General features: G+C 41.3%; 5 protein-coding genes across 8 annotated transcripts; 2 read left to right on the forward strand and 3 right to left on the reverse strand.

Moving 5' to 3' along the window:
• Positions 1 to 23,270: 23,270 nt before the first annotated feature.
• On the forward strand, positions 23,271 to 28,832 carry LOC308624683 (C-type lectin domain family 4 member E-like). Its single transcript, XM_081248175.1, is given in 7 exon segments — positions 23,271 to 23,390; positions 24,196 to 24,288; positions 24,888 to 24,977; positions 26,832 to 26,883; positions 26,885 to 26,981; positions 27,598 to 27,713; positions 28,516 to 28,832. Coding segments are annotated over 7 exon segments (636 nt in total). The 5' UTR covers positions 23,271 to 23,353; the 3' UTR covers positions 28,667 to 28,832.
• A 3,882-nt stretch (positions 28,833 to 32,714) lies between these two features.
• On the reverse strand, positions 32,715 to 38,392 carry LOC308624685 (C-type lectin domain family 4 member D-like). Its single transcript, XM_081248190.1, is given in 6 exon segments — positions 32,715 to 33,320; positions 33,608 to 33,723; positions 34,780 to 34,931; positions 36,199 to 36,246; positions 36,249 to 36,290; positions 38,260 to 38,392. Coding segments are annotated over 6 exon segments (561 nt in total). The 5' UTR covers positions 38,288 to 38,392; the 3' UTR covers positions 32,715 to 33,145.
• A 9,425-nt stretch (positions 38,393 to 47,817) lies between these two features.
• On the reverse strand, positions 47,818 to 60,313 carry NECAP1 (NECAP endocytosis associated 1). The gene is made up of 8 exons (XM_081248174.1): positions 60,167 to 60,313; positions 54,996 to 55,096; positions 54,737 to 54,841; positions 53,967 to 54,048; positions 53,032 to 53,140; positions 52,751 to 52,934; positions 50,576 to 50,678; positions 47,818 to 50,249 (listed from the first exon to the last, which is right to left on the reverse strand). Exons 1-8 carry the CDS (start codon positions 60,259 to 60,261, stop codon positions 50,201 to 50,203), a joined length of 828 nt encoding a protein of 275 aa, XP_081104300.1. The 5' UTR covers positions 60,262 to 60,313; the 3' UTR covers positions 47,818 to 50,200.
• A 76-nt stretch (positions 60,314 to 60,389) lies between these two features.
• On the forward strand, positions 60,390 to 76,743 carry C3AR1 (complement C3a receptor 1). Of its 3 annotated transcripts, XM_081248170.1 has the most exons (4): positions 60,390 to 60,441; positions 66,006 to 66,110; positions 69,259 to 69,387; positions 73,104 to 76,743. In XM_081248170.1, the coding sequence occupies exons 3-4, from the start codon at positions 69,353 to 69,355 to the stop codon at positions 74,563 to 74,565; spliced, it is 1,497 nt and encodes a 498-aa protein (XP_081104296.1). In that variant the 5' UTR covers positions 60,390 to 60,441; positions 66,006 to 66,110; positions 69,259 to 69,352; the 3' UTR covers positions 74,566 to 76,743. The 3 variants fall into 3 exon arrangements, with proteins under 3 accessions (XP_081104296.1, XP_081104295.1, XP_081104297.1); XM_081248169.1 differs by lacking the exon at positions 60,390 to 60,441 and having other exon boundaries at positions 65,427 to 66,110; XM_081248171.1 differs by lacking the exons at positions 60,390 to 60,441; positions 69,259 to 69,387 and having other exon boundaries at positions 65,427 to 66,110.
• A 399-nt stretch (positions 76,744 to 77,142) lies between these two features.
• On the reverse strand, positions 77,143 to 97,274 carry FOXJ2 (forkhead box J2). 2 transcript variants are annotated; one of them, XM_081248168.1, is made up of 12 exons: positions 96,992 to 97,274; positions 96,164 to 96,646; positions 90,030 to 90,376; positions 88,031 to 88,105; positions 87,152 to 87,220; positions 86,829 to 86,969; positions 86,151 to 86,349; positions 83,583 to 83,954; positions 83,063 to 83,164; positions 81,820 to 82,029; positions 81,165 to 81,263; positions 77,143 to 79,891 (listed from the first exon to the last, which is right to left on the reverse strand). In XM_081248168.1, the coding sequence occupies exons 3-12, from the start codon at positions 90,360 to 90,362 to the stop codon at positions 79,803 to 79,805; spliced, it is 1,689 nt and encodes a 562-aa protein (XP_081104294.1). In that variant the 5' UTR covers positions 90,363 to 90,376; positions 96,164 to 96,646; positions 96,992 to 97,274; the 3' UTR covers positions 77,143 to 79,802. The 2 variants fall into 2 exon arrangements, with proteins under 2 accessions (XP_081104294.1, XP_081104293.1); XM_081248167.1 differs by having other exon boundaries at positions 96,164 to 97,274.
• Between the last annotated feature and the right edge of the window lie 46,905 nt (positions 97,275 to 144,179).

Below are 144,179 nucleotides of genomic sequence, written 5' to 3' on the forward strand. Positions count from 1 at the left end.
TCTGTCCAATTTTCTCCATCATCACTCTCACTCCTATTACATAATCATATCTCACTCAGGTGTTGCCTAATATTATATTATATTATTATATCTCACAATATTAGTTGCCTAATATCAACTCCCTCCCATTCTCCACACTGTGGCCACAGGCTTTCTGTGGCAAACTTTGTTTTTCCACTTCCATACTTTGATTCCTCATTTTTCTAAGAAAAATCTTAAACTCTTTTAACACTATTTACAAAATCCTACTTTCCAAAAAAAAAAAATCCTACTTTCTTAAGTCCCTGTTTAGCAATCTAATCTCATTTTTGACCATGACCTCTCAACACAGCCACACTTCATACTCCACCCAGATTAGATTGTTTTGAAACAAAATGAAGTAAAGTTAATTTACAATACAATATATTTCAGGTATACAACATAGTAATTCAATATTTTTATAGATTATGCTCCATTTAAATTATTATAAAATATTTGTTATACCCCTATGCTGTACATTACATCCTTGTATCTTATTTATTTTATACATAGTAGTTTGTACCTCTTAATCCCCTACTCCTACCTTGCCCTTCCACCTATCCTTTTCCACTTTTCCACTCATAATCTCTACTTTCTCTCTGTATCTGTGTATCTGTTTCTGTTCTGTTATATATATTCATTTGTTTTATTTTTCAGATTCCACATATATGTGAAAATGTACAGTATTTTTTCTTTCTCTGTCTGACTTATTTCACTAGGCATAATACCATCCAGGTCCATCCATGTTGCAAATGGCAAAATTTCATTCTTTCTTTATGGCTGAGTAGTACTCCATTGTATATATATACATCTTTATCCATTCTTCAGTTGATGGACACTTAGATTGCTTCCATATCTTGGCTATTGCAAATAATGCTGTTAAGAACATTTGGGTACATACATCTTTTTGTTAGTGTTTTTATTTTCTTCAGATATATATCCAGGAGTGGGATAGCTGGACCGTATAGTAGTTCTATTTTTAGTTTTTTGAGAAACCTTCACACTGTTTTCTATAGTGGCTGCACCAATTTATATTCCCACCAATGGTTCCCTTTTACATTCTTGCCAACATTTTTTATTCGTGGTCTTTTTGATGGTAGCCGTTCTGGTAGGTATGAAGTGATAACTCACTGTGATTTTGATTTGCATTTCCCTGATGATTAGTGATGTTGAGCATCTTTTCATGTGCCCCTTTTCTCTGAGTCCACTCGCAGGAGCACCAGTCCTGACCCGATTGTTCTTCTACCGTTCTTACCTGATTACGTGTATATCTTTCTTACAGCCTTGGTTTTTAGGAGTCCTCCTACTCCACCACCTAGATACCCACCTTCTGTTGGATTGCCTTTTACATATAATGTTCTCTTTGACCTCTCAGTCTTCACACATGCTCTACTTTCCAACTGTGATAATTTTCAGAACAAGTGCCTCTCCAAATCTCTTCATCTACCTTATTTCTACTATTGACCTGTTCTCAGTTTAGATGTCACTCCCTGCAGGAGGACTTCCTTGATCTTCCAAGTCTGAATGCAGGGTCTTATTCTGTGTTCTTACCTAATCAGAGCACTTACAACAATGCCTGTTTATTTGCCTTTATCGTCCACTAAGGTACAACCTCTTCACAACAGGTTATATGTCTCATTTGCTTCCTAACTTATACCCAAGGATAAAGCACATCATATATGTTGAATAACTACTTGCTGAAAAAATTCTTAAATGAAACATAACTGTTGCCTATGTGATAAAAATGAATTTAGAAAAACCAGTGTATGATCTAGAGAAGTATTAGAAGGTGAAATAATTTCTTTTTAAGTCTCAGATACCCATTTAGAAATTCAGTTGAGATCTTAGAAGCCAAGTTACACTTATATGGCATGGGAAGAGACATATATAGGATCTAATGGCTTTTTTATGTTATTTGTCTTAATATACATACAGTAAAACTCACTCTTTCTGATGTACAGTTCTGGGTTTTGACAAATGTGTAAAACAGAGTAACTACCACCACAATCAAGATACAGAACAGTTTCATTAGCTCAAATTTTCCTCTCATGCTGTTCCTTTGTAGTTAACCTCTCCCCTCCACCCAAAGCACCTGCCAATTACTTTTCCATTCTCCACACCTATAGTTTTGTTTTTTCCAAGATGTCATATAAATAAAACATACAAAATATACATGATTGAGTTGACTTTTCACTTGGCAAAGAGCATTTAGGATTTATCTACAACATTGTATGTCTCAAGCTTGCTCTTTTTTAGGGCTAAGTGATATTCCATTGTATGGATATACCACATTTTCTTTATTCACTCACCAACTGAAGGGCATTCGTAGTTATATAGAAATTAGGCCATTATGAATAAAGCCACTATAATTACTATAAACACTCACATACAGGTTTTTGTGTGGACATAAATTTTCATTTTTCTTGGGCAAATACTTTAGAATGGGATTGTAGAGTAGTATTATAAATGCATGTTTAACTTTATAAAAAATTGCCAAACTTTTTTCCTAAGTGGCTATGCCATTATGATTCTCACTAGAAATACATGAAAATTCCAGTTACTTTACATCCTTGCCAAAATCTGAAACTATTAGCTTAATTTTTATTTTTAAATAAACTCATTTTTAAGTAACTATGTCTTACTTAGGTCCTCTTCCAGGTTTTATAAGCATTCCTGTTTCTCATGACCCACAAGATTTATTTAAGCTTTTACACTTGACCCAAAGTGTGTTCCAAATCCCTTGTGAAAGTGTAGATCAGGCATGACTGGTCACTCACAGCTGTAGTTATAAACCGGTTTCCTATACCTGATCCTTACATTTGATCCTGTCCGGTTTCTAACTCTCCCCAGTTGTCCACTCATCATCTCATTTCCACCATTGCTTCATTCCTTTCACTTCAGGTACAGCTCCATTATCTCAGCAATAGTCTGATTTCTTTGGATCTTGGTTTCTCTTCCTCTGGTTGTCTGTCTCACTTACACTGTCTCGAGCTTCCTTGAGTAAACCCCCCTTTTGATTTCGTTTGACGCTTGGACTCACTACTACAAACAATATTTTCATTAGAATCTTACCTCAAAAAGGTGTTGTCCAATGTGGCTCCAGTATCTAGACTGCCATATTCCAGCCACATAACTATCTTCAGTCTTGCAAACTTCATGAACATTGTTTGCCTATGGTCTCTAATCAAGTAAGATGTTAACTTTTGATGTAATTGGTCATATAGTTTTCAAGTCCACAGTGGATTAGATATAGCAAGTCTGAAGATGTTAAGGGAGAAAAATCTCTAAGAAGTGATAGCAATAAAAAGAAAACCAGGGCTTCCCTGGTGGCGCAGTGGTTGAGAGTCCGCCTGCCGATGCAGAGGACGCGGGTTCGTGCCCCGGTCCGGGAAGATCCCACATGCCGCGGAGCGGCTGGGCCTGTGAGCCATGGCCGCTGAGCCTGCGCGTCCGGAGCCTGTGCTCTGCAACGGGAGAGGCCACAACAGTGAGAGGCCCGCATACCGCAAAAAAAAAAAAAGAAAAAAAAAAAAACCAAAAAGCCAACGTAGTAATAAATCAAAAGATACAACTGTTTCAGTCTGGAATTAAATAGTTCAGGAGCAAACAATCATTTACTACATGTCAATACCCCATTTCACTATTTTCATCTGTGTACAGAAAAGGTCATTTATAATGATGATTCTGAGTGGTTAAAAATTGTCAAATTGGGCTTCCCTGGTGGTGCAGTGGTTAAGAATCCGCCTGCCAGTTCAGAGGACATGGGTTCGAGCCCTGGTCTGGGAACATCCCACATGCTGTGGAGCAACTAAGCCCAGGCTCCACAACTACTGAATCCCTCATGCCTAGAGCCCGTGCTCCACAACAAGAGAAGCCACTGCAATGAGAAGTCAGTGCACCACAACGAAGAGTAGCCCCCGCTCGCTGCAGCTAGAGAAAGCCCGCACACAGCAATGAAGACCCAATGCAGTAAAAAATGAATAAATAAAATAAATAAATTTATTTTAGAAATTGTTAAATTATCTTCAGTATATTCTGATTAAGAAAGAATGAAAATAAGTATCATTTTTAGAATGATGTTCACCAAATGTATGAAAAACAAAACAAATTTTTTTAAAACACCTTATAACAGTAATTAAATTACTTGAAATTAAAAAAACCTTTTTCTCACCTTGAGAAAAAAACTATAGTCCATGAAAATAAATAAAGAAATGAGAAAGAAGAAAGCAGTCCCTGACATTTGGGAGCTGGCCTGATACTCACAGCTAGGCCTTAGTTTTCTCCTGCTGAGCATAAAAAATTTCACAGAACATCAACATTAGACAAGGTCACTTCATGACCATGATGGATCAAGATAAAAATAAGACCACTCCACAATCATGAACACACAACAAAAGCATGAAAGCACGAACATTGTTCAAACCACAAAAATGACCACACATCCCCATACACTGGCTAACACGAGTAACTGCTGCTTCTTTACCAAATAAAGCTTTCGTCTTTCTAGTTCTCCTTCCTTCTAGAAAAGATTTATTAAGATAATCATAGAATTATCCCCACTTTCTGACAACATTTAATCCAGAGAGAAGCGGTGCCTCCTTAAACTCTCCCCAAAATCATCAACACAAGCTCAAATGCTACAGTAAATAACTTCTAACATCCTCATATGGAGCCCTGCAGTGTTCCCCAAGGTGTGCATTTTCCCTCACTGCAAAGAGAAATAAACACAAATTCCTTAGCTGCAGCTATGTTTCTGGTGGTCTTTGGATGGAGGACATTGACAGAGGGCTGAATGTATGCTGGTTAAGAGACTGCTGTCAGAAATAGGGTCACAAACTTATGGTTACCAAGGGGGCAAGGGGAGAGGGATAAATTGGGAGACTGGGATTGACATATACACATTCCTATATATAAAATAAATAACTAATAAGGACCTACTGTATAGCACAGGGGACTCTACTCAATACTCTGTAATGACCTATATGGGAAAAGAATCTAAAAAAGAGCGGGTATATGTATATGTATATGAATAAGTGACTCACTTTGCTATACAGCAGAAACTAACACAACATTTTAAATCAACTATATTCCAATAAAAATTAACTTAAAAAAAAAAGGGGCAGGCTTCCCTGGTGGCGCAGTGGTTGAGCGTCCGTCTGCCGATACAGGGGACACGGGTTTGTGCCCCGGTCCAGGAGGATCCCACATGCCACGGAGCGGCTGGGCCCGTGAGCCATGGCCGCTGAGCCTGCGCGTCCGGAGCCTGTGCTGCAGGAGAGGCCGCAGCGGTGAGAGTAAGACGCGGAGATCACCTTCCTCCCCACAGATACACCAGAAATACATCTACATGTGGAATAACTTCTACAGAACACCTACTGAACGCTGCCAGAAGACCTCAGACCTCCCAAAGGCAAGAAACTTCCCGCGTACCTAGGTAGGGCAAAAGTAAAAAGAATAAACAGAGACAAAAGAATAGGGACGGGACCTGCACCAGTGGGAGGGAGCCGTGAAGGAGGAAAGGTTTCCACACACTAGATGCCCCTTCGCCCGCGGAGACTGCGGGTGGTGGAGGGGGGAGCTTCGGAGCCGTGGAGGAGAGCGCAGCAACAGGGGTGCGGCGGGCAAAGCGGAGAGATTCCCGCACAGAGGATCGGTGCTGACCGGCACTCACCAGCCCGAGAGGCTTGTCTGCTCACCCGCCGGGGCGGGCGGGGCTGGGAGCTGAGGCTCGGGCTTCGGTCGGAGCGCAGGGAGAGGACTGGGGTTGGAGGCGTGAACACAGCCTGAAGGGGTTAGTGCGCCACAGCTGGCCGGGAGGTCCGGGAAAAGTCTGGACCTGCCGAAGAAGCAAGAGACTTTTTCTTCCCTCTTTGTTTCCTGGTGCGCGAGGAGAGGGGATTAAGAGCACTGCTTAAAGGAGCTCCAGAGACGGGTGCGAGCCGCGGCTAAAAGCGCGGACCCCAGAGACGGGCATGAGACGCTAAAGCTGCTGCTGCCACCACCAAGAAGCCTGTGTGCGAGCACAGGTCACTATCCACACCCCCCTTCCGGGGAGCCTGTACAGCCCAGCACTGCCAGGGTCCCGGGATCCAGGGACAACTTCCCCGGGAGAACGCACGGCGTGCCTCAGGCTGGTGCAATGTCATGCCAGCCTCTGACGCTGCAGGCCCGTCCCACATCCGCACCCCTCCCTCCCCCCGGCCTGAGTGAGCCAGAGCCCCCGAATCAGCGGCTCCTTTAACCCCGTCCTGTCTGAGCGAAGAACAGACGCCCTCCTGCGACCTACATGCAGAGGCGGGGCCAAATCCAAAGCTGAACCCCGGGAGCTGTGCGAACAAAGAAGAGAAAGGGAAATCTCCCCCAGCAGCTTCAGGAGCAGCGGATTAAATCTCCACAATCAACTTGATGTACCCTGTATCTGCGGAATACATGAATAGACAACGAATCATCCCAAATTGAGGAGGTGGACTTTGAGAGCAAGATTTATTATTTTTTCCCCTTTTCCTCTTTTTGTGAGTGTGTATGCGTATTCTTCTGGGTGAGATTTTGTCTGTATAGCTTTGCTTTCACCATTTGTCCTAGGGTTCTATCTGTCCGTTTTTGGTGGTTTTTTTTTTTTTTTTACTTTTCAAAAAAATGTTTTACTTAATATTTTTTATTTTAATAACTTTATTTTATTTTATCTTACTTTATTTTATTTTATCCTTTCTTTCTTTCTATCTTTCTACTTTTTCTCCCTTTTATTCTGAGCCGTGTGGATGAAAGGCTCTTGGTGCTCCAGCCAGGAGTCAGGGCTGTGCCACTGAGGTGGGAGAGCCAAGTTCAGGACACTGGTCTACAAGAGACCTCCCAGCTCCACATAATATCAAACGGCAAAAATCTCCCAGAGATCTCCATCTCAACACCAGCACCCAGCTTCACTCAACGACCAGCAAGCTACAGTGCTGGACACCCTATGCCAAACAACTAGCAAGACAGGAACACACCCCGTCCATTAGCAGAGAGGCCGCTTAAAACCATAAGTCCACAGACACCCCAAAACACACCACCAGACATCGACCTGCCCACCAGAAAGACAAGATCCAGCCTCATCCACTAGAACACAGGCACTAGTCCCTTCCCACCAGGAAGCTTACACAACCCACTGAACCAACTTTAGCCACTGGGGACAGACACCAAAAATAATGGGAACTACGAACCTGCAGCCTGCAAAAAGGAGACCCCAAACACAGTAAGATAAGCAAAATGAAAAGACAGAAAAACACACAGCAGATGAAGGAGCAAGGTAAAAACCCACCAGACCTAACAAATGAAGAGGAAATAGGCAGTGTACCTGAAAAAGAATTCAGAATAATGACAGTAAAGATGAGCCAAAATCTTGGAAATAGAATAGACAAAATGCAAGAAACATTTAACAAGGACCTAGAAGAACTAAAGAGGAAACAAGCAACAATGAACAACACAATAAATGAAATTAAAAATACTCTAGAAGGGATCAATAGCAGAATAACTGAGGCAGAAGAACGGATAAGTGACCTGGAAGATAAAATAGTGGAAATAACTACTGCAGAGCAGAAGAAAGAAAAAAGAATGAAAAGAACTGAGGACAGTCTCAGAGACCTCTGGGACAACATTAAACGCACCAACATTCAAATCATAGGGGTTCCAGAAGAACAAGAGAAAAAGAAAGGGACTGAGAAAATATTTGAAGAGATTATAGTTGAAAACTTCCCTAATATGGGAAAGGAAATAGTTAATCAAGTCCAGGAATCACAGAGAGTCCCATACAGGGTAAATCCAAGGAGAAACACGCCAAGACACATATTAATCAAACTGTCGAAAATTAAATACAAAGAAAACATATTAAAAGCAGCAAGGGAAAAACAACAAATAACACACAAGGGAATCCCCATAAGGTTAACAGCTGATCTTTCACCAGAAACTCTGCAAGCCAGAAGGGACTGGCAGGAGATACTTAGGGTGATAAAGGAGAAGAACCTACAACCAAGATTACTCTACCAAGCAAGGATCTCATTCAGATTTGATGAAGAAATTAAAACCTTTACAGACAAGCAAAAGCTGAGAGAGTTCAGCACCACCAAACCAGCTTTACAACAAATGCTAAAGGACCTTCTCTAGGCAAGAAACACAAGAGAAGGAAAAGACCTGTAATAACAAACCCAAAACAATTAAGAAAATGGAAATAGGAACATACATATCGATAATTACCTTAAATTTAAATGGATTAAATGCTCCCACCAAAAGACACAGACTGGCTGAATGGATACAAAAACAAGACCCATATATATGCTGTCTACAAGAGACCCACTTCAGACCTAGAGACACATACAGACTGAAAGTGAGGGGATGGCAAAATATATTCCATGCAAATGGGAACCAAAAGAAAGCTGGAGTAGCAATTCTCAGACAAACTAGACTTTAAAATAAAGACTATTAGAAGACACAAAGGAGGACACTACGTAATGATCAAGGGATCAATCCAAGAAGAAGATATAACAATTGTAAATATTTATGCACACAACATAGGAGCACCTCAATACATAAGGCAAATACTTACAGTCATAAAAGGGGAAATCGACAGTAACACATTCATAGTAGGAGACTTTAACACCCCACTTTCACCATTGGACAGGTCATCCAAAATGAAAATAAATAAGGAAACACAAGCTTTAAATGATACATTAAACAAGATGGACTTAATTGCTATTGATAGGACATTCCATCCAAAAACAACAGAATACAGATTTTTCTCAAGTGCTCATGGAACATTCTCCAAGATAGATCATATCTTGGGTCACGAATCAAGCCTTGGTAAATTTAAGAAAATTGAAATTGTATTAAGTATCTTTTCTGACCACAATGCTATGAGACTAGATATCAATTACAAGAAAAGATCTGTAAAAAATACAAACACTTGGAGGCTAAACAATACACTATTTAATAACGAAGTGATCACTGAAGAAATCAAACAGGAAATCAAAAAATACCTAGAAACAAATAACAATGAAAACACGATGACCCAAAACCTATGAGATGCAGAAAAAGTAGTTCTAAGAGGAAAGTTTATAGCAATACAATCCTACCTTAAGAAACAAGAAACATCTCAAATAAACAACCTAACCTTACACCTAAAGCAATTAGAGAAAGAAGAACAAAAAAACCCCAAAGTTAGCAGAGGGAAAGAAATCATAAAGATCAGATCAGAAATAAATGAAAAAGGAATGAAGGAAACGATAGCAAAGATCAATAAAACTAAAAGCTGGTTCTTTGAGAAGATAAACAAATTGATGAACCATTAGCCAGACTATCAAGAAAAAAAGGGAAAAGACTCAAATCAATAGAATTAGAAATGAAAACGAGTAACAACTGGCACTGCAGAAATACAAAGGATCATGAGAGATTAATACAAGCAACTACATGCCAATAAAGTGGACAAACTGGAAGAAATGGACAAATTCTTAGAAATGCACAACCTTCCAAGACTGAACAAGGAAGAAATAGAAAATATGAACAGACCAATCACAAGCACTGAAATTGAAACTGTGATTAAAAATCTTCCAACAAACAAAAGCCCAGGACCAGATGGCTTCACAGATGAATTCTATCAAACATTTAGAGAAGAGCTAACACCTATCCTTCTCAAACTCTCCCAAAATATAGCAGAGGGAGGAACACTCCCAAACTCATTCTACGAGGCCACCATCACCCTGATACCAAAACCAGACAAAGATGTCACAAAGAAAGAAAACTACAGGCCAATATCACTGATGAACATAGATGCAAAAATCCTCAACAAAATACTAGCAAACAGAACCCAACAGCACATTAAAAGGATCATACACCATGATCAAGTGGAGTTTATTCCAGGAATGCAAGGATTCTTCAATATACGCAAATCAATCAACGTGATACACCATATTAACAAATTGAAGGAGAAAAACCACATGATCATCTCAATAGATGCAGAGAAAGCTTTTGACAAAATTCAACACCCATTTATGATAAAAACCCTCCAGAAAGTAAGTAAAGAGGGAACTTACCTCAACATAATAAAGGCCATATATGACAAACCCACAGCCAACATCCTCCTCAATGGTGAAAAACTGAAAGCATTTCCACTATGATCAGGAACAAGACAAAGTGGCCCACTCTCCCCACTCTTATTCAACATAGTTTTGGAAGTTTTAGCCACAGCAATCAGAGAAGAAAAGGAAATAAAAGAATTCCAAATCAGAAAAGAAGAAGTAAAGCTGTCACTGTTTGCAGATGACCTGATACTATACATAGAGAATCCTAAGGAAGCTACCAGAAAACTACTAGAGCTAATCAATGAATTTGGTAAAGTAGCAGGATACAAAATTAAAGAACAGAAATCTCTGACATTCCTATAAACTAATGATGAAAAATCTGAAAGTGAAATCAAGAGAACACTCCCATTTACCATTGCAACAAAAAGAATAAAATATCTAGGAATAAACCTACCTAAGGAGACAAAAGACCTGTATGCAGAAAATTATAAGACACTGATGAAAGAAATTAAAGATGATACAAATAGATGGAGAGATATACCATGTTCTTGGATTGAAAGAATCAACATTGTGAAAATGACTCTACTACCCAAAGCAATCTACAGATTCAGTGCAATCCCTATCAAACTACCACTGGCATTTTTCACAGAACTAGAACAAAAAATTTCACAATTTGTATGGAAACACAAAAGACCCCAAATAGCCAAAGCAATCTTGAGAACAAAAAATGGAGCTGGAGGAATCAGGGTCCCGACTTCAGACTGTACTACAAAGCTACAGTAATCAAGACAGTATGGTACTGGCACAAAAACAGAAAGATAGATCAATGGAACAGGATAGAAAGCCCAGAGATAAACCCACTCACATATGGTCACCTTATCTTTGATAAAGGAGGCAGGAATGTACAGTGGAGAAAGAACAGCCTCTTCAATAAGTGGTGCTGGGAAAACTGGACAGGTACATGTAAAAGTATGAGATTAGAACACTCCCTAACACCATACACAAAAATAAGCTCAAAGTGGATTAAAGACCTAAATGTAAGGCCAGAAACTATCAAACTCTTAGAGGAAAATATAGGCAGAACACTCTATGACATAAATCACAGCAAGATCCTTTTTGACCCACCTCCTAGAGAAATGGAAATAAAAACAAAAATATACAAATGGGACCTAATGAAACTTCAAAGCTTTTGCACAGCAAAGGAAACCATAAACAAGACCAAAAGACAACCCTCAGAATGGGAGAAAATATTTGCAAATGAAGCAACTGACAAAGGATTAATCTCCAAAATTTACAAGCAGCTCATGCAGCTCAATAACAAAAAAAACAAACAGCCCAATCCAAAAATGGGCAGAAGACCCAAATAGACATTTCTCCAAAGAAGATATACAGACTGCCAACAAACACATGAAAGAATGCTCAACATCATTAATCATTAGAGAAATGCAAATCAAAACTATAATGAGATATCATCTCACACTGGTCAGAATGGCCATCATGAAAAAATCTAGAAACAATAAATGCTGGAGAAGGTGTGGAGAAAAGGGAACACTCTTGCACTGTTGGTGGGAATGTAAATTGATGCAGCCACTATGGAGAACAGTATGGAGGTTCCTTAAAAAACTACAAATAGAACTACCATATGACCCAGCAATCGCACTACTGGGCATATACCCTGAGAAAAGCATAATTCAAAAAGAGTCATGTACCAAAATGTTCATTGCAGCTCTATTTACAATAGCCCGGAGCTGGAAACAACCTAAGTGTCCATCATCGGATGAATGGATAAAGAAGATGTGGCACATATATACAATGGAATATTACTCAACCATAAAAAGAAATGAAATTGAGTTATTTGTAGTGAGGTGGATGGACCTAGAGTCTGTCCTACAGAGTGAAGTAAGTCAGAAAGAGAAAGACAAATACCGTATGCTAACACATATATGGAATCTAAGAAAAAAAAGAAGTCATGGGCCTCCCTGGTGGCGCAGTGGTTGAGAGTCCGCCTGCCGATGCAGGGGATACGGGTTCGTGCCCCGGTCCGGGAGGATCCCATATGCCGCGGAGCGGCTGGGCCCGTGAGCCATGGCCGCTGAGCCTGCGCATCCGGAGCCTGTGCTCCGCAAGGGGAGAGGCCACAACAGTGAGAGGCCCGCGTACCGCAAAAAAAAAAAAAAAGAAGTCATGAAGAACCTAGGGGTAAGACAGGAATAAAGACACAGACATACTAGAAAATGGACTTGAGGATATGGGGAGGGTGAAGGGTAAGCTGTGACAAAGCGAAAGAGTGGCATGGACATATATACACTACCAAACGTAAAATAGATAGCTAGTGGGAAGTAGCCACATAGCACAGGGAGATCAGCTCAGTGCTTTGTGACCACCTAGAGGGGTGGGATAGGGAGGGTGGGAGGGAGGGAGACGCAAGAGGGAAGAGATATGGGAACATATGTATATGTATAACTGATTCACTTTGTTATAAAGTAGAAACTAACACACCATTGTAAAGCAATTATACTCCAATAAAAAAAAAAGAAAAAATGCGAAAGAACCAGTTAAAAAAAAATGTTTTGGCCCATATTTCCAATACAGTGTTAAGTAGTAATGGAAATAGTGAGCATTCTTGACTTGTTCTTGACTTCAGTGGGAATTTCACAGCATTTCCCCTTTATATTAGACTCTGGTTTCAGGAATTACCAATTCCTATTTACTAAGGTTTTTATTAGGAATGAATATTGAATTTTGTCAAGAACTTTGAAGGCTGAAGGCATTTATTGAGATAAATATAATTTTTCCTTTTGATTAAAAACAGAAAATAGGGTTTGAGACATCAGATATATATAAAATAGAGTTTAACAGGCATGGAATAACACTATCTGTTTTACAACCCCAAAATGGGGAGACAGAGACTAGGGGGCAAAATATTTGAAACAATAATGTTTGAGAATTTTCCTGAAATAATAAAACTTAATTCACATATTTAGAAAGGCCAGAATATCCTAGGCAGGATAAAAAAAAAAGAGTAAAGAAAAGGAGATCCACATTTAGTCATATTGTTGTGAAATCACTGAACCAGAGAAAAAGAGAAGTAAAAATAGCATTTCATTACAAATCAGGTAGTTGCAAGTTAAAAAAAAATACCATTTCATAATCTCAAAGTGATGAAATTAAGAGCCTGACAATGACCAACTTTTGATAAAGATGTGGTGCAATGCAAAATTTTATAAATAACTATTGATATTAAAAACAAATAAAATCTTGATACAATTGTATTTATTTATTCTTTCAATAAAAAAATATTGAACACTTATGATGTCTGAACTGTTCTATGCTCTAGAAATACAGTGATGAACAACCAACTAATTCTATGTCATGTGGAGCTTATATTCTAATGGAGGGTGGTGAAGTTGTTCTTGGGAAAGCTTGACACATTCTATACAATTTGGTGATAACTTATAAAGAGAGCTTGTACCTTTTGAAGGCAGGAAGCTGCTGGAGCTGTCTATACCAGCAAGGGAAAGTGTTTCATGATGTAGCGTGCCTGGAAAGAAGAGGAAGAAGAAGACCCCTGGTTTCCTTGACTCCATATGAAGGCCCTCAAGAGTGTAAACAAGAAGAAAGGAGCCACATGGCTGCTCAGACAGCTTTCAAGTGAGGAAATTTCTCACCTTGAACTATGGGTGTAAAATTCATTTCTTTGAGGCAGTATTAGGTGACAGAGACAAAAACTGAAACATGCCTCCAAGAAAATTAGGTGCCAAAACTACACGTTATACCACTAGGGTGCAGTGGAACCAAAATAAGCCTAAGCAAATGCTTCCTCACCAGGAATCATTGGCCAAAACCATAAAATGACCACTCTCCTCTCTGTTTCTCCTCCGTGTGCCCTAAAACAGAGATGCCAAATGCAGAAGCTGGAAGGAGGAGGCTATTTCAAAGAGGAAATGTATTCAAAGAGCAGAACACATCCTCCTTCCTTTGCTGCAGATCCCTCAGGCCATGGTCTATGCCTGTGGTGCAGTGGGTTAGAAGATCCATTGGAGAAGGGGAAAATAAATATAAATAAGATATGTAAAATCGGCTTTAAGGTAGATAAGACTAGAGTGGAAAATTTTTTGTTGGTGGTCATACTACACAAACTTCCCCAACCAGGGATTGAACCCATGCTCCTGCAGTGGAAGCATGGAGTCTTAACCACTGGACTGCCAGGGAAGTCCTAGAGTGGAAATTTAACAAGTGAAAGTGACCTGAAAACCAAGGGACCTGCCAAAGTATTATTAAAATATATGGTACTCAGCAGGGAAGAGAAGTTTGACACAGCACAATAGAGGACATTGTTTGGAAATAATAACGTCGTATCATGTACACACCCCCTCTGAGTTGTGACTGCTCAGTCACCTGATTGACCAGCTGACGATTACCCAAGTCTCTCTATGTAAATACACAATATCTCTCTCCACTTACAAAAAGCTGGCCTGAATAAGCTAATAGCAAACACATAACAGTTCTGATGGGTTAAACAAGTTTTTGTGTTAATTTGAGGGCCTATTTATTTCTATGGGGAGATATTTTACATATTCTAAATAATTTAAAGATTATTTAGTACTTATTAAAACTAATACTTTGGAAGCACACACAGTTGTAAATTAACAATTCCATATATCTATCCTAACTTAACTAAAGATGACCATTTCCACATGGAAGCAACCTAAATGTCCATCAAAGAGGAATGGATAAAGAAGATGTGGTAAATATATACAATGGAATATTACTTGACCATAAAAAGGAACGAAATTGGGTCATTTGTAGAGACATGGATGGACCTAGAGAGTGTCATACAGAGTGAAGTCAGGATTAATATTTTCCTATCTTGATTTATTTTGGTTTTATAATTACATAAACCAGTTACATGGTTTCTAAGTTAAAAGCTATAAAACAAAGTATATTCAGAGAAGTTTATCTTCTAACCCTGTTTCCTCAAACCTGCTTCTTCCTTCCTCTTAAAAGTAGTCATTTCCCATTACATTTTAATTTGTTCTTCCAGAGTGAAGTCAGAAAGAGAAAAACAAATGTCGTATATTAACATATACATATGGATTCTAGAAAAATGGTATAGATGATCTTATTGGCAAAGCAGAAATAAAGACACAGACATAGAGAACAAATATATGGACACCAAGGGGGAGGGGTGGGAGGAATTGGTAGACTGGGATTGACATATATACACTATTGATACTGTGTATAAAATAGACAACTAATGAGAACCTACTGTATAGCACAGGGAACTCTAGTCAATGCTCTGTGGTGACCTAAATAGGAAGGAAATCCAAAAAAGAGGGGATATATGTATATGTATAGCTGATTCATCTTGCTGTACAGTAGAAACTAACACAAAATTGTAAAGATACTATACTCCAATAAAAATTAATTTTAGAAAATGATGGCCATTACCACTCTCCTTAAAAATTCTGAACTCTTCTGTTCTCTTTGAGACCTTCTAAATCTTCACAGTTAGCCTTAGAAATTTCCAAATATTTCATCTGTTTATTGACAGTTGAACAGACCTGGAGAAACAAAAATTTCTCAGAATTTCTATGAAACACTCTCCTTTAACTTACACATCAACAGTCCCTCTACAACATGAAATTCCCAACAAATTTTATTGTCTTGGGATAATATAACTAAAGTGAAAGCAAAGGATTTCAGAAGCCTCTTAAAATTATATTTTGCCTTGAGAAAGAACTGAATCAGATTATTCACAGGCATTGCATAAATATTATTACAACAGCCTGTTTCACTCCTTAGAAACATGTTCCCGAGTTTTAAAACAGTTACACATAAAGATGTAAATTATTAAATCTGTTTGTAAAGTATCTTTCATTGCAGCTCTCTGTTAATGTTGACCAGAATGCTCTATTGGAAAAAATCCCATGCCTCAAAATTAACCTAAGAAGGGACAGCTATTTAAGAAATGTATATGATTAAATGATAGAATAAGGAAAATTTTCAAAACTTTCTTCTCCCAAAATTCTAACACTGAGCAATTTGGTAATTTAAAACAAAGAAAAACAAACAATCCAAGATGCAAAAATCAAACAATCAAAACAATATTAAAAGTCAACCAGGACCCCTGCAACTGCTTGTAAGCCCAGATCTCACCCTCTCTCCTTTCACTGGCCTATACCACTGGGCTGACTTACAGTTGGCCCCTACATCTACATACCTACTTGCCCCTGGGCTTACTCTCATCACTGACCTCCACTGCCAAACACATACCCATGGGGAGACTGTACAGCCACAGGAGGGCACATTGACAGCCACGGCCTCTACAGTTGCTTGTGGGCCCAAATCCGACGCTGCCTCTTGTCACGGGGTGTAGCACTGGGCTCACCTGCAGGTAGGCCCTCTAGCTGTATATCTGCATTCCCCCAGCCCAATCCCCATCACCAGAAACTACTGCCATGAGCCCATGGTGGGAATCTGCAGCCACAGGAATGCACACCCACAGCCAGGGCTCCTGCAGCTGTGCCCCTGCAGTCGCCAGTGCAGTGGCCCCAGCACTACATATGTGTTTAAAACTGGCCCCTGCCACTATACAGGCACCTACAGGTGGCCCCTTCAGCTGAGTGTATGCACATCATCAGCTCCAGCCACTACAGCTGCCAGTCCTGGTCCATACTGTTGGACCTGGAGGTGCTACTGAGGATCCCAATAGCCTATATAGTCTCTGCAGGACCCCACTCCCTCAGTGTTCACCAAGGACCACACACTTGTTGATGATGTAGACCTCAGTGATCTGAGCTGGTGAGTCACCATGACCCCTTCCCCAAAATAAAACCAACACAAGCCCCCACATTTGATGATCTGCACCTCTAGACCCAGGGTCAGAGCACACTCCAGCATGCCGCCACCTACAGGTGAAGGTCTTTCCTTACCAATCATACCATAAAATCTGGAAGAGGTGACTACTTCTTGAAATGTGCAGATACATATGCAAAGCTACAAGGATCACAAAGAATCAGAGAAACATGACACTACTAAAGAAACACAATAGAAAAGAAACACTGACAGATGTTTTTCAAGCTGAAATGAGAGTATGAAAATATACAAACACACCAATAAAGGTAAGTTTAGAGTTTCATTCAGAATGCTCTAATTGTAATATGGTAGTGTGTTAGCTACTTAACTCTACTATAAAGGTTAAGGGACAAGTGTATTGAAAATAGTTATAGCTACAATAGCTTTTTAATGGATAGAAATATGTAAATTGTGACATCAAAAAAATAAAATGTAGGTGAGAGAGTAAAAGGGTAGTTTTTGTATGCAATAAAAATTAAGTTGTTATCAATGTAAAATACTGTTATATCTATAAGATATTTCAAATAAATCTCAGGTAACACACAACAAAAACCTATAATAGTACACACAAAATAAAGAGAAGGTGATTGACAAGAGTTTAATGAGAGGACTGTTTACAAGGTGTGGGCAGGGTTAAGGAAGCCAACAATGATGATGAAGCATCTGGGAGCTAGCAACAGCTAGAGAGGGATTATCCACGCACCCTATGACCTGAAGAGCAAGGGCTGCCATCACTACTAAATCTAGAGAGAGGATTCAGAACTGTAGGCAAGAGACTTGGATAGGCTCTGTACCCTTCAGCAGAAGAATACAGCCCCCCTCCCATGCCCTGAAGGTGCTTCCCATGGTCAATCCTAACCAGGAAGCCAGAGAACAGGGGAACCCACTGATGTCCTCCATAACGGTCAGCCTCTCAGGGCTCAGAACAAGGTGCAGGGGGTAGAGATTGGATTTGGAAGCAAATGGGAAATATTCACCACAATTAAATTGTATACTGTGAAAGTGTCACTTACTCCTAAATTAGTTTACAAATTCAATGTATTTCTATGTTAAAATATTATTTTTTGAAACAGGACTTTAAATTTTTCTCATAAACCTGTGATGCAGAACAAAAGTGTGGAAATTAAAAGCAATGAAGGTGTATATGTCTTACCAAATAGTTAAACACATTAACACACTACAATAATAACATAATTTTGAATCTAGTGAAGGAATAGTCCAGTAGTAATGTAAATATGTAAAAAGGGAGTTTGATATACAAAACATGTGTATTTCAGTTATATGTGTAAAAATAAATAACCACTTATAAAATATTAAAGATGGATTCCTATGTCAATTCTTACATAAAATAAATTTCAATATTATTTTATAATACTGGTGAATAATTTATCATCTTGAAGTGCAGAAATCTTTTCTAAGCATAGCACAACATAAAGGAGTCATAAAAGAGATCTTAATAAATTTTACTACCTGAAAGTGTAAAAGCTTCTATACCACCATTAAATAAATAAATAGATAGATAAATAAATAAATAAAGTCAAAGGCAATAAACTGGGGAAATATTTGCCCCACATGTGAATAATATATGGATAATTCCTAAATATGTAAAGTACTTTTACAAATCAATAAGAAACAGATGAAATATACCCTCCCCAAAATTATCTATAGTTATGAAGAGTTTCTAAGAAAATAAAGACAAACAAGTTGAACTAAAAGATTATTAACTTCATTTATAATTAATGAAATGCAAAAAAAGATTGAGATAACATTTTCTGTCTCTCAGATGGGATATTTTAAAGTTTGATAGTGTCCAATGTTGGTAAGGGTTTAGAGAAACTTGTAAGTTATATACTATTAGGTAAGCGTGTAATTTGGTACAGAATTCTTAGATGGCAATGTATGGTTGTCTATTATAAATTTTAAACACGTGTACTTTTTAATAAGACAATTCTACCATTAGCAATTTATCCTGTGACTATAATCAAACAAGTATACAAAGGTAGGAGATGTGCTGTTGCCTCTAGGCTACCTTATCATCCAGAATCTGCATTTTCACGGAGGCCTTACCCTCTATCTTTGGAAGGCCAAACAGCTGAATGTCTACCTGTAGGTCATTTCTGGAGCCCCATGATTTGTGTGTCATCATTGTTCACGTAATCACATAGGTAATCATCTTATTTAACCAATGTCAATAATATAAACTTAGCATTTGTTTGGATTTATTAATATTTGTACATTTGTTTAAATATAATCAAGCCTTTGACCTGTAAGTTGAATCAAAAACTCTTTACATGATTTATATGTTGAAACTCTTTTCAGTGTGATGAAATATAAATCTATATGTATTATCAATAATAAAATGCTACAGTAATGGTTTTGAAAAACCTGCTAAATTTATATACAAAGTTAAATATCAAGAACTTCATTTAATAATTAACTAATATTAAATAGAAACTTTTATTATAAAAGTTCTTTATTTTAAAATTATAAAGTTAATAAGGACATTGATAGTAGATACACTATTTAAAAAGTGAATTATCTTTGATAAAATCATTCATAAAAATTTAAATAATATACTTAACACACATTTATAAAATTTGAGAAAGTAATACAAATGTAATAGAAATTAATTGTACCATAATTCTAATCTTTGCAGAATACCTCTGTTAGACATAATAATCTTTAAAAATGAAATAAATGATTTTTGACACTTAATTTCCATTTAAGTCTTTTAAGATGAATTCTATTGGGGAATCTTTCACATTTTACAAGGATAAATTAGCAGCAGAATATCAATTTTGCCACCTCAAAATATCATAAGGGAGAAAAATTCATGAAAAATCATATGTAATAAGGAAGAATGTTTCACTGTTGTTAAAGAATACGAATAAGAAGGGATTAAAGAAAAGTGAAGTATCCAAAAATATCTTGTTCTCTAGTCTCCCACAAGGAAGGGGAAGTGTCTGTCTCATATGGAAAATTTGTGGCATTGTGGTCACAAGAGTAGTATACCACCTGCCCTGTTGAGTAATTAATGTTCCTACACTATAATGTCCTCGTGTTATATTTACATAATAAGGTTTCAATATTAAATTATAATGAAAAGAATTGCCTTCAGACAAAATATAAGATTTATTTTTATATCCCAGAAAGTTATTCTGTGAAAGCTCAAGCCAAGTATTGATTTTAACACTTGGCCATGAATCACTGAGCAGAAAATCGTGCACCTGCAAATATGTGTAAAGTTGTTGTCGCCTCATTTGTTAGAGTGACAAAAAACTGGACATGGTTTAAATGTCCTTCAAAAGTTCCTGGTCTATAAATTATGGAAAATTTTAAACATTAGAAATAAGAAGATAAACTCGAGATACATTGATGAATATAAAAGTAATTTTCAAAGCATAAAAGCATGCATGGTATGATCTTATCTGCATAAAAATGGATAAATGAATAAATGAATACTGCATAAAAATGAATATACAATATATAGAAACTGCACTTATATATAAACTTTAAAAAATCTCTCAAAGTAGATACAAGAAATTGTTGACTGTGATTGACTTTACAAGCATGTACTAAGGATAGATGGGAGGTCTTTTACCTGTCATATTTTTCTCATATTATTAACTATAAAAATATTATTTTTATTTTTATTTTATTTATTTATTTATTTTTATTTTTATTTATTTATTTATTTATTTTTATTTTATTTTTTTTTATTTTTTTTGCGGTACACGGGCCTCTCACTGTTGTGGCCTCTCCCATTGCGGAGCACAGGCTCCGGACGCGCAGGCTCAGCGGCCATGGCTCACGGGCCCAGCCGCTCCGCGGCATGTGGGATCTTCCCAGACCGGGGCACGAACCCATGTCCCCTGCATCGGTAGGTGGACTCTCAACCACTGCGCCACCAGGGAAGCCCTAAAAATATTATTTTTATAATTTGGGAGAAAGTGATAAAACAAAGGATAAAATCATATACATATTTTGGCTGGTTAAAATGTGATTATTAATTATTAATATTGTTAATTATATATTCATTAAATTATTAATGCATAATTATTTATTAATATTGATTCCTGCTGATTGATAATAATAAATAATGGACTGTGGTCAGTGTGATTTATCATTTAATAATTCATATAACTCACCGACTAGATAATTTCTCTCTTTTTACCAGTCAAAAGCCATTTGCTGATAATTCACATTAAATTGCATATGTTTACAATATAAACGTGTATAATTTTTAAACATTCTCTAATTAATCTATGTAACTGTTAAATGAAGAATGCAGAGGGAATTGACCAATACACTGAAACAATAAAAAGTCCTTTTGCAAACAGGGATATTTTCAAACACATAGGAAGTCTGTGAGTCATCGGGTGTGGGGATTACCAGGTTTTATATATATATATATATATATATATATATATATATATATATATATATATATATATATATATATATATATACACATATATATATATATAACTAATGTGAATTTAAATATTATATAAATATATATATAGGAAACTAACATGAATTTAAATCAACTGAGACCAGTTGATCTTATTCTTAAGTATTTTATAGTAATGGGACATTACTATATCCAGCTAATCTTCCAGAAAGACACTATATTCTAATGTCTAATTGAAATTGCTTCTTCTGACATTCAAATTCATTTTTTCCATTAGGAGAAATAGGCTACAATATAAAACAAAAACCCCCAAATAATCCAGAACAATAGAATTAAACTTCTTACTGAGCCTCCAAAGTCTCAGAAGCTGTGTTATGATGTAAGAAATTGAGCTGAGTTTCAAAGTACGTAGTCATGCTACATGAGGCTTTCAACTGAGTTGGACCTGTAAAATAGCCTATTGGTCATCACTCGATAAAAGACATATAAATCCACAATAATAGACTGTTTAAGACCTGCAAATGAAAGAGGAAGGAAAAACATGACAGATGAAAAGAAATTCACATCACTAAGGTATAAATACATATACTATGTGCCCAGCTCTGTGCCAAATGGTGTGTCTCCTTTTCAGTTAACGAATGTGTAAAAGTAAAGATCAAAGTGAATAGAAAACTAGAACTACCATATGACCCAGCAATCCCACTCCTGGGCATATACCCTGAGAAAACCATAATTCAAAAAGATACATGCACCCCAATGTTCATTGCAGCACTAATTACAATAGTCAGGACATGAAAGCAACCTAAATGTCCATCAACAGAGGAATAGGTAAAGAAGATGTGGTACATATATACAATGGAGTATTACTCCGCCATAAAAAAGAACAAAATGATACCATTTGCAGCAACCTGGATAGATGTAGAGATTGTTATACCGAGTGAAGTAAGTCAGACACAGAAAGATAAATATCATATGATATCACTTATATGTGGAATCTAAAAAAAAGGGTACAAGTGAACTTATTTACGAAGCAGAAGTAGAGTCACAAATGTAGAAAACCAAGTTATGGTTATCAGGGGATAAGTGAGAAGGGAGATAAATTGGGAGATTGGGATTGACATATACAGCTATATATAAAATAGATAACTAATAAGAACCTGCTGTATAGCACAGGGAAATCTACTCAATACTCCGTAATGGTCTATATGGGAAAAGAATCTTTAAAAAAAAAAGTGGATATATGTATATGTATAACTGATTCACTTTGCTGTACGCCTGAAATTAACACAACATTGTAAATCAACTAGACTCCAATAAAAATTTTTTAAAAAAGAGATCAAAGATCAAAGTGAAATTGGGAGTGCAGAGGTAAGCTCCACAGGTGTCAAGGAAAAATTTAGGGATGAGTTAAGTCTGGAAGAAAGCAGAAAAATTTTATCGACCAAAATAAAACAATATATATATATTTTGTGTGTGTGGTGCGCGGGCCTCTCACTGTTGTGGCCTCTCCAGTTGCGAAGCACAGGCTCCGGACGCGCAGGCTCAGCGGCCATGGCTCACGGGCCCAGCCACTCCGCGGCATGTGGGATCTTCCCGGACCGGGGCACGAACCCGTGTCCCCCGCATCAGCAGGGGGACTCTCAACCACTGCGCCACCAGGGAAGCCCTAAAACAATATTTTTTAAGCCCCTCATATCTCCCCAAGGTCAGTCTGTTTTGTTGGTACTTAAAATGTTATCATTTCCCCATTCTGTTGTTTCCTGGAGTGAGGAGACTGATTTGCTGCCCAATAAACTCCCTGTCCTCCTTATGCAATAAAGGAAATCCTGACTTAAACACACAGCCACAGAGCAAGTTAATTTTCTTAAGTCTTAGGGTTGAGCTTCCTAAAATACAGTTAAAGTATTCATCCTTAAAGATTCTTTTTCTTTGAATCTTATCAACAAAACACTCTTATACTTAGAAACTGAGGAGAGAGACGGAGAGGAGGAGGGAGAGAACAGAAAGAGAAAGAATGGATTCATCCAAATCATCTGCATCACAAAGCACAGGTAAAATTTGCAACTAGCCCATTTCTTTCATAGATCTTTTTGTGGAAGACATGTTAAATATGTTGGGGATAGGACAATAGAAAATATCCAGTAGAGTAAAAGAGGAGAGACAGAGAATGAAAGAGAGGAAAATAAAAGAGGAGGGTTAGAAGACTAGATGTTACACTGGATTGCTGGAGATTGGGTTTAGGGAGAGCTACGCTTTCCATAGTTCATTGTGTCCCATTGGGCAAGTCACTTCACATCTCTGCAACTCACTCTCCTTGTAGGTAAAATGTGTGATGGGAGGGAGGAGGAGAGGAACTGCTAGATCATCAATGTTTTATCTGACTCACTTACAAAGGACTTGGTCAAGGAGACACTGAAAAGAGGAGTGCAGGAGAGAGACAGGAAAATCAGGGAAGAGGGAGAAAGAGAGAGAGAAAGACAGGGAAAGAAAGGGAGAAATCTGGGAGAGTTTGAAAGGAAAAATTGCACATCTATCCAAGTCTATGAGTCAGAGTCTTAAAGTTCGTAATGAATTACTCCAGTGGTTGTATAAGTGTGGTCCCCAGGCCAGCAGCGTCCTCAGCTCCTGGGAACTTGCTGGTTCCATACCAGCTCTACTGAATTTTTAACTCTGGAGGTGAGGTCCCACAATCTGTGTTTTAACAAGCCCTCTAAATGATTCTGATGCATGCTGAAGTTTGAGAATTACTCAATATAGACAATGCAAGTAGAAGGAGAGAAGCAGGGTAATAGGAATTTCTTGTATCTCTTTTGTAGATTTTAAGGGAAGATTGACCCTGTCTATGTCTTTCTCCAGAAAGAGGATGCTTCTCTTCCCAAGTGTTCTTATGGACCGTTGCTGGGCTCTGCATCCTGCTACTGAGTGCCTGTTTTATCACCAGATGTGTTGGTGAGTTCTGAAGGTCAAATTCAAGCTCCGTGGTGAATATTAGGAGTGAATTCTTCCTTGTTGCCTGTGAGTTCTCTTCTCCCACAAAGGGTATTTCTATTCCAATTTCCCCCCTATTTATCTCAAGCCAGAAACCCCAACCAGTATAAAACTGTTACCCAATTTCAGTGACCTGTGACACATTTTTCACGGTACGCATCTTTTATCTCCTTAGTGGCCCTGAGTCCCCCACCCACACCCCCGTACCCTTGTCATTAGTGTAACCCTGCTCTGAGATCCTAGCCAGAGGCGCAACAAATCACTTCTTGGAAGGAAGGTTTGAGAGGTTAGACTTGGCGTAAGAGAGAGCGCAAACACATTTGTTTTCTTTGGGTCTTTGGGCCTGAAAAAAGTATGTTTACTTTCATAAATCAGGAAAACCATGAAATGTGAAATCTCTCTTCTTTCTTTGAGTAAGTAAAGCTCGGTTCCTCTCCATGCTGAAGGAAAAGTAGATAGTAAGGAAATATCATAATTATTGGTACTTTTATAACTACAGAGATGATATAATGTATTTTCATCAAGAGTAATGAACATTAACTGTGCCCCTTTCCTTACAGTGACATATCACACATTTCAGCTCTGTGATGAGAAAAAGTTCCAGCCACCTGAGGATTCCACGGAGTTCTCCTGCTATAATGATGGATTAGGTATAATAGTCCTCAAATTTGAACAGCTAAATTTACACATCAACATTCTCTGGCTTCTAGATTGATTTGGGGATAAACAAAGTAGTCCTGTTAGGTCCTGTTTTTTAAAAGCAAAATGCAAAATCTTGCCTGTACTGTCAGAGAATAATGAGGAGTTGGGTAAGGGGACAGGAATAGGGCTTCCCTGGTGGCGCAGTGGTTGAGAGTCTGCCTGCCGATGCAGGGGACGCGGGTTCGTGCCCCGGTCCGGGAAGATCCCACATGCCACGGAGCAGCTGGGCCCGTGAACCATGGCTGCTGAGCCTGCGCGCCCGGAGTCCATGCTCCGCAACGGGAGAGGCCACAACAATGAGAGGCCCGCGTACCGCAAAAAAAAAAAAAAAAAAGAGGACAGGAATAAAACTCTGGAAGTGCAATTAGCATTGGGGCAGGACACTTTGCAGACATTATAGCAAACTTTTAGAATAAATTTGAGGTATATGTCTGAAGAGTCAATCTAGAAGTGGCAGGTGTTATTCCCAGAAGTGCACTTTTTGTTTTCATTCATCACCTGCTTCCACAATGAGGTGGAGAAAAAAATGCATGGAGTAGGAAATTTGGAAAAATACCTTAGAAGTATGCTCCCTATACTCTTCCATATATTCCTCATCCAAGTCTTAGCAAAATGTTACATGACAGTAGAAAATGACTTCCTTCTCTGGGTTATAATTTCCTCACCATTAAATTGAGACAGACTATACTATTTATTTATTTTTAATTTTTTAAATAGATCTTTATTGGAGTATAATTACTTCACAATACTGTGTTAGTTTCTGTTGTACACCAAAGTGAATCAGTCAATGCATACATGTCTCCATATCCCCTCCCTCTTGAGAATCCCTCACACCCTCCATATCCCACCCCTATAGGTCATCGCAAAGCACCGAGCTGATCTCCCCGTGCTATGATGTTGCTTCCCCCTAGCTGACTAGTTTACATTCCGTCGTGTGTATATGTCGATGGTACTCTCACTTCGCCCAGCTTCCCCCTCCCACCCCATGTCCTCAAGGCCATTCTCTGTGTCTACCTCTTTATTCCTGCCCTGCAACTAGGTTCATCAGTACCTTTTTTTCTTTTTTTTTAGATTCCATATGTATGCGTTAGAATACAGTATTTGTTTTTCTCTTTCTGACTTACTTCACTCTGTATGACAGACTCTAGGTCCATCCACCTCACTACAAATAACTCAATTTCGTTCCTTTTTATGGCTGCATAATATTCCATTGTCTATATGTGCCACATCTTCTTTATCCATTCATCTGTCAATGGACATTTAGGTTGCTTCCATGTCCTGGCTATTGTAAATAGAGCTTCAATGAACATTGTGGTACGTCTGTTTTTGATTTATGGCTTTCTCAGGGTATCTGCCCAGTAGTGGGGTTGCTGGGGTATATGGTAGTTCTATTTTTAGTTTTTTAAGGAAACTCCATACTGTTTTCCATAGTGATTGTATCAATTTACATTCTCACCAACAGTGCAGGAGGGTTCCCATAAACTTCAAAGACATAAATTCTATAAGTCTAAGAACTGTAGCCCATCTGGACAACCAGTGTGGAGATTCTGTGGAGGGTAAATTGTTTGGGCAACATGAGAGGTGGTTGCTTAGAGGTCACTCAGATAAAATGCATAATTTTTCTCTGAACTTGGAAGTCTATGAACAGATAATAGGGTTCCATGTCAGTAGCATAACAGGGGTTCCAAGGCTTCGGACGATGAGGAACTTTATGGGCCCAGAGGAAGGTTTCTGTTATCTTACCCAGTTCTGTAACTTACCCAGTTCTGTGAGGACCCTCACAGAAACTTCTCTCCTTCTAGGTTCAGTCAAGAATTGCTGTCCATTGAACTGGGTACATTTTCAATCCAGCTGCTTTCTTTTCTACTAACACCATGACCTGGACAGCAAGCTTAAAAAACTGCTCGAGCATGGGAGCTCATCTGGTGGTTATCAACTCACAAGAGGAGCAGGTAGCTGGGGTACAGCTTCCTCCAGTGCCAATGAAACACTCTTCACAGGACACATCCCTGTTTCCATACATGTGGACTGTATTTGGCCCACAGTTACTATTTGTTAAGTGAATTTACTGAAATACATGCTGTTCTTCCCATTTCTGTAAGTCAATACGAACTTTATTTTCATTACTAGAAGAAACTAGAGAAAAAGGAACTTCCACGTTCAGTTCCTTAATTAGTAAGGCAGGAAAAAAGAGGGTTGGGACTTCATTTTAGAATGACCAGTATGTTTATAAACATGTGAAAGAGGACAAGCAAAATGTCCATGATCTTTAAGCTATGATTTGTAATGTTTTGGGCTACCAATAACAGTAGATAGACTTTGACTGTGTTATTGAGAACCTCCTTCTCTGTTGAAGGTTCTTTTTCATTGGTTTAATTTTATGTTATGTATGTTTTACCACAATAAACAAATCAGGAGGTAATCCTCTATGATCTTACCATTTCAGGCCCATTTTTCTGTCATCTCTAGTCTAGATCCGACTTTATTTCTTTTAATAACAATTATGTTCAACATTTGTTCAGAATTGGAATAATTGATCTCCTCATATTTTGTGTGTATCTTCCATAGGAATTCCTTCACAGTATGAAACCTAAAAAGAAAGAGTTTTATATTGGACTGACGGACCAGGTGACTGAGGGCCAGTGGCAATGGGTAGATGGTACACCTTTCACAAAGTCTCTGAGGTAGTTTCCTTCTTGTAGTAGAATTATAACACTAGCCCAAAGTGTAAAGTTAGACCACCATTGAGGAGAGTCTTCAGAACTTCCTTCTGGTCCAGGAGGTATATTCAAGTCCATTCTTGGTGATATTAGATGCAAGAAGGGAAAGAGCTGATGTGGAAGACAGAAAAGAGAAGCACAAGGATCTACTGCTCCCATCTCCTAGAACTAGCTCAAGAATAAAGGGGAAATAACAGATGAAATGAGAAGAGGCTTAGAATTGTGCACTAATTCATTGGAAATGCATGCAAGACAAAGAGTGGAATTCGTAGTCTTATGCCCACAAACTGCAGTCAATGAGACAAAAACAGTGATTTGAGTAAGACAGATTCTTATGGAGTAAAAGTAGGATGCTCTGATCCTTTAAAACATTGTTTCACTATAGCACTGTAACATGACTGAAGTATGTGCCTCAGTTAATACAAACTCTGTAGAATAAAGGGAACAAACAAGATATGAGATATGAGTATGAAGGAAACAAATCCATCAGGATATCAAACCTTCCCATAACATCTCATTCTGGATCTAAAGCCATGAGACATCATAGCAGAACAGAAAGTCAGAAAGATCCAGTTTAACTTCACTGTTCACAAACTCTGTGACTTAGAGAAATGGTTTAGCTTTTCTGAGATTCCTTTTCTTTATCAATAAGAGATTATAATCCCTGCCTCACAAAATTGTTGTGAAGTTAAATAACACAAATGTAATTTGCCTAGTTTACAGGTTACTTTACCTCTTGTAAATCTCCCATGTCTCTCTCTTTCAGCTTCTGGGATATAGGAGAATCCAACGACATAGTTACAGTGGAGGACTGCGCCACCATAAGAGACTCTTCAAATCCAAGGCAAAACTGGAATGATATGCCCTGTTTCTTCAATATGTTTCGGATTTGTGAAATGCCAGAAAGAAATACTTGAACAGAGAAAAATCTCCAAGACAGAAGGTACAACTTAAACATATAAATGAGAAGGAAAAAGTGATAATCACAGCCGCACAACTCCAACATAAGAAAAGTATGCATTGCACTTTATAAGGACTTCATAAGTGTTTGTTGCTTTGATGTAAATAAAAATACATAGTTTTGAATGTTGTAATTCATGATATTGACAGAAGTGCATTTTTCTCTACATCAGTCTTGGGATTTCTCAGAATTTACCAAGCTTCTCTAGCAATGTTGGCGGGGGGGGGAAGGAGTATTCCTTTCTCCTTTTGGTACATTTGCTTCAGTTATGAGTATTTGTAAGAAAATACAGGGACACAGAACAAGCTCCAAATCCAGCAAAGAAGAGGATTTTGGAAAGTGCCTTGAACAATTCGAAATCAGGCTCTATGTCATGTCTACTTTTTAGTTCCTGAAAAGTCTGTCTTCTCTTCTCAATTTCATCCTGTTTTTCACTCCCTACCTAAGCATATCTCCTCCCTATGTTCTCCTATATAATAAGTAGGAAACTTCTTCAAGTCATGAAACGTATTCCTGCAAAAAAGACTGGTGTGGACTTTCCGGCCAAAGGCATTTACTGCACCTTCTTAGAAAGATCATGCTAACCTTCAGCTCCAAAGAGACTGTCATCCAGTCTACTCATCCCAGGAACTCCATTTCCTCTCTATTCTCTTCCATTGACTAACTGGATCGCACCCAAATTTGTATCTATTGCTTAGCCAGAACCAGAGTCCAATAGTCAAATTATTCTAAAAGAACAGTCACCTTGACACTTTCCTGTCTCAAGCCTATCCACTTATTCCATAATATTCTATCAATACTGACAAGATTATTCAAGAATATATAAATAACATGGCAGCTTTTGTAACTATGTTTCTTGCACGCAGCACCATAAAGAGATCCTTGAAATCACTGGAATGTGTAATCATTGAATGGGAAAATTCAACTGAACAAGTGAATATATTAGCTTTCTTTACAAACATTTATTTCTCTTAGGCATACATAACAATCTGTAGTTTTGAAATCAATATGCCTTTAAAACAAAAGTCATTCAACCTGAAAGTAATCCAATAAAAATATCTTCAACTTTCTAATTTCTTTTTTTCATCTCATAAGTATCAATGAGGAAACATTGAAAAACGTGTGGAAATTTTTTGTTCATTGTTGTTGTACTTCAGGTGGCTATAATTATCTTACATTTTATATCGATATTGAAAGACATATAAAAATATTAATGTATATTATTTCACCATTTATAATTTAAGTTATACAACTAACTCTGTCTTCAAAGCTTGGCAAGAAAAGAAACAATTGTTAAGGGTTTATTTGCTAAAGTAAAGATCATTAGAACCTAAATTATTTATCAGGAAAATTCTTCTTTGAGAAGGAAATCATCCAATTGAAACTGTTTTTAAATATCATATTTTATAGGACTACATAAATACTTAGGCACCAGAAAAGCCAAAAAGTTGCAAAAAGTAAAGAGTATTTAATCATTCATATTCCCAAGACCATATTCCCCAAATAAACCACTGTTACAACTTAAATACTATTACCATTGGGGTCCCCAATTTTTTAAAAAATAAAAATCACTGTACTACATCTTATAAAAATGATACATATTTATTATTAGAAATTCCTACAGAGCACAACTGTATAAAGATGAAAGTGAAAAAAATTCAAATCCCAAGTTGATATAGTTAGAAATCATACAACAGATGAATCTTTTAAAACATTAAGTTTAATTTTACTTGAATTTAACAAATAAAAAAATTGAGGTGAAATTTAAGAATTCTTGAACTTCAAGAATTTTATAGGTCTTATAGATTACCACAAAAAAAATTTTCCTGAAGGGTCCCTAAAAGAAAAGTGATAAGGAATCAAGTAAAATGTTCTTCTTGCTCTCCTATTTCTTCCTCTTCCCACTCCCCTTTTCCTTTCTCAACAGTATAGCCCTAAAATCATTCATTGGATGGCGCATAGCTAGGTAGCTTTTGCATGTGCATGTGTGAATGCATGGGGGGAAATAGAAACATATATAGATATACATATAAGAAACCAATAATCATAGTTACTTTGAAGAGGCATTTAGGGGTTCAGGGTGGATGAGAGATTCACCTTATACTTTTATTAATGTTTTTTACTGTTTGCCTTTTTAATGCACACATACATTACATTTTCAAAGATAAAAAGTGTTTAGATTTTTTAAGTGTTTCAAAGTTCTAAGACTCTTGCAATGTCCTAAAGAAATAGGCAATTATTTTTATAAAATTACTATCAGCTGTCTTAAAGAAATTGTGAAGACTAGGAGAGGTGCCATGAGACCTGAGAATAGACTGAAAGGGACCAAGTGTGGAAACAGGGAGAACAATCAGAAGGCCATTGCAATAATCCAGGTAAGAGAGATGGTAACTTGGTCTGTGAGGGTAGCCATGGAGGGAATGAAAAATGAACAGCAGTGGGAGAGATAGATTAGAGGTATAGATGTAGACACAGATGTATAAAATCACAAACAGGTCATATTTTATCGACAACTGAATCTTTAAATACAGTTTTATACAAATGAAAAATGGATAATATTAACTATACAAGCCTATTATCATTTACATAAATTTATTTCAACAAGTTTTGTAGATTTGTGCTATGTAATTTATGGCTAACACAGTTAAAGTCACTTGTTGCTATTTCAGTTAAAAGTATCAGCTTTAAACACAGACACACACAAACATGCACACAATCAATCAATCAATCAAACGCTAATATTCCAAACTTACAAGATCACTAATTTACAGAATAAATACTATTTTTAAAAATAGTGGTAAGGGGCTTCCCTGGTGGCACAGGGGTTGAGAGTCTGCCTGCCGATGCAGGGGACACGGGTTCGTGCCCTGGTCCGGGAAGATCCCACATGCCGCGGAGCGGCTGGGCCCGTGAGCCATGGCCGCTGAGCCTGCGCGTCCGCAGCCTGTGCCCCGCAACGGGAGAGCCCACAGCGGTGAGAGGCCCGCGTACAGCAAAAAAAAAAAAAAAAATAGTGGTAAGGAAGTTAGGTTAAAAAGCTGTCGCTTGAAATTTTTTAGCTTGGATGCAGGAAACATCAGCAAAATGAATATATGTACGAAGACAGCCTTATTTCGTTGATGTTGGATATGACTGCTTCACAATTAAAACTACACACATCACAAACGCATAACTTTAGGTTGTTAAAGCCATGATTTCCTTGCTAGTTTGAACTGCAGCTTTATAGCTCTAAAGAAGCATGCTAACAATTTACATAAATGGATTGAAAATATAATTTTTTTCTGATTCAAATTAAAAATACAGAAACACTAATACAATGTTGCAAGAATAATTAAAAACTATTACCTTTTAGCCAAGAGGCCACAGCACCTCCAGTAACTCTCCCATAATACCAAAGGGAACACATTTCACTTGCTATGAAAGGTAGATCTGGGCCATAGTCCTGTTTCTGTCATACACTAGACATGTGAAGGTGAGCTCTTTGGCTTCCCAAGGGTTTTGTGTCCACAGCTATAGAATTAAAGGAGTTTGGTAAAAGTGGCCTGTAAGAGACTTTTCCACTCAAAAAGAAATTAAGTCAGCTTGAGACTCCCCACTATGGGAAGACTTTTAAAGTGGAGTAAGAAGTAAATTTTTGAAAAGGTAAATAGACTTTTTTTTCTACCTGGGCAATACCATAATTCTAACTATTCTATTCTGTTATTCAGAAAATATTTGCTCGTGGAATTTCAATCTAATGGCATACTATTAAGAAATCTGAAAATGAAGCATCAGACAATAAAAATGTTGCTTAAAAACTTTAAAGAGTTTGTGATATTTGGGTTAAAAACAATGATACACCACTACCAGTAGGAATATTCCACCTTTGAACTTTAAGAGCTAAGAATTGGAGCAGAGGAAACAATGACTTATAGATTTCACCATTCAAGCTACTCTTAGATATGTTAATCAATACACACTAACTGAAAAGTAAATACCTTGAAATACTATCAAGAAAGCAAAGTTGGGCTTCCCTGGTGGCGCAGTGGTTGAGAGTCCGCCTGCCGATGCAGGGGACACGGGTTCGTGCCCCGGTCCGGGAGGATCCCACATGCCGCGGAGCGGCTGGGCCCGTGAGCCATGGCGGCTGAGCCTGCGCGTCCGGAGCCTGTGCTCCGCAACGGGAGAGGCCACAACAGTGAGAGGCCCGTGTACCGAAAAAAAAAAAAAAAAAAAAAAAAAAAAAAGAAAGCAAAGTTAATGAAAATTGATTCTCACAGAAAAATACGATTTTTTTCCACCAAAACACTACACAAAAGCACATTATCTTGAATGAATTAAACAAGAATAACTAAGGCCATAATGACTGAAAATGTGCTATGACTGAGAATGTTTTCTCTGTTCCCACGATGCATGTACATTCTTCCCTAGTCTAATTGGTTCTTCTTTTCTGTCCTCATAACAGGGACCCCTTCCTAGGCTTCTTGTTGAATGCTGCTCCAGGTATCTTACAAATGCTACTTGTCTTAAAGTCACAAGGAAAATCATTCCAGGCCCAGTTGTCTTTGTCATTAACAAAGACAACACATTTTTCTTTCTGGTAGTTGTTGGGTTCACCCTCGTGCCAGAATCTGAAATGTGTGTGTGTGTGTGTGTGTGTGTGTGTGTGTGTCTATACATGTTGGGTATGGTAGAGGCCAGAGGACAAGGCAGAGAAAATGCTCCTAGTGAAACATTTAGAGCTGCACTGTCCAACACAAGCATAGTAGTCTCCTAGTATAGAGGTTACTCAACACACAATGCTCTATTCTGAGTAAGCTTTCTTACATTGGTATACTCCACCCCAAAATGAATTCTGCTTGCTGTCTTCTTCTCACCTTTGCCTATAAAGCTCTTTTGCCCCAGTCAGTATACTCACACCATCTGTGGGTTAAATGGTGTCTTGTCCACCCAATGCCACTGGCCTTCAAGGTTCTCATCTGTAAGTCCCAGGAAATATGAAAATCGTCTATCCAAAAATTGAGTGATAACATTCTGCATAAAAATGTGAATTTTTATAAGTATATTTGCCTTTATCAGGTGATAGCTGTTATGTTAGGAACAGAGGAAAGAAGTCAAATAAATTACTAGTTAAGCACAAAAGCATTGGCATCAGATCTGTTTTCACATCCCGCCTCTGGCGTTTATTCCATAATGTTAACAAGTGCTTTAATTTCACCAAATCCCAGTTTTCTCAACTCCAAAAGGGATGACTCCACTATTTCATAGAGTCACTGTGAAGATTAAGTGAGATCAACTTGCAAATCACTTAGCACAGTGCTTAATAGGATTGGATTTCTAGGAACTTTTATTTTTAAAATTGCCTTTATCAATTGTTTGTGTATTTCATTAAACTCCATTTTATTCAGGAGCTGGTGAACCTACAGTTGCAAAGCCATGGAAACAGAATCCTCCAGGAAACCCTGCTAACCAAGAATAGAATCTGAGTCATGGTATCGTACATATATGGAAATATATTACTTGAGGAAATAAATTTCAGTTCAAATTGAATTTACCTTGAGATTTTTTTTTTATTTAGAATGACAACCATACTTCTTAATTATTTTTCCTGTGCTCTATTCTGAGAAGCTATATCAATCCTGATTAACCATTCATTTACTTACTTACTCATGAAATATTTATCAGGGCCTATCTAAGTGTGCCTAGCACTGCACAGGCCATTGGAGATGCAAAGATGCTTAAGGCATGGCTCCAGCTCTCTACAAAGTAGGACTCATTGGAACACTGAAGTAAGTGCCATGGTCACACGATGCACAAAGTACCACGGAAGTATCTCCAAACGAGAATAGGAAAGATGGAGCAGAGAAGGTGGCCAGGGTAGTTTTCTGTAGAAAATAACACACGAATCAAATCTGGGAAGACCAGAAGAAGTTGGCCACGTAAAGAAAAATGAGAGAGGAAGAAAAGTCTTTCCAGGCAGTTGGAAGAGATGAAGCAAAGGCACAGAGGTATAGCAGATCATAGAAATTCCTCTTTCTCTGCAAAGAGATTCAAACCAGCAGAGAAACTGATGTAAGCCTCTCAACATACCTGCTCAGCTTCTGTGCTGATGGTGGCCAGATGAGCCCCCATCCCCATACAGTGGCTTTCACTCTGAGCCCACGTCTTGTTGTCATTAAAAGGAAAATAGCAGTTGGACTGGAAGGCTCTCGAGCCCACAAGACAGCAATTCCAGGTGACCCCTCATGTGAAAATTGAAAGGAAAATTAGTTACACCATGTATGTCATCTGTAACAGATTGCATAACTATTTCACCACCTAATATCCAACTAACATTTATGAGAATAATACCAGGATTACCAAAGTCATTCTGTCCCTCCCTTTTTAAAAATCCTGAAAATTATTTATTGCCATACTCGAATGTTGGCAGTGGTATCTCATTGTGAGTTGAATTTGCATTTCCCTGAAAACTAATGAAGTTAAACATATTTTTATATGTTTATTAGACATTTCATTTTTTCTTTTTTATAATGCCTCTTTAAGACTTTGCGCATTTTTTCTGTTGTATTGTCAGTATTTTCCTATTGATTGGAAAGAATTGTTTTTATATTCTGTACACTAATCCTTTATTAATTATATGCATTACAAATATCATCCTGTGGCTTTGTTTTCACTCTTAGTGGTATTTTTGTTGTACAGTAATTCTTACTTTAATGTAGTATACTTTGTTGATACTCTTTAATGGCTAGCACATTTGGTGACTTGTTTAAGAAATCATTCCCTGTCTCAGGGTCATGAATATGTAGTCTCCATGTATTTTCTAAAAAGTGTTTTTAATTTGTTTTTTACATTTTGGCCGATAATCCAACTTACATTGGTTTTGTACGATATAAGGCAGGAGAACAATTTCGTTCTTAAAATATGGATAATCAATGGTCTCTACCACATTAATTGAACAAAACTGTCCTTTCCCTACAACTCTGCACTATCCCCTTCTGTTTTATATAAAAAGTTCATGGAAGATCTGTAACATAGCTCTCTATTCTTTTCCTCTGGTCTATTTGTTTACACTTGTATCTATACTATATTACTTTAACTATAATAACTTTATACGATGTCTTGATATCAGAAAGAACAAGTCTTCCAGCTGTTCTTCTTTTCAAAGTCAGACTACAGTCCATCTGAAAGTTGTTTTTTGTTGGTTACTCTTTACTAGTAAGATGCAGTCCTTTGAAATCCTGGTCCAAAATGGGGAATGATTTACTACAGTCACCAAACTTCACACGTATAGATATGGTCTAAATTCCATCTTTCATTCCCTGACACAAGGCAGCATCATCAAAGAATATAAGGTCAAGTATGTAGCTCTGAAGATTAAATCCAAGCCCCTGAAGGCATTCTGGATTGGTATGTTGGGGAAAATCATGATAACAAAAAGTTTAGAGTAACTTTATAAATGGTGTTTGGGTAAATAATTCAAGGAGAGTTCCACTTTTGCTAATAACTTACCCACACAGCTTTCAATACAACAGGCACTTAGAAGTGACATGAAAAAATAGCAGTAGCCCAAGGTATCAGCTGGGAATGCTGGCCTCCTTCTACTAAAATAAAAAGAAAGATAAATAGGTTATCTTCTTCTCAGCCACAAGAACTAGGGAAGCTAATTCCACCCAGGAGAAAACTAAGGATGAGATTATCCAAAATATTTTAGATCTGGAAGAGAGCTTAAAGATTTCCCCTGAATAAATCAATTTTAGAGCTCATTGATAAATAAATAAATAAATAAATAAAATGTAAACAATTTTTTTTTGTTTTTTTGGATTAGGAAAAGGCTTTTTATAAGCAAGACTCAAAACCCAAAAATCATTACAAATGGATAACATGAGTACATAAAAATCAAAGCTTCTATACAACAAAAGTAATGTTAAAACACAAGGAACGCATGGAAGAAAAATCTTGTTACAATGTTAATATCCAGACTATAGGAAGAATTTCAAAAATCAATTTGAAAACTGAGCAAAAATTTGAGCAGGAAATTTGCTGAAATTATCAAAAATCCATTAAACAAACTAACAAAAAGCATGCTCGGAGAAATGTAGACCAAAATATTATGGCATTGGGCTTCCCTGGTGGCACAGTGGTTGAGAGTCCACCTGCTGATGCAGGGGACATGGGTTCGTGCCCCGGTCCGGGAGGATCCCACGTCGCGGAGCGGCTAGGCCCGTGAGCCATGGCCGCTGAGCCTGCGCGTCCAGAGCCTGTGCTCCGCAACGGGAGAGGCCGCAACAGTGAGAGGCCCACATACCGCAAAAAAAAAAAAAAAAAAAAAAAGTAAATTGAAAATATGTAGTGTAGCAAGGCTTAGGGGAAATAAATATTCAGTGAGGAAATAAATGCTACTGCCAAACTGTAAAGTGGAAAGCCTTTTAGACAGATCAACTTAGGAACATTTATAAAATTTTAAATGCATTACATTTGCCACAATTTCAATTCTAGAGATCGAGCCTGTAGAAATAACAGGATATTCTTGCAGCAATTATGGAAATAGAAAAAAAAAAACACCTAGAACCTAATACTTGCATGTGTATCATCAGTAGCAGAGACTCTAAATCATGATGAATTCATATGATGAAATTCTACATATCAATTAAAATAATCATGTATACATGTATGTATTGACAGAAAAAATCTCCAAAACATATTGTTACATAATTTTCAGACTTCCCTGGTGGCACAGTGGTTAAGAATCCACCTGCCAATGCAGGAGACACGGGTTCGAGCCCTGGTCCAGGAAGATCCCATATGCCACGGAACAACTAAGCCCGTGCGCTACAACTACTGACCCCACATGCCACAACTACTGAAGCCTGAGTGCCTAGAGCCCGTGCTCTGCAACAGAAGCCACTGCAATGAGAAGCCGGTGGACCACAACGAAGAGTAGCCGGCGCTCGCCACAACTAGAGAAAGCCCACACGCAGCAACGAAGACTCAACACAGCCATAAATAAATAAATAAATAATTTTTTTTTTTAAGTTAAAAAAAATGTGATTTTCAGGACCATTGTACGTCGTGATCCCATTGAAGTTTGGGTGGGGTGATAAACATTAATTTTAAAATTATATATTTCTGCATTCATTCTGTATATTTCTCAAAAGCATTTTTTTAATATTCTTGTAATACAAGTCCATTTGTGTCACTTGAGTAGAACATAAAACGAGATAAAGTCAGAGCCTCAGGTACACTGTTTCCCCAGTGTTTTTTCTGTATCTTTCTTCTCTCTCCTCCCTTAAAAGAATCTTCCCAAATTACTCTCTTCATTTTCATCTTACTTTTTATATACTTGGTGTCCTCTCTTGCCCCAGTTTACATTTAGTAAAGAAGTTTCTACTACCCGAAATCTTTGAACTGATGTCCTTCCTCTTCACCAAAATCATGTTCACTTTCTTCATCCTCCTCCTCCCCATCACCATCTTCAATCTGCACAACTACAACTATCATCAATTCATATTTTAAAATCTTAGTCATAATTAAATATGCTTCTTCAAAACTAAAAGGAGAAAAAATACTCACATTTATTTTGTGGTTCTTCTTGCCCCATTGTGTGTTAGATCTCTTATGCTTCAGAGGTTGGGAGAAGCAACAGCCTCAGCAGCCTCTTATATTTTTTCTCCAGGGTATATTTCTGCAGATAAAGAAATATATTCAGGGCCGGAGGGGAAGATGGCGGAAGAGTAAGATGCGGAGATCACCTTCCTCCCCACAAATACATCAGAAATACATCTACACGTGGAATAACTCCTACAGATCACTTCTGAATGCTGGCAGAAGACCTCAGACCTCCCAAAAGGCAAGAAACTCCCCACGTACCTGGGTAGGGCAAAAGAAAAAAGAATAAACAGAGACAAAAGAATAGGGACGGGACCTGCACCAGTGGGAGGGAGCCGTGAAGGAGGAAAGGTTTCCACACACTAGAAGCCCCTTCGCGGGCAGAGACTGCGGGTGGCGGAGGGGGGAAGCTTCGGAGCCGCGGAGGAGAGCACAGCAACAGGGGTGCGGAGGGCAAAGCGGAGAGATTCCAGCACAGAGGATCGGTGCCGACCGGCACTCACCAGCCCGAGAGCGCGGACCCCAGAGAGGGGCATGAGATGCTAAGGCTGCCGCTGCCGCCACCAAGAAGCCTGTGTGCGAGCACAGGTCACTCTCCACACCTCCCTTCCGGGGAGCCTGTGCAGCCCGCCACTGCCAGGGTCCCGTGATCCAGGGACACCTTCCCCGGGAGAACGCACGGCGCGCCTCAAGCTGGTGCAACGTCACGCTGGCCTCTGCCACCGCAGGCTCGCCCCGCACTCCATACCCCTCCCTACCCCCCGGCCTGAGTGAGCCAGAGCTAAGGACCACACAGTTGTTGATGCTGTGGACCCCAACAGCCTGAACAGAAAACACATCATGCTCTCACCCAGACCCTGACCCAGTGCAACTACACACCCCAGCACTTGGCACCTTGCATCACTAGACCTGGGGTTACAGCATGCTTCAGCATGCCCCCACCCACAGGTGAAAGTCTTCCCTTACCAAAATTGGTCCATAAATCTGGAAGAAGTGACTGCTTCCTCAGATACTCAGACAACTATGCTAGGCTACAAGGATAACAAGAACCAGGGAAACATGTAAAGGAACACAGTAAGCCTCCAGTAACTTGCCCCAGAGAAATGGAGTTCCAGGAATCACCTGACAGAGAATTCAAAATAATTGTTTTAAAGAGGCTCAGGGACTTCCCTGGTGGTCCAGTGGTTAAAACTCCATGCTTAGACTGCAGGGGGCATGGGTTCGATCCCTGGTCAGGGAACTAAGATTCCACATGCCATATGGTGCAAGCAATAAAAGAAAAGAAAAGAAAATGGCTCAGAGAGCTATAAGAGAACACAGATAAACAGTTTGATGATATCAGAAAAACAACAAGAAAAACATCAGAAGTTCAACAAAGAGCTAGAACATAAAAAAGAACCAAACAGAAATTTTGGAGGTGAAGAATACAATGACTGAACTGAAGAATTCAATGGAGAGCTTCAACTTCAGACTTAACCAAGCAGAATAAAGAATAGTGATGTAGACAACAGATCAATTGAAAGTATCCAATCAGAGGAGCAAGAAGAAAAAAAAAGCATGAAAAGGAAGAAAAGAAGCCTGCAGTACTTATGGGAAACCATTAAGACAAACATTCTACCTATTATTAGAGTTCCAGAAGGAGAAGAAAGAGAGAAAGGGACAGGAAGCTGTTTAAAGAAATAATGGCTAAAGATATCCCAAACCTGGGAAGAGATTAGACATCCAAATTCATGAGGCAAAAGGTCACCCCAAAATCTCAATCTAAAACAATCTTCTCCAAGTCACATTATAGTAAAACTGTCGAAAATCAAAGACAAAGAGAGAATTTCAAAAGCAACAAGAGAAAAAATATTTCTCTCATACAAACAAACTCCCATAAGGCTATAAGTAAGTTTGTCAGCAGAGACCTTGCAGACCAGGAGATAATAGAATGATATATTCAAAGTGCTGAAAGAAAGAAACAGCCAATCAAGAACTCTTTACCTAACAAAGTTGTCATTCAGAAATGAGACAAAGCCTTTCCCTAACAAACAAAAGTTGAGGGAGTTCATCGCCACTAGAACTCCCTTGTAATTAATGCTGAAAGGAGTTCTTCAAGCACCAACGAAGGGATGCTAATTAGTAACACAAAAACATTCAACACACTGATACAAGTAAGTATATAGTTAGATTCAGATATTCTAATACTGTGATATGGTGGTATGCTAACCACTTAACTCTAGTATAAAAGTTAAACACAGAAGTGTTAAAAATAGTTATAGCTACAATAATTTGCTAATGGACACGATATAACAAGAGGTAAATAGTGACATGAAAAACATAAAAAGGGGGAATAAAAGGGTGAAATTTTTGTATGCAATCAAAGTTAAATTGTTATCAGCACACAACACTGTGACAGATAGATAGATGATTGATAGATAGATAGATAGATAGATAGAAGGAAGGAGGGAAAGAAGGAAATGATGTTTTATGTAAGCCTCAGGGTAACCTGAAGCAAAAACCTACAGTAGTCACAAAAAATTAAGAGAAGAGGATCAAAGAATACCACTAAAGAAAATCATCAATTCACAAAGGAAGGCAGCAAGAGAGGAAGAAAGGAACAAGGGAACTACAAAACAGACAAAAACCAGATGATGGCTAGAAAGATGGCATTAATAAGTCCTTATCTATCAATAATTACTCTAAATGGATTGAATTCTCCAATGAAAAGACACAGAGTGGCTGAGAAAAAAAGACTCAGCTATATGTAGCCTATAAGAAACTCACTTCAGCTTTAAGAACACACATAGGCTAAATGAAGGGATGGAAAAGATATTCCATACAAGTGGAAACCAAAAGAAAGTAGGGGTGGCTATACATATATCAGACAAAATAAGACGTTAAGCCAAATATGGTAACAAGAAACAAAGAAGGTCATTATATAATGATGAAAAAGATATAACAATCATAAACATATATGCATTCAACATCAGAGCACCTAAATATATTAAGCAAATACTAACAGATCTGAAGAGAGAAACAGACAATTCAATAATAGTAGGAGACTTCAATACCCCAATTTCAACAATGGATAGGTTATCCAGATGGAAAATCAAAAGGATACATTGGATTTCAACCCTACTTTAGACCAAATGGACCTATAATAGACATATACAGAACATTCCTTCCAACAAAAGCAGACTACACATTCTTCTCAAGTGCAGAACATTCTCCAGAATAGATCATTTGTTAGACCAAAAAACAAGTCTTAGCAAATTTAAGAATGCTGAAATAATACCAAGTACCTTCTCCAAACACAATAGTATGAAACTAGAAATCAATAACAGAAGGAAAGCTGGAAAATGCACAAATGTATGGAACTTAACACACTCCTGAACAATCAATAGGTCACAGAAATAGAGAAGAAAATCAAAAAATATCTTGAAACAAACAAAAATGGAAACACAACATACCAAAACCTATGCAAGGCTACCAAAACAGCTCTAAAAGGGAAGTTTTTAGCAATAAATGCCTACATTAAGAAAAAAGAAAGATCTCAAATAAACAACCTCACTTTACACCTCAAGAAACTGGAAAAAGAAAAACAAACTAAGCCCAAAGTTAGTAGAAGGAATGAAATAACTAAAGTCAGAGTGAAAATAAATGAAACAGAGACCAGAAAAACAATAGAAAAGATCAACAAAACTAAGAGCTGGTGTTTTGAAAAGATAAACAAAATTGACAAACCTTTAGCGAGACTAAGAAAAAAAGAGAAAAGACTCAAATAAATAAAATCAGAAATGAAATGAGGGACATTACAACTGATACTACAGAAATACAAAGGATCATGAGAGACTACTATGAAAAATTACATAGCAACAAACTGGATAACCTAGAAAAATAGAAAAATTCCTAGAAACATATAGCCTACCAAGACTGAAGCAGGAAGTAATAGAAAATCTGAACAGACCAGTAACAAGTGAGTATACTGAATCAGTAATCACAAACTTCCCAACAAAGAAGAAGCCAGGACAAGATGGTTTCACTAAATAATTCTACCTAACGTTTTTAAAAATTAACAGCAATCCTTCCCAAACTCTTCCCAAAAATTCAAGAGGAGGGAACACTACCAAACCCATTTTAAAGGCCAGCATTACCTTGATACCAACGCCAGGTAAGGATACAAGAAAAGGCCAATGTTCCTGATATATGGATACAAAAATTCTCAACAAAATTAACAAGCCAAATTCAACAGCACATTTAAGGATCATACACCACGATCAAGTGGCATTCATCCCTGGATTACAAGGATGGTTCAACATACAAAAATTAACAACTGTGACACACCACATTAATAAAATGAAAGGCAAAAATCACAGGATCATCTCAATAGATACAGAAAAAGCATTCGACTAATTACAACATTCTTTCACGATAAAAACTCTCAACAAATTGGGTAGAGAAGGAACATACCTGAACACAATAAAGGTCATATATGACAGGACCACAACTAACATCATACTCAGTGATAAAAGGTTGAAAGCTTTTCCTCTAAGTTCAGAACAAGGCAAGGGGGGCCACTCTCACCATTCCTACTCAACATAGTACTGCAAGTCCTAGTTAGACGAATCAAGTAAGAAAAAGAAATAAAAGTCATCCAAATCAGAAAGAAGTAAAATTGTCTCTGCAGATGATATGATCTTATATATAGAAAATCCTAAGAACTCCACCAAAAAACTGGTAGAACTAATAAATCAATTTAGTGAAGTTGCAGGTTACAAACTAAACACATAAAAATCGGTCTCCTTTCTATATAATAACAGTGAAACAACCAAAAAAGAAATAAAGAAAATGATCCCATTCACAATAACATCAAAAACAATAAAATACTTAGGAATAAATTCAACTAAGGAAGTGAAATTTCTATATATCAAAAACTACAACTTAGATTAAAGAAACTGAAGGCACAAAAAAATGGAAATATATCCTGTGTTCTTGGATTGGAAGAATTAATATTACTAGAATGTCCATACTACTCAAGCCAGCTATAGATTCAACACAACCTCTATCAAAATTCCAATGGCATTTTTCACAGACATAGAAAAAATAATCCTAAGATTTGTGTGGAACTACAAAAGACCACAAAAAAGTAATAACCAAAGCAATCATGAGAAAAAAGAACAAAGCCAGAGGCATCACACTTCCTAATTTCAAATTATACTATAAAGCTATCATAATTAAAACATTAAAAAACTAGCATAAAAAGAGACACATAGACCAATGCAACTAAATAGAGGTGCAGAAATAAACTCCTGCATTTACAGTCAACTAATATTTGACAAGGGAGCTGAGAACACTCAATGAGAAAGGACAGTCTTTTCAACAAAACTATGTGTTGCAAGAACTGGATAACCACATGCAGAAAAATGAAATTGGACCACTATCTTAGACCACTCCCCAAAATTAACTCAAAATAGATTAAAGACTTAAACTAACACGTGATACCATAAAATTCCTAGAAGAAAACATATGGAGGAAGCTCCTTGACATCGGTCTTAGCCACAATTTTTTAGATATCACACCAAAAGCACAAGCAACAAAAGCAAAAATCAGGAATTGGGACTACATCAAACTAAAAAGCTTCTGCACAGCAAAAGACACAATCAAAAAAAAAAGAAAGAAAGAAAAGACAACCTACGGAATAAGAGAAAATATTTGCAAACCATATATCTGATAAGAAGATAAGAAGTTAATATCTAAAATATACAAAGAACTCATACAACTCAATAACAAAACAAACAAAAACAATCCAATTTTTAAAATGTGCAGAGGAACTAAACAGACATTTTTCTTAAGAAGACATACAAATAGCCAAAAGATCATTTTTCTAGAGTCGCAAGCAGTTGACTGACTCAGTGTGACTCAAGACCACAAAGAAACCATTTCTAATTCACACTGTTCTGAGTCCTGGGGTTGGGGCCCAGGCTGTCAAGAATGATGCTTGGAACCCATTCCCATGAAAACGTACTCAACATCACTAATCATCAGGGAAATGCAAATCAAAACCACAGTGAGATATCTTCTCACATCTATTAGAACGGTTATCATCAAGAAGACAAGAAGAGAAAACAAGTGTTGGTGAGGATGTGGATCAAGGGGAACCCTAGCACCCTCTTGGAGGGGATGAAAACTAGTACAGCCACTCTGGAAAACAGTATGGAGTTTCCTCAAAAGATTAAAAATAGAACTACTATATGATCCAGCAAGTCCACTTCTGGGTATATATCCAAAGGAAATGAAAACACGATATTGAAGAGATATATGCACTCCCATGTTTATTGCAGCATTATTCACAATAGCAAGGTATGGAAACCACCATAGGGTCCACTTGCAATGAATGGATAAAGAAGATGTGGTATACATATGCAAGAAAATATTATTTGGCCATAAGAAAGAAGGAAATCTTGCCATTTGCAATAACGTGGAGAGACCTTGAGGTTATTATGCTAGGTGAGAAAAGTCAGAGAAAGACAAATACTATATTTTATGATACCACTTATATGTGGAATCTAAAAAAGCCAAACTCATAGAAACAGAGAATAGACTGGTGGTTACCAGAGGCTAGGAGGTGGAGGAAATGGGGCGATGCAGTTTAAAGATGCAAACTTTCAACCAGTAGGTAAGTTCTGGAGATCTAATGCATAGTACAGTCATTATAGGCATACCTTGGAGAAATCACAGGTCCAGTTCTAGACTATCAGAATAAAGCGAATATTGCAATAAAGCAAGTCACACAAATTTTTGGTTTCCCAAGGCATACAGAAGTTATGTCTATACTACACTGTAGTCTATTAAGTGTGCAGTAGTATTATGCCTTGAAAAACAATATACATACCTTAATTTTAAAATACTTTATTGCTAAAAAATGTTTTCCATCATCTGAGCCTGCAGCAAGTCATAGTAGTAACATCAAAGATCACAGATCACCATAACAAATACAATAATGATGAAAAAGTTTGAAATATTGTGAGAATTACCAGAACATGACACAGAGACACAAAGTGAGCAAATGCTATTGAAAAATGGCACTGATAGATTTCCTCGATGAGGTGTTGCTACAAACCTTCAATTTGTAAGAAAAACATAGTATCTGCAAAGTGCAATAAAGCAAAGTTCAATAAAATGAGGTATGCCTGTATAGACAATATTATATTACAAACTTCCAAGTTGCTAAGAGATTAGATCTTAGTTGCTCTCACCACAAAAAAGAAATGACAATTACATAAGTGTTAGCTAACACTACGATTATTGCAATAAATGTATCACATTTTGTACACCTAAACATTTACAATGTTATATGTCAATTATAACCCCATAAAAATTAATTTTTTAAAAAAGGAAAGGATCTCATCATTTTGCCCTTATACTTACCATGTTATTGCAATCCTAATAGCCAGAATTAGGATAGCCAGCCAAGCAGCAGTAGTGGAAGCAGTACTAACAGAGAATTTACCATATGCCAGCCTTTGTTCTAAGCACCTTAAATTTTTAACGTATTTTATTCTGACAATAACTCTATAAATTAGGAACTATTATCTTCATTTTGCATATGAGGAAACCAAGGCAAACAAGGGTTAATTTGTCCAAGTCAAGAAGCCAGTAAGTGGCAGAGTAAAATTTTGTGCCAAGGCAGTCTGTCTCTTTCCAAATTCATGCTCATAACCACTCCTCTTTACCGCCCATTAATCACCTATTTTGGTGGGACTGGGGCGGGGGGGGGGGGTTCATTCAAATCAATAAGTATATTCCCCATTCAAAGATTTATTTAAGTATTAAAGTCTGAAGAAAGTATTATTCTGTTCTTCATTTTCCACCTACCCAAACAGCTGTTTTTCTACATTCCCAACAAACTTTGGATCAGGTACATGTTTATAGACTCCATAGATGAAATGTCCCTTGACAGTCTTCATTTATGTCTTTAGGTGTCTCCCCTGCCACCAGGAAATCTGAGCAGTATTTCCTACCACTGTGCTAGAGTTGCTAGGGGGAGCCCGTCCTCTAGTGGTCCCATGCTGATATGCAGGCCAGTTAAAGCATCCACAGAAATTGCCTCAAAGACATTTTTTTACTACTATTAGGTGCAGTGGCAGAACACACATAAGACAAAAGAAAATATTAAAAAGCAAACAGAAACATTCATGGTTGGTCTTAATGCATTGTTGTGTTTAATTGAGGGGATGAGACTAGTCTTAGATTGATAGGGCAGAACATGAGGTCTCAAAGGACAATTATTTCACTCCTGAGATGTAGACTTCAGTATACTAGAGCTTTTTCAAAAACATACCACCCCCATATCTTAGTAACTTTCAAAAAGGGACTGAAAATGACAACTCTTATTCTGAAATAAATGCCATACGACATGGTTTCAACCATGGTTGCTGTGAAAACCATACCAAGCCTATACATTCCCCAGGCTTAAGGGACTTGCAAGTAAATGTAATCCTCTTCCTTTTCCCTTTCTTTCTCAAGAGAATATGGGATTGATGGGGAGCCCCTGAGTATGAGTTCTAGTCACAAACCATATGTATTTTCCTCATGTACAGTCAAGAGGCAATAACAGAAATGATTTTTTAAAAAAGCTTAAAAAAAGCTAAATATAACCAAGTGCAATCTTAGCCAGTTGTGATAACTGAGATCAGACAGTAAGCTGCCAGATTTATCAGCAGCTGTGCCACATGATATCCAGTTTTCCTTTTCCCAGGCCATAGCGTCTATGCACCAAAGTAAAATTTGTCTTCAATGCTACTTTCTTGGGCCCTAATATTAACTGACTCTGGAGCATATAAATGAGACCTTCTTCAACTATAACAAAGCATATAAGGAATACTTATGTCCTGTAGCTAGGAACAACCAAAATGAGAATGAGTGAAAAAAGGAAAAACCCAACTTTCTGATTTCTAGTCCCTCTTCACTGAAATCACTGTTAATTCAACAAGTGTATATTTATGGCATAAGGAAAGTATTGAGTAGATAAAAATGAAGACATGGTCCTTATATCAAAGAGCTCACAAACTAGTAAGAAGAGAATTTCAACAGCAACCCCACAAAACAAGGGAGATCACCTTTCAGACTGAGGGGATAAGTAACGTTTCACAAAGCAGCACTTGAGCTTTCCCGGATGGGAAGGAGTTCACCAGGCAGGTAGAGAAGGGAAGGAATTCTAGGCAGAGGGAATTGCAAGCCCTCAGTGCCCAGGGTGCTGACGGCATCTGCAGAATGACTAGTGTGCGGGAGCAGACTGAGAGAAGGGAAAACTGAGGGCTGAGGATGAAACCGTACTTTGGACATTAATCTGTAAGCAAAGGAGAATTATTAAAGGTAATCAATGAGTAGGGGAGGAAAGGGCCTGAGCAGGGTTTGGTTTCGGGAAGGTTATTCTGGTGTCGACATGTAAGCTGAACTAGGGCTGAGAAAGCTAGAGGCAAGCCAACTACCTAGAAGGTTAGCGGAATGGAGGAAGTAAGGAGTCATAAAAGCTCACATGACAACCGTGAAGGCACATGTCAATGTCTCACCAAGGGGGTTGAGCTGGAAAAATTATTATCTGCATCTTCTGCCCAAAAAACCCCCTGCAGTTTAGGATATATGCTTATCCATGATAGTGCCTCACAACCTCAGTAATGATAAGAAAGGCCATGGTTGGGGAAGCCATCCAAGCCCTTCCCTGGGAGGGCGAATGGGGCCGGTGTATCAGAATCTCTGGAGAGAGCAGTATGTTATTTTAAATTGAAAAAAAAAAAACAAAAAAAGAAGTACCCATATCATTCTGATTCATCTCCCGTGACAATCACTGAATGAGAACTCCAAGATCCTTCTGGCTTCCAAAGTCTATGACTCTCACTTTAGTTCTATCTCATGCGTTGATTCCCTTCATTTATGCTGACCATACTTCTGGGATCTGAAAGGTGGCCTAGATCACAAAGATAATTTGAAGCAAATGAAATTAACTGTACCAGCAAATAAATAATAAATACAAATGATCTCGACAAGGAGCCTCTGTGGGTTTAGAAACATGAGGACAGACAGAGATCTAGCCTTAACTTCTTAAAACCTCCATTTCTTGAAAATGAGTAATAGATATAAAACGTCCTTTTATTACCTACTGGCCACCTATATTGGGTCAATTAAATAAAAAAGATAATGAAACAGGCAAATAGAAAGATAAAAGAGACACTACCTCTTTCCATATTTTTAATTACCATTATTGCACCAATACAGCATACATATGCTCTATATACATATATCTGAAACTGCATTTTCAATTCTTCAGCAATTCAAATACATAATATATTATCATCTTGAGAATACAAAGAACACAACATAGAGGAAGATTGAGAAAATAGGCTCCCAGCAGTTAGTCACTAGTGATTCTATAGGCTTTCCTTTTAGTGTTTTCTATTGGAATTCTTAAATGTCCTGTCATGGCTCTGCAAGAAAAGAGCTGCCTGGAACGGGAAGCAATGAAAAAAAAAAAAAAAAAAAGGACCCAAAGTTAAAAAGAGTCAAGAAGGAAATCCAAGAGAGAGAATCTATTTTGAAACTAAATATAAGGACTCCCTTCAGCCAGAGGGTACACATCCAAATAGGTGCTAAGGGAAGAAGTGAGATCCTCCCATTTCACTCTCAAAATTGCCCCTTAGCAGACAAAATACCTGGTGCCAGTTCACCTAAGAGCGGGACCCCTTCACAGCATTGTAAAAGGAATGGTGGGCAGAGAGAGGGAAAGTGGTGGGGGGCAACTTGCTTCTGAGATACTCCTGGTGACGGGTATTGCAGCCGTTGTTTGGGCAAAATCTACCACAGCTAAAGCCATGGCTCTCCAGCTTGCTTCATAAATGATGGTACATGTAATAGCAGCTTTCTGTTGAAGAGCTGGTGGACTGAAAAAATAAATGTGTATGAAAAGGAGCCAGATACCCAGGCAGCAAGGCAATGTGGGTACTGTACAAGAGTTAAGTGCTTTCAACCTCTCTGCTCTACAAATTAGGTTAAAAACTCTAAACCCTTTAACTTTAGGACAAATAATGGGGCCATTACAAAGTAACGCTGTGCTTCAAATGCAGCAACTAGATGGAGCTGCAAGAAAAGTAACTGCTTCTCTAGAAAAGAAGTAGGAAAACATAGTCCCTTGAACCTCCTTCATCCGAGAGACACCCACTGATCAGAGATGCTGCACTATTCAACAAAAGGAGAGTGGGGTGCCACCAACACAACCCTCTTGTCACAGGAAGAGACATGTAAACGCACTAGAGGGTCAGGGGGCTGCACCCAGCACTGGATGTTCACTGAATAAGACAAGCCTGAGGGAGGATATATAGCAGAGACCCAGGAAACAGGTCTTTCTTCACACCTACCCCTATCAAAATTCTGAATCTGTAAACACTGTGATCAGTCTGTCCATTGTTAGAGTCTTCAGTTAATGGAAAAGGAAGTTCTGAGGTTTTTGTCTCCCCTGAAATTGCTAAACAGAGCTTCACAAAGAGGCACACAAGGGTCATGAGATGATTCTGAAAGAAGTTAAAGAATTTAAAGATGGGGAAAATTTTACAGATGTTGGAGGTTATTTCCCCACCAAAGAGACCCTGGCCTTTAGAGCCCTGCAATAGTCAGCCACACGTATCATAAGACTCACTATTCCCCTGCCCTGATAGTGAACAGGAGATAAGAAATACTTTCTTGGCTGTACAGCAAGAAACACCACCGGGGAGTGACACACCAGCCTGAACGCAATGGAGAAGCTATGAAAACAACTGTTCAATAATTTTGGTTCTGGGGAGGGAAGGGGTTCCGAGCTCCCCTCACAGATGGGTGCCCTCAAGGTCATTTTGATTCTTCAAGTCTGTCCTTAACATCCTGCCAGTGCTCCTCAGAACTGGACCCAGTTCGATGGCTGTGGTGCCTGGTTTGCAACAGAGCTGCAAGACAGAACAGAGAGAGAGCCAAAGGCATATTAGGATAGGGACTCCATCCTTAACAGTAAGAAATTTCTGCCCAGAATTCCTGACACTATACTTCACGGCAATTCTACTTATTAAGGCCTGAGATATTCCACTCAGGCCTCGTGCTGCAGCTTCCTTATCCCACCATCCCCAGCACTCCTCTACTTTCTTACCTAGAATTCCTGCTGAAGACTCTATACGACCTACAAATGCCCTGCTTTCCCAGATCAGAGACTTCATTTGCCTGTACATATATCATCGATACCCTGGTTGAGAGGATGCTGGTTTCCCTATGCTAATACCTGGATGCAGTGCTAAAGTCACCCCACAAGTCATTGCTTGCAGAAACTGGAGCCGGTGCTGGTGTCGTTACAGGAGCAGGAGAATCCAAATCTAAAAGGATATCTGAATACAAGGTAAGAGAAGAAGTAAGAAAAGGGGAAACATAATAAAACTTTTAGAAACAAAAACATGTTCACACAAAAACCTATACGTAAATGTTCACAGTGACTTTGTTTGTAACAGCCAAAAACTGGAAACAACCCAGATGCTTTTCCATGGGTGATGATTAAACATACTGTGGTACAACCATACCATGGAATACTACTCAGCAATAAATAGGAACAAACTGTTGATATATACAACTTGATGACTCTCAAGGGAATCATCCTGAGTGGGAAAAGTCAATCCCAAAGGTTATATACTATATGGTTCCATTTATGTAACATTCCTGAAGTGACAAAATTAGAGATGGAGAACAGATTAGTGACTGATTGCTGAGGGTTAGGGATTGTGGGGAGAGGCAAAGAGGTGTGGCTATAAAAGGGCGACACAAGGGATCCTTGTCGTGGTAGAACTGTTCAGTATCCTGACCACGGTGGTGGATCCAGGAATCTACACATGATAAAACTGCACAGAACAACAGCCGACGCTTGAACGACATGGGTCTGAACTGCGTGGGTCCACTTACACAGGGATTTTTTTTCAATAAACACTACAGTACTACATGATCTGTGGTTGGCTGAATCTGCAGATTTGGAACTGCAGATACGGAGGGACAACTATGAAGTTATACACAGATTTTTGACTGCATGGGGGGGCGGGGGGGGGGGCAGGGAGGAAGTGGTCAGTGCACCTGAGCCCTGCACTGTTCAAGGGTCAACTGCACACACAAATGAGAATATGTAAAAATGACGAAATCTAGACTTCCCTGGTGGCGCAGTGGTTGAGAATCCGCCTGCCAATGCAGGAGACATGGGTTCGAGCCCTGGTCCGGGAAGATCCCACGTGCCGCGCGGAGCAACTAGGCCCATGCGCCACAACTGCTGAGCCTGCACTCTAGAGCTTGCGAGCCACAGCTACTGAAACCTGCATGCCTAGAGCCCACGCTCTGCAACAAGAGAGGGCACCGCAACGAGAAGCTCAATGCAGCCAAAAAAAAAAAAAAAAACCACAGACGAAATCTAAGTAAGATGAGGAGATGGTCTCAATGGCAATTTTGCAAAATGTTGAGGGTAACTGGGTAAAGGGTATGTGGGATTTCTTTGTATTATTTTTTACAACTGCATGTGAATCTACAATCAGCAAGTTTAATTTTAAAAAATAAAAATAAATAAACCTTAGATACTATTGTCAGTGCCTTCTGGCAACACTTAGCAAAAGAAGTGGCCTATAACCACTTTTACCTCAAAAATTCCAGAAGGAGAAAGTTTGCTCTTAGCAATCAATTACAAATGATTAATGATATAATTTAAAACTTAAATTATATTAAATTATAATTAACTAATTAATGACATAACTTAAAACTCCCAGATTCTAATACTAGGTTCTCTCATCTTAGGAAAATTCCTTCCCAAGTTCTAATTTCTCATCCTTTAAATGGAAATAACTATTTCTGTTCTTTTTTCCCACCAGGCAGTAAAGAAAAACGAAAATGTACTCATAAACTCAGATGGCGTCTCATTTCCTCCCATGGCCCTTGTGAAGAAATGGAACGGATTAAGAAGTGGCATTCACTGAATGGCTACTATATTCCAAGAACTGGGCTAGGTGCCACCACATCATTTCACCCTCAGAGTCTTGGGGTAGTTTTACATCTCCATTTTACAGGTAAGGATACTGAGACTCAAAGAAATTAAATAATGTTACCCAACACATTCAGATAAAAAGTAGCAGAGCCATGACCAAAATCTTGGCCCATCTGACTCTCAGGCCCACTAGCATCTCTCTCACCAAGGTACAATGAAGGAAACAGTCTTCTCAATATCTACTCATTTTCGGCCAAAGAACCACCCAGAACCATGACTCTCAGCTCACTAGAAAAGCTTCAATGCCTTGCTAGGGGTTTCCAGGATCACCTTGTCAGTGTCAAGTGCCATTTAACGGCAAAACCATCGACACTCTCCTTGGCAATTAGGTGTTACCCAGTTAAACCCTAAGATATGATTTCTCAAGGTTAAAGAGCTAGAGACAGTTACCTGCATCAGTACCTCCATGACTGGATTTTGGTACAGGCGGTGGAGTGACATGATTGCTGATGGCAACTGAGGAGGACGGTGGGGGAATTGTGACTCTGCCTCCAGGCGGGGGTGGGAGTAAGCTTAGGCCCCCAGCCGCTGTAGTCTTGGGCCTAGAAGCACCTCCTTTCTTGGTTGTGATGTTCTACAGAAGAAAAACAAAGGAGCAGAGTGAGAGAAAGAAAAAGAGTAAGTCACAGGCTTATGGAAATACAAGGAGGGGTGGGGGGAACCAGACTCACCCCAATACTCAACTTGATGGTCTGCCCCTCCTTGAAGCCCAGATCCAACTTAGGACGATTATCCATTTCCTGAGATTCTTTGGAAATCTCAGATTCCTGCTTTACCCACCTTCAGTAAAAGAGTAAGTTATTTTAATTGGGATTCCCTGAAAGTGGAGTCTGACACACAAATTTGAGTGTAGCTAATTTATGTGAAACATGATTCCAGAAAGTAGAATAAGGGAACATGAGATGTGAGAAAGGAAAGGAAGAAAAGCTAAGAGAGGGCAACTGGGGTTCAATACCGCTGAGGAACCATTCAAAATGCCTATTAAACTTGTCCCTCCAAAAGAGGGCACTTAGCCACCAATTCCCATCCCCCATGGTTGAGGGCAGCGCCTGAGGGGGTGTTAATTCCTCAGTCCTTCCAGGTTGCCCCCCCTTGCTACCTGGGTGGCCTTCCACAATTTCAGGAAGTCCTAAGGCAGAAAAGCCTGCCCTTGAGGTAGGAAGCTGACAGTGTGCACGGTGCTGTCTACCACAGCTGAGCCAAAATCGAATGGGCTGAAGAAATACTGCAATAGGCACAAAACATGTCAGCTACGTGGAGTAACAAAACTGGCACATAACTCCCCACATATCTCACAGACAGCCCTGCTGTTACTGTTAGGCCTCCTTCAGCCACCTAAAAGCAAGGGCAAATTCCCCAGAGGCATAAACAAAAGCCCCATCTCAAACCACTGTACAAGGGATTAAAAACATATTCTAGCTATAAGGAAAGGATAGAATAGATACAAATATAATGTAAGAAAACAGAGTGAATGGGAAGATTTATATTCACGTGAACTAGTTTACCAAGTAAAGAAACCAGGAGGTAAAAGAGATAGTGCCCCCTCAACTGAGGAGCAGTATTCCCCAAATATTTAACCTGGTAAATAAAAACAAGCTTCACTCACTTGAAGTGATCTTGCAAAGAGACATTAAAGTCAAAGGCATCACCCCGATCTGAGAAGCCAATGCCAATGAAAGCACTACGCCCTGTGAAAAAGACAGGAATCTTCAGAACAGGAAGTATCCCTTAGGGCAAACTCTATCCAATGAAAATATCAATGTAATATTTACCCTAACTAGATAACATCTGTGAATGTAATATTTTCTCATGGACCAGGGATCGGCAAACCGCATGCAGCCCATGGGGCAAATGCTGCCAGAGCTTGTTCCTGTAAATAAAGTTTCACTGGAACAAAGGCACACCAGTTTGTTTACATACCATCCATGGCAGCGTTCACATTACATCAACAGAACTGAGTCGTTGCAAGAGATCATTTGGCCCACAAAACCTAAAATATTTATTATCTGTGTATTTCCAGAAAAAATTTGCCAACCTCTGATTGGAGAAAAGATGATTGCCATAAACACAAATGATGTAAGATAGTCCCACAAAAAAACCACCACAACAATGAACAGGCAATATGTGTCAATTCTTTGGTTAGATAAACATTTTGATTTATTTATGTCTACTTTTAATAACCACATCTTGGAACTTGTGTTCATATCAATTACAAACATGTTAATCCTTCTCCTTTAGCAACTAGAGTTAACTTTGGACAAAGGGGAGGAAAAACTTAGTAAACTGAAGTAAGATAAATGCACTGGGGCACACTTCTGTTGAAGTGCATTAACTATTTTCCTAATCTCAACCCATTCAAAATCCCTGATCCCTTACCAGTACCATCCTGGATCCGGATTACAAAGTAGCGGCTGGAATCTGTCACTGTCTCCACAGCAATACCAGGATATTGTTCTACTGGTGCTTGAGCAAAGAGCTCCCCTGACAGGTAAGGAAAAGACTTCTTTGAGCATAGGAAGCAAAAACTTAAAACTCAATGAACAAGTATTTGAACTCCAGTCCCCATTTTGAAGGTATTTATAAAAGAATACCAAACCAATATCCTTAATATGTTAGAGTCACCAGCACAGATTACCTGAAACTTTATCCTCAAGTTTGATATAAGCAATCTTCCCTTTTGAAGTGATTCGGAGGCGACCAGTCCAATCAGGTTGATCTAATTTCCAGTCAGATGCCCTAGGATAGGAAAATGGAGAAGCCTCAGGCCTCGGGTCCATGTCTTTAATACACTAAAAACCCACGCAGAATCATTTGCTATATTTCTGTTTCCCTCTTCTGAATTGCTTACTCTTTCTACGTATTAAATAATCAAAAGACTAACTCATGATTATCTCTATTCAGATGCCTCATGTTACACACAGTCCAAAGCAAATAGAAGAAATGTTACTAATGAAGTCCCAAAAGCATCAATAAAAGTATAAAGTACAAAAAAAAGCAATTTAAAAATGTATCACAATGACACTATTTTATATAATACTGTAGATGGTATTTTATATAATAGTGTTTTGCTGATCAGGGAACAACAAGGTCTACTAAATGAAATATATTAGGTACAGAAGCCTCCCAAATCCCTAAACATATTATCTTTCACTGAATTCAATCAATATTTACAGAGTGTGGATTAAGTTGCAGGTACTGTTCTAGGTACTTGGGATACAAGAGGGAACCAAATTTAAAGCCCTCATGAAGCTTTCATTCTAATAGAAGATAGATAATAAAAAAGAAGCAATAAATAAGTAAAATAACATCTCAGAGGTGATAACTGCTATGGTAAAAAGAAAATGCAGAGGCAGAAAAGGGAGATCGGGAGGGTCGTGGGAGCATGAACAGGTTGCAGCATTCAAAAGGGTGGTCAAGGTTAATAAGGCAGGCCTTACTAACAAGGGGAAATGTGAGCAAAAATGTGAAGGAAGGGGCTTCCCTGGTGGCGCAGTGGTTGAGAGTCCGCCTGCCGATGCAGGGGACACGGGTTCGTGCCCCGGTCCGGGAAGATCCCACATGCCACGGAGCGGCTGGGCCTGTGAGCCATGGCCGCTGAGCCTGCGCGTCCGGAGCCTGTGCTCCGCAACGGAAGAGGCCACAGCAGTGAGAGGCCCGCGTACCGCAAGAAAAAACAAAAAAAAATATGTGAAGGAAGTGAGAGTTACCCATGCAGACATCTGGAGGAAAAGCATTCCGGGTGTAGGAAACAGCTAGTGCAAAGATGCTAAGATAGGAGCATGCCTGCCATTATCTGCCCTCAAGCAAGGAGGCCACTGTGGTTAGAATAAAGAGATGAGGTGGGAGAGCTAACTGAGGGACAGATCAGGTACAGGTAGGGTTTTGTAAGCCATTGTAAGAACTCTGGCTTTTACTGTGAGTGAAAAAGGAGCCATTTAAGAAGAGGTGTGACATGATCTCCCTTCTAATTTAAAAGGACTACTTTGCCATCACAGCAGAGATGCAGCCATATGAACACCGAAGCAGGCGGATTAGTTAAGAGACTGCTGTGCTAATCTAGGAGAGTCACAATGGTGACTAGGAAGAGAAAGGAGCAGAAGTGGCTAGACTGTGGATACATTTAAAGTAAGGCCGCGGGATTTTCTAATGGAATGGATTTGAGGTAGAAGAGAGAGAGAGACATCAAAGATAAAAATCAAGGATGACTCCAGGGTTTTTAGCCTGAACAGAGGAATTGCCAATAATTGAGATGAGGAAGGCTACAAGTAGAGCAAGTCTGGGAAGAAAGATCAGGAGTTCAGTTTTGGCTATGCTGAGTCTGAGATGTCTTACAGATTTTCAAGAGGAGATACAGAGTATGCGTTTGGATATATGAATCTGGACTTCAGGAAGGACATGTGGATTAGAGATACAAATGTCCACGGAAACAGTACAAACACTGAATCCTTATGATCTGTGTTATAAATGAATCTGAATGAAATCTAAGCATTATTTAAACATGAAACAATTTTACAAAACATTGTATTTGTGATTTTGTTTTGCCAGCAGTGTGGAAAAGGGAGGGCAAATAAAAGTTATTAATAACTCATCCCTAAAAAAAAATAAAATAAAATAACTCATCCCTTGGGAACCTAAAGACTAATACTTGCAGGTTAGGAAGGTAACAATAAAGTATATCTGAATAAAAATAATTTTCACAAGGTGGTAAGCAAATGGTGGAAAGGAAGAAATGAAAATTTACATTAGGACAAGTTCTGAATAGGATTTGAAAGATAAAATCTTTGTCACGCCCTTCTCTCTTGATGTCCCGCCTCAAAGACCCTCAAGTACCTGAATCTGATCCAGATTAGAGCAAGCTCTAGAGGTCCCTGTCTATGAAATTTTTTTAATGAGTCATTACTTATTCCACTATACCGCCATGAGCTAGACATAGTGTAAATGGGCTACTGAAAATATTAGGAACAAGCCTACTAGACACGCTTCTTTGGACAGGTTCCTAGGCTTATTTGTGTGTCTGGTGGCCAATATTTAACAAATCCTCGGTAAATGAATGGATACTCATGGCAGCAGCTTCCCTCAGCCCTGAGCCTTACCTCCTCTCCCACTCCCCTGACCTAGCCTGAGGAACTCTTGGTTTTACTGATCTTCTAAACCAACCTCACAAATTTTCATCTACCTTGGTAATAAATCTTATAGCAGCCATATGGAATAGGCATGAAAAGTCTACCACCTCTCTCTAAATGAAGAAATAGACAATAACACACTAAGTAACAATCCCTAACTTCAAAGTCCAGCATTCTTTTAATTACATTAAACCACACTATAGGGTTTAATACTGATTTAGCTGAGGAGGAGGGTAATGATGAATAAAAAAAAAGTTTTATAGGTTGGGAAACCATTTTCTAATCATTTATAAGTTTTGCATCAACCTAAATTCCATAAGTCTGGTCAGTGAAAGTCTGGGGAGCAATAGCTTACGCTAGGTGAATCAAAGTCAATTATTCCCTCTCATCTTACTAGTCACTCAAAGAAAGCATTTCTCCTGCTTCGTACAAAGTCCAGTTTTTCCTTTAATGGCAGCCTGGAGAACAAATCATGCTCATAATGTAAAATGGACACAGACAAAAAGGGAGAAAAGTAATATTTATCAAGCACCTGTTCCAGGCATTATGCCCATTCTTGTGAAAATTGAGAGGATCTCACAAAGTAAGTAATTTTATATCCATTTCTATAGATGAGGAAACTAAAGTTCGAAAGAGTTAAGTGACTTGCCAAAGGTAACCCAGCAAATAAATGAGAATCACAATTCAAATTCAGTTCTGCTCTCTTCACTGACTAAGAGAGTTTGATGTAAAAAGCCTCTTGTAGGATAAGATGTCAATAATAAGCATGGAAAACACAGAATGACAACAAGAAAAAGGGTAAAAGAGGAAAATTAAGAAATTGCTTTGATGGCTCAATGCAGTTAATTGACATAAGGATAAAGGATAAACCAGAAGTGAAGATAGAGAAAGCAGACGGGTGAGAGAAGCTTCAAGCTTTTAAAAAGCTTGAAATAGAAGAAAAAGAACAGAACCTCACTTCAACGTGTATCATATCGTTTAGGAAGTCTCATCGCGTAAACTTGGAGGTCATGAGCTCCAACTTATTTCACAGTTCAATCAATGCTAATTTAAATGTAATCTACTAATTTCTTTCAGTCAACATTTACAGAGTCTCCACTATGTGCCAGAAACTGTGCTAGACCCTAGGAATATAAAGTTTAAAAAGACCTCAAGTTGTTCACAGTCTAGTCTGGAGAACTGGGAGACCAAACAATCAATGAGAATGCAGAAGGAAGAGCTCTGTGATAGAGACAAGCCCAGGTGCTATGGAAGCACCAAGAGCACACCTAAGCCAGAATGGAGGGTCAAGGAGGGCTCACCAAAGAAGGAGAGTTCTCAGCTGACGCACACATATTAGTACCTGTGACTACCATCAAAAAAGCATGTAGAGTCTTATTCATGGTCAATTTGGGGTCTGACTGAAAGTTTGAAATGAGGACTACCTCTTTGCCAAAAGGTACAACCCACAGGGTCTAGTGCACAGGTCAGCAAGCAGAAAGATACTGATTCATGATGAATGAACCTCTGATAAGGAGGCAAAACACTGGACACAGGGAGAGGATAACTTTTCGGCCAAGGTAATAATAAATGCCACGAGGAAAATCATCATGGTGATGTGAGTCAGAGAGAGAAATCAAAACAGTATCTCATGTTTATATGCTGCTTTACTGTTTTCCTAAATTCTTTTAAGGAAATTTATCTTAAATTCTTTTTCACATTTATTATATGATTTCATTTAACCCTCTAAAAACTTCTACAAGGTACGTAACTATTACAGGTTTTATTACCACCTTTTTTTTTTCTATTTTACAGATGAGAAAACTGAGGCTTGGAGAGGCTAAGAGATTTGTCTCAAATCATACAGCTGTAAAGTTGCGAGGGCTCACACTCATATTTTTTAACATGCAACCCAGTGAGTTACATGTGAACTCTCTGGACTACATGACTTGGTGACTACCTACAGCATAAGCAGACCCTCCCAGTCATTGGATTACAAGGTGGTTAGTCAGCCCTCCAGTGAAAATGCTGCGTTAACTGTGGAAGTAAAAGCTATAGGCGAAGTGGAGAGAAGGGGGTAGGAAAGAAAGATTGAAAATACTATAGTATCACCAAGAAAACATATGGAAAAGAGACAGAGTGGACAACCATTGGAAAACTTACGATCATAACCTTTGCCCACTGGCAAAAGAGCTGAAAGGAAAAACCATATGGTGGATGATGAGATTTGGTGACAAGACGGAACAGCACAAAAGACAAATTAGCTCATCCAGAGAGGGGCCAACGACACAATGATTACCCACAAATACGCACGAGGTACTGGAAATGGGGGGCGGGGACAGACAGCGGGGGGAAGATGAGGGTGACAAGCTAAAGGACGCAGGGAAGAGCGAAGGAAAGGTGACTGGCGATGAAGCAGACACGACTGGAAACGGATGGAGAGCAGAGGGGCAACCCAGAGGGATCCGGGGGAGGAGGGGTGGGAGGATGCAGGATGGTCATTTTTTTAAGCGGCGGAAACAAGGATGACAGCAGTCCAGAGTGGGGGAAGAGCAGGAGGACAGGGCGACAACAACCCAGGTGGGGAGCCCAGCAAGGTGACAACCCAGAGGTGGCAGTGGCAGGGACGGGCAGCGTGCTACTGAGGAGCAAAGTGTCAGCCCCGACCGGGTACGCGCGTGCCGCAGTACCTCGGGGTTAGTACCTGTAACCGCGGTTGGAGGCCCGGGGCGGAATCCGGTAGACGCTGACGTCGGGCTTCACACACAGAACAGACTCATACTCCAACTCCGCCGCCATCTTGGCTCTGCTCACCGCCCCGCTGGGGGCGCGGCGTCAGCACGGGGGCGGGACGTGGAGGCGGGGCATCGCGTTACGCAACAACTTCCGTTTACGCTGCTTCCGCGAGAGTTCCGCTGGGTTCCTGAGATTAACCTCCGGTGCCGCGGGTCCGGGAAGCCATGTTGAAACCTGGAAACGGTGAGTTTGCGCGACTCACCATCTTGGGTAAGGGCAACGGTGGCCTCCAAGTGAGTGATTCTCGTTAAGGAGCTCTCCATCCCCGAGAAGCGAGGAGGGAAAGCGCCATCTTGCTCCGGGCAAGGGTCCGCAGTGCTCTGGGAGGGTGCCGACCTTCGTGAATTCGGACGAGTTTCTTTCTTCCAAGAGTCACTTTAAGACGTGTCTTAGAAACCGTAGTTTCCAAGCAGAAAAGGGGAATCCGCCCGTCGGTATTCCCAAATTGGGTACCTCCAAAAACCGTATGACCCAGGCGTAGACAGACGTGGTGGATTTTAACCTTCCAGAGTCCAAACTTCAAAAATGGCCGCCCAGCCTGATCCATTGCCTTATACCACCTTTTTATCTCAGAGTTTCGAGAACGGCACCTGTTGAAATAGTCCGCCACACTTTCAGTGTGTATTCTGGTTATCTTTTTGGAAATTTTGCCCGTGTTAAACTGTAAATGGGATCAACTCATTCCTGACCCATTGGGAAAGCACCATGAACTATTTAATAGCCGATATTTGCTCCCAGTTTTATTATAATGATAGATTCTACTGTCTCCATAAACACATGACTCGTACACTCCAAAGGTATACTTGCCACCATTCCATCACTTAATTGATTTAAGTAGCACAGACAGCAAATGGAAAACCGAGATACCAACTCAAGGCTGTCGACAGCGGTGATCTTCACCGCCTCATTATGTTGACTGGTTGGAAACCTGTCTCTAATTTGTCTACCCTGCGTAGCAAAGTGATATCTTAAAATTCAAAGAGAAGCATAATATCTAGCCCTTATGAGGAGGTGTGTAATCAGCTACTCTCGTACACTGTGAGCAGGAAGGTAATTTGGTACAGCATTTCCGAAGGTAAATTTAGAATTGATCAGAATATTGTGGTAACCTTCAATGTAGCAAATCCACTAATAGCTATTTTAGAGAAGTTTTTAATGTGTGCAAAGAGGTACGTACAATAATGTTTATTACAGCATTGTTTGTAATAGTGAAAAATGGAAACAACATGAATGTCTATCAACAAAATGGGTAATGGCATATCCATTGCTATAGGATGTTTTGAGGTGTGTGTGTGTGTACAATATATATAGTAAATAAATAAGTATAGGTATATAGATATTAAGGCCATAAAAGAGATCCAAGATTTTTTTAAAAGCAGACATTCACTTAAAATTTCAGTAATCCTCAACTACTTAAGGTTTCCTGAGTTGTCCATGTTCTTCATATTCTTCATACCTTTGCATGCATTAAACCTTCTGTCTTAAACACTCCCCTAGCTTGTTAATTTGGCAAACTAATATAGTCACATATCAGCTCAAATGGTACCTCCTCCTGTGTTTTTGCCAGGTCCTTTAGATGAACTTTCTCTAATGCTTCCACTTGCTTCTGTTATACCTTTTCATTGTATCTAACGTGTTATTATTCTTCAAATATCTCCCACTAAACCATCAGCTCTATAAAGGCAAGAACTTTGCTTTTTCAGCACCCAGCACATTGCCCTTCACATAGTAGGCAGTAATAATTGTTGAATAATACAAGATTTCTGCTTAAGTCCAATCATTTAACTTATTAAGTTGGCCATTTCCCCAAATCCCCCAATGTAAGGACTCTACATATACTTTACAAAAAATTCAGAGAATATGAAATTATAAAATGAAACGTGAACTTCCACATCTCTATATTATTAACAACTTTATGCCAACAAATTTAATAACTTAAATGGTAATGGATGTACACAATTTACCAAAAATAATTCAAGAAGAGATAGAAAATTTGAATAGCCCTGTACCTGTTAAAGAATTTGAATTTATAACTAAAAACCTTCCCACAAAAAAACAAACCTCCGTGCCCAAAATGTTTCATCATTGATCAAACATTTTAGGAAGAAATAATGTAAATCCCATACAAATGCTCTAAAAAAAAAAGAAGAGGTAAGACACTTTCCAACTAATTTTTTTTTTTTTTTTTTTTTTTTTGCGATACGCATGCCTCTCACTGTTGTGGCCTCTCCCACTGCGGAGCACAGGCTCTGGACACACAGGCTCAGTGGCCATGGCTCACGGGCCCAGCCGCTCTGCGGCATGTGGGATCTTCCCGGACCGGGGCACGAACCCGTGTCCCCTGCATCGGCAGGCGGACTCTTAACCACTGCACCACCAGGGAAGCCCCTCCAACTAATTTTTATAAGACAATATTACCTTGGTACCAAAACCAGAAAAAGATGTTACAAGAAATATATATATATATATATATATATATATATATATATATATATACACACACACATATATGAAACTACAATGAGACAACACAAAAAGAACCTGGGTAAGGCAAAAGAAAAAACAGAGAAAAAGAATAGGGATGGGACCTGGACCTCTGGAAGGGAGCTGTGAAGGAGGAAAAGTTTCCACACACTAGGAAGCCCCTCAACTGGCAGAGACGGGGTGGGGGGGCAAGCTTCAGAGCCACGGAGGAGAGCGTGGAAACAGGGGTGCAGAGAGCAAAAAAATTTGATCATTTGACCAAAATGCAGTGACCAGAGGCTGACAGAACTCAACCCCATACATCCCCTAGCAGCAGTGGTCCAGTGTCTGCTAATTCAGTGTTCCTGGTGACATTATAGAACATAACTTCCACGAACACGGAGACAGTAGACCAGATTAGCATTCACAGGGCAGCATGGTGGCTAAGAGCACAGGCTCTGGAGGCCAGCTGTCTGGTTCTAAGTCTTCCATTTACATAGTGGTGTGAATTTGGATAACTCATTAGCCTCTTTGCATCTCAGTGTCCTTTTTGACAATGAGGTACTAATATTAGTACCTATCTCATCATTGGGGTGTCGTTAGAGTTAAATAACATGCAGCCAATGAAGCACTCAGCACAGTGTCTCGTAGATGTCCTCAACGTGTAAGTTACCACTATTATTAATATTAATTTATATTTGGAACAAGAATGATCATGTTTGTTTAGGTAATTATAAACATAGACACATTCAGTTTTAGAATTTCAGGAGCTGCACAGCAAAGAACATAATAACTAAAATGGAGTTACCATTCGAACACCATTTTTCCCTAAATGACTGACAAATATGGCCAGTGTAGAAAAAAACATTTCACCTGAAATGAGTATGCGTGCTACTGTGATTTATAATAGGAAATATATATATATCTTGATCTGTGCCCCCGGCTCCTAAAACCCTTGTAAATTCCTAGGTGACAAGAGCATTAGGAGCAACTTTTGTTCTAGTATTTGGTCACTGATCCCAGTTTCTGACACAAGGGAAACCCTTGTAATTTCCTGGTGATAGGAGTGTCTTTTGATCCAATGAGGTGACTGGGTGGGCTCTTGGATGGCTTCTGGATAAGGGCTCTGCAGAGACCAAGCCATGATTAGAAGCTTAGAATTTTCAGTCCCACCCCCCATGCTCTTGAGAAGGGAGAAGGACTGGAAATGAAGTTAATAATTGAACTTGCCTGTGTGATGAAGCCTCCAAAAAAATGCAGTAACATGGGGTTGAGAGAACTTCCAGGTTGGTGAACACATCCATGTACTGAAAGGGTGACACACCCCAACCCTACTGGAGACAGAAGCTCCTGCACTCAGGACCCTCCCAGACCTCGCCTTATGTAGCTCTTCATCTGGCTGTTCATCTGTGTCCTTTATCATATCCTTTAATAAACTGGTAAACCTAAATAAATGTCTCCCTGAGTCTGTGAGCCACTCTAGCAAATAATCGAATCCAAGGGGAAGAAAGTCATGGGAACCTCTGATTTGTAGCCAAGACAGAGAGAAGTTGTGGGTAACCTGGGGATCTACAACTTGCAATTGGCATCTGAAGTGGGGAGCAGTCTTGTGGAACTCAGCCCTTAAGCTGTGGGATGTGACGCCATCTCCAGGTAGATAGTGTCAGAATTGAGTCAAATTGTAGGACACCCAGCTGATGTTACAGAATTGTTTGGTGGGGGGGGTGGGGAACACACACATTTGGTGACCACAAGTGTCAGAAGTGAAGTGTCCTGTGTGAAAGTAAAGGAGACACATGGGAGATGGAGACCTGTGGTTTTCCCTGCACAGAAGGAAAAACGGTGGTTTTCAACCCAACATCCTTTTGTATCACCACTTTCTTTGCCCACATTCTAGTGGAAATGAAATGGGGAAGAAAAGGCAAAGGATAAATGAAATGGAGAAGACATTTTCTAAATAATGCACAAATAGGATAGCTAACCTAAAAAATCCATCAAAATTTACTCAAAAATTTATCTACACTTAAAACATTTATGAGAGCCATCTACCCCTCGATAATCCTGAATTCTGTCCCCCCTAAAAAATTTTCTTATGTCTTCTCATTAGGTCAGATAAACACAAACTGAAACCTAGTCCCTGGTCCATTTTGGGTTTCATGGAACTAAAGTCACAAAGGGTGTTCATGAAACACTCAGTTTACTTCCCCTTCAATCTCTCTTCCTTGGCTGACTGCCCTGGATACATATTATAATAGAAAATCAATCATCAATAAATCATAGAAGAAACAAAGTTTGCTAAATTTTCTTTAAACCACTCAGATTTGAATGATTCATCATGCCAAATTTGGCTGGGTTCTTTCAAGATCCAGGCATCAGTTCATCAGATATTTGTTATTATGATTGGATTAACAGTTTTTGTTTGTTTTATTTTATTTACCTTTCGACTGAATTACTTTAATTTCTGGGTGACTTTGTCCTTCAGTTTGTGCTCTTACTTTGTTTTATTATAACTATGTGCATAATTAGGCAGCTATACTATAGGGAGTAGAGAGTGTGTCAAATCTACATCCTTGAGGGCTATGGGTTAGAATTTGATTCGACAGAAATGATGTAACTTAACAATGTGAAGGGAACATTCTGTAAATTATTTTCTAAGAGTCCAAGATGGGGGAATAGTTTTGATACGATAGTCAACTGGAAGCCACATTAATTTTTTGACCTAATAACTGCTAACATTTATTGAATGCTTATGTGCCAGCAGTGTCTTAAGCGCTTTGCATGTATTAATTTATTTACTCCTAGCAGTCCTATAGAGTAGGTACAGTGAATATTCCCTGACTGTCATTGCCCAGCCAGGAAAACAGAAACCATTGTAGGTATTTCAAACAAGGTATTTAATACAAGGACTTGGTTGCAAAAGTGTTGGAAGGACTAGAGGAATAAAGGGGGAGAAGATAATATAACTTCAGGAAGGTACTTCCCTAAAATTGGAAGAGAAATACTCACAGGGCTGTAGCTGCTGCTGAAAGCAGTAATCCTGCCAGAGCCCACAGTTGCCAGCAGCTGCCAGGCTCACACCTGCCATCTCTGTTACAGAAACCCACCAGAGTTGTCTGCTGCTGAAGGAGCCAGAAAATAAATGATCCCCCTTTCAATCTCTCTCTTTTATATTTTAATATTTTTAATGTTTATTCTATTTTATGGTTTTGTTCTTTTATTTTTAAAACATATTTGCAAACTCTGCACAAACTAAATGTCCATCGACGGAGGAATGGATAAAGAAGATGTGGTACATATATACAATGGAATATTATTCAGCCATAAAAAAGAATGACATAAGGCCATTTGCAGTGACATGGATGGACCTCGAGATGGTCATACTGAGTGAAGTAAGTCAAACAGAGAAAGACAAATATCATATGATATCACTTATATGTGGAATCTAAAAAAGTGGTACAAATGAACCTATTTACAAAACAGAAATAGAGTCACAGATGTAGAAAATAAACTTACGGTTACCAGGGGGAAAGGGTGGGGAGGGATAAATTGGGAGATTGAGATGGACATACGCACACTGCTGTATATAAAATAGATAACTAATAAGGACCTACTGTATAGCACAATGAACTCTACTCAATACTCTGTAATGGCCTCTATGGGAAAAGAATCTAAAAAAGAGTGAATACATGTATATGTAGAACTGATTCACTTTGCTGTACAGCAGAAATGAACACAACATTGTAAATCAACCATACTCCAATAAAAATTAATTTCAAAAAAAGAATCAAATGCAATGATTCCCTTTTCTCTTCACTTTCCAAGAGCACATGAACATGCCCCTCTGGCAGAGCCTAGGCAGACCCTGCCTGAGAGGCAGTCTCGGAGATGCAGTACTCAGGCTTCACTTAGAGAAATAATAAGAATGGGAATGGGCCTGAGTATCAATAAATAAAACTTGACACAATCCCTGTTTTGCAGGTGAGGAAATGAAAACACAGAGTCTGAAAAATTCCTGTGCAGCCACACAATTAGTCAGTGGCAGAGCTGGGATTCAAGCTCAGGCTCTCTACGCACCTTCTATTGCTCCCTGTGTGCTTTTTACTCCAGTCAGACCACTTTACCTGTGTCATTCACTCACACTGGGCTTCCCTCCACCTTAATGTGTGTTTTCCCCCTACTTGAAATGGGAGAATTATAGATTGTTAGATGTAAAAGAAACCTTAAAGATCACTCGAGCCAGCCCTTTAATTTTACATCTAAGAAAAAAATTCTAGGTCAAGCATCCAGCCCAAGGTCAAGTATTTAGTTATTACTAAAACTAGAACTCAAATTCCTAATCTAGAGCAGTTTTCACCTCAAGAATGTTCTTCCATGAAAATTTTCCAGCTAATTCTAACCTCCACCAGGTTTCATCAGATTTGTCCTTAGCTAACTAGCCATAGCATTTGTCTATGTCATCCATAGTTTTTGGCACTTGGTTATTTTTTCATTTAGAGTATAATTATACTTGGTCTAATAATGAATCTAATCATTTTTCATCAAAGTCCTTAAGGACAGAAACTTTGTCATATATTTATTTTTAATTCTCTCAGACAGAGCAGGCTAGAGATTATACAATTCTAAAATTTTTATTTTGGCCAAATGACTACAGATTTCCATCATTGAAAATGTAGAATTAATCAGCGACTCATAAAATGTTGTAATATGACTGTGTTTGCAACATATATTCAAAATTTCGCTCTTTCCAAAGCATCTGATCTCTGCTTAGAAACTTATAATTAGATATTAAAAAGGAACAAAACAGAAGAGAATCACATAAATTCCCCCCAAGTTTTCCACCTTACACCATAAAACTAGTACTTTATAAGGAGGGCAGAAGCCATCTAGAAATACAAGCCCTATTCACAAGGTGTTTTCAGTAATTTCCTTCCTGATCTGAAAATCCAAGTAATACAGCTGGAAGTCTCCAACTGGTTTTAATTGCTGTATAATCTTTAGAGAAAGAGGAATCAGTAAAACTGGATCCACACCAGAAACAACTTTAAAGACTCAAATTAATTGTTTGAATTATATTCAAAAGCCAGTATCCTTTTCAACCAAACTTTCATTCATTCATTCATTGGTGCCCCAGACATGTATTATTCCAGGCATGGTAGCAGGCTCTGGAGATAGCCACAAACTCTTGGTCTAGTAGGAAAGAGAGACAGATAAATTATTTTATAGCACTATTAGTGTCTGTCAAATTTCTACCCAGCCTTAAAGCCCAGCTCAAGTGTTATCTTCATGTTTGTTTCAGTGAGAATGTCTTTCCCTCTTCCATGTTCCCAGGACTACCCTGCTAGCAGCCCTTACTCAATTATAATTATATATTTACATCTTTCATTTCTTCTGCATCTCCTACAGTGCAAAGTATAGTGTCTATATTAAGAGCAGAGTACTTGTTTATGATACTGAACTTAATGATAAAGACCTTACCTTTTGAAAATGGAATAGATACCCTCGCCACCGTTGATGGAAGTGTAAATTGGTGGAGTCTCTTTAGTGGGAAATGCCATACCTTTCAAAAATGTAAATTCACATACATAGATTTAGCAATTACAGTCCTAGGAAACTATTCTACAGAAATTTTCACAGATGTGTAAAATGCAAGAGTACTCATTGAAACATTGTTTGTAACTGTTGTAAAATTTGATAAAAACAATATCCATGAAAAGGGGAATAATTGACTAAATGGTATAATATAGAATAATTTAAAAAGTATGACGTGGGGACTTCCCTGGTGGTCCAGTGGTTAAGACTCTGCACTTCCACTGCAGGGGGTACAGGTTCAATCCCTGGTCGGGGAACTAAGATTCCCACATGCCCTGAAATGGCCCAAAAAATAATAATGATAAAGATAGTAAAAGTAAACAGCTTGTCACCTCTTTCTAGAGAAGTCCCATAATTCTTGAAGAACCTGCCCAGACCTTATTTCTACCTTAAGACTTTCCTAGATTGCCCCAGGCTAAATATACCCCTACATGTCATTTTCTACTCTTTTACTTCTACTGCTATTTCTGTCATTATAGTCTGAATTGTATTACAGGTGTTTTTTGTTGTTGTTGTATGGGTACATATTCTCACCAGACTGTGAGTCTCTAGAGATTAGAACACAGTTTAATTCATCTGATTTTTGCACGACAAACTTCTTTGACACATATTAAGCATATAAGAGATGTTACTTGAAATTCATTACATGGGGTTGTGCAGGTCATTCCCCCCAGTTACTCCCCACCCCCACTCTCACATACCATAGGATCATTTTTGTGCATTTCCAAAACAAAGCAAATCCAAAAACCTATAAAGTGGGAAGCTGATGTAAAAAGTACTCTCTCTCTAAGCATACTCTGTGTCCTGCAGAAAATTTTTGAGAACCATGCTCTCCCACTTCTGTTTTTCTTACTTTTCTTATATGAAACATTTAGAAATGACTCACTTTGAAACTCTTCTTGTGGAGTCAGATAGTTGTCAAAAGTGTTGGGTTTAATTTATCATCAGAAACGAAGAGAGAGAGGAAAGAGGAGGTGCTCAGCAAATTTCCTAAACATACTTGACTGTGGTCAAGACAGGACTCGTGGACACCTCCAGATCCATGCTGAAGTCTTCAGCTACTATCTCGGGGTTTTGGTAAGTTGAATTTTGGTTTCAGGATTTTACTTATCTTTTTAATTACTGGTTGGCCAATTCAGTATTGAAAACTAAAAAAAAAAAAAAAAAGTAGAGGTACTTTTCAGCCAAAACACTTGTTGAAATATAAAATGTTATCTTGCCCAGAAAGATTTTTAAGATTCTGATTCATATGTACTTTCATTTCAAGACAGATACTATGTAATATTTAAAATATAGCTCACGCCAGATGACTCAATTTCTTTGTATTGGAATTTTGCTCTTTTTAATCTTTATCATTTCCTTATTATTCTTAATTATTGTGTGGCTCTTGGTGCCTTTCCCTTTATTAGCAATACCAAAGGCTTTTCAGTTATGTGATTATTTGTAGTAAAAAGAGTATTGGCCTGACAGTCATTGGACCTAGGATATGACAACCCTCCTAGTTGTGAATATGTAAAAGTCCCCTAATTTGCTGAGTTTCAGTGTCCAAAACTACAAAATAAAAATAGAGACAAGAAGAGATGATTGCTAACTTTGCTTTCAGTCCTAGAATTCTATGACTCTATCGGTCTCTCAATATTTTATGGGTCTGTGTGTGAATATGTGTGTAGGACAGTGGCTCAGGGTAGCTGCCACATACAACAGTGAAGGAAATGACCCTGACAGGACTTGAATATTGGAATAAGCAAGGTTACCGAAAGGAGAATGAGAATCACTTCTTTTTTTTAGTATTCTGTTGTCTTAGTTATTTTAACTTCTGCTAATCCCTATGGCAGCATGTAGTTAACTCAGCAGAACAGCTTCAAGTCACACAAGTATTTTGGACTTCTACAAAAGGAAACATAAAATGCTGTTACAGCCAGTAAGAATTAGGAACTGGAAAACAAAAAAGGAAGTTAGAAGAGACAGCATCCTTACTGGATTAAATGGACAAGAATAAGAATTTTTCATTTAGTTGAAAAAGAAAAAAAGTTAACCCCCAAAATGAGCATCTGTCCATTCAAGTAATCTTTAATTGTGCTAAATTCTGTGGAACGAGCATTTAGGAACAAGATTCTTTTTTACCATTATGAAACTTAAGGCCAGAATGATAGATAGGACAGCCACAAAAAGAATTATAATACAAGATGAAATGCATCATTGCACAGAGAATATGAAAAGAAGTTCAACCCCCCACACACACCCAAAAATAGGAGGCTGAAGAAATAAACTATGACTGGGATTATAAGAGAAGTTTCAGGGAAGATATATTTGAGCTTGATCTTAAAGAATGGCTAGGATTTCAACAGACAGAGATTAAGAATGGAGGAAAGAGGAGGTTAAGGGGGAGGATATAATTCCATATAGAAGTAAACAGCACTAGCCAAGGAATAGAAAATGCTATTGACTTGGAATAGTGAGTTGTTCAGGAAAGCTATAAAGTAGGGTATGTTTATGGGAATGTTGAAAATCAGGGAAGGGTAATGTCACAGAGGCCAAGAGAAGAAAGTGTTAAGAAGCCAGTGTATCAAATGACATGGATATTGTGGAGGATAAAGACAGAGAAAAAGATGCTTGGGGGGCTTCCCTGGTGGCGCAGTGGTTGAGAGTCCGCCTGCCGATGCGGGGGACATGGGTTCATGCCCCGGTCCAGGAAGATCCCACATGCTGCGGAGCGGCTGGGCCCGTGAGCCATGGCCGCTGGGCCTGCACGTCCGGAGCCTGTGCTCCGCAACAGGAGGGGCCACAACAGTGAGAGGCCCGCGTACCACAAAAAAAAAAATAAAAAATAAAAGATGCTTGGGTTTGTTATCTAGAGTTAGTTTTAGCAGCATGATGGGGAAGAAGACCAATTACAAAGGGTTGTGAAGTGAGTGGTGAGAACAACAGACCCCAAAACAAGCCAGTATCCTTGAAAAAGAGAAACAGTGCTACATTAAGAGACTTAAGAAACCTCCTGATGCAGTGTGATCCTAGACTGGATATAGTTGTTGACAAATCAGGTATAAAGGATTATTTTGGCAACAGCTGGAAAAAATGGATAAAGTCTGAGTATTCCTTAAGGTACAATCTTACTGTATAATGTGGAGACTGCTAACTGATAAAAGTGATAAAAGAAAGCAGTTTATATAAAACAATATGCATTTACACGCATGTTCATAGCAGCATTATCCACAGTAGCTACAATGTGGAAGCAACTCAAATATCCATTGACAGATGAATGGATAAACAAAATGTGGTACATCCATACAGTGGAATATTATTCAGTCTTAAAAAGGAGGAAAATTCTGACACACACACTACAACATGGATGAAACTTGAGGACATTTTGCCAAGTGAAATAAGCCAGTTTCAAAAAGACAAATGCTGTAGGATTACATTTATATGAGGTATCTAGAGGAGTCAGATGCATAGAAACTGAAAGTAGGATGGTGATTGCCAGGGGCTGTGGGGAAAGGGAAGTGAGGAGTTGTTTTCTAATAGGTATAGAGTTTCGGGTTTACAAGATGAGAAAGTTCTAAAAATTGGCTGCACAATAATGTAAATATACCTAACACTACTGAACTGTACACTTAAAAATAGTTAAGATGGTAAGTTTTACGTTATATGTATTTCACCACAATTAAAAAAATTTTTAAACCAATATGCACAGTATAATCTAATTTTGTTAAATTTTGCTTAACAAAAAATATACATACATATAGTATACATGTATGTATGTGAAAAAAGATCCAAAAGGATGTAAATTAAGATACTAAAATAGTAATCCCTGACTAGTGGTAATCCCTGACATTTTTATTTTCTTATTTTTGCTTGCTTATGTTTTCTAACTTTCTTCATGAATGATTTCTTTTTTTGTTTTGTTTTGTTTTCTTGGCCATGCCAAGTGGCTTGCGAGATCTTAGTTCCCCGACCAGGGGTGGAACCTGCGCCTCTTACAGTGGAAACGTGGAGTCGTAACCCCTTGACTGCCAGGGAATTCCCTATCTCCATGAATGATTTCTGTTTCTGCAATAATCAAGCTATTTTTCTCAAGTTATACTCATAAAAAACAAATAAGAAAGAAATGATGAGTGGTAAGGAAATCAATGCAAAGAGGGAAAACAACTCTTGATAAATTTGACAGCAAAAGGAAAAAATGAGGTTGTATCTAAAAGACATAACGGAGGGAATTCCCTGGTGGTCCAGGGGTTAGGATTCTGAGCTTTCACTGCCGAGGGCCTGGGTTTGACCCCTAGTCGGGGAACTAGGATCCCACAGGTGGTACAGGGCATGGCCAAAAAAGAAAACATTTTTTAAAATGTTATTGAAGTATAGTTGATTTATCATGCTGTGTTCATTTCTACTATACAGCAAAATGACTCAGCTATAAATATATATATATATATATATATTCTTTTCCATTATGGTTTATCACAGATATTGAATATAGTTCCCTGTGCTCTACAGTAGGACCTTGTTGTTTATCCATCCTATATATACTAGTTTGCATCTGCTAATCCCAAACTCCCAATACTCCCCTCCCCCACCACCCCCTTTGGCAACCACAAGTCTGTTCTCTATGTCAATAGAGTAGATTTTAAATTGTCTTTCAGAGAATGTTTTTGTGTAATCCAATGTGAAGTCGGAAAATAAAACTAAAACAGTGTGAGGGTCTTTGTGACTCTACATCTTTATGTGGGGAGGTTAGAATTCTAAGAATATGCATTTTTTTAAAGATAGTTTTAACATTTTTGTTTATATTTTTATAAAAGTTTAGCAATGGAGTCTTCCTCTGCTGAGACCAATTCAACTGACCTACCATCACAGCCCTGGGATGAACCCCAAGTAATTCTCTCCATGGTCATTCTCAGTTTCACTTTCCTACTGGGATTGCCAGGCAACGGGCTGGTGCTGTGGGTGGCTGGCCTAAAGATTCAACGAAGTGTGAGCACAGTTTGGTTTCTCCATCTCACCTTGGCTGACTTTCTCTGCTGCCTCTCCCTGCCCTTCTCCCTGGTTCACTTGGCTCTCCAAGGACACTGGCCCTACGGCTGGTTCCTATGCAAGCTCATCCCCTCCATCATTGTCCTCAACATGTTTGCCAGCGTCTTCCTGCTGACCGCCATTAGCCTGGACCGCTGTCTTTTGGTACTCAAGCCAATCTGGTGCCAGAATCACCGCAAAGTGGGGACAGCCTTCACTATCTGTGGATGTATCTGGGTGGTGGCTTTTGTAATGTGCATACCTGTGTTCATATACCGGGAAACATTCACTATAGACAACCATAGTATGTGTGGCTACAATTTTGGTCTCTACAGATCATTAGATTATTCAGACTTCAACTTTGATCTACTGGAAAACGGGTCTCTTGACAACTCCATTGTTGAGCTGCCTGAAGAAATGGATGATAGGTTAGATTCTTTCTCTCAACAAACAAATGATTGTCCCTGGGCAGCCACCGCTGGCCTCCGTTCTCAAATATTTCAAAGAACTTCTGGACATTCACTCCCTACGGATTCAGCTAGATTATCTGTTCAATATCCATATTATAATGTGTTTAAACCAGCTGATGAGTTCTCAGCTACAATCCCCAGTGATTTTCCCATTGAAGATCACAGAACTAACCCACTGGAGAACTCTGATGCTTTTCTTCCTGCTGATTTAGACCTTTTCTCTAGTGCCTCCGGCAGCTCCTCATACACATCGGAGCCATTGGAAGATTTCCAGTATGATGACTTAGCCCAATTTGCATATGGCCATCAAGTGCCAACACCCCAGGTAGCAATAACCATCACTAGGCTAGTGCTGGGTTTCCTGTTACCCTTTATCCTCATGGTGGCCTGTTACAGCCTCATTATCTTCAGAATGCGTCGGAGCCGCTTCACCAAGTCTCGGAGCAAAACCTTGAGAGTGGCTATGGTGGTGGTGGCTGTCTTCCTTGTCTGCTGGGCTCCGTACCACATTGTTGGAGCCCTTTTACTGTTTATTGACCCAGAAACTCCCTTTGGGGAAGCTCTGTTGTCCTGGGACCATGTGTCTCTTGCTTTAGCATCTGCCAATAGTTGCTTCAATCCCTTTCTCTATGCCCTTCTGGGGAAAGATTTTAGGAAAAAAGCAAGACAGTCCATGCAGGGAATTCTGGAGGCAGCTTTCAGTGAGGACTTGACACACTCTACCAGCTGCCCCCCAAACAAAGTCTCTTTGGAAAAAAACAGTATCAGTACAGTTGTGTGAAAATATGGAGCAGCTGACCCAAGCAGAGGTTCTTAGGCATTCACCCAGCGCATCATATTTCTAAAAAGACGACAGAGATGGGGAGCAGGGGATTTCAGAAGCTGTCAGAGAATCAATCCAGAGGGTCTTAAAGTGTGGTCCCAGACTAGTGGCATCGGTATCACCTGGAAAGTTGATAGAAATACAAATTCTCCAGCCCCACCAGAGACTTGCTGAACCGGTCTCTGGGGGTGGGGCTCAGACAGTGTTTTCACAAGCTCCCTTGTTTCGGATGAATGCTAAATTTGGGAAGCATTGTAAAGATTAGTCTATTTCTATCTCAAACAAAGCCATGTGAAATAAATGCGAAGGCAGTCTCCTTTAAAATGTTTCCATCATTAAATTTCTAATTTCCTTCCAGATTCAAGTTAAAACCATTTCTTCTAGTCCTACCTGAGTGAAAGGTGATCATTTATTCTATGGCTTTGGTGTGGTGATGGTGGTGGTGATAGTTTTAAATGAAAAAAAAAAGGTGCATAAAGAAAGTCTGTGAAAACAAGGAGTTATGAGTCTGAGTCTGGGGCAGAGTACAGTGCCAGATGCCTGCAACTTGGAATACTCCTGGATACAGGACGTAGGAATTCTGAGTTTCCATTATTACAACTAAATAAGCATCTATTGTGTAAAGACAGACTACTTAGGCATCTAAAGACTTTCTCATGAAACAGTATGTAAGCCGCAGATCGGGGCGTTCTCTCTTCCCTGTTTTCTCTATCTGCCTATTGATAGAATCATCTGTCTTTCTTTCCTTTTCTTAAGCTCCTTAATTCCCTTATTCCTCCCCTGCCTCTAAATCTTCTTCCAGACTTTATGCCTCTAATAACCAATAGTTTCATAAGATGCCAATTACTCCCCTCCTCTAGCTCCACATTAGTACTTTCCAAGAAACTCATTTCAAATGAAAGGAGAAAGACAGTGGAGGATAGGGCAGCTATTCTTGAATTCACTGCAATATAACTGAGTACCCTCTGGGCACGTTATCCAACTTTAAAAGAAAACATGACTGTAGGTGTGTATCTTTCATGCCAAAATTACCAGATATATCTTCGGGGTTTTTTTTAAATTAATCTTTATCTTTACCAAAGTAATACATGCACGTGACTTAAAGAGAACCTAAGGCTTATAATGAAATCTAACAGGTTTCCTGCCCAGCCCCTCCTTCCTCCCACTCCCACTTCCCAGGGATAACCTTTGAAATGATTTTAGATGTTTCCTCTGATATTCACCATGACATTTCTAAGTCATAACCTTATGCTGCTAGTTTTTGTAGACGTGATAAAATGACTTCTTGTTTTGAAAGATGACGATTTTTATCCAAACACATTCATATTTTTTGTTTATTCAGCATCCCAATATTCATTACCCATCATCCTTTCATTTGTTCATGATCACATTTTCTTCTACTTTGTCGACCCATTCCAGCCCCCCTTTTCTTTTTCTTTCATTTTTTTCAGAAAACATTATTAAACCCCCATCACCTTCTCATTTTTCTCTGTATATAAAGTTTTATGTGTTAAACCTGTAAATTTTCAGGTTTTGTTTGTACTATAACATAGCCTCATCTGCATACAGTGATTTAATCTGAAAAAATAGAAAATGAGATGTCTTAGACTTTACAAGGCACTATCCTTTGTTCAGTGGTTGAGGGGAGGGTCTGGACTACAAATAAGTTATAAAGTACTATGTGGAAAAATTTCAAATCACTAGGAATGCTTTCAGTTGTGCAGTAATGATATCTGACATGATGTGAGATTTGCCATGCTACCTTCCAATTTAATCTGATCATACATTTGATGTGAATAAATGCTTTCTTTCTGAATGGTTCCTTGCAAGGCTGAGAGATTCATTGATCCTTTTAATTGTTTGACCCTCAGAATATATCATAATCTCTAAACATACAGCAAATATAAATCTCATAGTGGGTAGCTGTAGGCTTGCTATAATGATGATTAGCTGGGCTTCTGGAAATCCCAACATTTCTCACGGGACCCTGGGTATAAGTCCCTAACTTCTAGGGTTACTGTATAGGATACCAGGGTGAATGATTCTGGCATAGTTATAAAGATTCAATAGTTCAGTAGCTGACATTTCTGGACTCCTTTTGAGTTCTGTTTACCCTGGAAATGTATTCTGAAGAAATCCCTACAATTGGAATTCCCTCATTTCCAATGAAAAACTCTGGCGAGTACCTGTAAGTGTTCACTGGAAGTCCCAGAGGGGGACCCAAGTCCTCCTCAAATTGTAGTATCTTTAATCTTTAAAATATCCCAGAATGCAAGCAAGATGGCTTAGCCCACACAAGCTGCAAGGGGGGACTGCCTCTCCCAACAATATTTCGCTATATTTAATAGCATTTGAAAAAAAGAATGTTAAAGCCATGCTTTTAATTCTTTTTTCCCATCAATCTTACCAAAAATGTCAGGGTCAACTAATCAAACCCAGTGAGGGGTGGTGAGGAGGGGCAATAGAAGACAAATGCTTTCACATTTCTCTTTTCCTACCCTGGCAAAAACAAATTTAAGACCAGCGCCAGGAAGATAAAACCATAAACATTCTTTTTTTTTTTTATTAAGAAAGCATGCAAACAACAACAACTTGTGAGACCATACACCCCCCGCCCCAGCCTGCACCAATGCAAAGCATTATGGGTGGTATGAAGGACTCACCAAACCAGAAACGTGGGGGTTGAAGAGAGAAAGGCAGGGATGGGCGGATCAATACCAAAGAATTGCTCCTTCCGTCCCTCTCCTCCACTTTCTCCCTTACTTCCTCTTTTAGGCAGTGAGCTCCTGCAGTTTTGCACACATCACCCAAGACAACAACAATGACAAAACTTTCACGGCCAGCAACGCTGGACCAACAAGACAAAGTAGGATTCTTTCCATTTCATGGAGGGTAGGGGAAACCGAGGCCCAAAGAGGGTCAGGTTTGTCCTGTGCCATTTAGCAAGGCTGGGTTTAGTGAAGAGGAGCTAAGATCCCAGAAGGGCTGACAGCCAATCTCCAGCCCTAGCCCCAGACTTCAGTTACTCTGGCTGCCTGCCAGAGTTCTTAATGACCCTCGTTTTCAGAAGATACAGATGAAATATAAACAAGAGACATTTACATGTCTGATTTAGTCTACCCTTGCAAATCCTGTATGGATCTGGGTAGAAAAGGGTTTAAAAAAGAGTGATGATTTGTCAAGGGGGAATCTTAGGGAGAACAGATGGGATGTTGTATGTAGGAGGCACCTTGATTGGAAGGGTAAGGAAGACACGCCTCAGATAAGGACACTGGGCAAAGGCGTGTCACCACCCTCAAGAGAAATTCTCCTTTCCCCAAGGGGAAATCTTACGGCATACTTCAACCCCACTAACTGCCCTCCGACACCATGGGGGATTCACACCACTCACACCCCTACTTCTTACAAAGAACTTCAAAGAAATAAAGTGCTGTTTAGTTAACTGCCCTTTCTTGCCCCCTGACTTCAGCCTCACTGGTCGTCTTCAACAAATTCTCATACAGAATCCCTTACAAAGAAAGGAAGGGGCGGATGAGGGGGAAAAGCAGGAGAGCAGAAAGCATGGGTAAATAAAAGAATATGAACACAAAGCAGAAATCACAGAGAGAGTGGCCTTGTCCATTCGGTACATTTTGTCCTGCAGCTCTGAGAAAGTGAACTTTCAGCAAAATAAAAACGGAAGTAAAATTGTTCTTCCCTCTCATAACTAAAATTCAGTGATTAATATCAAATATACACTAAGTACTTTGCAGCCATAAATCATGGCCACTCCTTGTTAAAGGAGGTTAAGTTATCCCTGTACCTTTCTCTGGGGGGGTCTCCCTTGGCCCTCATGGAACTCTTTGCTTTAGGTTACTTATTCCCCTCTACCAATTTCCCTTCACCCCTCAAAAGCCTGATGGCAAAAGCCTCAGCCCCAATGATCTGGATTCCAAGAGAAGCATTTGCCTACGTCGTTAAATAACTGAAATATTCTCCACCCATGTCTATGCCAGCTCCCCTCCCCTCCCCGCACCCTCCTGCCACCAGTCCTGTAGGTTTGGTTCTGCTGTGATGGGTGGGAAAGAGATTCCCGTCTTGCCCTAGGACGTGGTGAGACTACAAGGAATAATGGGTTACTCTCCTTTCTTGAGAAAGCCAGAAAATGGGGAAAGAAAATACCACGGGTGGAAGAGGTGAGCAGACAATTACAGAAGGACCAAATAATATTTGCTGAATGAGATAAGGGGGTGAAAGGATAATTGCTAAATGCAAATAAAAGCCACAGTTGATTTCCAGAGAAAATGATGTTGATAAAGTCAAAATGGTTCCATTGAAACCATCTCCAAAAAGCTGAACCTATGCTGAAGAGTATCCTCATTTCCACCAGAGAAGCAGAGCCTGGCTAAGCCCGACTCTATCTCCTACAGAGAACAGGCCAGGAATAAGCCAATGGCAGTTTATCTGACAGAGTAGCATAGACGCAATTTCTGACTGTTTTATATTCCATCACCCCTCTACGATATTCTACCCGACCCAAGCCAGACCTCTTATTCCACTAGGGTTTTATTGCCACCACCATCACACTCACCCTTGGTGGGGAATGACGGTCACCAGAAGTAGGATTGGAGAGATAAAGGGACAAGGAAGAGCTCAGAGGACAAAATTAGCACCATTGAGTAAAACCTGCAAATTCATGGTTGCCAAGCAGTGTTTTAGATCCCTTCTACTTGATAACGTGGCTTCTCCAGTCCTGGATCCAACAGATATCCACAGAAAACAATGGGGGACTGAAAGGTGGGACTAGCGCTGACTTTCCCAAAACGAAAGGGGAATCAAAGTTTGAGACCTTTCTCTGCGGCTCTCATGGCCTCACCTTCCAGCCAGATGATTTTAAATTAGCAAGAGGTGGACATGGTCCATGGTGGAGGGACAGGAGACCGGAGACAGCATATAACCAATAATAATAATAATATAATAAGAATAATAAAAGAATTAGGAAAAAAACAAGAAGGAAGAGGAAGAATGAGGCAGAAAAGAGGGGGTAATCTTCGGCAGCATCTTGCGGTGGCTTCTCTGGCAGAGAAAGAAAAAAAAAAAAAGAGGATATATATCTATGTACAGGCAAGGGTGGAAGGGATGGGCTGGGACTGTGCTTTCCCCACTGCCAGACTTCACCACCCAGCCCTGGGCTGATGGCCAGGCTCTCAGATGCACTAGGTAATCAAGTCCCAGTCGAAGTCATCGGGGATCTCCTCATTGGCCCCAGGAGGTGGAACTGGTGGCCGAGGGACCATGTGGTGTGCTGTGGGAAGAGAGAAGGAGATTAAAAGGAGAGTGGATGGGAAGCCGTTCTATCCATCTCAATGGATGGTGGTCAACCCCAAACACCACCATGGGGAAGGTCTGGGGAAACTATGGTCCTTATCAGCCCAGAGTTATTTTTGTTTCCGGCCACCACTTCAGTGAGATCTCAGGAAAGACTCAGAGTAAACTAGGTCACATGGCAATGTCCCAGTATGCAGCCATTAAAAATTATACTCATGGGCTTCCCTGGTGGCGCAGTGGTTGAGAGTCCGCCTGCCGATGCAGGGGACACAGGTTCGTGCCCCAGTCCGGGAGGATCCCACGTGCCGCGGAGCGGCTGGGCCCGTGAGCCATGGCCGCTGAGCCTGCGCGTCCAGAGCCTGTGCTCCGCAATGGGAGAGGCCACAGCAGTGAGAGGCCCGCGTACAGCAAAAAAAAAAAAAAAAAAATTATACTCATGGGGATTTCCCTGGCTGTCCAGTGGTTAGGACTCTGCGCTTTCACTGCCAAGGGCCCGGATGTGATACCTGGTCAGGGAACTAAGATCCCGCAAGCCACAATGCATGGCCAAAAAACAAAAAAAAAAAAACAAAAAAAATTATGCTTATGAAGACTACGTAATAATGACAAAAAAACATACAGAATATACTATTACATGAAATAGCAATACAGAAATTTGTATATAAATCACACGGAGAAGGAATACATGGACAAAGAGCTGAACATCGCCTCCAAAACTGAAAACACTCTGGTTAGGAAGCATGAACAGTGATTTTTCTCAAATGCATTTAAAGGTGAAGGATCTGTTCGTTTTGTAGTATTTATGGCAATTTAGGGTCTCCCCACCTACTCTCACCATCAGAGGTAGTTCAATCCCAGAACCCTGATACTAGAGGTCAGGAGGACAAGAAAGCAGACGTGGGCACAAAGCAGGTACATTTGCATAACATGTTCATGTCATTTGTCTGAGTGTATCTTCCACCTAGATTCCAAAGCTAGGCATAAATGTTCTACACGTCTATCTTTTGTTTATAGCCATGCTTCTACTTCCTTTCATCACTGCAGGCACGAGCTCATTTTAAAGTCAGTTGGTCTTCTTTAGTCTCCCATGACGTACACCTCCCTAGCAGGTGGACCACCCTCCAGCCTTGAGAATCAGGAAGGCTCACCCCCTCCCAGCAGGTGCAGGCAACAGAGCCAAGAATGCAGGTTCGGAGCCATAGGAAAGCCAAACGACTCGCTGGTGGTGAAACAAGCTTCCTGGCTCTTACCTGGGCGATTGTATCCTGCTGAGTCCTGGGTGGCAAGTGGGTACATTGGTGATGGACCCGGGTAGAGGTGGGGGGCTTGAGGGTGCACATAAGAGTTCACTGCCAAAGCAAGACAAGAGTTAAGTGAGTGGGACCGTCGTATTCAAGGAAGCAGAGTCAGATAGAGAGGGAGAAAAAAGTACTCCTCCTCCCCTTCATCTCTTCTCCCTTCCCTGCTCTGTTCTGTGGCTCCTGTGGGCATCAAGGCTTTCTGCAGAAGCTATCAGTCCTCACCACTTAGGGCACAAAGGGACCCGATACTAGTGGAGTTCAATATCACAGCTAACAGAAGGGTGACAAATATAGAACCGTGATCATTGACTCTTACTTCACCAGTTTAAAGACCATATAACTGGAGAGAATCACAACTCCACCTAATTACGATCCAGGGAAGCGTTACTGAGACACAAATTTGGAACAGGGACTTTCTCCTCCCTTTTCTTCAGTAACCCTGACCTCCCAGATCAAGATCTAAAAGGACTCATACGGGCCATTGCTTTGGCATTTGGATCGCGGCTCATGAGCTGATGTTTCTCAGTTCTCTCCTGCCCTTCTCGTCCCCCCTCCTTTTCATCATCCAGTCTCCACCTCCTTGGCAGCTTGCTTTGTGCGGTACCTTGGTTCATGGCTGGCTCCTGTTTGCCACTAGTGAGGGCACAGGAATCAGCAATGCGGGCGGGGGCGGGTGGCCGGTGGGAGCCCCCCTGGGGGGGCACGTGACCAGTCTGAGTGAGGAAGTGGTTGAGGGAGTCACACAGATTGGCAATGTGATGCTGGTCCAGGCTCCAGTTCTTCTGCTCTGCCTGCCGCAGACTCTCCATCAGCTCTGCAAACAGAGCAGCAAGAAAGGCTAGCCTTGCAGACGCCCCAATGCCCCCAGCGGTTCTATGCCCAACTCACTGCTCCAACTACATGGCCAATCAACACCGCTGATTGTATGCGCTACCAGTAATTGACATCTGTTAGAGTCCTACATTTTCAAACTCTCATTCTATTTCTTCCTTACTAAATTCTTTTCTTTCTTTTAATTTTTTTTAACATCTTTGTTGGAGTATAATTGCTTTAGAATATTGTGTTAGTTTCTGCTTTATAACAAAGTGAATCAGCTGTACATATACATATATCCCCATACCCCCTCCCTCTTGCATCTCCCTCCCACCCTCCCTATCCCGTCCCTCTAGGTGGTCACAAAGCACCGAGCTGATCTCCCTGTGCTATGCAGCTGCTTCCCACTAGCTATCTATTTTACATTTGGTTCCTTAGTAAATTCTTATTATAATTTCCATCTTTCTGATGAATAAGTTTCAAAGTGACTGAGTGAATTAACCGTGGTCACAATGTCAGTAAATGGTGACAAAACTACAAAATAGTGGTCCAGGGTGATGAATTCCTGAGAGTCTTGTTCTCCTAAAGATAAAACTCAGTGGAATAAACCACCGTCATATTTTGCGTTAAGGCAAAAATCAATTAAAACTAACTTGAAGAGGGCTTCCCTGGTGGTGCAGTGGTTGAGAGTCCGCCTGCCGATGCAGGGGACACGGGTTCGTGCCCCGGTCCAGGAAGATCCCACATGCTGCGGAGCGGCTGGGCCCGTGAGCCATGGCCGCTGAACCTGCGCGTCCGGAGCCTGTGCTCCGCAACGGGAGATGCCACAGCAGTGAGAGGCCCGCGTACCGCAAAAAAACCCAAAAAACAAAAAACTAACTTGAAGAGAGCATCAATATTATCCACCCTGTGTAACATGAAATCCTCCATCCTCAAGCCTCACTTAACCATCCCTCCTGGTTCCGGTTTCCATTGGGTTTTTCCACTTCCGCTATATCCCTCTTCCCTCCAGGCACCATCCTTTGATCACTAACCTGAGAACTGTGACTGCTCAATGCTGGACCAGTTGAGCCGGTTCACCATCTTGAAGCTTTCCTTTAAGGAGTCAATATTGGAGCACCAGTCAGGAGGAAAGGCTATAAAGAGGAGGGGGACGTGGTAATGAGACAGAGTGAGGGGTAAGACAGCCGCCAACTGACAGCAGATTGACTACTGAATGCAAGATTCTTGCGTCTACGTAGGTTATCAGCTGCACGACCAAGATAATTTTGGACTCTCCCTCCCTGGAGATTTAGGACAAACAAAGCTATCGATGCTTTAATTACAGACAGCCAAGCTCATGGGCAAAAGAATATGGAAAACCATCCCAATTTATCCAAGAATTCTCTAATTTGGAGCTCTAAGCAGCAACCTCTGTGGCTCAGACGAGCTCTCACGGGAGAGAGGCTACAAGACCCACTGTTAACTTCCTAACCAGTCGTACCTCCTGCCAGAGTCAGAACAGGGGGCTCAACCCGCAGTCCTCTAGGGTCTCCCTGCACCCTCCCTACTCACCAAAGCCAGTGCTGTTGATGGGAGCCTGGCCTTGTGCCTGCGGCGGCGGCGGCGGCTGGGCAGGGTGGGTGGGGGGATGGTGCTGATGAGGGTGGTAGCCGCTGTGCTGCAGCGGGGGTGGGTGCATGGCCATCACAGGGGGCGGCCCGTAGCCCTCGGCCCCTGCTTGCTTCCCCCCTGGTGGGGCACAACCATCTGGGCTTGGGGTGTGCAGGGGGGGCGCACCGCCCACAGCGGAGGGGCCCTGGGCGGGTGCCTGCTGCGGCTGCGGCTGCGGCTGCGGAGGCGGCGGCGGCGGAGGCGGCGGTGGCGGCTGCTGGTACATGTAGTAGTTGTTAGAGGGCGGCAGGTCCCCCAGGAGAGACGAAAAGCCTGCGGGGAGGGGCGGGGTGGAGGGGGAAGCGGGTACGTGAGCGGGGCAACGCATCGCTCAGGACGTCCACTGGGTGGAGACGGGACGTTCTGGGACAGCAGGGTCCCCTGGGCCCCCTTCCTCCCCCCCCCCCCCGGCAGGGATAACCGACAGACGGAGGCCCTCGACAGCACCGACAACCGCTGAAATTTTAGCCAAAAGGTCAGCATGCACCTTTTCATGCTATTTTTCAAGGATCTGGGATGTAGTCCTGGAATCACAGTTTCAAAAGACATCGGACATCAGGTAAAGTTCCAAAAGCAAATTATAAATAAAACAAAGCCATGGGCTTCTGTTCTCTCCTTTTCCTTATTGTCCTACACGCTTCTGCCTCTTGCAGTCGCTACGAAAAACGGAGTCTGGGTACGCAGTAGAGTGGGGACGGATGAATCTCTCAAACAGATGGGGCAGGGAAGAGCTGGAGATGGAGACCCGGGCTGTCAGCCGTAATTAAACTTCAGTGAACTCTCTGCTGTCCTCGCTCCATCTAATTTTTCCCTTTGTTTCTGGGAGCCCTCCAAGCTCCCTACTTCCAATCAACCAAATCACCTGAGTTGGACTCATTTCTCAAGCAAATGCTGCAATCTAGCAACACAACTCCAGATAGGAATCCCCTGGGATATAAAAGACAATTAATGACAATTAATACAATTTTCCCCAAAGTGACTCCTAACCATTTTTTTTTTTTTTTTCGGTACGCGCGCCTCTCACTGCTGTGGTGTCTCCCGTTGCGGAGCACAGGATCCGGACACGCAGGCTCAGCGGCCATGGCTCACGGGCCCAGCCGCTCCGCGGCATGTGGATCTTCCCGGACCGGGGCACGAACCCGTGTCCCCTGCATCGGCAGGCGGACTCTCAACCACTGCGCCACCAGGGAAGCCCCTAACCACTTTTTATCATTCCATTCGTCTCCGACCGCCTATCCAAGGCCACTGGACAGAACAAGATCTCATGATTCACCTAAAGTTCTGACTTCATCCCTACCTCTAAATTCTTTTTAAAAATTTAGAGGAGGGCTTCCCTAGTGGCGCAGTGATTGAGAGTCCGCTTGCCGATGCAGGGGACACGGGTTCGTGCCCCGGTCCGGGAAGATCCCACATGCCACGGAGCGGCTGGGCCCGTGAGCCATGGCCGCTGAGCCTGCGCGTCTGGAGCCTGTGCTCCGCAATGGGAGAGGCCACAACAGTGAGAGGCCCGCGTACCGCAAAAAAAAAAAAAAAAATTTAGGGGAATTCCCTGGTGGTCCAACGGTTAGGACTCCGTGCTTCCACTGCAGGGGGGCATGGGTTCAAACCCTGGTGGGGGAATTAAGATCCCGCAAGCCGTGTGGTGCGGCAAAAAAAAAAAAAAGTAAAAATAAAATAAAAAAAAAAAATTTAAGAAACAGGAATCACAGAGCACTGAACCAGACAATCTCTCAAAAAGTCTTCCAATAACGACTTCAAATCATTCTCATATGCTAATTTGGGAAATTTGAGTATGGATGAGATATAAACTGATATTAAGGAAGCATTATTTACTGTGTTAGGAGTCATCATGGCAATGCATAACTAAAAGAAAAGTCTTCATCATTAAGGATGCATACTGAACCAATATTTGCAGGTAGAATGATGTGCATTAAATTCCACCACTTAAAAGAAAAGCTGGGTGGTAAACAAAACAAGCTTAACATATCGGTAACTGGTAAAGTTGGGCAATGAAAATATGAGGGTTTATTATACTATTTTCTCTATTTTTGCATCTGTTTGAAATTGTTCCTAATAAAAATTAACATAAATACGCTAAAAAATAAAATTAAATTGTTCTCACAGTGAAACGCAGGGATTCTTAGGAAAAGGAAACTACTGCTGTCCCCTAGTGGCCATCCTCAGAATGACTTGCTGGCAGCCTTAAAATCATGGCCCTTAGTTCTAATAGGGGATTCCTCCAAATCACTTACTGAAACTAATGACCCAGCTCGCCTCTTGAAACAGCTGTCCTTCAGAACTAAGCCAGAAGAGCTCTGACTCCAAGCAGTTGTGGCTCATGACATGCTTTCCCTGACCAGTGATCAACCTCTCCTTGTGTTACAAGTAAGAAAGAGGGAAAGAAGAGAATGCCCCCACCTGTTCAAAAACCCAAGGACGTCTCTGCTCCCCTCCCCACTCCAGACTCACCATGCTGAGAGGAGGAAGAGGACTTCTCCAGCATGGATTTGTAGAGGTTGCGGAAGGACCAGCTTAGATCCTGAAAATTGATCTCTGAGTAGGAGAATTTGAAGTCATGGTTGGTGTTGTACAGGGGAGGGGCACCCTCGGTGCTCTCTCGGCCTGGAGCCCCTGCTGCCACTGCTCCACCATCCACAGACCCTGTGCCCTGCAGAAAGAGGTAAGAAAGACTCGATCCATGTCCTACGTGAGGGACCAATACAACCCTTTAGTGGACACCGAGTTCTCCTGCCTGTCCTCTTCATCCTCTCCCAACTTTTCAATGAATGAGCATCATTTTCTCTTTCTTTTCTCATTCGTTCCTATCTTGATGTAGCTGCTTGCCCTTTTCCTGTGCTACATCCATAGTCATCTTTCCTTTCTCATAACCTTTTTGGCTCTCTTTCTTGTCTTCTCACCACTTTTTTTCTGATCTTTCTTAAAATTTTGTTGTCTCTCTCTCTCTCTCCATCTCTCTCTCAGCTTCCCTCTTTCCCTTTCTCCTTCTTTCCCAATTTATCTGCCTACTACAGCACAGATACTCAACACATAATTTTGAACCAACAGATATATGAATCTATTCAACCATCCATCCATCCATCCATCCATCCATCCATCCCTATATCCCCTGCCACCTTCACCTCCTACCTGGCTGTAGCTGGCGATAGATGTGGGGCTCTGAAGTGGCATCTGAGGATTCCCCTCGGGAGGCAGTGAGGCTTCTCCACTCCCTGGAACGCCTCCCCGTGGGCTCTTGCTTGCCTCCTGTTCTGGTGAGTCCTGGGATAGCTGAGGGTTGTGAAAGAAGAGAAATCTATAAGCAGATGCTAAACATCCTCCCAAGACCAATGGTTCCACACCTGCTGGTATTTGACCTTGGCCCCAAATTTAGGAAATGACTGAAAAAGCAGGCAAAGACGTGGAAGGAGCAGCTGGCTCATAAATGGCATCTCATTGAGGTGGAGACTTACATCATCATCGGGAGGGTGTCTTCTCTTTCGGGAGATGTCAGGGCAGGTATCGATTGTCCAATAAGAGCCCTAGAAGGAGAACCCATCCCCATAAAGAAAACAAAAAATCATTAGATACGGAAATTCCCACCTTTGGAAAAGTAGACATTTGAAGGGATTTTTACATAAAATAAGAGTTATAGTTTTAAAAATGACTGGACTGAAATTCAACTATACTTCAATTTAAAAAAATAAATAAATAACATTAACATTAAAGAAGATCATCTATCTGGAACCTTAAAAAAAAGAAAGAAAAGAAAAATGACTGGAAATTCACATAGAATCCTGAGGGTACCAGCTATTTTTGAGTACTAAATTTGTCCTAACAGCTCACTGAGGCCTCGATCATTCTAGAGGGACGGTACACAGCATCTAGTTCAAAGAGCTGGAAATGTCCAGACCAACCCTTCCCTTCCACGTGATCTGAGGCGAAACTCTCTTGGACTTCAGCATCCACAGCTGTCAAACAAAGAGGATGATCTATCTCTTCTCTCTTCTGAGGGTAAAATCATGGGATTTTTATATAGAAAAACTCCTACAAAGGTTATTAAGCCCACTTTTTTCATCTAGAAAGAGCACCATGCACAAAAAAGGGGGCATCAAAGTCCATTTTTTAAATAAATATTTCTATTTAAAAAAAAATTCAGTCTTCCTTAGTCGTTCACTCTCATGGGGACCCACTAGCTTGATAACCAAGCTCTTCCTTTGAGGAAAAAAAGAAAGCTGCTCCTCTAACATGATTTCCTCTTCTGGGTAATTAAAACAGCCATAGGACTCTAAGCTGTCAACTACTTCTCGCTCCTTCCTCCCTTCCCTTTACCGCTTACAGCAGAATCTCACCTTCCCAGGATCATCCCGAGGTCTGGGTACCTTCCGGAAACACTTGTTGAGAGAAAGGTTGTGCCGAATTGAATTCTGGGGAAGCAGAGAAGCAAGTTAGATTTGAGCATTGTGCAAAGCAGAAAATTTTTCAGTAGTGCACAGAGGGACACAAAGGGATATAACACACACTAAAGTTCAAGTATCAGGGTGAACAAAGCACCTCTTAACTATACTGATGGAGGAAATTACCTATCAGATAGCAAGAGCAATGAGATAAGAAAAAGGAAGCAATTAAATTGATGAGAGGTAATGGCTGTAAATTTGACTACCAGGTGCTTCTAGAACGCTGATTATATACTTTTTCAATCTTTCCACCCAACTAACAACATGTATATAAATGCCTCAAAATCACATCTGCCCAAACCTAAGTGTCCATCAATAGATGAATGGATAAAGAAGATGTGGGTGTGTGCATACACACACACACACACACACACACACACACCAGAATACTGCTCAGCCATAATAAAGGATGAAATTTTGCATCTGCAGCAACATGGATGGACTTGGAGAGCATTATGCTTAGTGGAATAAGTCAGACAGAGAAAGACAAATACTGTACAATACTGCTAACATGTGGAACCTGAAAAATACAACAAACTAGGGAATATAACAACAAAGAAGCAAATTCACAGATATAGAGGACAAACTAGTGGTTATTAGTGGGAAGAGGGGAGTAGGAGCAATATAGGAATAGCGGGGTAAGAGGTACAAACTATTGAGTATAAAATAAGCTGCAAGGCTATATTGTACAATATGGGAAATACAGCCAATATTTCGTCATAACTATAAATGGAGTATAACCTTTAAAAACCGTGAGTCACTACACGGTACACCTATGACTTACATAATAGTGTACAGCAACTATACTTCAATTAAAAAAAAATCACATCTGCCCAGTTCCTTCATTCATTCTATCAGTAGTAAAAGAACAATGTTTTAAAACTGATGATGTGGGAATTCCCCAGCGGTCCAGTGCTTAGGACTCGAGCTTTCGCTGCCAAGGGCGTAGGTTTGATCCCTACTCGGGGAACTAAGATCACACAAGTCGAGGGGTGTGGCCAAGGGTAAAAAAAAAAAAAGCAAAAACTGATGATGTAAATGATAACAAAATATAAATTATGAGTGAAACAAGGCACAACTTTGCCTTTGTCTTCTCAACATCCCATGGAATGGTCACACTTGGAGGAAAGAAATATTGCTGCTACATGTCTTGGATGAGGTGGTTGGAGGCTGTGGCAGCTAGCAGGAACATATTTCTAAAGGAAACACTAAATGCTTTCAACAGTCTCCAGCTCATCATCTGGTTTGTATGTCAGCCGGTGATTTACAGAGTGACAGACCTACATTAAATCCCCCTTCCTACTCAACAACTGGCAAGCGAGTGATTGCTCCAAAGGACTGAGAACATCAGTCTTCCTTCTTCGCTTGGAAGAGGAGGCCCCTTTTTCCTTTATCTCCAGCCAAACAACTTATCCTCTCCTTCCTTGCATGGTGGATGAGCTGTTGGGGAAGAACCTAATTATATTATTCTTTTTCTTCATACACAATTTGTTAAAAGATGATGACTATGTGGAATGAAGCTCTGCAAACCTGATGAGATGCTACCTCTAGGTAGGATGGAGCAATGCCACACTTTGCACGTGACTTCAACAGAGTAGAGTGGCAATAAATATCTGTGAAATGAACCAGAGGATAAGAGGGTCTGATAAGCGTCAGCATCCTGTTGCCCCCATAACTATACTTAGTGGCTCGGTATCACTGGCGTTTCCCCGATACACCTTACGGAAGTTGTTCAACTCTGGAAAAAAAGTAACGGATGGGAGATTTGAGATTTTTAAGTTCACACATCTCTGAGACACTCAGAGTGAACTGGACCAGGTTATAGGAAGAAATAAAAGTAGAGGAAAAGGTTGTCAGGGCTAAGAATCATCTCAGGGTATAGAAGCCGTCCCACCTTCCAACCAATGCCAGCATTCTTGTAATAGGGGAAGTTATCACAGATCCAGCGGTAAATCTCGCTGAGGGTCATCTTCTTGGCTGGAGAGGAGTTGATGGCATAGGTGATGAGGGTGGCGTAGCTGTATCGGGGTTTGCCATCCTGGTGGACGGCTGCCTCATCTTTGCTCAGGGTGGCGTTAGGATCTGTGGGTGAGCCTGGTGGACATTTGCGGCTGCTGCCTGGAGGCCCAGCCTGGGAGGCACTCCCAAGCTTCTCAATGGTAGCCCGGAGGGTCAGCTGGGGGAGCCAGTCTATGGAGGTGAGGCTGCTCTCTAGGTCAGAAGCCATGGTATTTCTGGGTTCTGCAGAGAAGAGGAAAAAGAGGAAAACAGAATAGACAAATATTACCTGTGGTTACTGGTGGCAAGTAATACACAAATCCTAGGGCTTTAAGGGAAGGAGAGGTTCTTCCCACTCTAATTCCTGTAGAAGACTCCTCTACTGGGATGCCCTCGCCCAGGTGTTACCAGAATCCCCAAATGGATATGTCACCAACTACCTACCAGGTGATAGACTGGTAGTTATTCTACATCTTCACGTGGAACGTGGCCAAGAGGCCTCTCCCTTCGCACAGGACTAAAAAGGAGATCAAACCGCCCACCAAACTGAACTATTCCCTCAATTCTTCTCACTTAAAGCCCTATAACGTAACTTTTTTAAACTATGTAGAAATAAATTTTAAAAATAAAATAAAATAAATAGCAGGTAAAATCAGCCAAAGTCTATTCTCCAATTATGTGATGCTTGTTATATTTACATTCAACATCCACAGATAGATAGCACGGGTGAATGTGCAAAGAAAAACAACCAGAGTAAACACAAGTATACACTAATGAAGCACACACCAACACTTTTAAAGATGTTTCACGTTAGTTCCATACCCGTGCTCACCCTTTTTATCCCACATACACGTGCACATGAGGCATATTACATACTTCCCAACATAAGTTCCATGTGACAACCAGCCAAGCACAGATGCAAGACAGACACATCAACAGTGGCTCACGACCAGAGATCACAATGAGATACACGGCATAACGTTACCCATAGGGCACAAAGTCACACACAGAGCGAACGGAGCCCGAGCACAGCTGCCCTGGCACCTTTAAAGCTCCCCCTGGCGAGCTCCCGCCCACAGACACCGACACCAGGAAGAAGTCATTGGCAAGGCCCTCCCACCTCTCGGCCTGCCCTGCTGCACTGAGCCAGGGAGACACCCAGCTGCGCGCTCACCGGTAACAATCAGATCGCCGGGCTAAAAATAACCACTCTGGGGCTAAGGGCTAACTCCCCTTCTCCCGCCCTCCTCCTCTCTCCTTCCTTCCCGGCCTGGCACGCACGCTCGCTGCACCTCCATGCAAACTCCTGACGCTGCCAACCCGCCCACGCCTGCTGTCTGCACGCCCGGCTGCCACCCACGCAGCCTGGGCGCTCTTGCAGGCGGAGAGGTGCAGCTAGAGTGACGTCTCTGTGGGGGAACGTGAAGAACGGTGGGTGAGATCTGTATCGCAGAATCTGGAAAGGCTGGCAGGAACCACTTGGTAGCCATTTGGCTCTCCCCTGGGGTCGATGCCAGCCACCCCCCAAGCGCTTGCTGCCTGACCGGCTCGTGCCTGCACAGCCGGCTAGATTCCAGCTAGGATTTCTTCCTCTGGACCCCTGCTGAGGGTCCATCGAGGCGTCCAAGGCTAACATGCCGCAGAATCCTGGACAGAAAACCTATTCCGTATATAACCTCTAAATCCACACCCAGATAATACGCCCCAGCGTTACATGCAACTACACACACAGCCACACACTTTATAGTTAGAAGCTCAATCGCAGATATGCCTGCCTACCCCAGTCTCCGCCTCCAACACATCTTTCAGGCTATTGGCTCACTCTTCTAGTTAGAGACTCTTCTCCCCTGGAGACATTCTCCGAAGGGTCAGCATTCTCACTCATCTCCCAGTTCCCCAAGTTCCCCACCCACGCAGTCTCTGCAAGCACGCGCATGTCCCCTGCCCTGCGCGCCAGCAACACGCCCACTCTCGAAGGCTCGAGGAAACACCTTAGCGCCTCGGGCGCTTGGGCAGCGTGAGACCCAACTGCAACCCAAGAATTGCTTGACAGGAGAAAAAACTTTAAAGGCCCCGTTCAGAAACAGCACCACGATGGGGTTTCCCCTTTACCCTCAGCTCCTCTCCCCCCAACTCTCCTTGCCATCCCACCACCACCATCTTGCCCTAAAACCACGGAAACCTGGAAACTAAAGGGACATTTAAGCATTCCAGGAAGCCTCAGACCTCCTAGCACTTTACTAAGTCAAAGCAGCACAGCTTCTGGGGTAAAGCAGGGTGCAAAGGGCAGCCACCCAGTCCTGCAGCTGGGTTATCCCAGCTGAACGGTAACGTGGCAATGAGCGGGTTCACGATGACCAGGGTCCTCCTGGGTCTGTAAGGAAGTTTTACCCTATTCCCTATTGTCTCCTGCTAAAGATCCTTGGGAAGTCTCACCTTAAGTACACAGAAGCCTTCAGGGGACATTTCATTTGAAACTCTCCAGACACTGGACAGGGAGGGACATGAGAGAACAATCAAAGTGGTTTACAGAACCCATTTGGCAGTGCCAATCACTGTGAATTCCAGAAAGCGAAGCACCCTTGGCCTTTTGCTACTTGTTCTATGACCTTCCCTAGCACTTCCCCAGTACCAGGTTAGGACACTGAGGTTAAATTTAACCTTTCTCCAGCACCCTCCCAGCCAGCCCTCCAGATACCGCCCCAGCACTCAAAATATCTTCCGATAGACGCAGCAGAAGATCCTTCTGATCTTTCAGCACCGTTCTCCCTAAACCCATCCCATTTCCTCACCCCCATCACTTCCCCATTCTTGAAGGGCAGCCCAGTGTATGGAACCTCGGAGAATGAGGTTCCTTGATTCTATTCCGAACCTTGACATTAACTCACTAAATGTCCCGAACCGCCCCTTGCTCCCTGAAGTCTTCCTGCCTCAGTTTCCCCCTTTCAATAAAAGGGATGCGGTCATAAACACTGACCAAGCTTCATGCCTGGAGGGACGTGAAAGAATTTTAAAGAGCCAGTGGCTGCCACACATTCCACACTCCCCAAAATAATGGCACCAGGCTAATGTTCAGGGCTATTATTAGAAAGGCACACAAAAGGTACTTCCATTTCTCAGTCCAACCAACCTAGTTACCCAGACCTCTCTCTCCAGGTGGGCCTCGTGCCACTGGGCTGGGGCAAAACCTGAGTCAGGCTACATTCTTCTCTTCGAGCTGGAAGACTGAAAGGAAATACCCGTAGAAACTGGGAAAGGCCGCCAAAGGGCAGGCTCCATCACATCCATGGAACGTCTAATGAACACCACACTACTGGGAGAAAGGCAGAGAAGAACAGAAAGACATTCTATGGGCGGGGGGACCTGATCCTGGGTGAGACATGTAAGACCCAAAACAATAGGCACAGTTTTCTTCCCATTTTCTCTGAAAGGTCAGTAATTGTTCTCTGTATGGTGCCAAGGTCAGACATCAAGGAATGATAACTTCCTGCTCTGTACATAACGTAGAAACTAATAGAGCAGCGGCTAGGTGTGCCACATTACCGATTACCAGCCAGGCTGCCTGGGTTTCAATCCTGGCTTCACGACCTACTGGCTGTGCAACCTCAGGCAAGTTACTTAACCTCTCTGTGTTGTAGTTTCTTCATTGGAAAACAGAGGTGATAACCGTACCTACATAGGGTTGTTGGGAGGATTACCTTGAGTCAAAATTTTTCAAGCACTAGTGTTATGTAAGTATAGCAATTACCATTTTTGAATGAGGAAAAAAAGGAGAATATTAGAAATTGAAAATTAGAAAATGGACAGACCATACAGGTAAGCCTGGAAGTAGTGAACTCGCAGTGGTTTACACCTGCACTGAGTTCTCAATAGTTTTCAGGATGTCAGAATCTCAAACTTTTCCTTTGGGGGGAGTGTCACCCCAGGACTGACCAATGCCAAGACTAGTAAACTCCCCAGGATGAAGAAATGGGGGAATATCATCCCTTATTTTTCAGGGGGAACTAGGTCTAGTCATAAGACATGATCTGGAAAATAGCACCCTCTAAGTCATAGTTATTCCAACTCAATAGCCATATGCTTCTAACTGATTCCACGGACGCAAGGAGGACTAGGGAAACTCAGTCCCAGCAGGGCCAGTTCCACTGTGTGCCAGTGAGACACCTGCAGGTGTTGTGGTCCAGCTCACTCGGAGCCATTCAACAAGTAGCATTCCAGCATCTGGTAAAGTACTTTGTGAGAAATAGTCTGCTGTTCCACAGAGCTGGCTCTTTTCAAAACATGGGGGAGGGAGTTCTAGAGTTAAGAGCCAAGGATCCTCATGCTTTTTAGACCAGAAACATCAGAAATGAAGCTCTCTTATCAGTTCTAGAAGTGGTCCTAGCCTGAGACTAGGCTGCCCTGCTGCGTGGGATGACTCTCATGCAGCCATTCATGAGGGCTCCCACTGGACAGCGCAGGCCAAGCCTTTCCTCCCGGCTGGGCATTCTCACCAGCACCCTCTCCACGTTCCTGCACAGGGGCACCTGCTCTTAGAGGCCTACCAGAAACGCACACTTCTAGGTAACTGGAGGCTTAGTCTGAAAAGCACACATGTACCGGTCCCCGCACCTTGCACGGATGTGGATAGAGCCACATCCACCTGAAGTAACAAACAGACGCACATCACTCTACAGCACAGCCATACAAACCTGAATTAGAGCCCTGTCTCACTGACCGCGACTAACAGGTAACTTCCAGGACCCAGTGGAGGTACTTAGAGACTCAGACAGTCCACCCAATGCCCAGAGAGAGAAAGGAGGAAACATAAAAACCCAAATAAGATGAAGCCTCCCACTTGGACTCTCTGTGGGGTCTAATGCCCCTTACAGGAGACGAGGTATTTCCTAAAGGTGAGGCAGGAAAGCAGGCACCCAGCTAGGGACCCCAGGTTGAAAGGCAGAACACTACTAAACCCATAGCCCAGGCTCAGCCAGGAGTTCCTGGCACCTTTTTCTTGCCTTTTCTGAACAGCCTGGGCTTTGATGATTCCTGCTATTATCTTATGAAAGAAAACTTACATACAAGGTTCCAGAGACCCAGAACTGAACAAGAAACAGGAAGGCAGAGGGTGAGACTATTAGGTGCTTTTCTGAAAGGAAACTCCTTGGGGGGTCAAATCTCCCTGGCAGTCAACTGATTTTGATGCAAGACTGGAAGGAGGCTGAGCAGCAACCCTCCTCTCCTCCTCTCCAGGATCTGCTTTTTCCTGGGGAACTGTCAGCAAGACAGGAGCGGTGTAGGGCACTGGGGCAGTGGTACCCGGCCAACATTAGGGAAGAACTTCAACCCAGGAGCTGGCATTCCCCTGCACCCTTTCTTCTTGTCTCGGGACATGGGATCCCCATTTTCCCTGTGGACTTTGTGCTTCCGGCCAGGAATGGAGATGTCATGAGAGGAGGCCTCTTGGCGCTGGAGGCGGGGTGAGTGGAGACAGACTGGTTTTCTTGTCAAGGGAGCAGTAATCACAGTGGGCTGCAGAGAACAGCTCTGGTGGACATTAAGTGACCTAGGGTTACAGGTAAGAAATGTAATAGCAACGGAAGCCCCAGACAAGGCCAGGCCACCAAATGCCACCACGACTTTAGTGGGAGCCCACTCTCTGCATGAAAAGGCCCAAGGATGGAGAGTGGCACGGGAGTCTGGCTGGGATGTGGCTTGCCACCATTATTACACTCTGTGGATGGAGTGCTGAAGATGCAGGTGTTTTCTGATATCCCTTTGCCCTCAGCATGAAAACATACACTTCCCTAGGGACCTCAAATGAATCCCATCCCTTTAATCCCCCAACACTAAGAAACCCACTTCTCAGAGCCTCTGCAGCAAAGATGAGGGCTTGAATCCAGTAGGTTCAGAACACATTTCCCAGAAGGTTCTGAGCTGTTACTCTACCTTCCCCAGTAATGAAACCCAAGAGTCACCACCTCAGCCCCCTATACCCACTACTGCCTAAAGATGACAGAGAGAAGATGAAGGAAAGAAAGCACTGACCTGTCTCCAAGTCTCCCCCAGCAGAGGGAGAGGACCACTTGGTACTGGAGTTTGGGGTTGCAGGGACTCCCCTCTTCAGAGGCAGATGAAGAGTCTCATCCTCAGTGGCTCTTCCTGTACTTGGCTGAGCCTCCCAAGCTGGGGAGGGGAACTGGGTCCCCTGAGGAGGAGCGGGGGGAGGGGGAGGGGGAGGAGAAGGAGGTCCCACCTGGGGAAGGTGGCACAGTCCCCACACTCGGCCGGTGACCCTGGGGACGAGGGGAGGAGCCTCTCCCAACCGGGAGTTGTCTCCTCCCCCTTGGGGGAGTCCCCCTCCCCCCCAAACTGAATCTGTCGGGAGTGGCGGGCTCCTTCTGTCCGCTGGCGATCTGAGCGGAGGGGCTCTGCCCTGTTCCACCGTCTAGGTACAAGGAAGTTGGGGGGAGTTCTTCCCCTCTCCTGAGAGGCTGAGAGCCGAGTCCTCTCCCTGGAGTGTCCTCTCCCCTGTGGATGGGAGGGAGGGTGTCTACTCCACAGGCATATCCCCCTTGCTTTATGCCTCAAAAGTCCAGAACTGAGGAGAGTGGGTTTGGAGGAGTGGAGGCTCGCCGGGGCGGTCTCACTCGCTGCCTTTGGTAAGGATCACCCCTCTCTACTTCGGGAGCTCCATCCCCGGGCCGGTACGGGGATCTTCCTCGCCTCTAGGAAGAAGAGACTCGTCCCCTAGAGAGGTCTCTTCTTTCCCTCGCCCGAACGCGAAGGGTCATCTCTCCGGCCGGGGGAGAGGTGGCTCCCGTCCCCGCTCCCGCCTCCGCTCTTGGGGCGCCCCCGAGGGTGGGGTTCTCGTACTCCCCGCTCTCCCGGAGCTGGCCTGGGCAGCTGGGGCCGGGAGGCCGCGGCTCCCGACGCCCGTCACTGCTGCTGCGGCGGCCGCGCCTCTTCTCTGGTCCCGTCCCGTCCGCTCCCGCCGGCGCGTGGCGTTCCCCGCGCCGCCACCGCTCGGATTCCGGCCAGTCCGGGCTCCGGGGGAACCAGGAGGCGGACGGACGGTGTCAAGACTCGGCCGGGGCTCGGGCTCCGCTCTGCTCCGCTGCAGGCCCCGGCTCCTCCCCGGCCTCCGCGCCGCGCTCGGCGCTCCTCCCCCGCCCCCGCCCGCCCGGCCGCCGCCGCCGCCGCCTCCCCGCGCGGGTTAAGGAGGAGCGGGCCGAGCCGAGCCGCGGGCCGCGCCGCCGAGGATGAGCTGAGCCGGAGCCGCGCCACCGACCCCGCACTCCCTGAGGACACGCCGCGCACCTCCCGCGGCCCCGGGGACGCACGCCGCGCTCGCTGCCCGCCGGCCGCCACCCCGGCACTTGGCCCCGTGCAGCTTGCCATCCACCCGAGATGACACCCCCCTGCCGTCTGTCAGGAGAGTCCCTGTTTCGCGCCGCAGGAACTGTCCATTTCAGTTCAACGCTAATTCTGCCACACTGACCTTTTTTCATTGTCTTCTATACGCAGATGAGCATAGGTTTTCTCAGGAATGTCTTTGGTGGGCTTCTTTTTCCCCTGGGATAGCTTTGAAAGGGGTATGGAGTTGGGCCGAAGTTAGTCTGTTACCTTGATATCATCCCGGAGTTCAATAAATGCTTGTGGAATGACTGAGTGTAGAAAGGGAAAAACGAGCGTGCAACGGAGAAAACTCTGGACTAAACATCAGAAGGTCTCGCTTTATAAATTTGTGCAAGGCCCTCGTTCTATGGAATCTTGGTTAGCGAAGAGGAGACCCTGATGCTCGCCCTGCCCACCCAATAAGGCTGCTGCAAGGATCAAATGAGTTCATTTATGTGAAAATGCTTTTTAAACTGTACAGTATACAAAGGATAAAGGATATTGTTCAAAAAAATATTGTTCATTTCACTTGACAATTCTATAACAAATATTATCCAGGTCACAGTATAGAATGTTCACATCCTCTGCACCTTATAGAATTAATCCTCACCGAAAGACAAAAAACGCCATCAGGAAGACCACCTCCATTTTTCCTCCTGGAATCATATTATTCCTCTGCAAATTCTTATATATTTCAGCCTCTGGCCTATTAAACTTTTCTCAAAGTACTCTACTTTCTGTCACATAAAATAATAAGAAAGCAAAAATATCCATGAAATATTTTAATTGCTAAAAAAAAAAGCATACTCAGGATTACAGCTTGATCACTACATTTCACATTTAGATATTAAAGGGGTTTTTTTGTCTTCTAGCTAAATATATAATACTATATATATATATATAAATTACATTATATTTACAATGTGCTAGGAATTCAGCTATGCATGCATTATCACATTTAATTTTTCCCAATCCCATAAGGCACTATTATTAAACCTATTTTACAGATGAGAAAACTGACTTAGAGGCATTGACTATTTCTGAGTACAGATGATTAGTAAGAAGCAAAGTCAGGACTTAAATCAACATATCCAAAATCCAAATGACTCTTAACTTATATTCCATTTTCCTGAGCCATCAGAATTAAAAGTCATTCCTTTAAATGTAATTAAAGGCAGTAAATTCCAATTGAGCCTTTTCTTTCTTTCCACCCTTGCAATACCCAGGATTAAAACTGTATTTTCCCTTCCTCTTTGAAACATTAACTCATTCTCCCATACACAGATAATTTGGCATCAAATGTTTCTTGCTATGTGTTACATGTTTTGTTATGTTTCTTTTTCCAACCCTTTTCTGACATTTTTTATGTATATGAAATTTGAGGAGCAGGGGTAGAGAGGTCAAAGTACTAAAAATGGGAAAGTTAGGGAAGGATTAGACTCTCTTTTCCTGGAAACTGAGAAAAATAAAAAGCTCAAGAACTTATTTGACATATACAAGACATTTGCTGCAGCATTATTTATAACTGTAGGAAATCAGATAAACATCCATAATAAGGTAACTGTTAAATATACTATGGTGCAGTTACATAATAGGATACTACTTAGCTTTTAAATGAGTAATTTTATTTAACTCTGGGAAGTAGAATTAGTGAGGAATTGTTTTTCTTTTTATGTCTTCTTTACCATTTAGATATTTGCAATAGTCACGTATTATTTTAAAGAAGGAATTTTTTTTCATGTATCTAAATATATTCCAGTGAGAAAATCATGTTAAAAAACAGTTTGTAGGGAGGCGCCGACTGTCCCCTTGGCGGATGCGCCGGATCACGGGGAGCCCGGGAAGGGGAAGGTAGAATTAGAAGATCATGTGTTGCTGGAGTGTGAGGATTTATCTTGGTGACTAGGTTGCTGGTTCCACTGCAGGTATAATTCTGCAAAGCTAAGAATCCAGGAAAGACTTGACAGAGAAGGAATTAAAAACAAGATTTTATATGAAAGTACCCACCTTGATCTTGAAAGAAAACAAACCAACAGCGGCAGCAGCAGCAACTGAGCAGTCTTGAGCACAGAAAACCCAGATACAACTCACTTTGGTGGGAGCAAAGCTGAGATCAACTACAGAAAGCATTTTATGTACCACAAGGCTTTCAATCAAGTAAATAAAGTATGTGTAAGTTGTAGCTTTTTTACACGTGTATGAATATTTACAACCTTATTCTGGCCCTGTATCTACAGTCAGTATAGCACATAGTGGACTCACAGTTAAAATAAACCTCGTGTTTAACATGCTTAAAAAAAAAAGAAAAAACAATTTGTATAATATGATTATATAGTTGCTTTCTAAAATATATATGTATGTGTATGTATATATTTGTGTATGTACATACACACAAACACATAGATGGATATACACCAAAGATTTAAGCTTAAAGATGATTATAATTTACCTCATTTTCTACTATATCTATAATTAGCGTTTGTATGGATTTTGCTTATGTGATTTTTTTAAATCAAAAAAAGAAACTGATAAGCTAGTTTTGTTTTGCTTTTGCCCTCAGACAGGGAGAAGCACTTGCATTCATTTTCCATTTACTTTCTATGAAGGAGGATGATATGGAGCAGAATAAAAATATAGTCACTGAAACATGCAAGGAATCAAAATGTAAAAGATTCACTCTTCTCAACAATAGAACATATTATATAATTCTTCATGAGTGCTAGTCTACCTTGAGCGAAATGCTTCTTCATACTATTGGTGACCAATATGCCACAGTACATATTTTGGAAGCACTTATGAAAGACCTGTGTGTTATACGAAACATGGTATAGTGGATAAAATTTGTGTGTTCAAATCCCAGCTTTGACACTCAATGACTGAGAACTTAAGTCATTTAACTGATCTGGTAGTCAGTTTCCTCATCAGTAAAATGGGGATAATAATATTATTACTTACTTCATAGTGTTGGGGAGGGACTGTGTGATTTCATGCCTGGAATGCACTTAGATAAGTGCATGAAGGAAGAGCAACTTAGAAATTGAAAGAGGCTTAAAAGACAAGGCAACCAGGGCTTCCCTGGTGGCGCAGTGGTTGAGAGTCTGCCTGCCGATGCAGGGGACACGGGTTCGTGCCCCGGTCTGGGAAGATCCCACATGCCGCGGAGCGGCTGGGCCCGTGAGCCATGGCTGCTGAGCCTGCGCGTCCGGAGCCTGTGCTCCGCAACGGGAGAGGCCACAGTAGTGAGAGGCCCGCGTACCGCAAAAAAAAAAAAAAAAAAAAAAAAAAAAACAAAAGACAAGGCAACCAAATGCAATCTATATGGATCTAGAGACATATCTGTCAAATACAATATATGGACATTTGGGGGGTTCCTGATTTGAACAAAGCAACTGGAAAAAACATCAAGCAATTGGTGAAATTTCAATCCTGACTTCGGTGATATAAAAGAATTACTGTTATATTTTAGATATGTTAATAGAATTGTGTTCTTATTATTTAAAGATATTTATCTTGGGCTTCCCTGGTGGCGCAGTGGTTGAGAGTCCGCCTGCCGATGCAGGGGACAGGGGTTCATGCCCCGGTCCGGGAAGATCCACATGCCGTGGAGCGGCTGGGCCCGTGAGCCATGGCCGCTGAGCCTGCGCGTCTGGAGCCTGTGCTCCGCAATAGGAGAGGCCACAACAGTGAGAGGCCCGCGTAAAAAAAAAAAAAAAAAAAAGATATTTATCTTTTCAAGATGCATACTAAAGTATTTAGTCATGAAAAGCCTGAAATTTGCTTCAAAATAATCAAGTGTTGGGGAAGAGAGGTATAGGTAATAAATGACTAGCCAAGTGTTGCTTATTACAACGTGGGTTTTTTTCATTTGTCTTTTTTTAATACTATTCTCTCTACTTTTGCATATGTTTGAAATTTTACAAAATAAATAGTTTTTAAAAAATACTGTTTAAAAGCACTGGAACATAGTAAGGACTCTGTAAATGTTTACTACTATTACATGCTTTATATTTATAATATTATCTAATGTTTGTTTACGCCTTTCAGATCACAGTGTGTTTTCATTTACACGAAGTCTTTTAATACTAACACTAAACCTAGAAGGTATCCCCATTTTATAACTGAGAAGACTGAACTAGAGGCAAGACTGCAAGGCGGCCCGATATACCACCTCCGCTCTTCCAGCTTCCAGGGGACCCTCGGTAAAAGGACTAGGAGGTAACCTGCAACCTCTAAGCAAAGGGTTCTTGCTTCCTTTAGAGGCTGTCGTCAGATCTAGTGGGGAGGGAAAAAACAAACATACAAATGATTCACTTAAAAATATTTATCAGACAAAATCTGAGCCCACATTTGCGCATCAGAAAAATTCTAGCGGCTACTTTAAAAGGTAATCTCGGAAGAAAAGAATAGAACACAGAAGAGATTACATCGTAAAGGAAAAGTTCTCTCCGTGGTTTGTATTTCTTTTACATAACTTTATTATTGTAAGTTTCATTAGTTTACCTACCTAACCTGTTTATTCTTTCTAAAAATAAGACTAGGACTAAGGTTAGGGGACCAGAGATGAGAAACTGCGTGGGAAGCGAAGTTGGGAGGCAGGAGGACGTCACGTCCCAGTTGTTTAGAGGCCCAGCTACCTAACAGCTCTGCGCCACCTTAAGAAGCTTTAGCCTCTCCCCAAGCCGAGCAGGCCCTCGGCTCCTCCCACTCCCGTGTCAGCTCCGACCCGGGAACGTGGGGAAGGGAGGAGAGACACACTGAATGGAAAGATTGGCGCCGGGGTCTGCAGGGTCTCCCCTTCCCCCTACTCTACCGGCGCGGGGAGGAACGTGTAAAGCACGGGCCTTTGGGGTTTGGTTCCTTTTCTGATGATTCAGGATGGGAATGTGTTCTACTGAAATGGGGGGCGAGCGGGGGGAGGGATGTGAGGGGTGGGGCTCATCTTGGGGTGAGGTCGAAGGGGGACAGAACTGGGGCGTTTGAGACACGCAGTATGTAGTGATCGTTGGTCGAAAATTGTTAAGTTCAAGAGATCCGGACGCACCTCTTCAAACCATTTCCAAAAGAGGGGGCAAGTTTTCCATTCTCCGCCCAATTCCCCGTCTTCATTTTAATTGATTGGGTTTAAGGTAGGCCGGGCCCAAGTTTGCTTGTTGATTGGCTACGTATGTAATCTATCAGGATGACGCAAGCGAGAGGCGGATGTTTGGGAAGGAAGTGAAGATTATTTTAGTACCTCCCACCTCAACTACTGATTGGTTGGGGTTTGCCGTGATGTAAAACAAGGCGTAAAGATGTCCACGAAAGGGAAGGGCCAATTGGCCATTCTCTCAGGGACGATGTCTACGGTGGGATTGGGAAGAGTGAGACGGAGTCTGCTATTGTAGTGAAGGACCAAATGGATTGAAACCCGGAAATGAGTTTAGAAGGGAACTGAAGTAGACAGGGAAATCCGCGAAACCTTCGTTGCCCTCAAACAAGGCCATTTCCTGCGTGGGATCGATAGTTTCCTGTTTACTCAGCGAAGTTAGCGGCTACAGTGGTTTTCTAAAATATACGTGATGATTAAATTCGTATGAGCCTTTGGTCCCAGACTTCCCATTTACTTATACTAAAAAGATGAAAGAGACAGAAGAAAGGAAAAGCGTGGGGTTTAGCCTTGCCTTTAGGGAAGGATGGGGAAACCGTGGTTCTCATACAGAAAGTTAAGGACTGACCCTGGATCACAGTATCCGAGCAGGTGGGTTCCTAAAGAAACCATTCACAAAATAATTGGAGAGGCTGCGTGGAGGTGAAGGAAACTGTAAAAGTTTGTCTGAAGGAAGGGCATTAATCACATTAGAGAAACCTGCTTGGATATGGAGTGTATTTTATTCATCGTTGCATATCCAGTGTCTAGCAGTGTCTGATACATAGCAGGTTATGAACCGAACCAAAATGAGAAGACTTTTACAAAGTATGCCAGACCTTTAAAATATGTTTTTAAAGGTATCTATGCCAATTTTATGATCCTGGAAAAAATGTTTCACACTCACCACCTGGGTTTTTCCAGGCCATAAATTGAAAGATAAATCTGTTCCCACAGATCTACCTAGGAAGCTACCTACCTGTGAAAATGCTACTATTTCCTCCTTAACACCCTGAGGCATTTAAAATTTGAAAGTAGATTTCCCCTCAACCTACCTTCCTAGAAAAATTGGAAAGATAGATGGAATTGGAGAAAAGATATCCTCTACATCCAGTGAATGAAAAATAAGGTGTTTAACCTACAATCTGCAATTCCAGGGTAGGAAGAACTATTTGAGAGTGTTGAGAGATGCCATCTATACTGTAAATTATGGAATTCCCTTGCTTCCCAGCACAAATGGACCATTTTTTTTCCTAGTCCAGACTTTTTCTTATAGCTACATTTCAGCAAAGCTTTAACACTGTCTAAAAATTGTGCTTTGAAATTGAGGGACCAGAGTAAGGACTTCCCATTAGTATTATAACTGTCCCCACTGCAGAGCTGCAAGGGCTATGGGTCAAGATTCAGTAACAGGTACCTTCTGTTCATCCAAAGTGATTCCATCTTTTTATGATTTTCCAGGATCTCCTAGGCCAGATAGTTTACAAGAGAGTATAACATACTAGCCCTTCAGTATCGTTACGCCATAGTTTAGAAATAAGAGGAGGAACGAGAGGCAGCTGTATTTGCAATAATAAAAGTACCATGGGAAAATTATTACTAGGCTGTAAATAATTCTAGCATAATAAGGTATATCTTGCTTATGCCAAAGTGGGATTGAGGGTGGGGCAAGGGAGGGGGAGGAAGTTAAATTTTTTTTCAAGAATTGTCTAGGCTTCCGGGCGCATTGGTTACTCGGCTGGGGGAACCGTTGGCATGGTGGTCGCCTGGGTAGTTCCCGCCATGTGAGAGGAGGACGAGGAGGGTTTGAGCATGAGCATGGGAGAAGGGGACACCCTCATATCAGTGGGTTATGAAACTGGGGGGAAGGCACACGGGGTGTTTTCCGCAAATACACTCAGGCTGAGGGGCAAAAGCTGGAATTTGGAGGCTGGGTCCAGAATACTGACCAGGGCACAGTATGAGGGCAATTTCAAGGTCCCATCTCCAAAATGCGTCATATGCAGGGATGGTTTGAAAAAGAGGGAATCCCAAAACAAACGTACGTCGACAAAGCAAACTTCTACAATGAGAAAGTCATCTCAAAGTTGGATTACTCAGATTCCTAACTTGTAAAATAATGGCCAGAATTTAAATTTTCCAAGATAAACTAAGTGGTTTTGTTTTTTATTGTTAGAAGAGATAGAACTATTCTGTGTTCAGTATTAGAGTTTATTAGTAAGTTATTTTAGTATCAGATATTTGATTATTACTGCATATTATATGTATGATGGGAGGATTACAACTACAATTCTAATCAATTCTTAGTAATGTTAAATGAATATGTGGAAACATGCAATATTATTTTTAGGTTAATAATTCATATACTTAAAGAACTGTCACTTTTCCTGTGATGAGGCCCAATAAGCAAAAGCAGAAATTGTCTCGGAAGAGACCTAGATCTCAAGGAAATAAAACTGCTGTTGTTCCTCATCACAGGCCCAAGCCCTCCAGTGAGCAAAAATAAACCACTGGCATCTTGATTAGTGAGAACATGAGACACTGAGTCAGATAGCCTCTTGGGCATCAGGAAAATCAGGAAAAACACCAGGACCTGCTTAGGACCTGCCGAATGAACTTGGACAAGTCACCTTACCACTGGGCCTTCATTTACTGCAAACTAAAATTAGTATTTCAGATAAATATTAACATTTAAGAAAGGAGGGGGGGAAAGGTATGGAAGAAACAGTTTGTAAAAGGAACATATACAGTAGTACCCTCTTAGCACTTTCACTTTCTGAGGCTTCACTTACCCATGGTCAACCGCTGTCTGAAAATATATTAAATGGAAAATTCCAGAAATAAACAATCCACAGGTTTTAAATTGTGCGCCACTCTAAGTAGCATCATGAAATCTCAAGCCATCCCATTTCATCCTGCCAGGGGTGGGAATCATCCCTTGGTCCAGTTTATTGATGCTGATTACTCACTTGGCAGCCGGCTGCTTTATCAGATGTACTGTCATGGTATCACATTCACATAAATTTTATTACAGTATGTTGTTACAACTGTTCTATTTTATTGTTAGTTACTGCTGTTAATCTCTTACCATGCCTAATTTATAAATTAATCTTTATCGGGGCTTCCCTGGTGGCTCAGTGGTTGTGAGTCTGCCTGCCGATGCAGGGGACCCGGGTTCGTGCCCTGGTCTGGGAAGATCCCACATACTGCGGAGCGGCTGGGCCCGTGAGCCATGGCCGCTGAGCCTGCGCGTCCGGAGCCTGTGCTCCTCAACGGGAGAGGCCACAACAGTGAGAGGCCCGCGTACCGCAAAAAAAAAAAAAAAAAAAATTAATCTTTATCATGTGTATGTATGTATGTATAAGAAAAAACATAGTATATATAGGGTTGGGTACAATCTGCGGTTTCAGGTATCTGTTGAGGGTCTTGGAAAGTATCCCCCGTGGATAAGAGGGAACTAGTATAAAAAGAAAAAAATATTAAAAAAATAAGGAAGGGAACTTCCCTGGTGGTCCAGTGGTTAACAATCCACCTTCTGATGCAGGGGATGCAGGTTTGATCCCTGGTCTGAGAACTAAGATCCATATGCCTTGGGGCAACTAAGCCCATGGGCCACAACTACTGAGCCCGCACATTCTAGAGCCCGTGCTCCACAACTAGAGAGCCCACATGCTCTGGAGCCCATACGCCACAATGAAAGATCCCGCATGCAACAACTAAGACCCGACGCAGCCAAATAAATAAATAAATATATTTTTTAAAAAATAAAGAAGGGGGCTTCCCTGGTGGCGCAGTGGTTGAGAGTCCACCTGCCGATGCAGGGGACATGGGTTCGTGCCCCGGTCTGGGAAGATCCCACATGCCGCGGAGTGGCTAGGCTCGTGAGCCATGGCCGCTGAGCCTGCGCGTCCGGAGCCTGTGCTCCGCAATGGGAGAGGCCACAACGGTGTGAGGCCCGTGTACCGCAAAAAAAAAAAAATAAAAATAAAAAAATAAAAAAATAAAAAAAAATAAAGAAGGCATTAGATTAGTGAAGCTCTTAGTTCACTTAAGGGTCTGAAAGTCTATTATTTAACTTTTTTTCTGGATTCCTAATAACCTTCTACATGGACCTCAACTTGTAGACTTATGCCAACCCTACTTAGGCCATCTAGTCCTGTTCAGTGACCCAGATTTGATGAGGAGAAACACAGATTGTTTTTCATGTCACTGTATTTGTTCAAAAGCATTCCATGGCTACCAATAAAATATAAAACACACTATTCAGCTTGGCATTCAAAGCCCTCCTCAACCTGTCCCTAACCCATATTTTGCACAATTCCTGCTCCCAGAAAGCAACTGGCATCACCTAAACAGGTGCTTTTATTTCTGTTAACATTTTCCCCCACTTCAACAAATATTCATTGAGCTTATATTTTTTTATTTTTATTTTTTGCAGTACACAGGCCTCTCACTGTTGTGGCCTCTCCCGTTGTGGAGCACAGGCTCCGGACGCGCAGGCTCAGCGGCCATGGCTCACGGGCCTAGCCGCTCCGCAGCATGTGGGATCTTCCCGGACCGGGGCACGAACCTGTGTCCCCTGCATTGGCAGGCGGACTCTCAAACACTGCGCCATCAGGGAAGCCCCCATTGAGCTTATTAATCAACTTTTATGTCCCAGACTTTATATTGGAAACTTCAACAAGTTCAAAGATGAATCAGACTCAGCCCCTGCTAGAGTGTGCATCCATACCAGGTTGCCCAAGACTATCTTGGGTTTAGTGCTAAAAGTCCCCTGTTGTGAGAAACCCCTGAGTCCTGGGGAAAGTGAGACAGTTGATCACCCTGGTCCCTGCCCACGAGAAATTATGAGCCTCTTAAGATCCCTTCTAACTCAGAAACTCTGCATAGATGCATATTCTTTTCCCCAACTTTCTTCCAAGGTAATTATTTTGGACTTCCCTAACAGAATACTATTAAAAACTACGCCCAAGCAATGACTTTTATTTTGTAACACCTCCTAGATGATGAATTCCTGGGAGGCGGAGCCATCATTCCAGGACTCCACAGTGCCTCCTAGTGCCTTATTTACTAATATAGTGACTATAAAATGAATGTATGTTGAATTAAATAGAGGATAACTTGGACAAGTTAATAATAGTTAAGGCTTTTTTTTTCTTTTTTTAATAAATTTATTTTATTTATTTATTTTTGGATCTGTTGGGTCTTCGCTGCTGGGCGCTGGCTTTCTCTAGTTGCGGCGAGCGGGGGCTACTCGTCGTTGTGGTGCGCAGGCTTCTTATTGCGGTATTTTCTCTTGTTGCAGAGCACAGGCTCTAGGCGCGTGGGCTTCAGTAGTTGCAGCATGCAGGCTCAGTAGTTGTAGCACAAGGGCTTAGTTGCTCCGCAGCATGTGGGATCTTCCTGGACCAGGGCTTGAACCTGTGTCCCCTGCATTGGCTGGCAGATTCTTAACCACTGCACCACCAAGGAAGTCCCTTTTTTTTTCTTAATTAAAAACATTTTTAAGTAAAACACATATGGAAAAATGCTCAGTTCGATTATTGTTTTTACAAAGTTAACAGCACCCCAACAAAATCACAGAACACACCCCAGAAGTCCTGGTGTCCCTTCCCAGTCACAACCCTCCAAAGGGTAACCACAGATTTAGGTTTATGACACCTCAGCTTAGGTTTGCCTGTTTTTGAACCTTTATATAAATGGAATCTTTCGATATGTCCTCTTTTGCACCTGGTTTCTTCCACTCAACTTTGTGAGATTCATCCATATAATTGCAGGTTGCTGTAGCACATTCACTTTCATTGCTGTATAATATTCCACTGTGTGAATATAACACAATGTAATTATCCATTCTTCTCTTAAAGGACATTTGGATTATTTCCAGTCTGGCATTGTTATGAATACTGCTGAGATGAACATTCTAATACCTATTTTTTGATGAACGTGTGTATGCATTTCTATTGAGTATATATCTAGGTGTGGAATTGTTGGATCTTAGGGCAGGCATATGTTCTGTTTGGTTTTTTTAAAATAATTTTTACTGAAGTATAGTTGTGTTTCTTATTGAAGAATGTTGTGTTTCTGGTGTAGAGCAAAGTGATTCAGTATACATACTTTTTTTTTTTAGATTCTTTTCCATTATAGGTTATTACAAGATACTGAGTATAGTTCCCTGTGCTATACAGTAGGTCCTTGTTGTTTATTTTATATATAGTAGTGTGTATATGTTAATCCTAAACTCCTAATTTATCGCCCCCCCCACTTCCCCCTTTGGTAACCATAGTTTGTTTTCTATGTCTATGAGTCTATTTCTGTTTTGTAAACAAGTTCATTTCTATCATTTTTTAAATATTCCACATATAAGTGATATCATATAATATTTATCCTTCTCTGACTTAACCTCACTAAATATGATAATCTCCAGGTCCATCCATGTTGCTGCAAATGGCATTGTTTCATTCTTTTTTATGGCTGAGTAACATTCCATTATATACATATGTTCTGTTTTAATAAATATTGCTAAATATTTTCCAAAGTGCGCCAGTTTATCAACTTGTACCCCCATTAACCGCGTATGAAAGTTCTGGCCTCCCGTATTTGGCATTCTCTCTCTCTTTCCTTTTCCTCCTCCTTCATTTTAACCATCCTAGTGGGTGTACGGTAGCATCTCCTGTGGTTTTAATTTGGAGTTCCCTGATATGACCAATTCAGTTGCACACCTTTTTCCTGAGTTTATTGCTCACTGGGAATATTCCCTTTTGAGAAGTGTAATGCAGACATTAAAGAAAAAAAAACCTTGTGGGCTTCCCTGGTGGCGCAGTGGTTGAGAGTCCGCCTGCCGATGCAGGGGACACAGGTTCGTGCCCCGGTCTGGGAAGATACCACGTGCCGCGGGGCGGCTGGGCCCGTGAGCCATGGCCGCTGAGCCTGCGCGTCCGGAGCCTGTGCTCCGCAACGGGAGAGGCCACAACAGTTAGAGGCCCGCGTACCGCAAAAAAACATTAAAAAAAAAAAAAACCTTGTCACTACTGACTCAGCCCTTGCTAAAGGCCATGCTATCACTATGAGGCTCTAAATAATTCCAAGTTAGCTAGGGGACAAGGGGGAGAACAATCTCCAAAGCACCGGTCCCTCTCTTGCCCACCAACCTCTCCCCGGACAGCACCCACGAGGCAGCGCGGGACGACCTTTATTACTCCTAACCCCAAATTTTAAAGAGTCCTTTCCAGGAGGTGGAAAGAAAGACATTTGGGGCTTTTCATTAGAAAAGAGCCACCGGGTCCAAAAGAACCACTAGAAATTGCCCTCTGCCTTCTCATCCTCGACCCCGGCCCACCCCGCAGAGTTGTCTGAGGGCAACACCCCCGGGGTGCGGAGGCGCTGAGAGGGGACCGCTATCTCTTAAAGCAGAAATGTTAACACCTTCTTAACGGCGGCATTACGGATGGTGGGGCCCAGAGTCGTTTCCCCGTAAAGGGTTCCCCGCTCTCCCTCGAAGATGCCGGAGCGCCGGGTGGGAGTGGGGTGGGCTACGGCCCGGCCGGTCAGTTTGGCGCGAAGGTGAGAAGTAGGACTGGGGCCGCGGTTGGGGGACTCAAGAGCGCGACCCCTGCTCACGCCGCGGGTGGCTGCCTGCGTCCCGCTTAACGGAGGCAGCCGGACCCACAAGTCACGTTTTCCTCCCACATCAACGGATCGTTCAAAACAGAATCCTGGGCATCTCGTAGCTGCGCGGGGTTCCTAAAGGCCGCGCAGCCGGGCGGGCGGAAGCGCAGTGGCGGCATCGCTGTCACCCCCGGGCGTGGCCTCTTGGGACCAGCGGAGCGGCATGGGTGAGCCCGGAGATGGGCGGTTGAGCGGAGCCGCCGGCCCCAACCGCAGCGCTGTTCCTGTGGCTGGCAGGCGGGAGGACGAGCTTCCGAGCTGGGCTCGGGTAGAGGTGGGTGGTGGCTCACGGTTGGGCGGGCCTAAGGGAGAAGGGGGTCCTGGGGCTCTGGAGAAACGAGCAAGTAGCCTCAGAGTAGTTGAGAGAATATTTGTTATTTCCTGAGCACCTACCGTGTCCGAGCCCTGCTCCAGGTGCTGGAGACCTCACAGTGAACGACGTGGGCAATGGCCCTGCTCTCCTGGAGTTTGTACTCTAGGGAAGGGATAGACAAGAAAATGCGTGGATGTGTAATAAAATGCCAGACAGTGATAAATCTTATGAAGGAAATATGTAGTAAGAAATGGGGAGGGGACTGGCATATTCAATTGCGGGTGGGGGAAGGAATGGGTCTGAGGAAGTGTCTTTTGACCAAAGACCTGAAGAAAGTGAGAGCCGTAGAAAAACCATCCAGGCAAAGGGAACTGTGCTGGCCTTGAAAGATACCTACCAGGAGTTTAAGTGCTATGCAAACGATAGCTCTGTAGGTTTTTGAAAGATGAAAATTGAAATTTCCTTAGAAAATTATGGCTCATTCATTCATTCACTGCAAGTATAGCACCTTACTTTTAAAGTATATTTATTTGAGAGTTGTAGACGTTTTTGGTTTTTATTTTTTCCCCGAATGATGATGACCTGGAAGCCAAGAACTAGCAGACAGAGAAAAGGAGAGACACTGGGGGGCAGGGGCTGCAGAGAGAAATGAAAAGGAAAGGGTGGGCTTCCCTGGTGGTGCAGTGGTTGAGAGTCCGCCTGCCAATGCAGGGGACACGGGTTCGTGCCCCGGTCCGGGAAGATCCCACACGCCGCGGAGCGGCTAGGCCTGTGAGCCATGGCCCCTGAGCCTGCGCATCCGGAGCCTGTGCTCCGCAACGGGAGAGGCCAAAACAGTGAGAGGCCCGCGTACCCCCCCCCAAAAAAAAAAAAAAAGGAAAGGGTAATATGGAGGCTGTGGAATAGTCAAAGGAATGGTCTGTCCTAATTCTCCCCTTCCTCCTAATAAACTCAGGAGATAATACTAGTGTTTCACCATACATCTCAGCTGATCCCCAACTATGCATCCAAGTCAGGAGAGCTGGTCAAGGAGGAAACACTCGGACTTGATAACTGGTTAAGCACAGTCCTGATTTCTGACTCCACTGCAGCTCACTGATGCTGTTTAGGCTCAGGTGACGCTGTGAGGAGGTGGTTTATTTCAAATATTTTATTAATTTTACATGGCAAAATAAGCCACAGAGTTTTATGACAGCAAGTTCACCTAATCCCTGCTCCTTTTGCTGATGGGGAAACTGTGCTAGTTGGTGACAGAGCAATGACTCAAAATAGAGAGGCTCCATTTTGCACCATATTCAGCTCTTTCCGTTTTCTCTCCCTTTACTTGATAAAATTCTTCCCACTGGCTACTGAGCAAGTGGAGAGAGCTTTGTTGAGGACCCCAGAATGGAGTTAATCTAAGACAATAGAATTATGTGAGGTTTCACCTACTTCCACAAGTACTTATTGGTGTGCCAGTGGGTCGGGGGGCTGACACAGCCTCATCTCTCAAGGAGCTTAAGTAGATAAAGCAAATAAATAACTAGCCAATTACAATTTACAGGAAGCAATACCTTAAAGAAGAATTGGAGGGCGAGTCATTTCTTAGTATAGCAGAGAGATGGAGAGCAACAAACAGGATGTGAGTATTAAGAATTTGTGTCAGATTGGTATCAGCTTGTTTTGTCATGGTTATGTTAGTAATCTCAATACCTGTCATTTCCCTAAACTTTTGTTGTCTTATTAATGTGGACCTACATAAGTGGGGGTGGGAGAGACTGTTGCAGCCAATAGACTTGGTACATTCCCATATTATTTTTATTCACAATTAATTAGTATTTGCCATTTGTGGCATTTTGTGCTTTAACATCAAGAATAATAAAAATGATAAAATATCCATGTTCAGCATTGTAATTGCAAACAGGCCTCAGTAAAATTATACACAACTGGACGAGAGGGAATTTCCTTAAAAACTGCCATGACTATATAGGTGTGAAGAATCATAGCTGAATTTGCACCATGATAAGAACTCTTCTTATAGAGCAGACTCTAAAGTGTTACTGAGTCATATTACTTGCAAAACACTGTGATGAAGAGTCACAAAAAGATATTAAAGAATTTATGACCCTTTGGCCTGGGATGGGGACAGGGTAGGCTTCATCTGGTGACTAAATCACATATTGCCTGAAGCCAAGGGTTTAGCCCATGTGATCATATCCAGAAAGACTTTAAATAAATAAGCTCGTTCTCAGGGAATTCACTGGAATCTTGAATGGCGGTCTTATCAGACTGCCAGATTCTTTCAGGGGATTCACTGGAATCTTGACTGTCGGTCTTATCAGACTGCCAGATTCTTTCCCAATTTTTTTATTGTTCAAACTAAGGAAAGCAGAGCTGGGGGAAGAACAGGGCAGGCAATTGCTCTTCCTTAGCACATTTTCCAAAACATCGCATCTTTTGGAAAATCTAAAAAGTCAATTTTTAAAGATGGTACGTTTACATGATAGTTGTTAAGGCTGTTTTGGAAAGACATTGGTGGAAACACTGTGAGGACAAGGTGTGAGACACAGAAATCAAGGAGTGATCCTTTTTTAAAATGTGTTCACCCCTTTACCAATGGTGAGCAAAGCCACTGTGCCCCCTGTCCACCCCAGCTCCCACCAAGCTCCCCCTGCTGCATAATTATTTAATAATTAGATTTGACTATTTAAGATTGGATACTACTGTGTTTTTCCATTTCAAAAATCATAGGGTAGTCTACCTCTCTTATTTGTAGGCTTCCTAATTATGCCAACCTTATCGTTATTAAGATATCATATATCGCCGTTGTGGTGGTTGTTTTTTTAAAAAACAAGTACGTGCCTGCGAAACATCTCAATAATAGAGAAATTAAACGACAGAGTCCCCAGAATTTTAGTGGGAATTAAGGATAAGCAAAGGTTTAAGATAGTTGTTGCTGTTGTTACTGGCATTAAAAACAGTGATTTTACATCAACTATACCCCAAGCAAGACAAAAAACAAAAAAACAGTGATTTTACTTTTGACAAGGCCATTTTGACATAGCCAGATGCAAATGGCTGTGAAAGTTTGTCCTATTTCATACCTATTAGCCAGACACTATAATGAACTCTTTGGATGACATCGATCTTTGCTGATTATTGTGACAATTAAATTAGATAATATATTCTCAGCACTTAGCAAAGTATTTGGCTGTAAAGGAAAAAAATCTCAGTTTTTCTGCACACCAAGCAATTCTCTGTGGCTCCAACTGGATGTCCTAAAATTTAACTCAATTCTGATACTATCTAACCAGGTCCCACAAGTAAAGGTCTCGGTCCCACAAGTAAAGGTCTCAGTCCCACAAGACTGCTGCTGTCCCGGCCCCCATACACACATACTTCAGACGCTGGTTGCAAGCCCAGGTTATCACCTGTGCTTCTGACCAACCAGCTATAGATCAGAGGTTACAATGACCCCCTCTTTGGGTTCCATTAATTTGCTAAAATGGATCACAGACCCCAGGGAAACACTTATGTCTACCAGTTTATTAAAAGATATGATAAAGGATACAGATGAACAACCAGATAAAGAAATACATAGGGCAGGGTCTGGGAGGGTCCTGAGCATAGGAGCTTCCGTCCCCATGGAGTTGAGGTGCGTCACCCTCCCGGTGTGATGTGTTTACCAACCTGGAAACTTTCCAAACCTCCTACTACTGGGATTTTATGGAGGCTTCCTCACGTAGACACGATCAATTATTAACTCCATTTCCAGGCCCTCTCCCCACTCTGGAGGGTGAGGGGTGGGCTGATAATTCCAAGCTTCTAATCACGGCTTGGTCTTGCTGGTGACCAGCCCCCATCCAGGAGCCCATCCACACTCACCTCATCAGAACAAAAGATGTTCCTAGTGCTCTTATCACTTAGGAATTTACAAGCATTTCAGGAGCCCTGTGTCAGGGACCTGGTCAAAGACAATTATTAGAATGAGAGATGTTCCCAGTGTTCTTATGACTCAGGAAATTACAAGGATTTTAAGAGCTCTATGCCAGGAACCGGGGACAGATATATATATAATCTCACATTGGCATATAGAAGATGTTAAATAATTGGGAATTAATTATTATTTACATGCATTTATTCGTGAGGCAGATGTTACTATCTGAAAACAAGGTTTAAGATCTTGAGATATGTTTTTAAGGTCACATAACTAGTGCTAGAGCTGGCCTGTGACCAGTATCTTTATGCCAAAGCTCTCTTTCCTTTCCTCTGTTCTACATTGTTCCCCTACAGACAGACCAAGGGGTTCAGAATTCAAGAGCAATCAGGAGAAATCAATTGTAGTGTGAAAAAGATAACCTACATTATTATCGACCCATTGAATTTCAGTTCAGGCTCAAGAGGAGATCAGGAAGGAATACAGAGTTAGAAAACAAATGTAAAGACTTACAAACATCCTTGCTCCCCAGCCATATGTAACTCTTTAGCTCGATACGTTAGGGAATGCCATGGAGGTAAAATGACACATAAACATCATTATACAGTTCATGAAGGGAATCAGGCCTATTGTTCTTTCATTCAAGTATTGTTCCTCTGACAAAATAGTTTATGGGATAATAAATATCAATAGAATTATTTTTCCTGGAAAGACATGGTTTCCACATATTTCTCTGTAGTTCTCTGTGACTCACTTATTTATTCAAGTATTTCTTGAGTGATATTATATGACAGGCACTGTTGGTGCCTGAGACTGCCCTCATGGAGCTTATTCTAGTGAAGGAAGTGATAAATTCTATGAAGAAAAATAAAGTAAGGGAGTAGATGGTGGAATGATGGGGAGGGTTGCGTATTCTAAATAATATGGTCATGGAAGGCCTCTCTAAGGTAAATTTGAGCAGAAACCAGAATAACACTGGAGACAGCCGTGAGAAGGAGATCCAAGGAAAGAGTGTTTCAGACAGAGGGAGTGTGTAAGGGCCCTGGAGTGTAAAGGTTTAGCAGATTAGAGCAGCGGGTCAAGAACTTCTTCTGTAAAGAGCCAGATAGTAACTGTTTTAGGCTTTGTGGGACATGTGGTCTCTGTTACAACTATTCAACATGGCTACTAAAGCAGCCACAGACATTATGTAAGGAGGTAGGCATGGTGTGTTACAATGAAATTTTATTTACAAAAACAGACAGAGGCTTGACATCAAAAGCACAGGCCTAGATAGATAGATAGATAGATAGATAGATAGATAGATAGATAGGGCCTCACTAAAAGTAAAAGCTTTTGCTCTGCGAAAGACCCTATAAAGATAGTGAAAAGATAGGCCACAAAAAATATTTGCAAAGCACATATTGACAAAGGACTTGCATCTAGAAAATAAAAAGCCCTTTCAACAAAACTCAACAGTAAACTATAATCAAGACAGTGTGGTATTAGCGTAAGGTTGGACATATAGATCAATGGAAAAGAATTGAGAGTACTGAAATAAATCCCATGCATCCGTGTTCAACTGATTTTTCAACAAATGTTACAGGGTCAACTGGATAGCCACATGCAGAAGAGTGAAGTTAGACCCTTACCTCATACCATATACAAAAAGGAACTCAAAATGGATCAAAGACCTAAGTTTAAGAGCTAAAGCCATAGAACTTTTAGAAGAACACATAGATATAAACATTTATGGTCTTGGATTAGGCAACGGTTTCTTAGATATGACACCAAAAGTATGAGTAACAAATGAAAAAATAGATATGTTGGACATAATCAAGATTAAAAACATTTGCATGTCAAAGGACACCATCAAGAATGTGAAAAGAGGGGCTTCCCTGGTGGCGAAGTGGTTGGGAATCTGCCTGCCAATGCACGGGACATGGGTTCAATTCCTGGTCCAGGAAGATCCCACATGCCGTGGAGCAACTAAGCCTGTGCACCACAACTACTGAGCCTGCGCTCTAGAGACCGTGCTCCACAACAAGAGAAGCCACAGCAATGAGAAGCCCGTGCACCACAACAAAGAGCGGCCCCTGCTCTCTGAAAGTAGAGAAAGCCTGCGCACAGCAACGAAGACCCAATGCAGCCAAAGATAAGTAAATTAATTAATTATTTTTTTTTAAATGAAAAGGCAATCCACAGAATGGGAGATAATTTTGGCAAATCACGTATATAATAAGGGACTTGTATCTAGAATATATAAAGACTATTACAATTCAATAATAAAAAGACAAATAACCCAATTTTTTAAATGGGCAAAGGATCTGTGTAGACATTTCTCAGAAGATATAAAAATGGCTAATAAGCACATGAAATGATGCCCAGTATCATTAGCCATTAGAGAAATGCACATCGGAAATCACAATGAAATATTACCTCACACTCACTAGGTTGTCTATAATTGAAAATACAGATACTGGAGTGTTTTGGCAAGGGTGTGGAGAAATGGAAACCCTGATACAGTGCTGGTAGGAATGTAAAATGGTACAGCTGGCAGTTTCTCAAAAAGTTAAACATAGAATTACCCTACAGCCCAGAAATTCCACTCCTAGGTGCACCCAAGAGAAATGAAAACATATGTCCACACAAAAACTTGACTTGAATGCTCATAGCAGCTTTATTCATAATAGTGGAAACAACCCATATGTCTGTCCATTGATGCTCGGATAAATGAAATGTGGTATGTCCAATAAAATGGAAAAAAAATTTTTTTGGCTGCACCGCGTGGCTTGTGGGATCTTAGTTCACCAACCAGGGATCAAACTCCAGCCCTCGGCAGTGGAAGCGCTGAGTCCTGACCACTGGACCACCAGGGGATTCCCTAAAATGGAATATTATTTAACAATAAAAAGAAATAAAGTACCGATACATGCTACAACATGGATGAATCTTGAAAACATTATATTGTACTAAGTAGAAGAAGCCAGTCACAAAAGACCACATATTATTTGATTTCATTTATATGACATATCTAGAGTAGGCAAATCCATAAAGATAAAGAGTAGACTAGTGGTTGCCTAAGCCTGGGAGCTTTGGGGAAATCGGAGAGTGGCTGCTAACAGGTAACGATTTTCTTTTGGGGGCGATGAAAGTGTTCTACAGTTAATTATGATGTTGGTTGCACAACCCTGTGAATATACTAAGAACCACTGAATTGTACACTTTAAATGGTGAATTGTATAATATGTGAGTTATATCTCAATAAAGCTGTTATTTAAAAAAATCAACAGTTAATAAAATGGGCAAAAGACATTGAGCAGACATTTCACTGAAGAAATTATACAGATGATGAATAAGCACATGAAAGGATGCTCAACATCATTGGCCACTAGGGAAATGCAAATTAAAGCCACAATAAGGTATAACTACGTGCCTTTCAGAATGGCTAAAATGAAAAATAATAACACCATTTTCTGGCAAGCATGCAGAAAAGCTGGATCCTTCATACATTACTGGTGAAAGTATGAAATTGTGCAATGACTCTGGTATAGAATATGACAGTTTCTTACAAAACTGAACATGCACTTACCATATCACCCAGCAATTGCACTCTTGGGCATTTATCCCACAGAAATAAAAACGTAATCATAAAAAACCTGTACTTGAAGGTTTATAGCAGCTTTATTTGTCAGAGCCAAAAACTAGAAACAACCTAATTGTCCTTAGGTTGATGAAAGGTTAACAAACTATGGTACATTCCTATCATAGAATACTACTCAGCAATAAAAAGGAACAAACTACTGATACATACAACAACTTGGATGGGTCTCAAGGAAATTGTGCCAGGTGAAAAGAAGCAACCTCAAAAGGTTACATGTTATGTGATCTTGTTATGGACTGAATGTTTGTGTTCCCTCAAAATTCATAAGTTGAAATCTAATCCCCAATGTGATAGTGTTTGAAGATGGGAACTTTGGTAGGTAATTAGGTCATGAGGATGGAGCCTTTATGCATGGGATGAGTGTCTTTATAAAAAGAAGCCAGGCGGACTTCCCTGGACACACAGTGGTTTAAGAATCCGCCTGCTGGGGCTTCCCTGGTGGCGCAGTGGTTGAGAGTCTGCCTGCCGATGCAGGGGACACGGGTTCGTGCCCCAGTCCGGGAGGATCCCACATGCCGCGGAGCGGCTGGGCCTGTGAGCCATGGCCGCTGAGCCTGCGCATCGGGAGCCTGTGCTCCGCAATGGGAGAAGCCACAGCAGTGAGAGGCCCACGTACAGCAAAAAAAAAAAAAAAAAGAATCCGCCTGCCAGTGCAGGGGACATGGGTTCGAGCCCTGGTCCAGGAAGATCCCACATGCCGCGGAGCAACTAAGCCCATGCGCCACAACTACTGAGCCTGTGCTCTAGAGCCCGCGAGCCACAACTACTGAAGCCCACGCACCTAGAGCCCGTGCTCTGCAACAAGAGAAGCCACCACAATGAGAAGCCAGCACACCGCAATGAAGAACAGCCCCCACTCGCCACAACTAGAGAAAGACCAAACGCAGCAACGAAGACCCAATACAGCCATAAAGAAAGAAAGAAAGAAAGAAAGAAGAAGACAGAGAACTAACTCAGTCTTCCTCTGCTGTGTGAGGACACAGTGAGAAGATGCCTGTCTGGAAACCAGGAAAAGGACCTTAACTAGAACCCAACCATGCTACTTCTTTTTTTTCTAAATATGTTGGAAGGCCACTGGAAGGATTCTGACCAGAGGACAAGTAAGTGCAGATTTATGTTTTTAAGAGATCACTGTTTCTGTGAGTGGGAGAATGCACTGCAGGGGGCAAACGTAGAAGCAGAGAGATCAGTTATTGGCTGTTGTATTGGTAGAGAGAACGGTGACTTGGGCAACGGTGGTAGTAACGGGTGGTAACAACTGCCAGATTCAACAGGCAGGACTCGCTAATGGATTGGGCATGGGGTTCAAACGTAATACGGAAGTCAATATTAGTTCCTTGATTTTTAGCTTAAGCCATTGAGGTAGGAAATTGGAGGAAGAACAAGTTAGGAGAGGAGAGAGCAGGAGCCTGGGACACTCCTGGCTTTGAGATTCTCATTAGCCCTCCATGTAGAGACATCCAAGTCTACAGCCTAAAGACCAAGTCCAACTGGAGACTGAGATTTGATGTAAATGGTATTTAAAGCCATCAGCCTGGAGGAGAGAACCCAGGGAGTGAGTGTGTGTAGAAAAGTGTCTTAAGGATTGAACCTTGGGAACATTCCAGCATTTAGAAATGCTGATAAAAGGCAGTAAGATAAATGAGAAACCAGAGCAAACTGGTGTATGAAAAGCCAAGGGAAGAAATTTACTCGAACAATGAGAGTGATGAGTTCTGTCAGATGTTTTGGAGTGGTCAAGTTAGAAGGATAGAGAATTGACCCTTGGATTTCATAAGATGGAGTTCGCTGATGACCTTGATAGGATTCCTTCAAGCAGAGCAGGAGGGACAAAAGCCTAATTGGAGTAGGTTTAATAGAGAATGGTTTGAGGAATTGAAGGAATTTACATTAAAGGGGCGCTTACCTTGAGAAGGGACTTGAGGTCAAGAGAAGAATTATTTCTTTCATTACTCTGAAGGAATGGATGTATTATAAGAATTTTTTATGGTGAAAAATTTTATATTTAGAATTAATCAGCTGGATTCAAGTTAGATGACCCTAATTTTGTTGGCAACCTCTAAAGCATCATAATCAGGAGCCAGTCGGACACATGCCTTCTTCTGTCCATCAGGCCTGATCAGGGAGTTGACCTTGGGCCATGTAGGTGTCACAGAGCTTCTTCACAGCCTGTTTGATCTGGTGCTTGTTGGCCTTGACCTCCACAATGAACACAAGTATGTTGTTGTCTTCTGTCTTCTTCATGGCTGACCCAGGTCAGGGGGGCTTGATGATGGCGTAGTGGTCAAGCTCGTTTCTCCAGGGGGCGCTCTTCCAGGGATATTGGGTTGCCTTCAGAGGCGCAGTGTGTGGATGCCTTTCAGCGCTGCTTCCTTCGCTTTCAGCACTGTCTTTGTGAACAAGGCAAGAATTTTGCAAATGCACACCTTGATACCCACCCTGCTTAAGAAATCGAATCTTGTATGTATTGTAAGATTCTCCTCTAGCTTCTTACCATGCCAGAAGTATCTACTTTTCTGAAGTTTGTCTTTATCTAAGGGAGAGTGTTGTTAAGAGACATTATGATATGGATCTGGTAGAAAGGGAAAATTTGATGGTATAAGGGAAATGCTTTTAGGACAGAATTCTTGAGTAAGGTCAGAGGTAAAGGGATCCAGTTCTGTGGTGGATGGGCTAGCATTAGGAGATGTTAGACAATCAGTCTATTTCAACAAGAAGCAAGCTAAGTGTGTGGATACTGATTCAGTCAAATTCGATTTGGTAGGGAAGTAGGAAGATGAGAAATTTCTTTAGTTTTTCAAAGAAATAAGAAATGAGAGGGCTTCCTTGGTGGCGCAGTGGTTAAGAATCCGCCTGCCAATGCAGGGGACACGGGTTCAAGCCCTGGCCCAGGAAGATCCCACATACCGCAGAGCAACTAAGCTCCTGCGCCACAACTACTGAGCCTGCGCTCTAGAGCCCGTGAGCCACAACTACTGAGGCCACGTGCCACAACTACTGAAGTCCGCGCGCCTAGAGCCCGTGCTCCGCAACAAGAGAAGCCACAGAAATGAGAAGCCCACGCACTGCAACAAAGAGTAGCCCTCGCTCGCCACAACTAGAGAAAGCCCATGCACAGCGACGAAGACCCAACGCAGCCAAAAATAAATAAATTAATTAAATATCATTTAAAAAAAAAAAGAAATGAGATTATCAGCTAAGTGTGAAAAAGGACAGGAGATCCTGGAAATTTGAGTCCAGAGGAAAAGGTGTGAAACTGTTTTCTTGGACAATAGGGAGTGAATTGATTTGGGAAAATAAAGCTTTGCAGAGCAGCTAATTTAATGTGAAACCAGTTAGCACCATTGTGGATTTTTCTCCAGTTACGTTTATTTAGTTAGTGAATGCAAGCAAGCAGAGTAATTAGAGCTGGATTTAACAAGGGTTGGGATTTTACCAAGGAATACAGCAGGAGGGAAAGAAGTGCTAGGGAGTTGCAAGTTTATACAAAGGAGTGTTTAAAGTGATGAATCAAACAATTTAAGTTGGGAGGTATGGAAAGTAAAAATAGGAGGATGGCAGTGAAAATTTGATAGAGTCAATAGCTTAAAAATTCTACTTCTGTCCAGAAATTGTTGAAGAGGTGATAACAATCAGTGTGAGATGCAAGAAATAGAAGTTTCGGAAGGACTGCATTTATTACTAATAACCAGGGCTAGGGTGTCACCATGAGGATAAGTGACTAAGGTGGGCTGGAAAACAAGATGATTGGAAATGAGTGGATAAGACACTGAGGCCAGCGCATGGATGACGAAGTCACTAGAAATGAGGACAGCAGGAGTTGTGTAACCAAGAGAATGAGTCAGGTTTTTAAATTTCCAGGGAATGAGGGGAAGTGGCCCAGGAGATCAGCAGATTGCAATATCCTGATGGCATGTACTTCAAAGGACCTGAGTCTTTGAGGCGCTAGAGGAGGAGAAATAGTTCGGATTAGGCAATGCAGAGCTCCCTGACTTATAATGAAGTGCTGACCCCACTCTGGGACTTGTAGAGGAGTGAGATCCTCTAACTCGAAAGGTCAGAAAAAGGGATCGTGGCATTTACACTGGACTATGAAAGATGAAATGAATTTTGAGAGAAACAGATTTGGAAGGATGTTTCCAGCCAGAGAAGATGCTGTTACCCAAGCAGAGGGAGCTAACCCTGGCAGTTCCATCCACGACTGGTACTTCTTGCCAATCTGCCTTCAGGCCTGTCCCCGTGTCACTGAGAGCGTCCTGGTGTCACCAGGTCTGGTTAGCAATTGGCCGCCAGGTGGCGATGTGTGCCTTTGGGGCTCCCTTCCTGGTCCTGTGGGTTTACCGGGGCTGGAAATGAGAATCCAGCTGAGTCCAGATGAGGTGAGCTAGTGATGGGTTGGTGTATTTAGTTAGGCCTGAGAGTGCTGTCCTAGCAATGAATCGGCAAAGTCCCCAAAAGAAGAGTAAACTTGAGAACATTTAGGCAAAAGATCAGGCAGAAGGTAAAAGGAAAGGAAGCTGTTCATGATAAGCTTTTTTTTTTTTTTTTTTTTTTTTGGCTGCGTTGGGTCTCTGTTGCTGTGCAGGCTTTCTCTAGTTGCGGCGAGGGGGGCTACTCTTCGTTGCGGTGCGCTGGCTTCTCATAGCAGTGGTTTCTCTTGTTGCAGAGCATGGGCTCTAGGGCGCCGGCTTCAGTCGTTGTGCTGCGAGGGCTCAGCAGTTGTGGCTCACAGGCTCTAGAGTGCAGGCTCAGTAGTTGTGGTGCATGGGCTTAGTTGCTCCGCGGCATGTGGGATCTTCCTGGACCAGGGCTCGAATCTGTGTCCCCTGCATTAGCAGGCAGATTCTTAACCACTGCGCCACCAGGGAAGCCCCAAGGAAGAACTGGATTCTTAACCACTGCACCACCAGGGAAGTCCCCATACGATCGGCTTTGATGGGGTATAAGAAATAGAACCACAGAGAAAGGAAGAGATTTAGGGTGGAAGGTGGGTGCCAGAGCAACACAGAAAGAAAGAAGCAGTGATCTCCCTTTTGGCTTGTTTACTCAGAAAATAATTTTGAAAAACTATGTACCCCCCACCTCATACATACACACTTTTTTTTTTTTTTTTTTTTTTGCGGTACGTGGGCCTCTCACTCGGCAGGCGGATTCTCAACCACTGCGCCACCAGTGAAGCCCAGTTTATGACTTTTTAATAGCCACTAGAAGATTTACTTTTCTAAATATGTTTCAGCCAATACTGAGTATTTTTTCATGTTTTTTTTTTTTTTTTTTTTCATTTCTGTGGCTAAGACAGATGGACAGCAGGGAAAAATGAACCAGAAGTATGCAGGGTGACTGGGGTTGAACTTTTTTGCAGTCTATACATGGATGATTGAAATTATCAATATCATATTCCTCGGCCTAAGGGGAAAGCAAAAAGAACTTTTATTTATTATGTTAGGCACTTGCTCCACTTTTTCTGATTTAATCCTCCTAACAACCCATGAGATGGAACAGAACTTTAGCTCCCTGTTGAGAGTTGCCACATGAAATAGTTCTGTGGTATAGGTATGTCCCAAACATTTCATGGGACATATTTATACTAAAAGAATTATTCATTGTTTACCTGAAATTCAAATTTAATGGCATTCTATTAGTTTATTTTTTTTTGTTTTTGCTAGATCTGACAACTCTACCTGTTTCTTTTATCCCACGTATTAAAAATAAATTACTTTCTTCAAAACACATTGCACAACTTAAACAAATTCCCTAGCTAATACTCCTTATTTTACTGGTGTTTGGATTGTAAGAGGGGCCAAAAGTTAAAGGCAAAAGGTTGTTAATGTTTTGGATAACTTTTATAGGAATCCACTGAAGGAACTGTAGGAGATCCCAGAAATGTAACTTCTATTTCCAGATTTATCTATGAGTCTGAGGTCCCCAATTCTGATTTTAATTAAGAATTATCTCATTCTCTTTACAAATTGACCTTGTGAAAAGGTATGTTGTGGAAATCTTACGAGAATTGTAAAATTTTAAAACTGGAAGGGACCTTAGAGATGATCTAATTCTTAGAGTTTCTAGAACCTAACTTAATCCTAAGCAAGAACCAGTGTCTCCAGGCAATGAGAGGTCTTTGGAGATGGGAACTCCTGCTCCTACTGCCAGGAGATGTCAGCCTACCTCACCTTTCCCCTTTTCCTGCTTATGCTCCATCCCAGACATCTCTCCTTGTCTGAGTACCTAACATTCCAAATATCTTTTGTTCTTAAATTATAAAGTGTTATCTATGGCTCCATGGGGTTGGTGATAAAAGCCAAGCAGGAGAGAGAAAGTGATATGGAACAGTTCAGGATGAAAATAAACATGCCCCCAACGTGGGGAAGTCCCTCTGGTAAAAACTGTGGCAAGTTGGAGGAGGAATAGTTTTTTCCAACATAGGAGAAAGAGAAGGGAAAGTCAATCCACACAGCCTTCTTACAGTGGATAAACTTAAGGTTATCCTTCCAAACCCAATTCAAGGTGAGGAATGCTAAAGGGGATCACCCGATCATCTAACGAGTATGTAACCTTCCCTCTGCTCTAGAGAAACAAACTGAGAAATAGCTGAAATATTTTCTAAAAGATTTTATCCTACAAGGAGGGCCCCCAGCCCTCAGAAATGCTCTTTCTTCATGATCAGATAGTACATATCTTGAAGCTTAGCAGTCGCTTTAAGCCTTGATATGTCTTTCTATGGTATACGGAGAATTGTGCCTAGGACCCAATATGTAGTAGTTGATCAGCAGACGTTTATTGAAAGAATACCCCACCGACAGGTTTTGTATTTCTTTTTCCTGCTTTGTCACAACTATTTCTGTGTCTTATTTTCCCATCTGTATTTTCGGAAAAATAAAATCAAACAGAAAATCATAAGGTCTGCCTCTCAAGGAAATTTCCTTGAGAACAGACGTTTGCATTAAATGTACTTTTTTTTATTAGTTTCTGCTTTATAACAAAGTGAATCAGTCATACATATACATCTGTTCCCACATCCCTTCCCTCATGCATCTCCCTCCCTCCCACCCTCCCCATCCCACCCCTCCAGGTGGTCACAAAGCACCGAGCTGATCTCCCTGTGCTCTGCGGCTGCTTCCCACTAGCTATCTACCTTACGTTTGGTACTGTATATATGTCCATGCCTCTCTTTCGCTTTGTCACAGCTTACCCTTCCCCCTCCCCATATCCTCAAGTCCATTCTCAAGTAGGTCTGTGTCTTTATTCCCGTTTTACCCCTAGGTTCTTCATGACATTTTTTTTTAGATTCCATATATATGTGTTAGCATACGGTATTTGTCTTTCTCTTTCTGACTTACTCCACTCTGTATGACAGATTCTAGTAAATGTACTTTTTAAGTCCTTTTGATACCTGATATTCTGAGCCCCCTGCCAGTACCTCAGTTCCAGCCACTGTCATCTATTATAGAAAGCTCCTAATTAGTTTTAGTACAATCAGTAATCTTTCTGAAATTTGTGTTCATGTTTTTACTGTACTTAACCTACTGGCTCTCTGTGGTCCTCAGAATAAAGTCCAGACTCTTTCACCTGGCATATCAGGCCGTTTGTGACGCGATCCCCGCTTACTTCCCAGCTTCTGCTCATCCCTTGGCCCCCTACAGGTCAGCCATGGGGACATTTTTGCAGGATCACAAACATGCCACCGTCCAACCTTCCAGCCCGTTCTCACTCTATCCCCTCAACCTAGAACGCAAGTTTCTCCTATCTCCCTCCCTCCTGCTTTGTCAGGGCAACTACCATGGAGCCTTCAGGTCTTTCTCAACCTACCTTCTCAAAGGGGGAGCCTTTGGGACAATTCCACACCCCTTCCTCCTCTCTGCATTTTTTATTTCTCCCTCAGGTCCTCCATGCAAGACTAGAAATCAGGCACGGCTGGGCTGGGGGAATGAAGGTGCTATGGGCATAAACCATGACGTGAACGGGAGTCTGGGTGTGCAGACACAATTGGCACGATCTTATGTGGTGTCACCATGGGAGTTTATGAGTCCCATAAGTCTAATATTCTGTAGTGACATTGCCTATTGTTCTCCCCCCTCGGAACTGCAATCTTGGTAATCTAGGCCCTGTTCTGAGTGCCGGAAGAAAACAAAGGGACTCTAAAGAAATTCATATGTGCACTCAACTATAGTACATAAGATTATAGTTACTCCTATAATAGAACTGTAAAAAAAAAGCGGGGGGGTACTGTGTAAGCACGCAGGAGAGCATAATTAATTGTTCCTGAGGATTGGAAAGAACGCAAGTGGAGGGACATTTGAACTGGGCCTCGGAGGTATGGCAACAGGCAGAAAAGGTAAATAACCGTATTTCAGGCAGAGAAAATCACAATAAAAAGAGTACAGATGTAGTTTGTGTGATCAGATTAGATAGGAGTGAATGAAATTGTGTAAGGCCTTGAGTGCTTCCTGTATCCATGTGAGTTTTCTTCTGTAGGCAACAAATCATTGAAAAGTGTGGAGCACAGCAGTGATATAATCAGATCTGCGTTTAAAAGTATTTTCCACTGAAAACAAGGTATACTTATTCTTTTTTCTTTTTTTTAAGTTTATTCCAGAAAAATAGATATCAGATAAAGTGAAAGGTCTCTATAATCTTACTCACTAGAGTTAATCATTTGGTGTAATGCTCCATATTTTTTCCTGTGCACATGTGCATGTGTTTATATATAACTCGTTTATTTATAAGGAATGAGATCATTCTAACCATACTTTTGACCACTGCCTTTTTTGAAGTAATGTTGTGTATATTCTATGGGGTGGCAGATCACACAACATTATCAACTACAACAAAAATGTGAGGCATGTGTACTCATATTTTTACTACTTCAATAATAATGCACATAGAAATTATATCTTATTTTACCTAGGAGATGTGACAAATTAAAAAGGGTGATCAATATTCTGTTTTGGGAGTTTCCCTGGTGGCGCAGTGGTTAAGAATCTGCCTGCCAATGCAGGGGACACAGGTTCGATCCCTGGTCTGGGAAAATCCCACATGCCACAGAGCAGCTAAGCCTGTACGCCACAACTACTGAGCCTGCGCTCTAGAGCCTGCAAGCCACAACTACTGAAGCCCAGGCACCCTAGAGCCCAGCCCATGCACTGCAACTACTGAGCCCACGTGCTGCAACTACTGAAGCCCGCGTGCTCTAGGGCCTACGTGCCACAACTACTAAGCCCACGTGTTGCAACTACTGAAGCCCCCTCACCTAGAGCCCATGCTCTGCAACAAGAGAAGCCACCGCAATGAACAGCCCGCGCACCTCAACGAAGAGTAACCCCTACTCGCCGCAAGTAGAGAAAGCCCCCGTGTAGCAATGAAGACCCAACACAGCCAAAAATAAATTTAAAAAAATTTTTTTAATGTAGACAAGGACTTATAAAAATTAGTAAATAAACAAAAAATTATACATGTATAAAAACAGAGCATGCGTATGTATTCTATAATGTATGTACATATATAACATGTGTGTTCATATATGTGTATACACACCCCCAAAGTTTTTAATAATGGTTAATCTTGAAATTTAATAAGAATGCAGGGCTTCCCTGGTGGCGCAGTGGTTGAGAGTCCGCCTGCCGATGCAGGGGACACAGGTTCGTGCCCCGGTCCGGGAAGATCCCACATGCTGCGGAGCAGCTGGGCCCGTGAGCCATGGCCGCTGAGCCTGCGCGTCTGGAGCCTGTGCTCCGCAACGGGAGAGGCCACAACAGTGAGAGGCCCCCGTAACGCAAAAAAAAAAAAAAAAAAGAATGCAGTGTATGTCTTTAACTTTTTAGATTTGTGTATTTAAAATTTTTTTAATAATGAACATATGTATTATTATTATTTTTTTTTTGCAGTACGCGGGCCTCTCATTGTTGTGGCCTCTCCCGTTGCGGAGCACAGGCTCCGGACACGCAGGCTCAGCGGCCATGGCTCACGGGCCTAGCCGCTCTGCGGCATGTGGGATCCTCCCAGACCAGGGCACAAACCCGTGTCCCCTGCATTGGCAGGCAAACTCTCAACCACTGCACCACCAGGGAAGTCCCATATGTATTATTTTTAAAATATATACCTAGCCATGTTTTCGAGTCAATATATATAGTTATATTTCATTCTTCTTAACAACTACATAGTTACCATGTTACATGCATCAATAGCTACACCATTGATTTATTCTACAGTTATGGAGAGTCCACCCTCCTGCAGATCTCAGGCTGAGCACTGAAGGAAGCAGGGAACACTTAAAATAGAAATTAACAGAGAATTCCCTGGAGTCTGGACTCTGAGCTCTCACTGCCGAGGTCGTGGATTCAATCACTGGTCGGGGAGCTAAGGTCCTGCAAGCGGCCAAAAAAACCCCAGCAACTGCAAGAGAAGGAGCTTCATAGGAAGGATGGCTAGGAAAGGCCTTTCTCAGTAGTGAACATGCTACAGTGATAAAAATACAACTTTTTTTTTTTTTGGCTGCGTTGGGTCTTCATTGCTGCGTGCGGGCTTTCTCTAGTTGCGGTGCGGGGGACTACTCATTGCGGTGGCTTCTTTTGTTGCGAAGCACGGGCTCTAGGCGCGCGGGCTTCAGTAGTTGTGGCACACGGGCTTAGTTGCACCGCGGCATGTGGGATCTTCCTGGACCAGGGAATCGAACCCGTGTCCCCTGCATTGGCAAGCAGGTTCTCAACCACTGTGCCACCAGGGAAGCCCAGAAGTACAACTTTTATCTGTATATGCTGTACCAGTATTTTGTAGGATTCCTCCAAAGCAGAAATTATGGATCAGAAAGTATGAAATTTTAAATTTCAATAGGTATTGTCAAGCTGCCTTCTAAAAAGGTTAACAATTTAACATTCACTCCAAGTGTCTATTTTCTAAAACTTTGGGTATTGTCAGTCTTCATAACTTTTGCCCATCTCTGTAGGAAGAAAAAAATCTTTTTTTTTCATTTCTTTTATTGTTAGTCAGTTTGGATATCGTTTCATTTGGACCATTACTGATCTTCCTAAATGAATACTTGTGCCTGTGCTTGGCCTATTTTTGTTCATTATTGTCCAGTTTTCTTATTGTATGTTTTTTGGGGGGTTTTTACAATTTATTTTTGGCTGCGTTGGGTCTTCGTTGCTGCACAGGCTTTCTCTAGTTGCGGCAAACGGGGGCTACTCTTCGTTGCGGTGCACAGGCCAGGGCTCAAACCCGTATCCCTGCATTGACAGGTGGATTCTTAACCACTGTGCCACCAGGGAAGCCCTGTATGGTTCTTATTTTATTGTTCCTTTCTCTTTGTATATTATGAAAATGAAGCCCTTGTCATGGCTTTCACACATTTTTGCTAGTTTTTCTTTAAAAAAATTTTGATGATGTTTTATCACAATAGAAAGTTTTAATTTTATGTGGTTTATCCTTTATAATTCACATGTTATATACTTTGCTTAAAACAGATATGTATTAAAAAGGCAACTAAAGTTATATGGAGGTATATGATAGGTGGGTGGGGAGGATATGTTGAGGAAATTTAAGAAAATGAGACCATTTAGTTATTCACTGTAAACTGAGGCAGTGGCTATGAGCATGGGGAATAGAAGACAGATTTGAGGAATTTTTTTTTTATATAACACATTTACTGAGACATAGTTTACATATACAGTTCTCCTACTTAAAGTGTTACAGTTCAAGGGTTTTTAAGTATATTCACAGACATGTGCAACCATTAATCAATTTTAAAACATTTTATCACCCCCACGAGAAGCCCCATAGCAATTAGCAGTCATTCTGCATTCCTCTTTAACTGCTTCCAGCCTCTGGTAACCAGTAAACTACTTCTGTCTATAGATTTGCCTGTTGTGGACATTTCATGGATGGAATCATAAAATATGTGACCTAATGTGACTGGCTTCTGTCACTTAGCATGATGTTTCAAGGTTCATCCATTTTGTAGCATGTATTAATACTTCATTTCTTTCTATGAACAAATAATATTTCATTGTATGATGATTATTACTGCATTTGTTTATCCATTGACCAGTTGATGGACATTTGGGTTTTTTCCATTTTGGGCTATTATGAATAATGCTGTTATGAACATTCTTGTTCAAGTTTTTATGTGGATATAGGCTTCCATTTCCCTTGGCTATATATATTGGAGTGTAACTGCCGGGTCACGGTAACTCTATGTTTAAATTTATGAGGAACTACCGAACTATTTTCCAAAGCACTGTACCATCTTACATACCCACAAGCAATGTATGAGGGTTCTAATTTCTTCATATCTCACCAACAATTGTTATTATGTATCTTTTTTTATTACAGCATTCTAGTGGCTGTAAAGTGTTATCTCACTATGAGTTTGATTTTCATTTCCTCATTGACTAAAGATGTTGAACATGTTCTTTGCTTATTGGTCATTTGTATACCTTCTTTGGAGACATGTCTATTCAAGTTCTTTGTCCATTTTTTAATTATATTGTCTTTTTGTTCAGTTGTAAATTCTTACATATTCTGGATGCGCCCTTTTTCGGGTATATGAGTTATATTTGCTCATGTTGTATAGGTTGTCTTTTCACATTTTTGGTGGTATTCTTTGAAGCACAAAAATTTTTATGTTGATGAAGTCCAATTAATCTAATTTTCCTCTTGTTACTTGTACTTATGATGTCATATCACAAAAGCTCTTTCTAACTCAAGTCGGAAAGGTTTACGTTTAGATCTGTTATCCTTTTTTTTTTTTTTTTTTTAGATCTGTTATCCATTTTGAGTTAATTTTTATTTATGGTGTGAGGAAGGGATCCGACTTCATTCTTATGCTTGTGGATAGCCAGTTGTTAACAGAATCTTTTCAAAACAAGATTTGATTTTGTCAGTAACTATTCAGGGATTGAGGGACATTTTTTGAAAGCAGACTTGAAAGGACCTGACAACTGGAAGGTGAAGGAGATACAAGAGTGAAAAATTTTTGTTTGGGAACTAGAGAACTAGTAAGGCCATTAACCAGTGTGGACAAATCAACTAGAGGACGAAGAGCAGAAGCAGCTTTGGAAGATTGTTTTGAGGCATGTTGAGCTTGAGATACTTACAAGATGTTCATGTGGAGATTCATGACAAGGCCATTGTACATTTGGCTTGGAATTCAAAAGAATGTTTGGAGTGAAAAACCATAGATTTGGAAGTCCCCTTCTTCTGTGGGAAAAGTTGAGATAACTGAGAATCTGGTCAGAGATAAACCTGACATTTAAGAGTCACTGAGGGGGAAGAATCAATGAAAAAGTAGTAGAATTAGGAATGAGAGACGTTGAGAAGTCTACCTAGAGAATGGTGTGGATGCTGAGAGAGGTTGGGGAGCTCATTAGCAATTTAAATGATGAAGAGAATTTGATTAGGATAATAGCCAAGGAGGTCACTGGTTCTGCAGTCAGGTCATTCCTGTTTTTTGCAGCTGAAGAAGCTTCAATAGAGATGTTGCAATGGAATGTGGGGAAGAGTGCTTGAACCTTCAAGCAAAAAAATGCATGTGTCCCTTGGAAATTATTGCTAAAGACTATAACTACCATCTTGGTAGCCTAAGGGAAGGAGCACGAAGAAGGCCGAATGCTTCTCTTTTCCTTTGATTGTGGCTGTATACTCTAGTACTTAACGCAGCCGAGATAAGCCTGGAATGTTGTAGCAAAACTTTCTAAAGACTAGGAGATAAAAGAAGAGAAAAGGAATACTACAAGAGTTATGAGTAATAGATGTTTTACTTTTAGCGAGGTGATTCATTACAGAGCTATCTTCCTGAGAAGCTTCTGGCCTAGTTCCATTTGTCAGAGGCCAGCGTTACCTTGTACCTCTTGGGAGGGTCCTCAAACACATCTAAAGTCTAAGGGAGCAAGGTCAAGTTTCCTTATACATATGTGTAAGAGTTCTGGTTTTCTTTTTGTGGACCCACCTCTTTTCTCTAGATATGGGAATGTCCACTTTTTTCAGGGAGAAGCTACCTTCTCACAAAGGTGTGGCCATAGGATTAATCATTATTTCAATAAAATAAACAAGAATTCCAGTCACACCAAAAATATTGTTAGTAGCAGGTATGTAATTTCATATAGAGGGCTGAACGTCTGTGAGACCACTAGACATTCTGAAATAACTTGATGTTGAATGAGAGGGAAAGAAAAAGAAACTGAGTGTAGGTCACTCCTTGGAGGATTTTGGCAGTGGAGGACAGAGTACCTTATGGGAAGTAGAGGTATAGGAAGAATGAGAGTGCTTCAGGATGGTGGTACTTTAGAATCGCTTGGCAGCAGGGGTAGATAAGCAGGAAGTGAGAAATTTAAGGCAGAAACAGGAATAATGGATAGAACAGTGTCTTGAAGCATAAAATACGGAGAGGAGGATGGAAACCTCTAAAACAGGCAGGATTCTAGAAGGAATGGATTAAAGGTGAGGTGAGAGTAAGGAATGAAAATTAGCAAAATCTATTTTCTGAAAAAGCATGGAGTCTGGTCATCTGGGTAAATGGGGAAAACAAGGGTTTGAAGAGGCTGGGAAAAGGTTTATTTCTCTGAATGCAATATTTTCTCCATACCCTAACACCTTGAGCAGTGCTTCTGCAGAGATGTCATTTCCTGTACTTCACCCTCCAAAGGTAAATGCTTGGTTGAATGAGTCCCTTGCCTAACAGTCCTTGTGTTTTACCCACCTGAAAAATCCCCAGGATTGGTTTAGACTTCTTTGATACTACCCCCAGGATGCTAAAAAAAATAAACACAGGGCTTCCCTGGTGGCACAGTGGTTGAGAGTCCGCCTGCCGATGCAGGGGAAACGGGTTTGTTCCCCTGTCTGGGAAGATCCCACGTGCCACAGAGCGGCTGGGCCCGTGAGCCATGGCCACTGAGCCTACGCGTCCGGAGCCTGTGCTCCGCAACGAGAGAGGCCACAACAGTGAGAATACCGCATACCACAAATAAATAAATAAATAAATAAATAAATAAATAAATAAATAAATAAACACACAACCTGGAAGAGGATGGTACCATTATAAATTCATAGTCACCCATCTCACTGAGACATTAATAAAGTTCAGCAATCTGTAATCATCTAATCCAAGTTTTTACCAAATTGAGGAACAATAATCCAGTTTCTCTGTATTATTATTTGGTTATTCATTTATTCCACAAATACTAATTGAGTGTCTAGTATGTACAGGCTCCTTCTAGATGTTAAGTATATGGGACAAATAATGTTGATAGACAAGGTCCCTGTTGTAATGGGGTCAGATAATAACCAAAGAAATATTTCCAGATAGTGATAAGACCTATGAAAACAGTTAAAACAGACACGTGATAAATGGTGAGTGGGTAGGAGGACAACATGGACAGCCTGATGAAGGAGACTCTGTGAGGAAGAGGCTTTGAGCTCAGCCTTAAATGACAAGAAGGAGTCAGACATGTGAAGACCTTGTGAAGGCATCTCCAGGCAGTCCTGTGCCAGAAGTGAACCTGATATAATAGAGGGACAGGAAAACAAAACAAAACAAAACAACCCTCCTGTGGCTAGAGCTTAATGAATCAAGGGAATAGTGGTAGATAGTAAGGCAGGAAAAAGAGGTAGAGGCCAGGTACAGTTTTGATACTTTTGTGAAAAATGAGTTATAGAAGAATAGGAATGAAATCAGTAAGACTGATTAAGAGACTACTGCAGCAGATCAAATGACAGATTTTGATGGTTCTGACAAGGGCGCTGCAGTGGAGATAGGAGAGTGGAAGGAATCTGGGTAGATTCTGGAGGTAAAGCTGACAGTTCTTGCTGTTGGATTAGATGTGGGAGGTGGGAGAGAAATCCTGCATAGCTCCTAGCATTTTGGCTTTGGCAAAAGGGTGAATAGTAAGAATGTTTACTAGATGGAGAAGATTAAGGAAGGAAAAGATTTGGGGGGGTTGGAAGAGAAAGCGACACTTCTGTCCTGGTTATGCTTGGTTTGAGATGCCTTTTAGCCACTCAAATGGAGATATCAGACAGGCTATAGATCTATGACTCTGGAAATCAGGAAGTAAGTCAGCAGTGAGAAACTTACTACCTTTCAAGGTAGCCTATTATGTATTGGATAGCTCTAATTACCAGAAAGTTCTTTCTATTACATTGAGATGATTGTAAGTGCAGTATAAATATGATGCCCATTTCCATCTGGAGTTACTGAAAAATACATATTTTTGGAAACACAGCAAATGTCTGAAGGAAATTAGCATGCTCTCTCCTTATGTCTTTTATTCTCTAAGCTAATAATCCTAGTTTCCCCAGCTGCTCTGCAGGACCTTGTTTCCAGATTCTTCAACATCCTGGTCATATCCTTTTTAAAGTAGGATGCCAAGGACTAAAGTGACCTGAATAACACACCCAAAATGTAGGACTATTTTCCCTCTGATTTGTTATTCTTTCAGAAATATGTTCACTTTTTATAATTTGTCTGTGTTCTGTCTTGTCATTAATGTGTTAGGGTGCCTGCCTGAGGCATACGACGTTTCTTCTAATTTTCTCCTAATCTGTTGTTGATTTGAAAATCAAATAACCAACTCATGCTTTGTATCAGATATTAACAGTTTGCTTTGTATGTCTGGAATATTTTTTAATAACTTAAAATGGAGAGAGAGTATGTGCTTTCTGAGGGGGGCCACCTGAGCCATTCTGTGAGTAAAGCTTTGAACTCTAGTGAGAAATTTTTTTTTCCTTACTTTGTTTTTCTAATCTATATTAAAAAAAAATGAGTTTTTCAAATAGTTGATTTCCAGATGGGTAAGGTATTTCAGTCCTTTACAAAAGGAACTTCTTAGAGATTTTCTCAGTCTAGAGCACTCGTTCTCAACTAGCAGTGATTTTGCTCCCCAGGGCCATTTGGCAATTTCTGCAGACTTATTTCATTGCTATGACTTGTGGCAAAGAGGATGCTACCTACATCTAGTGGGTAGGGTCCAGGAATGCTGCAAAACATCCCACAATGCATAGGACAAGCCCCAGTAAGAAAGAGTTTTCTGGCCCCAAATGCCAGTAGTGTCTAGATTTACAAACCCTGGACCATGGTATTTCCCTGAGGTTATTTACTAACCTCACTGAAAAAAAAAAAAGTTAATAAAACCTATGTGAAAAAAATCGACATAATTTAAACTTAATGAATTAATTCTGCTTCCAACTAATCACTGCTCTCTCCCTTTATCTCATGCCAACCATCTGTTAATAATCTTTCTATAATTTAATGGGACAATATTGAAGCACAACTTTTTTTCACCTAAGAAAATGTTTTCAGAGCCCCAATTTTCTGTCACCGCTCTCAGTCTCCATCCTTTCTAGAATATTAACAATGTTCAGTGATCACATTTGGACATTATTTTCATATGCTCTCATTTAAAGCAAAATCAGGGAGTTCCCTGGTGGTCTAGTGGTTAGGATTCAGTGCTTTCACTGCCGAGGGCCTGTGTTCAGTCCCTGGTTGGGGAACTGAGATCCCGCAAGCCTCAAGGCATGGCCAAAATAAATTAATAAATATTATAAATAAAGTAAAATCAAGCTCTCATTTATCTCACTGACCTTTCTGGCCTTTACTTTCTCTTCCCCATATTTTGCTCATTCTTTCCATCTGTAAGGTCATGTTTCTTGCGAAGAGGAACAATCCTGCTTTTCTACTAGATAAATACAACACAACTTAAACCAGAAGCTCTGTTCTCCTTATCTTTCAGGTGCCCCAATGAGGCATGTGGCTATTTTGGGACATGGCTATGCAGACATGTTCACTAGTTTGCTATTAGTGAGACAGGCAGAGCCAGAGTCACTGTCCTGTCACTGGCTGTACTTAGAGGCCAAGGTGTGGGGACCAAGAGGAATGCTTTTCACTACATGTGCTCCATGCTGGGAGCAGCTCCAGTCTTTTCCTGGGGCCGTTTTGTTTCTTGGTATTGATGGCAGTTGTCGAGATCAAAGAGGAACTAGTGAGACAGGGGTAAATAGCTTCACTCTCAGGGTACCTGAAAGGAGCAAATGCTGATGGAAACTCTGAAATGCAAGGGGAGCAATAAATTCTTTCTTTAGCCATACCCAGAAACAGCAACTAGGTAGCTCTTTTCAGATGCTTCTAAGTTTTCAAATTACAACTGTGATACCACTCAGGATCTAGTGGCAAAAAATAAGCCTTTCCCGATACCTTTGTGTTTTAGAGCTAGAGATTCATTCATTCATTCAGATATTTATTGAATATGTCTACATGCTCCAGGCACGAAAATAAACCAGGGAAACTTCTAAGCATTTGGAAATTTCGAGTGTGTGTTTGAGAGAGAAATGATGAGTGCATACCTAATTAGTAGTCAAAATATTTACATAATTCATCTCCTTTCTTCCATGGGGTAATAATTGCTCTGCATGCATGAATCCCCAAGTATTTGTATAGACAGTGTGTTTGAGATGGCAGAGGGTAAATCAGCTGGGGTCCTTCCCCTTCATCCTTAAGACTACCTTTTAGGATTAGAGAATTGAGACACAGATTTAACAACTAATTATTAGCATAGTGTATAGCACAGCAAGTTAATGCCATAGTCTGAGCAGCTACCTGGGTCTTCTAACTTTCAACCATGTCATTGTTCTAAAAATATACGTGAGAGAAGATTGTTTGCAGAAAACACTTTCCGCCACTGTACCAAGTTGGCTTCTATCCAGAAAGCCTTCTGGCTGAAACAATGGATAGGATAATGAAATGAAGCAACAGAGTGGGGTTCAGAGCTGAGGTGGAGGGATGAAATGGAGAGGGGAAATTAGAAGAAGCACAGAGTGAGGAGACTATATGTTAGTTGTGGCAAAGCATGTAAGATAAAAGTAATGCGTTTGGTGTCTCTGGAGTACAAGTGGTATGTTGGTGCTGTAAAAAAGGGGAAAAATGCAGTAAGATTTTGCTTTACTCTTCAACTAAGGGCTTACACTCAAAGTAGCATGTCCAGTATTCAAAGACTGCTGCAGTAGAGCCTGAACTTGCTTTTAAAAAAGTGTTCTCTCTTACTAGATTCCTGTAAGGACCCTACTCTTCAGCAAAATTGGACAAAGCACTCTTCCCCAATCCTCTGCACAGACTTCCTAGCACCATTCCTTTGCCCAGGCCATCCCATCTTCCTGAGATGCCCTTCTCTAATCTCTGCCTACCTCTTATCTTACCCATCTTTCAAGAGCTATTCCAAACTCTAACTTCTGGAAGATTCTAACTTCAGAAGCCTTTCTGGATTGTTTCCACATGAATAAAGTCTCTCAATTCTTTGACTTCCTTAAGCACTTTCTTTTCTGGTCCCCTTCATGGACCAAATTGTAAGCAAGCTGACGGCAGGAACGTGGGGGGCTCTACACTCTTTAACAGAGTGCTGTGCAATTTTGTAGGCTCTCTCGGCATATATGTATGTATATATTTTAATTTTTCTAAAAATTGCCTTTAAAAAAATTTAAAATCTTCTCAGATTTAGAAAACTGTTGTTTCTTATTGTTTTTATTAAATGTTATCTTCTCCAAAGATTGAGAGGTCCAAGAATGCAGCTAAGGGGCAGAAATAGAGAATGGATTTGGAAGAAGCAAAGTTTCTGGCTAAGATATAGGGACAAGTATGAGTTTAGGTACAGGGAGATATTGGAAAAGAGAATCAGAGAGACAAAAGGAGCCTGAAGATGGTGGCTTATAACCTGGGGAAATGGAAAGAAAAGACAAAGGAGCCAGAAAGAGAAGGAACTGTAGAAATTTTGAGATACAAATATTGAGATGGATGGAGGAACAGTCAAGAGACTAAAAGGGTTATGTCAAAGGGAAAGACCTTAGCTTTTGCTCGTCTTTGGGAGGTTCCTTTTCATACATGTCAGAAAAGGAAATGGAAAACAATACAGAAGTAAGCAAGTAAGCATATCCTCTTTATAACCTCCTGCTGGTCCCTTCCTTGGAAATTGAAATGACTCATGGAGGCATATGAGAATAAATAAACACTTCCCAGGAACTGTCTCTGTCCTTAGCAAGGTTCTGCTGCAGCTGTTTCCTCCAGAATCCTGCACGATCTGGTTCAAGACATGACTGTGTCTTTCCCCTCCGTGTCTCTACATATATTTCAGGTCCCTGGGCTTGCTTATGTCTATTGCCTTAGTGCCTCTGCTCTGTTCCTCTAACTGTGGGCTGTATGTCTCCATCCACTTCTGTAAGTTGTTTATGGTATCTTATCACTTGTGCAGTTCCCCTTATTTATTTATTTATTTATTTTTTTTTGGCTGCGTTGGTCTTCGTTGCTGCTCGCAGGCTTTCTCTAGTTGCGGTGAGCAGGGGCTACTCTCTGTTGTGGTGTGCGGGCTTCTCATTGTGGCGGCTTCTCCCGTTGCAGAGCATGGGCTCTAGGCATGCGGGCTTCAGTAGTTGTGGCATGCGGGCTCTATAGTCGTGGCTCACAGGCTCGGTAGTTGTGGCTCGCGGGCTTAGTTGCTCCGCGGAATGTGGGATTTTCCTGGACCAAGGCTCGAACCCATATGTCCCCTGAATTGGCAGGCAGATTCTTAACCACTGTGCCATCAGGGGAGTCCCTGCAGTTCCTCTTTTGACTGTCTGAAGTCTCATCTATGTCTGTGCCTTTTCCTTTTGCCTTAGTCTTTTATTTTTCTCTCTGTACTCTCCCACTCTGCTTCTGTCACTGCTTTTCTTTACCAGTTGGCTTACTGTGATCCCATCCCCATAGCAACCCCTCTCTGGGGAAGAATGAGGAGAAAGGGAAGGAAGAGGGAGCCTAGAATTAGATGGACAGTGAGAAGCTGGATTGGAGTTGGAGGGTGACCTTTTGGATTGAGTCCTGGAACAGAGTACAGACACACTATGTAGGTGGATGCCAGCCAAATTACACAAAATCCTAAGGGAGCATATATTGGGTGCCCAAATCCAGCCCCAGCTTGTAAATTCATTCTGTTTTTCATTCTGCCAGTCGTGTCATCTTTTATTCCCTCTCCTGTGATCCAGATTAACTCTTTCTTTCTGTTTGTAAGCTTTATGATTTTTATACCTGTGTGGTTTTGGGTGTATTGTACTTTGAAAAGTGATTTTCTTAAAGATTCATGAATATTCACGTTGGAACCACAAGGTCTTTCTTTAGATGTACTAGGGTTTTTCACTAGGATTCCATCTGGACACCTTAATTTTTTTTTTTCTTTTGGCCATGCCGTGAGGCTTGCAGGATCTTACTTCCCCAACCAGGGATTGAAACCAGGCCCTCGGCAGTTGAAAGCACAGAGTCCTAACCACTGGACTGCCAGGGAATGCCCTGGACACTATAATTTAAGTGATAGTGGAGAACACTTGGAATGGCCTTAGAAAAGGACAACAAAAAGTCAACTGTGAAATGATATTGTACATTCTCATCTAGGACCAGAATGGTAGATAAGGGATTTAATAAGCAAGAAAGAAGATTTTACCAACAATAGGATTTGTTTTACATAAGGAAAGTTTACTCAGTGAGGTAATGGAATTATTCTGCCCAGAGATACCTTTAAAACCAGATAGGATCCATCTATCTGTAAAGGAAATGGGCTAGATAAGTACTTCTCAAAACTGAGCTCCCTTTCCCATTGCTTCCCTTGACCCCAACTGGAGAGCTTGTTAAACACAAATTCCTGAACTCCACCCCTTAGAAGTTTGGATTCTTAGGTCGGGAGAGAGGGGAGTTTAAGTGGGGGTAGAGGGTTTTTTATTTGCATTTCTAATGGACTCCCTGGAGATGCTGATGCTGCTGGTCCAGGGAGCACAACTTGAGTAGCACTAGTCTGGATGATTTTGAGAGTCAGGGAATACAACTGACATACATGGTACATAAATGTGTGGATATTGCATTGCTCTTTGATTAAAAATATCTTTTTCTTTGGGAATGGAGGAGTGTGAACGAGCTAAATCAGATAGTTTTTGTTTCTTTGTGCCCAGCTGCAAGCTGTGATACCATTTGACTCCTTTCTTTGTTCTATAGAGTGACCAACCATCCCAGTTTACCCAGGGTCTTTCTGTGCTAAACTGGGACAGTTGAGGGAACCTGGACATTTGGGTGACCTCTCCATTCACATGAGGCTGGATAACATATAAGAAACAGCAGTTTTCTATATCTGAGAAAAGGAAAAATGAATTTGAGTCATAAATTAGGACTAGAAATGTGGTTTTTAGTCCTAATTCATAACTTATTCATTTTATGTCTTTAAATTGGGCATTTAAATCTCCCTGTTTCAGTTTCTACCTGTAAAATGGAGATAGCATTACCTACTCTTCTTACTTCACAAAAAAATTTTGAAGATCAATTAAAACAATGTATATAAAAGATTTTTATTAAAATACCATACACATGTTAAGACAGAGATGTAGCTCACTTTGTTTTTATTTTGAATTTATTATTTATTGCCAAAAAATAGCAACACAGCAATCCAATTCCTAAGTATACACCCAAGAGAAAAGAATTCAGGGGCTTTCCTGGTGGGGCAGTGGTTGAGAGTCCGCCTGCCGATGCAGGGGACACGGGTTCGTGCCCCGGTCCGGGAAGATCCCACATGCTGCGGAGTGGCTGGGCCCGTGAGCCATGGCTGCTGAGCCTGCGCATCCGGAGCCCGTGCTCCGCAACGGGAGAGGCCACAACAGTGAGAGGCCTGCGTACCGCAAAAAAAAAAAAAAAAAAGAATTCATATGTATGGCAAATGACAGGGATGTTTTATAATAGCTCAAAACTAAAAACAATAATGGAGTAGTGTGAATGTGTACATCAACAGGAGGCTGGATACATAAATTTTGGCATATCCATAAATGGAATACTACTCAGCAGTAACAAGGAATGAATTGCTGATTCACACCATGTAATACTCATAGACACTATGTTAAGTGAAAAAAAAAATCCTAGCACAAAAGAGTGCATACTATATGATTCCATTTACATAGAGATCAAGAACAACAAAATTAATGATGACAGAAGTCAGTATAGTGGGTTCCTCTGGGGAGGGAGGCTATAGAGAGGCACAAGGAAACCTTCTAGGGAGCTAGAAGTGTTCTAGAATCTGGATCTTAATCTGGGTGGTGGTTGTACTGTTCAGGTGAATATGGATGTAAATATTCACCCAGCTGTATACTTAACATTAACTCATTTTTACCTGCTCACCCAGCTGTATACTTAACATTAATGCATTTTTACCTGCTTTCCTGTTTGTGTATTATACTTAAGTAAAGCAGAAAAAAGAAAGAAAAAGACATAAAAGGAAGAAAGAACTCATCCTCACTTCTAACACCACTAGAGGGCAAATTCTTTTTTTTTTTTTAAATGTTTCAACTCTAACAGCTCAGCACTGTTAAGAGGCTCGGTTTTGTAATTTGAACATCTACTGTGTGAATCTAGAGGTTATCCTCTCGCTTGAAGTTGGTGGTCAGACATCTCCATTTCTAGACTTGAGCAACATGTGACAGTAAAGGGAAGTGGAAGCCCTGTGTCACTGGTTCAGGAAGAGGGCTAGGTTTACATCAACATTGCAGCCAATCTTTTTGTTGTTGTTTTTCCTTCCTTTTCTTCTTAGTTTTCACCTTTGTGTCCTTATGCCTGCTTTTCTTTCTGTATTTATTTTTCTTTCTTTCTTTCTGTGGCTACGCATCTTATGGGATCTTAGTTCCCCCACCAGGGGTTGAACCCGGGTCCTCCGCAGTGAGAGCGTGGAGTCCTAACCACTGGACCACAAAGGAATTCCCATGCCTACTTTTCTTAGATTGATTTTTCACCCTCCCCGCCAAATAGCATACCCTTAGGGACAGGGGGGTCTTCAAATTTTCTTCATCTCTGGTCAGTAGCCTACTTTCCCATCTTTTCTAAATGTGTCTGATTAAACTCAATGGTATATGCTGACATTTTCTTTTATGAGTCTATCCCAGGGACTGACATCCTGTCCCCCCTGCCCAAAGAGCCTTCCAGTAGCCTTTACAGCTGCATTCTCAGACTTTATTTGTTTGGGAACAGTGCCTGTGACAATTCCCACTCTCATTAAGCCTCCCATCCACACCTCCAGGGAATTCTCCCCATTTTAGTGCTTTCCCACCCTGCTTTCTCCTCAGCAGCTGTTCTGGGTCTAATGTGCTTCCTTCACCTTCAGCCTTCCTCAGGAAAAAAGAAAACTTAGGAAGAAAGAAGTCATTTATTTCTCAGGAAGGATTAGTCAGCTGACCAAGTTGTCTAAGGGTCTAAAAAGGGGATGGGGGGATGATCAGAAATACGTAAGTGGAAGGAGAGCAGAAAACATGAGTCACATTATATTGCCTTCCCTTTTAAATTGAGTAGTTTTAGTTTTTAATCTCTGTAACATCGGTGTTTGTTTCATAGAAGGTACTTAATAAATATTTGCCAATATATAAAAAAGGTGAATGCATGAGACTAAAGCTATACAGTATGATTAAAAAATGACAGGAATGCAGCAGGAATCAGGGTGCTGAGGACACTTTGTAAGATGCAAATCTGTCGGGCGGTGGGTGCATGGGTGCGTTTATCTGTCAAAAGTCATTGCCCTGGACACACAGCATGTAAATGAAATTGACTTCAAAAAATAGAATCAGGGTGCTGCAGGTACGTAAAGAACGGGACGATTCTGTAAAGATCCGAGGCCGTGTGGTAATGTGAAATGTGCAATATACACAGAAAAGAGAAGAGGGGAGAAGGGAGGCAGAAGGGGAGAGAAAAGAACAGAAAACAAGACCAGACCAGACCCGAGGCTAAACAGTTTGGGTAAGGTCGAAGAGCAGGGGGGATGCAGACGGCAGTACACTGCCGAGTGGCGCTGAAAGGGCGGTTTGGGATTAGTTGCCTAGAACAAAAACCCGCCCTAGAGGCAGAACCCTTGTGGAACATTTTGCATCTCCCTAGAGATGCTTCAGATTCAGGAAATTACAGCTTTCTCCGAGGACCGGGGCGGGCGCGCCCGCCAGGCCCCCTCAGCATCTGGCCGGGGGCGGGGCTCAGGCGCGGACGTGCGAGAAGGCACAGCGCCCCTGGCGCAGCATCCTGTCCAGCCCCCGGCCGTGCGTCCCCGCCCCAGACGGTCACTGCACGTGTGTTTAACGTCTGTGTCAGCCCTTGGTCTCTTCGTCGGGCCAATTTTGGCCAAGGAGGGAGAGATACCAGTGAGAGTAGAGAGCAAGTGAAGGGAAAGGGGGCTTGGAAACTGGATGGGGGGGTGGGGGTGAGTGCAGGAGAGGGAGAGAGCTGGTACCGAGAGAAGAGGTGATTTAGAACGAATAAGTCGCTGAGAAAGACGCTGCAAGATTGGGAGGGGAAGAGCAGTTAAGTATTAACGGAGGGGGCTTCCCTGGTGGCGCAGTTGTTGGGAGTCCGCCTGCCGATGCAGGGGACACAGGTTCGTGCCCCGGTCCGGGAAGATCCCACATGCCGCGGAGCGGCTGGGCCCGTGAGCCATGGCCGCTGAGCCTGCGCGTCCGGAGCCTGTGCTCCGCAACGGGAGAGGCCTCAACGGTGAGAGGCCCGCGTACCGCAAAAAAAAAAAAACCGCAAAAAAAAAAAAAAAAAAAAGAATTAAGGGAGGCATCAAAGAAGAGCATACATTTGTGTAGGGAAATGGAGAAAAAACAGGTTGCAGGCAAACGGGGAGTTGTTTGGCGCACTACCATGGCTGAAGAAGTGCTTGAGAGGAGAAACCAGGAAAGTGGAAAAAACTCGAATTCTGGGACTCTTCTTTTCCTGCCTCATTCATTTTCTCTTCAGTTGAGATGTAAATACATTCCTCTGTTGGTGTTTATCTTTCTCTTTTTGTACCGTGGAGAAAAATAAGCCAGCGCCCCGTTTTAAAAAACGAGGCGATTTATGTATCATGACATGCTGTTTGTGCATTATATTTTAATTATGAACTTGGTAGTGCCCTTTCGTGTAAACTTTTTAGGACTTTGGGTAAACATAATCAGCAAATAATATATGTGTCTTCAAAACAGCATCCGACATATTGTAGAAAGTTAATC

Source organism: Mesoplodon bidens (genome assembly GCF_964165515.1).
Source record: "Mesoplodon bidens genome assembly, chromosome: 11".
In the NCBI taxonomy this organism is placed as follows: domain Eukaryota; kingdom Metazoa; phylum Chordata; class Mammalia; order Artiodactyla; family Ziphiidae; genus Mesoplodon; species Mesoplodon bidens.

What these genes read in the sequence shown, in the direction of transcription:
- NECAP1 (XM_081248174.1), bottom strand. Translation starts at nt 60,261, where the DNA reads ATGGCGGCGGAGTTGGAGTATGAGTCTGTTCTGTGTGTGAAGCCCGAC. An exon ending in ACTTGAGGATAAAGTTTCAG is followed by an intron (nt 54,842 to 54,995) that starts GTAATCTGTGCT and finishes CTTACCTGTCAG; the next exon opens with GGGAGCTCTTTGCTCAAGCA. An exon ending in CCGGATCCAGGATGGTACTG is followed by an intron (nt 54,049 to 54,736) that starts GTAAGGGATCAG and finishes TCTTTTTCACAG; the next exon opens with GGCGTAGTGCTTTCATTGGC.
- C3AR1 (XM_081248170.1), top strand. Translation starts at nt 69,353, where the DNA reads ATGCTGAAGTCTTCAGCTACTATCTCGGGGTTTTG. An exon ending in GCTACTATCTCGGGGTTTTG is followed by an intron (nt 69,388 to 73,103) that starts GTAAGTTGAATT and finishes TTTTTATAAAAG; the next exon opens with TTTAGCAATGGAGTCTTCCT.
- FOXJ2 (XM_081248168.1), bottom strand. Translation starts at nt 90,362, where the DNA reads ATGGCTTCTGACCTAGAGAGCAGCCTCACCTCCATAGACTGGCTCCCC. An exon ending in GACACCCTCCCGATGATGAT is followed by an intron (nt 86,970 to 87,151) that starts GTAAGTCTCCAC and finishes CACAACCCTCAG; the next exon opens with CTATCCCAGGACTCACCAGA. An exon ending in CTCTTCCTCCTCTCAGCATG is followed by an intron (nt 83,955 to 86,150) that starts GTGAGTCTGGAG and finishes CCCTCCCCGCAG; the next exon opens with GCTTTTCGTCTCTCCTGGGG.